The 102,318-nt window shown below is 34.8% G+C and overlaps 5 protein-coding genes across 5 annotated transcripts; all 5 read right to left on the bottom strand.

Moving 5' to 3' along the window:
* Positions 1-2,481: 2,481 nt before the first annotated feature.
* Positions 2,482-20,146, bottom strand: LOC120629426. Its single transcript, XM_039898368.1, has 20 exons — positions 19,929-20,146; positions 19,466-19,629; positions 18,503-18,640; positions 17,791-17,993; positions 14,630-14,765; positions 14,322-14,426; positions 13,955-14,176; positions 12,563-12,663; positions 12,231-12,399; positions 11,302-11,462; positions 7,866-8,068; positions 7,060-7,223; positions 6,161-6,298; positions 5,868-6,070; positions 5,435-5,570; positions 5,154-5,258; positions 4,716-4,937; positions 4,375-4,475; positions 4,122-4,290; positions 2,482-2,964 (listed from the first exon to the last, which is right to left on the bottom strand). Exons 1-20 carry the CDS (start codon positions 20,129-20,131, stop codon positions 2,789-2,791), a joined length of 3,219 nt encoding a protein of 1,072 aa, XP_039754302.1. The 5' UTR covers positions 20,132-20,146; the 3' UTR covers positions 2,482-2,788.
* A 6,437-nt stretch (positions 20,147-26,583) lies between these two features.
* LOC120629425 lies at positions 26,584-48,994 on the bottom strand. Its single transcript, XM_039898366.1, has 22 exons — positions 48,828-48,994; positions 47,360-47,562; positions 46,729-46,892; positions 46,349-46,486; positions 45,965-46,167; positions 44,875-45,010; positions 43,793-43,906; positions 42,388-42,609; positions 41,105-41,205; positions 40,717-40,885; positions 40,018-40,183; positions 35,655-35,670; positions 34,992-35,194; positions 34,177-34,340; positions 33,786-33,923; positions 33,415-33,617; positions 30,428-30,563; positions 29,940-30,053; positions 28,531-28,752; positions 27,762-27,862; positions 27,374-27,542; positions 26,584-26,840 (listed from the first exon to the last, which is right to left on the bottom strand). Exons 2-22 carry the CDS (start codon positions 47,557-47,559, stop codon positions 26,674-26,676), a joined length of 3,246 nt encoding a protein of 1,081 aa, XP_039754300.1. The 5' UTR covers positions 47,560-47,562; positions 48,828-48,994; the 3' UTR covers positions 26,584-26,673.
* A 1,276-nt stretch (positions 48,995-50,270) lies between these two features.
* LOC120629424 (GA-binding protein alpha chain-like) lies at positions 50,271-56,675 on the bottom strand. The gene is made up of 2 exons (XM_039898365.1): positions 55,963-56,675; positions 50,271-50,493 (listed from the first exon to the last, which is right to left on the bottom strand). Exons 1-2 carry the CDS (start codon positions 56,670-56,672, stop codon positions 50,271-50,273), a joined length of 933 nt encoding a protein of 310 aa, XP_039754299.1. The 5' UTR covers positions 56,673-56,675.
* A 6,200-nt stretch (positions 56,676-62,875) lies between these two features.
* LOC120629170 (ETS-related transcription factor Elf-3-like) lies at positions 62,876-101,987 on the bottom strand. The gene is made up of 2 exons (XM_039897995.1): positions 101,049-101,987; positions 62,876-63,940 (listed from the first exon to the last, which is right to left on the bottom strand). The coding sequence occupies exons 1-2, from the start codon at positions 101,942-101,944 to the stop codon at positions 63,706-63,708; spliced, it is 1,131 nt and encodes a 376-aa protein (XP_039753929.1). The 5' UTR covers positions 101,945-101,987; the 3' UTR covers positions 62,876-63,705.
* LOC120629171 (uncharacterized serine-rich protein C215.13-like) lies at positions 88,436-91,273 on the bottom strand. The gene is made up of 2 exons (XM_039897996.1): positions 90,912-91,273; positions 88,436-89,556 (listed from the first exon to the last, which is right to left on the bottom strand). Exons 1-2 carry the CDS (start codon positions 91,099-91,101, stop codon positions 88,676-88,678), a joined length of 1,071 nt encoding a protein of 356 aa, XP_039753930.1. The 5' UTR covers positions 91,102-91,273; the 3' UTR covers positions 88,436-88,675.
* Positions 101,988-102,318: the final 331 nt, after the last annotated feature.

The following is a 102,318-nucleotide window of genomic DNA, read 5'->3' as shown; positions in this document are numbered from 1 at the left end:
CATCACGCTCCAAGGTGTTGAAATGTAATTAATAATAGTTTGAATAAAAAAAAATATTTATAAAAGCGTGGGGTGCATGGTGTCAATAGTTATAAATATTTTATTGACAGATATGAGTAGAGTGATTATTATTTTGATAATATCTTAAAAAGCAGCCCCACGCTTTTTTTTAAATAAAATATTTTTTTTCATTCGCACTATTATTAATTTATATTTATTGAAATTTTTAACAATATTCTTAATTTAAATTTATTAAAATTTGTTTTCTATTTTTTACTTCGGTTTTCTATAAAAAGCGTGTTTTTTAGTCTTTTTAAACTATTATTAATTTTCTACTTTTTAGTTTGGTTTAATTTAAACTGTTATTTGATCTAATCTACTAACAATTTCGTGATAACTCTAAGTAAATGTAATTATTTTCCAAATTATTAATGTGTACGGTAAGAGCCCCATTACCCTCTCAGGAATCTATATTAAGGCGTAACTACCATAACAGTCCCTACGCGGGTGCTGCTAGTGCCCGATCAGAGTGTCTCTCGAAATACAATTTCTAATTATTATTTAAAACAGCCCATTAAAAAGTAACAGCTAACGCCCTCTACGATCTAGTAGCTTAATGTTTTCTGTGGGATTTGTTAGGTGCGCGAACGCCATCTGTTGGAAACGCCATAGGTTTTTTACATTTGGGTCTAGATAGTGCTGTAGTAATTGTAATTAATAGTTCGAAAAAACTAAAAAATCTTATTTTTTATATTGAAAATTGGAATAATCTTCTCAGATTAGTGTATTGTCATCGGTCCTCGATATGTCTACAAAGTTTGAATCAAATCTGATCGTTCAAAGTAGGACAAAATCGAGCTCAAAAGGGTCGGTTACATACAAACATACATACAGGTGAAGCTAATAAAAGCGTGTTAAAAATAATGTACTGCAATAATTAAGTACTAAAGATTATTCCTACAAACAAACGCTACACAAAGCTGTTTACAAAATTGGAACTGATAAAATATATTAATAGTTTTGCAGTGCATTATACTTCAACGAAATCGGCTTAAAATGCTTTTGACTGTACAATAAATGATAGAACGCAATTTGCAAAGATAATGAGAACAGAAATGGTTGGTGTTTAATTCTTTTGAAAACTGTAAGCATAAAAGTTGATACAAGTTAAAAGATCGGTTATGTAACATTGATACGGCCCTTGTGAATGATCAAACTTTCTAGTCTAAAAATTGCCAAATGTAAGTAGACTGCACATTTTTTAAACCATTCTTATACAAGTTAAAAAAATATGTGCAGTCGCCGTTCCTAGTGGTAATAAATATTAGGTAAGACCAGCCACGAACCCCAGTTCAGCAGAACGTTTAGGTAATGTGGATTGTATTGCAGCAATGAGTTGTGCCTCTTCTAAAAGAACAGCACAGGAACAGATAGGCAACATAAACATGGGGAAATTAACAAATACATAATACAAGTTTTGAGTGGTCATGAAGTGTTTGATACGTGTACTATAAGCAAAGCAGCAAACGTCTCTGGCTCGTACTGCGGGAAAGAAAACGCACTGGTGCACGCAATTTTCAAATGTGTTTCCTACCACTACTACTAACCAACGAAAGGCAGGTTTAGGAGAAAACCCCCCTTTTCCCAGATGATTCCCCGTATGAACTGTTGGATGTCTGCGTGGACGCTTCTGTGTTACTAGATATTGTAAAAATAATGGGTTAAAGACGAGTCGGATAGGTAAAAGGGATTGTGATTACGAGGATCAGCTCTCTTCCAGAAGTAATATAACTTTGGTCCCTGTAAGATTGAGTGGTGTTGTAAAGGAGGTTTTGTAGTCCGTATGCCGTAGCCATCCGTAGAAGCAATATACACAATGGAGTTGGGCATGTAAACGGCAACGGTGACGATTTCTTCCCCCCCAGGAAAAAAGTGGCAACAGAAATATGCTATGATCGTGAGTGCCCCAAATGCCTCACGTGATCATGGTAGAAAGTGACAGATCTGGATAGGCAGTGAGTGATCTTTTAACGGTGAAGAGAGGACGATGTGGACTCTCATCCAATCTATCGCAGAAGGTTTAGGCGCACAAAGTTTGGCACATGCCCTGCACCCGCCTCGCTAAGAAGCACCTACGGGTGATGATCACGAAATCATTGTCCTTCGAAGTAACCTCCTCGCTTTTCAACGCGCGTTTCCCTTTAAGACCCAGTTTGTATGACTGTGTGCGTGAGACTGTGGAATCGAAGCTCCCAAACAGATGAACCGATTTTGATTCTTCTTTTTCTTCGGGATATTTCATAGCTATGTTTGGTGAAAATCAGCCCAAGATGGCCGCCGCCACAAATTGCCAAAATACATATTTTTTTACAACTGTATGGGTATCAAATAAACTATGATGAATGAATGAAAAATGAAACGTTTATAAAAAGACAGGGTTTTTTAAATTACAATTTTTTTTTTTTTTAATAAAACAATTGATTATAAATTTTCGTGAGTACTTTATTAAAACTTCTTCTTAAGAATTACTAATAATGTTAATCTAAATTAATATTATTTGCACCCGTTGGATGTTTTACTTCAGCTTCACTCCTACAAAGACAATTTACATTGTAGGGTTCTCTATTAACAGTGGTAAGACGGAGGGTAACAAATGCTTTTTATCCTAAGAAACTAAATGGTTTGCACGGGATTTGTAAAAAACTGTCATGAACCCGCACGAAGAACGATGGGTAGTACTTACTTATATAAAATTAGGTGCTAAGTAACCAACAAACTTCGGAAATGTTTATAAACTGGTAGCTCTTGATTTAAACGTTAACCAATGACCCCCTACGAGTCGAAGATTAAAAGATTCTGTTGATAGTCTCGACGGGAGCTGTGTTTTTGCTGACGGTGACACCTCAAAATGCAATAAGATCTGGTACAAAAGGACCTTCACTTCACACAAGGCGAATCTTGAACCTGGATAAAGAAATAAAATTATTTAGAACAGTAGTCTTTAAAAAGTGCTCTTTTTGTAATAGAACAAAAATTGATATCGTGAGGATAGTTTTAAATAATTGAGTGTGTAGAATCCAGTGGTAGAATGGTGCGAACCAAGAAAGCATCGTACAACTTCTCATTATGAAAGTGACGTAAAATGAGTTAACCAAATTAGAACTCTAGGCACCAATGATAAATAATCTTAAACGCCACGGCAGTCCGACTTTAAATTTTAAGATCTAATAAATCCTCAATAAACTAAACATTAGTTTTTATCTTCGTAATATAATATTTTCAATTTTTTTTTATTTATTTGAGCAATTAAAATATCACTTACATTAACGGTGCAGAAAAACATTGTGAGGAAATCAACATGCCTGAGAGTGCTCCATAAACACCTCAAAGGCATGTAAAGTCTACCAGTGTAAAATGAAGTGTCTCCCAAACCGCACTTTGCTAGCGTGGTAGACTGTAGCGTAATTAATAAATAGCGTAATTATAAAATTCCTTCTAGTTTTGAGTTGAGACCTTTACCCTGTACTGGGCAAACAATAGATTGTTGATAATGATGAAACATATATACAAAACGATAAATATATATAATGAATCCCTACTAATGTGAATGTAAGTTTGTATTTACGCTTTCACGCAAAAACTACTTAACTGATCCTCATGAAACTTTGTACACATATTCTTGGAATTAATATAGGATACTTTTTATCCCGACACTAAGCTCGGTTTCTTTGGGAGAGGGTATGAGTGTTTGACGATTTTACACCATAACTCCGACAAATTTTAACCGATTTAAATAATTATTTTTGTACTATAGAGGTTATAAAATGTGTTTAATTATGTCCAAACTTTGTGTAGATCTGAATGTAGTTAGAGATAGAGGACAGAACTCCTCAGCGGACAGCAGCAAAACCCTTAAGGCTTAGCGATACTGGATTCTTTTAAATTGTTTAGATCTCCAACTAAATTTAATGCCACATCAAAAAACTAAATAAAACACAGACGAATTCGCGGGCAACAGCTAGTTATATATATAATGAACCCGACATGACTTGAGGATAACGTTAAGCTAGCAATGTTAAGATATATATGCATAAAGCACTCTGATAAAACATTATACTAACCAATACAATTTCGAGGGCCCAGTCCAAAAGGCATGTATGCCATGGCATTTATAAGGTGTTTATTTTCGTCAGAAAAACGTTCAGGGTCGAACTTCTCAGGGTTCGGGAAGTATTTAGGATCACGGTGAAAGCACCACACTGGCACCCAAATTGCTTCTCCTTTACGTATCTATAAAATTAGATAAAGCAAAACCATGGTTAATACCAGTTATCAACTCGTTATAATAATTGATGCGATTAAATTTATGCATACAATATAATCTTGGGTTGATTCGTCATTAGGCTTCCCCATGTTGTAGTCTTTGACGCAGATCCTATCTAAAGCTGCACCTGGTGGCCACATTCTAAGTACTTCTGCAAATAAAAAAAGTACATTGATTAAGACTTGAAGACCTTTACATTGTTCATAATAAAGTTTAATTCTATCAGTATATGTTTTAAACAGTATTTTAACAAAAACATTCAGCTATCTGACTACCTGATATCTGACTTACAGGATATTTAAGTAATTTTAAACCTACGATCATTTAAAGATATACTTTGAGTTTCAATAATGACTAAATTTAGTGTTAGAAAAATATGTGCTGTGCTTACCAGAGACAACCATGTCCAAATACGTCATATTCTGTATAATCGCGTAGTCAAGCTTGCCACTATTTTTGATATCAGTCTCCCTAATTTCCTTGTAAAGTCGCTCTTGGATGTCAGGGTGAAGTGCCAGTTCGTGTAGTGCAAAACACATCGCTATTGATATAGTGTCAAAGCCGGCGATGAAGAAAAGTGTCGCTTGTGCGACTAGATCGATGTCAGACCAAACTGTATAGGATAAACAAAGAATTGTTATCTGAGCTTTATTTATGCAAAATATTTAAAAAAAGTCTTAGCTAATGATTAATTATTATATTGCGAATTCGTTACTGGTTAGGAAATAAGTATAGGAAGTATAACATTACTGCACTTTTAGGCTAAATTTGGTGCAGGTAACTTTTTGGTGTTTTTATATAACTGTATTAGATATTCTTAGAACCAAACCTCTATCTGTACTCTTCTTTCCTACTGTTGATTCCTCAACGGTTGCAAAACCAGCGTCTTTGCCGCCGTTATCAGAGCTATTTTTGTCGTCGTAAGAAAGTTGACCTAAAAAAATTAAAATATTCTCAAATTAAGAAAAAAATCCAAAGTTTATTTTTAATATCTGCAGCAATAAAATTAATAAGATCAAAATTAGTTTTAAATGTAAAAATATTAATTTACAAGAAAGTACAAGTACTTGTGAATTATAATAAAGGTGAACTACGACAAAATAATATTACCTTTTTTTGCCTGCATTAGGAGATGGATCATGTCTGGTCGAACAATATTTCGTTTTTCTCTATCTTTCATCGTGTTTAAAACCAAGTCGATAAAGAAATCCTTAGTTTCATTTGAAAAAAGAGTTAACTTTAATTTCTGAAATAAAACAATATGACAGATTATTTTACAAAATACGCAATGACAACCATAATATCAAATGAGGTCACGGATAAATACAGCGATAGTTCACACATAAATACCTGAGTAAAACTAATAATAATTGTAATGACTGGACATCTTTATTAGTTAGGGGTTTCAGTTATTTTTTCAGATACTTTTACAGGAAAATTCTAATAATTTCTCTAAATCTAGTCATTTTTAAAAGCTTTTTCTTTGAAACTCCTTTCCTAACGACTTTGTACATTTTGTTGTCAAAGATAATGCTAAACTTACCTGTGCGATGGCAGGGCAAGCAGACATAATGAAGAACATAAAAACCATCCTAAATTGAAAGCCCGCAGCTTTTTTTCCCATTTCGTAGAATCTATTATTTTTATCAGTATGAGAGTCCACCTTCAGCCCGAAGGCGCAAGAAGCGACTACATCGTTGCCATAGCGTGTCGTCAAATCTTTGCAATCGATATCTATAGAACTAGCTAAGAAAATAAAAAACAGTTTACTCAGTACTCTACAGGCAATAAGCATAATAAGAATTAAAATTAGTCAAAAGTACTCGTTTTACTTACTCGCAGATTCTTTTATCTTGTTTTTAAGTACGCAAATCATTTGTTGTCCAACTTCTTCCATAAAGGGAAGCATCAGTTTTATCTTTGAGCTGGTAAAAGCTGGACTTAAAGTTGATCTCATGTCTTTCCATTCCTGACCTGAAATTGTATTATTTAGTTTATTAGTTTTGAAATCTTTCTAATACCTCGAATATACCCCCTTAACAGTGGTTATGATTATTAGTTTTATAATAATGTGGCTGTCAGAAATTGCATCCACATACTTATTCTGATTAATATTATTTTCCACACAATCATTCATCCTTTATGCTAGTTCACACTAGTGGAACATGTAGCGTGATTTGTCTATAGACCATCTAGGCACATTTTCATTTGTCTCGTGTAGCGCCCTCATTATAACGTAAATATCTCATTCTCAACTTCGACTGCGAAAACACCATGGCAGATATTGTTTTGTGTAGATTCAGTTGCACACTACTTCCGTGTCTTACCTCTAAACAACGATTTACGTTCACACACTTAAAATTTTGCGCAACATGTCAATCGTCTACTGGTGTGCACTTCAAGGCAAACCTTTAGAGCCTTATTAATATACATAACGTCCGAATAATGATGCAGTATCTAATCACACTTCAAGTGGCAGTAAGCACCTTTCAAATGGCAGAGACGGAAAAACCGTCCTACCTATTCAAACGTTATGTCACGTTTTTAATGAGTCCTTAAAAAGAGGTATTATTCTGTTCATCTCAGTTGCATTTTGCTTTAAAAACTAAGGATTTTCTTACATTGCTCCCACTCCCATTTCATCCCTCCATAATTGAGATTAGCGTTATGTAATAGAGATGTAAATGATGAAATAAACTTTAATAAATATATACTTTAAATAAGTAAGTGCTTACCTTTTAAAGAAAGGAGGTTTCTTGAAAATAATGGTTCAACTTTTTCATCCGTAAAGCTTCTGTGATCTAAAAAGTATTCGAAATCCTTAATCGTTAGTTTTTTTATCAAGTCCAAATCTTTTATAATCAGGACTGGTCTGAGAAATTCATATTTGCCCACAAACCTGCAAAATATTAGATCATAAAATGAATGACTTTTTAAAACCAACAATGAAACCACGGAAATCAAAACTAAAAAAATCATACTTAGGTTATAGACACATACCGACTGTAGGCGGTGATAGCGTAGTGGTTAGTTCACCTCTAGATCTGACCTTGAACTTTTTGGTGCTATGTGCGTTTTTAATTTAAAGATATTGTAATATCCTTTGGTTTAACGTTGCCAGAATACATCGTGAGGAATTCTGCACTAGGTCAGGCAGGTGAAATACGGCGTAAATCCTCCTCATTATGAGATGAGTCCATCACGTGGGACGGAATGCAAGGTTACGGATTGCACTTCGAGACCAATATTATAAATATACTTTTGCTGATCTCATCGGTGAAGCTCACTGATTTGTATGCAGCGTATCACCGTTTTGCATTTTGTAGGGATGACAGCCCACGCGTTAAACTGCGTCTGTGATGCAAAATTTTAATGGTTTCCCAAAACTGCACTCAGTCAATTGACTGTTAAATGTGATAATTCCGAGATTATTTGTGTCCACAACACGTTAAACGTACATAAAAGAAACGTGAAAAGAGGCTTGGTTGGACATTAACAGGGTGTGATAAATAAATGAATGAAATCATTAAAGGAAACTAACCTTTCTTTGGGGAAGTTATAATAATATCTTTCTAAATCTTTATTAAAGGTGTCAATGCGACAAAAGACCTTTATCATATTTCCGAAAAATGGAATAACTTTAGGATTTTTAACTCCATATTCACTGAATCTTGAGTAACTCTTGCGAAAATAAACTATTAGCAATGCTATGATCACGGCAGACCATATCCAGAAAATCATATTCTGTGAAAAAAAAAATCATAAATATAAAGCACATACGTAGAAATCTGAATTGAGAAACGTACAGTTGTAGTACATTTTAAGGGCCTCTTAGATAAAAAGGATAATTTAATAAATTATGTCCTTACTGTATACAGTTTTACCGTCAGTAATTTTTACAGGTCAATTTACAACTCTATAATTATTATAACTGAACTATCGATACGTACTTCTTTAAGATAACATTACATAGAAGAAACAAAATAATTTTATAATATTTGTTTTCAATAACATTCTTTGCGATAACTCAATTATAATATGATAATAATATTTGTTTTTCTATACCTACTTTTTTGTGTTATTTTGTGACTATTATCTTCTGCACTTGTTTATAAAATAATAACTTCTAATACGGGTTATACTAGAGCAACTACCTAATATTTAATACACAATTTTATAAATTCACAATGCATATAAAAATTTTCGGAACTGACAGGATTTGAACCTGCGACTCTCTGGCAATCGCCGCCTGTGCGCTTTTCCAATTAAGCTACGGCTCTCCTACCATCGATGCCGAAATTTGTATATGACTTTTACATCAGTCTTATAGCGACTGTAGCGTCATCTAGTAGGGAACGTTGTAATTTCGTGGCATATACTAATTTCGGCATCGATGCTAGGAGAGCCGTAGCCTAATTCGAAAATGCACTCAGGCCGCGATTGCCAGAGAGTCGCAGGTTCAACTCTTGTCAGTTTCGAAATTTTTTATATGCATTTTAAATTTATAAAATTGAGAATTCCTTTAAGAGTAGGTGAAAACACTAATAAAATTTAATACACAAATTAATTCAAAATGACATTCGAACTGTATTACAATTCTTGACTTAGTTCTATAATTATTTATTGATTAATAATGAAGTCATCATCTAGTTCAGTGATGTTAGGTTGCGAAACCTAGAGTATAAATTCAATTTAATATTAAGGTTAGGTCATAATAAATTTCTCCAATGTTAAAGTTTATCTAAGTTATTAATTACCATTTGATTCAGGGTTTTTGAAATTTTAACATACTAAGTTAGTTGCTTTGTCTATAACCACGATTTCTATTTTGCAGATTTATTTGTTTTCTTTATTTTCTGGAGAAGGATTAAACCTTCCCCTTTTCTTACAATTTTCGGAGTTGTTTTTACTCTCCTTACGTAATGTTATGTATAATATATTCTATCACATGGGCTTGAATACAAGGTATGCACTAAGCAGGTACATGATATAATATGGACAAAATCTCCAGTACGAGTAATAAAAGCTTAGGGGTAAGCTTTGCGGAATTCCATGACATATATCATGAAAATGAAGCTTAATTTTCATAAAAGATTTAAAGATTATTAAAGGTACATAAAATAATTTTAACGACAGGTAACTCAATTTTAAAAGGATTTATTTAAATTTTAATAGAACTATTTTAGAACAACCAAATGAGACACAAAGTAACAAATCAGGTTAACAATAATTTTGGGAGTCGGTTATTCAATCCACTGTACAAAAATATTAAATATAACTTACGTTGGTTATATACTGCCTTTTGAGGCCTCAAAATATTTGCAGCAACCGATCACTCAAAGCGTAAATAAACTGCGTCGTGATTTAATGATAATTAATAATTATACCAGAAGGACTGTTCGTAACGTGTTTGCACTGTAGAATACGTTACCGCACACAGAACACTGATATTTATATAAATACTTATCTGTGTATATAGAAAATATATTGTGAGTATATTTGAATTGATAAAGAGAGATCTAGCCATGCGATGATACACATACAGTTACAAATAAAATCCCACAACGCCACAAAAGTGGAGACGATTTATGAAAGTACCAGTAAAATTTAAAATTCTCCCACTATCATGCTTGAATATTTACGAGATACGTATAGGCTATATGTCGGAAAATTTACTATAGATTTATTTACAAAACAAGCCAGGCAATGCAAAGAACTCTGAAAAGTTAAGAGGTTCGTGCCGGGAATCGAATTCCGTACCCAGAAATCAGACCGAACTGCTCTATCGCTAGCAACAAATTTGTTTACTTGTCGATACGAAACCCTAAAGAAGCTATTTTTTTGGTAATTGTTCCGTATGATAACGAAGACAATTATAAGTACCTACGTTCATTTATCGATTTATTTTGTAAGTGGATTGGACTATCTGATATGATATCAGAAGTGTGATTGGACTTAACGATCTTTATCATATTATTCTCTGGTACATAAAGCAGTAGGTAATTAAAGTACTTAAAATTAAAACTACTTTTCTATTTACTCATTCACATCACTTTGTACCAACATCTATATATATATATATATATATATTAGGAAGAGGAAAAATTTGTTTGATTGTTTGTACCTAATAGTTTCAACCATCCTTCGCCAAAATAGAGCTAAACCATCACGTATTAACATAAACTAGAATTTATTTTCAAAAAATTGACGAGCGCTGTAAAAACTATTGATTATCATCATCATATCAACCCATTACCGGTCCACTACAGGGCACAGGTCTCCTCCGACAATAAGAGGAGGGCAAGGCCGTAGTCCACCACGCTGGTCCAGTGCGGATTGGTGGACTTCACACACCTATGAGTACATTATGGAGAACTCAGGCATGCAGGTTTTCTCACGAAGTTTTCCTTCATCGTTGACAACTATTGATATTACATAAAAATTATATACTGCATAATTAAAGTTCTCAATAAAACCTACAAAAAAGTCCACAAGAAAATATATCATAGCTAACTCGCAATATCAGCTTTTATGTTCTAAAATTTTATTAGATCGCTGGTAGAAACAAAAGTTGGTTAAATTAGTTTCGCAGTACTAACTCTTACTCAAATAAATAGTTATCATCAAGATTATTTATATAACAGTAAAATACTTTTTAATGTATTCCAATCGGGCATTTAATGTAACAGTTATAGCTAGTTTACAAAATTTAAGGACTACACCTAAACAAAACTTAATTCAAAACGTTATTTTTAAAAACTACACAAGATTTTTTGCAACAAGAATCCACGACTTAAAAATTTGCAATATGCTTTTACAACAAAAACAAATGCGAATAAAGTCGTGGGAAACAGCTAGTAATTTATGAAAGACACTATTTTCGACTAGACAACATAAATTATGATAATTATTTTTTACAATACTTTCATTTAAACTATTTTTATAGATTGCTTAATTTACATTTACAAGTCTCAAGCTCTTGATTTGAACGTCAACCAGTGACCGCCTTCAAGTCGAGGGCTAAAGGATTCTACAGACAGCCTTGAAGGAAGCTGAGTCTTCACAGATGGCGACAGCTCAATTTGCAAAAGAATCTGATACAAAAGTATTTTCACTTCACACAGGGCGAATCTAGAACCTTAATAAGAAACACATTTTATTTAATACCAAAGAAAACTTATGATATATATAATGTAAACATATTTTGAACAACATTGGATAGAAGCAGGCGTTACTTTGCAGAATTCCATAATTATATTATGAAAATGAAGCTTAGTTTGCTTTACTCTGCGAAAAGCAGGAGAATGTACCATCTAAGCATTTTGCTCCTTCGCCGGAGCATCATCAGGACATGTTTACTTTACAATGAATAATTAATAGTTAAGTAGCAATTTTTATAGTAGTAAGTACATTGCTGAAAATCTGTAGCAAAATGAGCTTAATTTTCTTTTTTGAACAACGACTGTATCCAGAAATTTCAATCTTGCAATTTACGACATTGTTGGAGAATTTAAACACTAAATCACAACACAAAATTTAACAGAAATAGATGGGCATTAGGCATGCAATCTAACAAACAAGCAAATAAACCGGCCGAGTACAAGTTGGCTTCGCGCACAAATGGTTCATTATCTAAAAAAGGACAAAAAAATTATATCTGTTGTATGAGAGCCCTCTTAAATCTTTTTTTTTATTATTTTCTGTTTAGTATTTGTTGATATAGCGGCAACAGAAATACATCATCTGTGCAAATTTCAGTTGTCTTACTATAACGGTTCGTGAGATACAGCCTGACGACTGACAGACAGATGGATTGACAGACAGCGGAGTCTTATTAATAGGATTATATTTTACCCTTTTCATACGGAACCCTAAAAGTAGATGTATAATTCAAAAAATTGCTTACCAATGCAATTCCTGGGGCCCAGTCCAAAAGGCATATACGCCGTGGAATTAATAAAGTGCTTATTTTCGTCTGAGAAACGTTCAGGGTCAAACTTATCAGGATTCGGGAAACATTTAGGATCACGGTGGAAGCACCACGTCGGAACCCAGATCGCTTCTCCTTTACGTATCTAAGTAAAAAAAAACCTATTTTATTACATGAGCATAATTTTATTGGTATGAGACTAGAACTATTTTTTTCTTGCTGTGTATAAAAGTCCACCTTTTTATTGACCTTCTCAAGAATAACATTAATTAATTAATTATTGAATTGATAGTTTATGTTATACTTACTATGTAATCTTGGGTGGACTTGTCATTAGGCTTACCCATGTTGTAGTCCTTAACGCATATTCTATCTAAAGCTACACCTGGAGGCCATAGTCTCAGTACTTCTGCAAATTATATCGTCATCAGTTTCAGAATATTGATTATTATTGCTTTTTTTTAAATTTTAAGTGCCTTAAAAATTAGAAAAAATCATGCATGAAAACTTAATCTATGTACATATATCTTGCTCATGGGAAGCGTGCGGTGACGATTACGTAAGTCTCACGCTTTTTGTTCACCCAAAAATTACTCTACTCGCCTAAAGAAGTTTTCAATTTAAACATCACGTCTAACTTTTTCAGTATTAAATTGTTAAAATTTATGCTTAAAGCCTTATGCTTGAAGCCTAGGCCACACCGCAACAGCAAACTTTCATGTTTTGCAAATATACGTTCTGCGTACATAGGTTGTACACAAGACACTCTAACAGGCAAGTTTTGTGATTGGTCGCACGCAGAACGCAAACTTGATCTGTACCGCGGACACAGATTGGATGCCAAGCATTTTTTATATTGCGCAGCAAGTGGGACACCTGATGTAAAGTGCTCACCGCCACCCATGAACATCTGCAGCACCAGAGGAGCAACCAAAGCGTTAGCGGTTTTAGGGAATAATCAAGATGATTATGCGGCAGAGTCAGGTGAAGATGAATATGATATACATAATCATATCGATAGGCCGTCCGAAAATAATGTCCGTTAGAAAGCAATGATGTAGCGCGCTTGCCTAGAAAAAGCCTATTCACTCTTGCCTTGAAGGCACTCAAACTATACGTTGCAGGAAACACAATTGCCGGGAGGGCGTTCCACATCTTAGCGGTACGTATCAGGAACGTGTATAAAAAACGTTTCGTGAGTGTTGATGGAATATCAACCACATAAGGATGCCGCCGCTCACGGTGTCGCGCTGTTCTCGAGAAGACAAGATTGTGAAGTTCCTGAGCACACTCACCGAAGTACATCCGGTAAAAAACCGATAAACAAACAACATTGCGTCGGTGCTCTAGACTTTGTAGTTTTGCCTGTGTTATCGATTTGTCCCGCATAATTTTCCTGGCGCGACTATCCACCGAATTTTAAGCTTCGAGCTGATACTTGGCAGAGCCACCCCACAGGTGGCTATAGTACTCCATGCTCGTTCGGGCTTGAGCCTGGTATAGTGCGAGGCGTTGACCTGACGTGAAGTACGGCCTGACCTTATTTAAGTTTTTTAGCAACCACTTTGGCTTTAGACGCGATACTCGATTTCCAAAATTGAGATAGGATGAGATGGTCGCCAATTGGAGCGGATACATCCCGGAAAGTGGGAGCCAAGGTGAAAGGGCTCTTTTTGCGGAAAATAATGAGCTGTAGTTACCAGAGACAACCATGTCCAAGTATGTCATGTTCTGTATTGTCGCGTAGTCAAGCTTGCCATCGTTCTTGATATCATTTTCCTTTATTTCCTTGTAAAGACGCTCCTGGACATCTGGATGAAGGGCCAGTTCGTGTAGCGCAAAGGACATACTCGTTGATACCGTCTCAAAGCCAGCGTTGAAGAAGAGTGTTGCTTGTGCTATGAGGTCCATGTCAGACCAAACTGTATCAAAATGAACAAAAATTTAATTATTTTTTGAAGAACAACTCAACACGTATATTTTGTTATGAGATGTAATTTAAAATCTAGGTCAGAATCGATTTCTTTAGTCATGAGTGTTGTTACAAAAGACCAAACCAAAACAAACCTCTATTTATATTCTTCTTACCCACAGTTGATTCCTCTACGGTTGCAAAGCCGGCATCCCTGTTACTATTTTCAGAGTCAATTTTTTCACCATGCGAAAGTCGGCCTAAAAAAAGATAAACGTTAGAATATATAAATAATCATTATTTTTATTCCCAAAATCAATAAGAAATAAGTAATCAAGTAAAGTTATAATTGTCATTTTATTGTTCTAGTTTTGCCAAATTGTGCAAACATACTTATGTAAAAACGAATAGATGTGTTTGTTGCAACGTACATTTTATGCGACAAAAAACAGTATAAATATACGTTTTTTAGCTTCCATAAGGAGATGAATCATGTCTGGTCTAACAATATGCCGAATTTGTCTATCTTTCATGGTATTCAATACCAAGTCGACAAAGAAATCCTTTGTTTCGTTGGAGAATAGAGTAAGCTTAAATATCTAGAAAGGTACAATATAGAAATAACTATAATCATCATCTTATCAGCTACTCTGGCGTTCGGCGCCATTTTAGATACTTGAGATGCCAACGATCTTTGAATAATGAAAAGGAAAATAAATTAAATGAAATATTTTGTAAAAAGCAGTTTTGTTTTTCATTAAAACTCTAGTTACACAACTCGAGCTGTCAGTAACTCAGGTTTGAAAGTAACTCCGAATATAATAGAGGTTCTCTATCAACCATTGAGTCATTTTAAGCTTTCTTCTCCGGTTTAAATGAGTATATTGTATCAGAAGTTATTGTAAAAAAGTGTAAGTTAACATAGCAATAGCCTTCTATAAGCTAATTTATTTAAATAAAATTTAGATTTATGTGAAACATAAGTGATAACAGGTCACAATTTTATGGACAGAGTAGTAAAGACTGAATGTGAATCTTAACATAATCATAACACAGTTATAGGTTATAAAAATTAAGCTTAATTTGCTATACAAATTAAGCTTAATTTTCATAACATATTATGGATTTCCACAAAGTAACGCCTGCTTCTATCCAATATCCAATATCCAATACAGGTATAGGTCATAATCTAATAGAATTAAATAGGCAATAGATAACAAGATTTCACTTACTATTGGCCTCATAAGAAGGCTTAAAATCACTCAGCGGGCGATGGAAAGAGCAATGTTGGGAGTATATCTACGTGATCCAATTAGAAATGAGGAGATCCGTAGAAGAACCAGAGTTACCGACATAAATCAGCGAGTTGCAAAGCCGAAGTGGAAATGGGCGGGGCACATAGCTCGGAGAACCGATGGACGTTGGGATTCCAAGGTGTTGGAATGGTGACCCCGCAGAGGTAAACGCAGCGTTGGTCGGCCTTCAACGAGTTGGACAGACGACATCTAACGAATCGCTGGGAGCCGCTGGAAACAAGCGCCCCAGGATCGTGGATTTTGGAACTCTCTACAAAAGACCTATGTCCAGCAGTGGACTTCAATCGGTTGAAGTGATAAACAAGAATTCAAATGACTAAGTATATTGAAAAATAAACTAGTGATTATTTGAAATAACAAATAGAACGCAACGCAAATGCACGAGTGGATTTGTACAATATAAAGGCGCATTGCAGGAAGCAAATATGAAGTTAGAGATATATATTATGTCAAAGTTATAGTTTAGGTAAGTTTTTGTTTACTTATCCATGTTTCAGAGAGAAGAAATACACTGGAGTTTTATCCGCCTTTTGGCAAAACGATGAAAACATTAAGTTCGGTTGAAGTTACGTGAAAGTCAAAGTCAATCCTTTCAATCAAATAGGCATATCGATGGCAAATTTGATGCGTATATTACATACAAGCAGTGGCGTGCATCTCATAGATGCAAATAAGCAGTGCATACCCTGACCTAAGGGCCTCTCAGACCATAAGGACGACTTAAAATTTAAAGATTGAAAAAAAAATTAAACAATTAATAGAAAACTATAAAAGCGCCATCTAGTTAAAACCGGCCGCACTTCTATGTAAATCAATGGACAAGTCCCGTGTCATGGTTTAGAACTAAAATAGACAAACTGCATAATATATTTTCGACTATATTTTAATGTTGAGTTGTAAACAGCATCCCTAAATAAAAAGTAACGCTTTAAATATAATTTAAATCTCATAAAATTAGCTGGGGTTTTCACGATTAAGTATCCATTGCCGGGTAAATCGTTTATTCGTCGCTCGAATTAATGCCCGGCGCATTAATTCGAGCGATTCGTCTCCGCGGTCTCCATAGAAGCACGGCGATTGAATGCATCTGTCGTTACTTGCGTGCGCGAGCACACAATGAAGTTCTGGTGTGTAGTGATATAATCGCGTGCGTGCTTACACAATATTTTGCTGTTTCTATGTGCGCGAGTTTTCCAGGTTTCCAGTATAGGGGTTTCGCTTGTGTGCAAATCTTAAAAGCACTGCTTACGGAAATTTGAAATCCAAATGTTATGCTTTGTTTTTTTATAAGCACAAGTAATTTGCTTTGTTTGTTATTGTTTTAAACGGCAATAATTATTTTTAGTAGTTAAAAAAATTATCAATGAATTTCATTACCTTCAAGACCTTGTAGGTCTTTAGAAATTTATAAGTACTACCTAATTTGTTCAAAAAGTATATTAAAATAACCAAATTAAAAGTTGCCGAATTATGTTAAATAAATTATTAACGTATACCAGGTGCCATTGGTAACTGATGAAGTAATATTCTTCAAATGACTACTTTTAATAGCATTTGTGTACTAAGAAAATATTACGGACATATTTTGACTACGATATTCTCATTATCGCTGGCGATCGCTCAGCGCCATTATTGTTTACTTATATTCACCGAATTAGAATTAATTACTGTTTTTTTCGTTTGTTGTACGGTTGTTTGTAAATAGTTACAATTATTATTGTTAACATTAACCTTTGTGACAGTGTACTGTTTGTAAATGATTGTGAGGAATATTCTTAGTGTAAGTTCTTATATTCGGCGTGTGATCTGATGGTTCAGTGTGCTTGGAAAATGTAGGTAAGTTTAGAGCTAATTCTTAACTAACGTTTAATTGAGATTATTCGTAAAGGAACGAATGCACCTACAAGGAGCGGCACGTAAAAAGAGCTCTGAATGACTTACAGAAACAGGCGAATAGGTGATCAATGTTTTGTTTCATTATTTATTTATAATAATACCTATGTTTGTTTATTGTTTACACTAAAAAACATTATTTAATGTAATTGCCGCAATGGCAGACAATTTTCAAAAATCTCGCTAGTCGGTCGTTTCAGAGCTTACCTACCTACCTACTGGAAATAGGAGATGATGAGAAGATCTACATGGGTATCACAAACAATGTTAGGTTAGGTACCTACTCATAAATAAAATTATACAGTAACATCAAAATAGCATGTTCAGTACCTATTTTTTTTAATGCATACCCTGACCGAAAACCCTATGCACGCCACTGCATACAAGATACGTATAAAGTGAAATATAAACTTACTCTGGCAACAGAAGGACAAGTAGACATAATAAGGAACATAAGGATCTGCCTAAGATGGACGCCTGTAGCTTCTTTTCCCATTTCGTAGAATTTATTATTTTCATCAGAATAGGAGTCGACTTTCAACCCGAACGCGCAAGATGCGATCACATCATTGGCATAGCGTGATGTCAGATCTTTGCAATCGATGTCAACAGATGTGGCTATGGATTAATACAAAAACACTTGGGTTATAAATAAAATATATTACTTTAATTATTTTATATATATAGTATTATTTGACGGACCAACCAGATAGCCCGTCTGATCGTAAGCGGAAAACCATTGCCTATAAACACCTTAAAGTTGATGTATGTAAACATCCTACAAAGTGCCGCCCTGTAGGATTGTGTATCCTTCAACCTGCATAACACCAGCAAGCAAATCTTTAAGACCGAGTAAAGCAATCCTGCTTGGCCGAAGAAATAAGCATGACAGTAGTAAATTCTTGGAAGAGCTCTGTCACAAAAATGCTCTGCTACTGCAAAATCTCAAAATCAAATTCATATATTACATAATGCACTCCACTAAATTTTTTTTAATCTGTCTGTTCTATGAATCTGGGGTTAGGAAATTATTGCAAAAAACGGAGACTCAAATAAAAAGTGAGTGATTAAATTAGATAAGGGTTCATGTGAACATTAAAAAGTTATTTAAATATCTTATTACTTACTCGTAGACTCGCTGATTTTCTTTTGCAGTGCGCGCATCATTTGCTCTCCAACTTCTTCCATAAACGGAACCATCAGCTTTATCTTTGAGCTGGTGAATGCTGGGCTCAGAGTTGATCTCATGTCTTTCCATTCTTGACCTAAGAAATATTTTTGTTAAATAGCGTTGATGACATAAGCGGTATACGACACTTTCGTAGGTACGTTATCTCTCTCTTTATTCTCAACACTACGTTACATTGTTTATAAGCAAAGTCTCTTAACAAGGGCTCAGGATGATGAGAACTAACTTCCGAAAAGTGAAACGAACGAGCGGAAATGGCACGTCATTAACTGAACAACGCAGTTATTCTTTTAAAGGCTTGCAGTACGTAATAAACAGCTTCGTTGTTGCCCCGTACTAAATCACTTGATTATAAATCTTTGTTCTAAACAAACTTGGCAAGTCTCAAAGTAAGGCTGTCTGTTGCACAATACTCCGTGTAGGAAGGTCCTTTTTAGAGTTATCAGCACAATAATGCGTGTATAAACAAATGAACACCATTGCTTAGCAATTATTATCTTCTATTACTTATTATTCTTTACTTGCTGTGCACAAAATAAATAACATAAAGAGGGCAATTTTTTTTATCCACTACAAGTTAAGTTAAGTGATGTTACAGTCTAAGAAGGTAGCGGGCTAACCTGTTAAGGAGTTTGGTAGTCAGACCCCAAATCTGTTTCTGCACGACATGGCACCGGAACACTAAATCGCTTAGCGGCACGTCTTTGGTAGAGTGGTAACTAGCCGCGGACATAGCCTTCCACCAGACCAAACCAGAGAATTTTCAGAAATTATAAATTCCCAAAATTTCGGGTATCGATCCCGGGACCTCCTACTTAAATTCACAGCGCTCACCGTTGTGCCAGGGAAGTCGTCAAAGATGCTAGATATATTGAAATAATACAGATAAATAAGTAGGTACCTCTTAGAGAAATCAGATTTCTTGAAAATAGCTGATCAACTTTTTCATCGGTAAAATTTCTGTGATCTAGGAAGTGCTCGAAATCTTTAACCGTTATATTTTTTGCCAAATCCAAATCTCTAACAATTATGACTGGCTTCATAAATTCATATTTGCCCACAAACCTGTACAAATTGATATAAGGTTCAAATCCAGGAATAAGTTTTTTTTTAAATAATTTTAGAAATATTTCACAATATATTTCGGCGATCTAAAGTGCTGAGTAAAAATTAAGACAAACTCGGTACTGAGCCTTATAATTAATATTAACAAAACTTTGAAGCTATTAATTAATTCCTAGTAATAATAACGTAATGGCAAATTTTTTTAAGTTTTTACTACAAATTGGAGCTTATTTAAAACTGTTTTTTTTATTTAAGATTGGCAACATTTCATGAAGTTCAATTTGTATTTTCGAACTTACCTCTCTTCGGGATAGTTGTTATAGTAAATTTCTAGATCCCGAGTAAAGGTTTCAACGCCCCAAAACACCCTTGACATGTTTCCAAAAAGAGGAACAACTTCAGGATTTCTGACCCCGTGATCGCTGAATCTTGAAAAATTCTTTCGAAAATATAGCGTTAGTAACGCTATAATAACAGCAGACCATATTAGGAAGATAATCATCTGAGAAAAACAAGTACTAGAATTAGAATGTTTTAAAAAACCCATGTTTTAGAAAACTAATTTCTGCAAATCCACCTTATCCTTGTAAACACATTGCCAGCCCACTACAGGGCACGGGTCTCCTCTTAGAATGAGAAGAATTCAGGCCATAGTCTATCACTGCAAGACTTCAAGTGCGGATGGTGGACTTCACATGCCTCAGAGAACATTGCACTCCCAGGCGTGCAGGTTTCCTGACGATGGTAAAATTAAATACGCAAATGACACAGAATAGTAAGAGGTGCATGCCGAGAATCGATCTTGGTCCCCCCGGATAGCAGGCTGAAGCCCTAACTACTTGGTTATCACTGATCTACCTACTGATATAAAGTTCTTAAACATATTATCTTCAAAACTCTATCACATTAGCTAAAATACTACTAAGTAAACTAAACTAAATCGGTTGTAATTGGTGAGGGAGTGCCCAAAAAGTACTGGCCGTATTATTGGATAGAAGCAGGCATTACTTTGCGGATATTCCATGATATACAATGAACATCAATAAGCTTAATTTGCTAAACTCCGTGAAAAGCAGGGCTATAATAAATTACACTTTACACAGTGTAGTTCTTCAACGCTTTTTGCAATTTCTTCAAACCAAACAGATCTTCCACAACGTTTGGCTCAGACACCGGAAGATCCTCAGGAAGAGTTGAGTTTATATAATAAACAGTTTATTATGGACTGTTCATTTTAAAGCAAAAATAATTTCTGGGTGTAGCATAAAGTCAAGGCTATCAAACAATTGCATATTCATAAATTGTTTAAGATAACTTCCAACCTGTAACTGGATAACAATCATTTATTGCAAAATACACGTCAATAAAGTATAACTTGATAACCAATGCGAACGAAAGTTAGAAGTAAAGTTAGGTCGGCTAGAGCAGTGAAAGTAATATAAATTTCAAACATATCTAAAAAATCTCAGCTGGGAACAGATCTGATAATCTTAATCATGATACGGCTGAGTATCACGTGTCTATCAAACAGCTCTATGAAAAAAAGCAAATAAGAAAACTCACGTCGATTTATTAGTTCCTAACCCCCATCAACAATCAGCAAAATTAAAGATCACTTTGTTTACAAGAACCTAATTTATTCGTTTTATTAATTTTCTTAGCACTGTCCGAAACGTGTAGCGGTCTTTCACAAAATACGATGGCTTACGAAATAATCACTTGTTTTGTATAACTTTATCGAAATACCTACCTGTATTTATGTACTATACAAGTATATCTGTTCCAGGTAAATGTTGATATCGGTGATTTCGCTGTTATCACGGAATTCCGGAAGGAGTCGAAATTATATTTTCTTTATTAACATCTTACGATAAAAGTTTCTTTGTATTTTAAGTATGATAATTTAATACACTTCTTTCTTAATGTATTATTTGTTACATTTCGTTAAAATGATTGCCACTTATTATAATAATTTGTAGCCATGTTTTAGGTAGAATAGTTTATGCTAGATTATTTTTAGAAAAAATTGCAACATTTCCGACACGGACAAAATAATTATTCTGCTAATGCAAAGATAATACTGCTTAGTATTTTATTTATTTTTATTAATACATAACTATAACCTAAAATAAACTATTTTAAAACTAAATAAAATCTAAAACGTCCTCGAAACCACCGCAACGAGGCACAGTTCCTAAGATGCTGGCAGCATTGCCCCTCTGGATGGCCAAACTAATTCGTTGGCCAAGGTAACTCCCCGCTCTAGGATCACCGGTAGACTCGATAACCCTTTTCGATAATTCTTTGAAAAGGGCTCTTGCCTCCGGACCCCACGGTCCCAAAGTCTCTACTCCAAAAGGCACAAAAATGAAGCTGCTATCCAGGTTTTCATATTTACGCCTCTTGGCCTGCTCGGCACTGAAAAAATAAAATAAATAAAGATAATTGACATGAAATAAATGTGCGATATAAAAAGGCGATAAATCTAAAATAATTACACCTGTAGCTATGTCCCATATAAAACATACAAAAATTTAAGTTAGTATGGTCTATATTTTATCCCTATTTCAATTCTTATTTTAGACTGACTAAATGATGGTTGGTTTCATACAATTTTCATGTTCTGTTAACAATTTCATGGGATTCATATTTGTTGCAATTCATTTACAAAACTGTTTCGCAATCGACACTTTTTTAATAAGCTATTTGTCACCATATATTTTGTTGATTCAGTGGTATTTTATTTATTCATTCATGATCCATATCTCTACTACCGGTAGACACCGAACTACCGGTAGACAAATACATAAGATGATCGGTATTAAAGACTCGTTATACATATTTATCGACCAATAGCTGTTGTAAGGCCAAACAAAACCAACTGTATCCCACGGAAACCGTTAATTTTTTTGGTATTAAAGTGTCCTATGTTTTGTTTCAGACTAAAACCTACGAGTCTAGCGCTCTCTCTGCGCCAAAATTCATTCAGGGACGTTCAGCGTTTAGTTTTAGATTTAGTTTAGTTTTATTTAAGTACCAAGATAGACTGATAGATAGGTAGACTAAAATTTTTATTGCACATAGTTAAAAGAAAAACCAAAATAAAAATAAAAAGATTTTTATGTTTGCAAATATTTAATATATTAACTTTTCTTAAAATAACAAATATTAGTGATACATTGCAATTTTATAAACTTTATATTGTGATAAATATGCCTGCACAAAACTATGCCATTTCACACAAATTCATACAATATTTTTCCTTCTCAAGTTACAGATTCAATTCTTATAAAAAAAATATTGTAGCCAATTTTTTTTGTCTGAAATACAGTTGGTGTTTCTAAGATCCAATCTTTTATTCCTTACGTAATTTTTAGTAATTTTGTTCGTCACGAATATCCCAGCTCCTTCGTATTCGAAATTAAAAACATTTAAACTTCAGTTTTATTTAAAATACCACATAGTATAAGAACGTAACAGGTAACTTGAATTTAAGCAGTAATTTCTTAACAAGTCTTGAAAACTTTTTGAGGAGTAATTGACAACAATAATAGCTTAGCTATAGAGGATCTAATAGCTTTATATATTAGAGAACAGTGTCGCAAGTAAAAATAATAATAAAATCAATTTTAAAATAAAGCTCCATATAGTTTTTTTAAACTAAAAAAATATTACGTGCAAACCTAAATAAAGAACAAGCAAATTAAATGTCTCCCTTTAAATGAAAACTATTTTTTAACTATTAAGGTAGGTATTTATACATAAATACTCTTTCAATTTGTTTTTAATCAAGAAGATATGGTGAACTTACTATACAATTGTAATTTTTATGTATTTGCACTCAATCGAACGCGCTATAATAAATGTAATCCGTTGGGCATTTCGCATACAAATCACCAATTTCAAAAATCAGAGGTTTCCTTGAGTTCTTCTCAATTAACACATACTGATATACCACAAAGTGGGTTTCCAAATCTCTGAAAGGGTTTTCTAGATCAAAATTTGCCAAACGCCTGAACCGCAGTTCAACGTCTCTAGATTGTTAGAAGATTAAGTCTTAGAAGTCGTCTCTAAGTTAATTCAAAAAAAAATCAAAATTCAAAATTCATTTATTTCAAGTAGGCCTAATATAAGCACTTTTGAAACGTCAAGTCTGTCTGTTTGTAGTGATTCTACCACCGGTTCGGAAGGCAGATTCTACCGAGAAGAAGCCGGCAAGAAACTCAGCAGTTGCTATTTTCCAACATCAACAATTTACATTTTGCATTTTAACATTCATTTTTCTATCTTGTGAGAGCTGAAAGCGGAGACGGATGCTTCCAAGCAACCTTGTCATTAAAAAAATCATCAATTGTATAGTAACCTCGCTGTAATAAATGTGTTTTAACAAACTCTTTAAACTTGTGCATTGGCAGGTCCAAAATCACCTTAGGAATCTATATATATATAATGAAAATGGTCTTCGTTTGAGGCTCAATCACGCCTAAACCACTGATCGTATCGACATGAAACTACCACCATTCGATGCGAAATTTTTCCTAGATGGTTTATGGCTATCTATTTTTTGAATTCCAACATTCCTTCATTTTTTATTGCTGTTTTACTTTTATGAACATTTATCCCGCTAATAAAAACAAAAGATAAGCATTTTCTCTTGATTCTTTTGTTTTCATGGATTTCAACAGAGTGTATTAAACGGATTATGGTTTTTTACATTCAGCTAAGAATCTACTCACGGTAGTGGAGAACGGCTGGACCAATTGGGCTTTTTTTTTATCTTCAGAATTGTCAGGTGAAAGTTTTGTATGTAAGAAAATTTTAAAAAAGCCCGATAAAAAGTTAAAAATTTCGATGATAATCGAGGAATTCCCATCTATATAGTCACTCACCACGAAATCTCGGGAACCATAAGACTTAGAAACGTGAAACTTGGTAGGAATATTACTTTTGCTATGTAGAGGTCAGCTATGAATAGATTTTAAGAAATTCATTCCCCAAAGGGGATTGCGGGGGCGTAAACAATGAACAATTCCCGTTTTTAAACTTTAGCTCCTATAGACTTCAAATTTGGTAGGAATCTTCTGTAAGAGGTGTAGAAATAGGCTATGAACGAATTTTACGATAGCTCACCCCACAGGGGGTTGCGGGGGTGGGTATTAACAATTAATATTTTTAATTTTCCAGCTAAAGCTCCTACAAGCTCCAAATTTTGTAAGAATTTTCTATAAGTGATGTAAAAATGATTTATGAACAAATTTTACGATATCCCAAAGAAGATTGCGGGGGCGTTAACAATGAAAATTTTCAATTTCCAAGCGATAGCTCCTATAGACTCCAAATTTAGTGAGAGTATTCTATATGTAATATAAAAATGATCTTCGAGCGGATTTTACAATGAATCACCTCCAATAAGGTTCGCGGGGGTGGGTGTTAACAATAAAAAATTTCAATTTCGAAATATAGCTTCTAAAAATTCTAAATATGGTAGGAATCTTTTATTATTCACATAAAGCACATCTCAAAATGGATTTCAATAAAGTCTACTTCCGACAGGAATTGCGGGGGTGGGTGTTAAAATCTAAAATTTTTATTTCTATCCTGTAACTTCTACAGACTCCAAATTTGGTCGGGATCTTCGTGTATGTAGGGATATTCGTGTATTTCCTTACAACAATCGTCTTTTTGGCAGCGGAGAAAAAGTCATTGAGAGGTTTCAAAAACTTAACTTTACATGTAGCTATCCAATCAACGGACTAAGAATTTTACATTCATTTTACTTTTGCAGACTACATAACCGACGAATTCTTTTATTGCGGCATCGCGGAAATGTAACAGATTAAAATGAATGCATTTTCCAAGCACATGAGATGTGGAAAAGAAATTTAGTTACTTATTCCAATAGAATTCATAAAAAACATGCACAATTAGTTTTCTATAAAAAATTGATGTCACGGAGAAAATTTTAGTTAACAGAAAATTCGGCGCACTTGAACCTAGACAGATTTCAACTTCACATATGAGACTTGCAATGACTTTAACTTAAACTTTCAATGCTCATTTCAAATTTTTTTCTTCATGTCAATTATTATTAATTTTTGGAAGAAAGGCACGGAAATGTTATAATGATTGCACATTGAAAGTTACAATGAATATTAGTGAGAAAAATCACCTGGATGAAAGATACAGGCTAAATCGATGGAATTTGGAATTTGAGTAAGTCTAAACAATATCGATGCTTACAGTTCTATCCGTGGGGCCTATTTATGTTCATACAAAAATAAAAAAAAGGAGAATAATAAAAATATGAAAAAAATAAAATAAAATGAAACATAAAATGTAATTTATTTCCTTTTTCAATTCGCCCAGCGAAGCGGGCTGGAAACGGCTAGTCATATTATAAAAGCGTATACTCAATCCCACAAATGATCCCTGTACCTTACGCAGACGATATGCAGATGACACTAATTTATGACCATTTCTTGTAAGTCGACTGTTTATGTCCACTTTTTGTTTATAAAGACTAATATGTTGTCTTACAAATACTATATTGTTATAAATATATTGTGAAGCTACAGTAAGTATGCCTATTTCTTAAAACTTCTCACGGAGGGATTCGCGTGATTTAAGTTTATATATTGACCGTACAATACCGCTCTTTTCTGCAATATAAATATACTCGTAGTTTCGATATCAGCTGCTTTACCCCATAACAAGATTCCATAGGACATAACACTATGAAAGTACACAAAATAAACTAGCCTAGCTATTTCAACGTCAGTAATCTGTCTAATTTTTCTGAATGCGTAGGCAGCCGAGCTTAGTTTACCCGCTAGTGAATCTATATGGGCACCCCACTGTAGCTTATTATCCAAGGTCATGCCCAGAAAAACTGTGGAAGTCTCTATTTTTAGTGATTCACCATTTATCATTATATTTTTATCAATTTTCTTTACATTTGGTAAGATAAATTCGACTCACTTTGTTTTTCTTAATCTTTCAATATTGTTCATCTCAGGTATTAAATTGGCTTTTTCAATAATAATACTAAACTCTCGCTTTAAACATCAACCAGTGGCCACCTTGCAGCCGTAGATTGAACGATTCCGCAGAAAGTTTCGACGGAAGCCGAGTTTTTGCCGATGGTGACACTTCAAAGTGCAACAAGATTTGGTACAGAAGGACCTTCAGCTCACACAGGGCAAATCGTGAACCTGTAAACATAATATAAAAAATACGGTGTCAGTTTTTAAACAATGCGTGTTGCCAGTGACTTCAAAACATTGTTATTATGACTCATAACAAAGCTCTGAGTCACTCAACTAGCGATGGAAAGAGATATGCTCGTGATCAAACCAGAAATAAGGAGAACCGTGGAAGAGCCAGAGTTACTGACATTTCAGTGACTTTCAGAGCTTAATTGTAGTGGTTAGGATACATAACTCGGAGGACCTATAAGAACTTTTCGACCCGCGACAAGGTGGATAACTCGAGTCACATGAAGCCACTGGATACAAAAAACCTAAGTTCAACAGCGGATTAGAATGATAATGATTATAAAATCAAGTGTTGCAGATTCAAAATGGCTATAAAAACTAAAGGTAATAAATATGCTTATGTGCGACAGAAACCTCCTTTGGTATTATAAATTCTGGACCGCCCAGACATGAAATCAAACTAGGCACATTCCATTTTAAATTCAATTGATTCTATCAGCATAAGGTCGAAAAATCGAATGCGCACTTACCAATACAATTCCTAGGGCCTACGCCAAAAGGCATATATGCCATGGGATTGATGAGGTGCTTTTTCTCATCTGAGAATCGTTCAGGGTCAAACTTTTCGGGATCCGGGAAGTACTCAGAATTGTGATAGAAGCACCATACTGGAATTGAGACGACCTCTCCTTTGCGAATCTGTGAGGGAAAAAAGCGACATGCAAAAGCGCTGTAAAATACATGGCTTGAAAATAGCAGAACAGGGTTTCAAAAAGTGTAAAACAAACAGTAGTCTTGCAGCTGTTTTATGGATTAATTTAAAGGTTCAGATTATAGTATGAGGTGACTTATTGGCCAACATTGAGCCCCGAGATAATTGTTGGAAAAAACAGAATAGAACAGATATATTATACGTACAATGTAATCTGTGGTGGATTTGTCATTAGGTCTTCCCATATTATAGTCCTTGACGCAGAGCCTATCTAACGCCAACCCTGGAGGCCACATCCTGAGCACTTCTGAAAACACATTAACGATATTGGTTAGTGACATAAATTCTAAACTAAAATGAATTGACAAGACTATTCGGCTATTATTTGCAAACCTACAGTATAGATATATGATCATTATTTTTTGGTAGTTTAAAGTTTTACTTTATTTTTATGATCATTTCGGTTAGCAAAATTATTAACAGGGAGGTTTTGATCGTGATCTTGGTAATTGAAAATAAATCAACTCTCCAAATTAATTGATAATTTGCCTTTGTGCTATTCGATTTTTTTCTAGCTATACCAGACAGATTCTACAACGTGTAAATTAAACCAAAATAATAATAAACCGGTTTTAGAGATACATTATGTGCTGTCTCTGAAACTTATCTGTGCAACCGAACCCCTAATAGTGTTTGAGAAAACTAAAGAACACAGACTAGCCCTAACATCACATGAAAAATTCAAATCATGTGACTCCTGTCACTTTATCGGGTACGCGTCGCGTAGCGTTCGTACTATGCGCGTGTCTTTTGAATCGCGTTGTACTTCTAATGTTTTGAATTCGTTTGTATAGAAAAATAAATATACTTCTTTTGATTTAATATTTTTGCAGGGGGATTCTTTATGCAAAATACTTATGCATCATTAATTGTTATTGCGTAATTCTGTTACACGTTGTATTTTTTAGTCATCACCTGATACAACCATGTCCAAATAAGTCATATTCTGTATAGAGGAGTAGTTCAGCCTTCCACCGTGTTTGTTATCGTTTTCCTTAATCTCTTGGTAGAGCCGATCCTGGATATCTGGGTGTAGAGCCAGCTCGTGTAATGTAAAGGACATCCCTGTGGAAATCGTCTCGAAGCCAGCAATGAAGAACAGCATTGCTTGTGCTATTAAGTCGATGTCAGACCAAACTGAAAGATTAACAAAAATGATTCTTATTTTGTGCTTTGCTGAGGTCTCGACTATATACGTAGAATGTAGCCGGACCGTTAGTATATATTTTTTTCATTCCATAGATTTAAAAGTTCTTTGACCGACTCCAGGATGCAATCTATTTCTCTCTAATATTAATGTGATTATTGTATTTGTGCTAGTTTATGAGAAGGTAATTAAAACAGCAAGCTGCTGCGAGCATTCCTAGTTATTATGGAGCTATATTTGCTATACTCCGCTAAAATTGACCCGGTTTAGGTTACCGCTAAATTGATTGAGTTTAGCAAATTAAGCCTAATTTTCAGAGAGATTTCCATATATTTATTTATACTCTTTATTTGTACATCACATTATTCTTTTTTTTTTTGTTTTTTGTTTGTAGTAGGATACAAGAGATGGCCTTATCGCTAAGTAGCAATCTCTGTCAAGTAACCTAAGGATTAGAAAAACTAAAAAGAAAAACGAAAAGGTGGGGTACACTGTTGAAAACATACATACAAATAAGTAAATAATAATAATAACCATACAACACAAATACAACAATACTATTGATAAATATAAAAAATAAATATACTAATACATACATTAACGTACCATAAATACTAAAATATGAGTTAGAGTAGATAAATAAATAATAGTCGTCTTTATTGAGCGAGATAATGAGCCTTAACAGCATTTTTAAATATGCACAGTGACATCGACTGTCAATGGGTGTGCATTACACAATTCAGTAGCTTGGACAGTGAAAAAAATGCTTGAAAACTTCATATAGTTTCATGTCAGTTCATCTTTCTATCCTATATGAACTATGTTATTTCGTTGATGTAACGTCACGCGACATTGAACTACACGTTTCTTTTACGTTTCATAATATTATAAATGCGAAAGTGTAATTGTTTGTTTGTTGAGCCTTCCTCGCGCCCTTATTAAGAAACCTTTTTTTGAAAAAGAGTCAGTTGAAAGGACGGAGGCAAGTGGCGTAGGCAACTTTTAATCCCAGAGTTGGCCTTTCAATTATTACACGAAAAAAAAAATGTATCTTACGAACCTCTCACTGACTGTACGCTAAAAATTAAATACGATCATGAGCAACGTGCTATACATTGCCGTGTGTGCCCAGCCTTACTCCATGTCAACGTTGTAAATTGCAGGTAAGTATTCAAACCTCTGTTTATATTCTTCTTGCCTTCGTTCGATTCTTCTACAGTTGCAAAGCCAGCATCGCGCCCTCTGTTTTCATTGTCGTTACTACTTTTGTCCTCTTCGTGTGTAAGTTGACCTAAATAATACATTATAATTGATATTAGGGTTACTTGCAAAATTATATAGAGACTAGCTAGTATATATAAACTGCAATATCTGCGGTTAAGCTCAGATTTCTTAATTCAAATTAATTCTTTGACGTAAAACCATGGATTTGAAACGTTATAGCAATATAAAATTAATACAAAGAATGAATTCAAACTCTCACCTCTCGTTCGGAAGGCATCGAGAAGAAGCCCGAACTCTCTGTCTTGCGATAGATGAAAGTGGAACGCTGTACTTCCAAGCAACTTTGTCTTACAGACCTTTATCTTTTTCTGCTCAAGGCCTGTCACGATGTTTATTTCCATTACATGACGGGAGATCAATGTTGAAAATAACGATATTTACCTTTCTTAGCCTCCATGAGAAGATGAATCATGTCTGGCCTGATGATCTTCCGAGCTTCTCTGTCTTTCATTGTGCTCAGCACTAAATTGACGAAGAACTCCTTGGTTTCTTCTGAAAAGAGTGTCAGCTTCAGCTTCTGAAAATATAAAATTTGGTGGATTATTATTGCAAATTATTTTGCTTAGTGCAAGAATCAAAATGTATGACAACATTGTTAAGATAAACAGCTACACGTGTGGTATAATCATTGTTGACCTTGGTGTGTTATATCGAATGTCTGATTACAGAAAAATATACATCGTCGCAAAACCGAGCTAGCATAAAAAACTATAAGAAGTATGCAATCCCTTCAAACGTGATGTGGTGAAGTGTTAAAAAAGTGAAGTGTTTTGTATAAAAAAACAACCGCCTACTTAAAGTATTAAAACTTTATTAAAATTTTAAATATACTCGTAGTTAAGCTTTAGCATCAAACTCCAAGCGGGCATTTTAGTAGTAGTCTTCTTCTTCTTCTTTAGGTGCCTCTCTAACTAGTGAAGGTTGGCCGTCAGTTTTCGATAATTTTCCTTTTCTCTCGCGAGGCTTAACATCTGGGCGGCACTCGCGATCCCAGTCCACTCCCTAATGTTGCGCAACCAAAACTTCCTCTTGCGACCGATGCGTCTCTTTCCAGCAACTTTGCCCATTATTATCAGTTGCAGTAGCCTGTATCTATCATGCCAAAGCACATGCCCTAGATAAGCAACTTTTTTCTTTTTGACGGTCTTCCAAAGTTCGCGCTGACAACCAACTCGTCGCAAGACTTACTCATTGGTAACCTTTTGAGTCCAACTGATTTTCATCATGCGTCGATAGGCCCACATCTCGAATGGTTCTATACGTTTCCTGAGATCCTCTTTGATGGTCCAGGATTCGCATCCGTAAAGAAGCATTGGCATACGTAACAATGTAGAAGGCGTTTACGTAATGCGATGTTTAGGCTGCGGCTACTGAGCACTTTTTTCATGCTTTGAAAAGCACTACGGGCGACTTCTATCCGGGTTTTAATTTCTGTTCCACTGTCCCATTTTTCAGTCAGCCAAGTGCTTAGATATTTATACCTCTGCACTCTCTCCAATACTTGGCTAGCCACTATAATCGTTGGACCCACATTTGCATTATTAGACACTACCAAGACCTTTGTTTTCTTGATGTTTATGGTTAGACCAGCCTCTTTGCTACACTTATTGACGCGATCAACAATCCTCTGTAGCTCTGTCTCCGTGGACGCAATGAAAATTGTCTCGTCAGCGTACCGTAAATTGTTAATAATACGACCATTAATCTTAACACCACAGTTTAAGTCTTCCAATGCTTCTGCCATGGCTGCCTCCGAATATAAATTAAAAACCACAGGAGACAAAATACAGCCTTGTCAAACTCCTTTCTGTATCTCTACCTCTTTGGATACTTCGCCCCTTATACGCACTGTACCTTTTGGTTGTAGTACAATTCGCAAATCTTTTCCATCTAAGCCTATATTCCTGAGAAGTGGTCCAAGACGGTCATGCTTAACCCGGTCAAATGCTTTTTCATAATCTATGAAGTAGATAAACACGTCTTGTTGCATCTTCCTGCATTTTTGTACAAGAACCTGTAGTGTAAAAAAAACTTCTCTGGTCAGCCAGCCAGAGAAGCTCGCCAGCTCTGAATCCCGAAATCTGAATTGATTGTCTCCAATTTTTTCATCACATTTTATTCGTATGCGTTCATGTATCACACTCATGAATAACTTCAGAACTTGACTCATAAGACTTATAGTTCTATATTCCTCACATTTCCTAGCGTTTCTCTTCTTTGGAATAGTGATAAAAACCGATTTTAGTCAGTCCCCCGGAAGTTCACCGGTGTCATACACGAGGTTCATAAAATTAACCAACGGATCGAGATGTTCGTCTTGTATTAGTTTCAGAATTTTTATGTGTATTCCATCTGGTCCTGCAGATTTTCCAACCTTTGCCTTACTAAGGGCCTTGACGACTTCATCCTTCAGAATTGGTGGGCCTTCGTCTTCTTGTTCTAAAGACCAACTGTGACGTCTAGAATCATCTGCTAACATAGTTGCAATATATCGTTCCCATTGGTTCATCTTACTGGCTATGTCTATGATAGTGTCCCAGATATTGGACACTATCAATGTCAGCGTCAACACTGGGACAAATTATTGATTTAATGAGTTTATTTGCTTGACGTTAATAATTCCCACACCATATTTGTAAGACGATTCATTAGATCCAGAATAATAGAGCACATTATACTCATCTATTCTGTGTCTATCTATCTTTCCATCTATCATCGCTCAGGCCGAGTAGATCGATGTTCAGCCGTTTTATTTCCTTACAAACATTGTAGATCTTATCTGGTCTTTTAAGGCTCCTTACATTCCAGGTTCCTATCTTATATGTGTTTGTTTCCGTTTTAGTTTTACACCAGGAGATTCTTCGTACCCCTGTCCCATTTAAGGGACGTCCGGCACTCGGGGCCACTTTCTTTTTCGACTTTTCCATAATATGATAAATGTCAAAACTGACAGACTAGGGATATATAGTGCAGTGGTTTGCCGTTGCCTTCTGCACCAGACTTTTTGGGTTTATTTGAACCCAAGGTCACTGAGGCCTCCTCTGACCGGTGAACCGATCAGGTAAGTATGGTTTTTTTAGTAGTAGTAGTAGAGCTTTTTGTCTGTCACAAACAAAAAGGCAGGCTCGTCCAGGGCAGTAACTCTATGCTTATTTTTGCCGCTAAGCAGCATTGTTGCAATGCTGTGTTCGATTCGGTCCAATTCAGTACGGTCGGTGGTGTCCGGATGTACCGTAATGGATCATCGTCACACACGACCAATTTTTTAAGAGTTAACGATTAAGGAGGATAGGTTTGGTGTTCCTGACGTCTTAAAAATACCTTAAATAATAAAGGGAAATGGAGAAAAATGTTATAATGGTACTTACATTTGCGAGAGCAGGACAAGCTGAAACCGCAAAGAAAAGGAGCATCTGTTTTAATTTGAAGGTCGAAGCATTTTTGCCCATTTCGAAGAACTTATTATTTTTATCAGTGTGAGAATCCACCTTCAGACCAAATGCGCAAGAAGCTATCACGTCATTAGCATAGCGTGACGTCAAATCTTTGCAATCGACGTCAATAGAACCGGCTACAAATAATACAAATTATTTCTTTTTTACAAAATAATTTTAAAAATGAAATCAAACAAAATCCAAAATGTATATCAATGTGAGTTACAAAACTGGCAATTGTCTCCAATCACCGCATTGGTAATTTAGTGATTATACAGAAACATTCATGTTAAAAATAAACTTACTTGGAGACTCCATAAGCTTCTTTTTTATTGAACGAATCATCGGTTTTCCAACTTCCTCCATAAAAGGAACCATCAGTTTTATTTTAGAACTGGTAAAGGCTGGACTTAAAGTTGATCTCATGTCTTTCCACTCCTGACCTAAGAATTTCAAAATTTAATCTAGATTTAGAATTTTCGCGGAGCATTTTCCTATGAATTTGTTATTTATTAACTAAGAAATAGGAATGTTTGTATCGTAGTTATTTTGTAATGTTAATCAATAGCTCTTTTAAGAAACTATATTTATTACCTTATAGTTCTGGTATTTACTTCTAAGTGTCGTAATTAATGGACAAATGTAAAATTGCTATTTTTAAACCTTTAGTAGTCAAAAAAGTTAATTTAGACGTACCTTTTAAGGAAATAATATTTCTTGAAAAAAGTGGTTCTACATTATCAGCGGTTAAACCTCTGTGGTCTAAGAAGTGTTCAAAATCCTTAATGGTGATTCTTTTCACTAAATCCAAGTCTCTTACAATTATAACTGGTCTCAAAAATTCATATTTGCCTACAAACCTGCAAGATTTCTTGTAAGATTTATATACTGATCACATTAAATGATATTACTATCGAGTTTATTGAAAGCTGCGATATCGTAGACTTAAAAGTTTGGCTGATATATAAGTTCTATTGAGACATTTTGCAATTAGGTGATCCCGTCGTGCAGATAGCTAAGCTGCAAGAATGCATCACAGAATTCGAACGGTATCCTAATCCTACCTCCAAGCTCCAAATGATTGTCTTTTTTGCACAAACAACAGACAAAACTTTGGCTCTTTGTTGAAATATGATTTTCAGATCTGTATTAATATATTAGATAGTTGGCGGTGTGATTACAGAAACTGGGCTTAACACCTACGCCTCAGGTTGGTGGACATTGGGCAGCATTTTGTAGGACGTGTTCCATGCGTGCCCAGTACAGCGTTGTTCCGTTTAAAGGCGATAGTTTTTTTCAAACCATCAGATGAGCTACCAGTTGGGCCCGTCAATTCATACCTACTCACAGAATTAAGAATATCCCATGTTCTTAATTCTGTGTTCCTACTATAAAAACAATTTTCTTAATCCATTCGCCGCCCGAATATCGGCAACGCAATTATCATTTTCTCCATTACATAGCTTCATACTTAGCACACGGATCACTATTTTAATAAAAAAAAAACTAACCTTTCTTCCGGATAATTGTTGTAATACTGATCAAGGTCATTGCCAAAGTTGTCAATGCGGAAAGCTATCTTGGCCATATTTCCAAAAAACGGATACGCTCTAGGATGTTTTACGCCGTGGTCGCTGAATCTTGAATAACTTTTGCGAAAATATATTGCAAGTACAGCTATAAGCACTGCAGTCCATATTAAGATGATCATCTTCTGTGAATAAAACATGAGAAAAACCATGTATGTATGGATGTAAAAAATTAATGTATTCTTTCAATCATTGAAATTGAAATTTTTACCAATTCCTTAAAGCATAAATTAAAAAATTTGAATTACAATTCAAATTTTCTTAGAGTTCGATCCGACTGTTGTGGAGAAATATAATGTTGCATTCATAATACTCTTTACAATATTTAATTCATTAATCTGCATAAAATGCTGAGTTTTCAAATGAAGTTATTTTTACCTTCTGATTATTTTTTATATTCGTAATCTATTTAAATATATTATTTATTTATTTGTGATTTACGTCAACTAAGTATATACTATCAGAATACTATCGTTATTTATATATGATACACGCATATATTTTGGTATTTAACCAACAACTAAAAAAGAGGTGATTCGACAGGAGAGGGGAGGTTCGACTGTCAGTCTGTACTTGTTTTTATACTCTTTGTTTTCCGTCGCTAGAAAGCCGATATTTAAAATTCTTCTTATCCTATAAAAGGGTACCAGTTCGAACGTATCAAGCTGGTGCCAATACCGAGTTCTGATAATTCTGGAGCACCCAAAAAAATCGAAAAAAAATCTTTAAATTTTACAGCCTACGTCATTTCTTGAATCTTGTACTAGTCTCATCTAAGTCAGATGCTAAAGTCAGTTGTTTTTTTTTCAAGTTTTATAATTAATAAGACTAGCTTTGTTTTTCTTACATAGGTTATGTATGTAGACAGGTATATAGCAGTTAAAGCATATTCAATTCGATAGTGTGACTTTGAATCATCCGACAATTAGAGGTCAAAACTTTGCCGTGTTGTAAAGTGCCCATATAATCTTTAGTTGAAAAACTAAAAAAATATCGTGCGTATTGTAGACCAAAACTTAAAAAATAGTCTTTATTATTTCAATCTACAGCCCATTTTTGAATGTTCGTAGAGTTTGTTTTTCATGAACATAAACGAGTGGTCAAGGTCGCAAGAGTAGAAGAGTTTTATGAGTCATATTTAAACTAACTGCCTCCAGGTCCAATGGTAAGCATATTGTACTAAAGCTTACAATGTCCTGTGTTTTATTCCCGAGTCGGGACAAAATTGTTATTGATATTTCGGTATCTCAGTACAGTCAATAAGATAACACTATCAATTTTATGATAATAGATATATTATTTTGGCATTTAAATATCTTTTAACTATTTTAATAACATAAAGTAGTAAAATAGAATTTTTGCCTATATTATAATCGTTCATTTAAATATCTAACTTTATATGTTATTTAAACATGAAATCTCGAGCAGCATAATCACTGTAGGAACGTACCTATAAACTTGTTTTTATACGTTTTTATAGTAATACAAGTCTTGTTATATGTTTACGTATATGCATATAGTGTACCTCTGATACTGTTTACATAATTATTAGTTCCATTATTTTTATACGTAGCCTGGGGTTTATCTTGTAGGGCCAGAAAGATTTTTGTTGGATAGATCTTGGCTACGTGAGGATTCTACCCACTAAATCCTTCTAGGTTAGCGAGCTGTAGGTATCTCCAACAAAACACCGGTTTAAAGGTCTCCCTTGCATGACTCCATTATTATTGTCCCAGGCTTTGCAGCTTTCTACTGCAGTTTTTCTGGTGTCGAATCGTAATTTTACCGCTGTAGTTTTACATTCCTATTATTTTCTTTTCTTTTATCCCTGTTATTTATGATTCTAGTAAGGTATTAAAATATCAGTCTATTTCTTAGATAACCAAACTGAAATAATACTAGGCTTATATTACCTGTATTAGGTACTATAATATTTTTCGAATTAATATAATTATGAGGATTCTACTTACGTTGTCCTTTCCCTCTTACGTTGATCGCTCTTCTTATTAAACTTTCAAGATGATTTATTTTGATACATAAGCACTAAGTACACAAAATAATCATTTGTTTATTAAGTTTGAACACAAAAACTCGATAGGACGTCTGTCTTTGGCGAGTTGTGTAACCTAACAGCTATACTTAACAGTCGTAGTGCGATCCTGTTTGATCAATTAAATATGTAACGTAATAATAAGACCTAGAAGCGTATTAATGTAGGTGCATCTTTATTTACAATTTATAAATGTTAATATGTTTGTACTATTTGTTAAAATTAAATTCATAAATCATTTTATTGCCATCTATATGCATGTTGGAACATTTCGGGGTAAAATAATGTAACGTCATGTGAAACGTATAACGTACGACGTACAACGCCATCTTGTGTCGGACAGTGACATTAAAATAGTTGTGATTTCCTTCCCTAGATGGCACTATTGAATATATATTTTAGAATAACTTCAGTGTCAGTGAATATTTTTGAATTTGGTAGAATCTTTATACTTTAAAATTTTAAAGGATAGCTAATGTATTATTGTTTTCCGAAAGCTCATTTACAATGTTATTTTCAAAGTTACCATCAAAAGTTGTGGACATTGCATCGTGAAGCTGCTCTACAATTAATATGATATGGTTTCAGTATTTACAATAGGTAGCTATTCTACTAACCTACTAATACATATTATAAATGTGAAAGTGTGGATGGCGGAACGGATTACGATGAAATTTGGTATGCATGTAACCTTTGACCTGGAAAATAACATAGACCACCTTTTGTCCTGATTCCTGCCGTAGTTCCCGAGGGAAAATTGAGCTAAGCCGCGGGCAGACAGGAGGGAGGATAGGTTGTTATGATGAATAAAATAAAACTTCAGAGACGTTTTCATTTTTTGTTGTTTTTTTTTAGTCCCTATCTACTTTTTTTAAATTATTTACACACTTCACAAGATTACTGTAACAGTAGGTACAAATATAATAATACAATTGAAACAATTAAGTAGTAGCTCTATTTCCTCTCACTTCCATAGTAAGTATATTAAATGTGAACACTTGATATAATATGTGATAAAAAGCAACATATTTACGTGCGTTTCGGGCTCAACCTTACGAGGTAGATTAAACTATTGTACTACGTATTTTTATTCACTCCAATGGCCAAACTGCCTCACATTATCTACATTGCAGCATAGATCATGGACCGATAAATTTCGGTGTAGCGTTTAAAAGGTAAGGATTATTAGTCTTATAGTCTGGCGCGTTGGACCCGAACCGGTAGACCAGGCGTTCACTGCATCGCGCCAGGACGTCGTTTAGGTAGTGGTAGCGCATCGCTCGACTAAACTTCGGGAAGTTCATATGCTTGTTCTGCTTCTTTTCCCCCCAAAGCTTTGCCAATTTATCCGGGTTGACGAACCTGGGAAAGAAATATATATTACTAGCTTGTGCCCGCGACTTCGTCTGCGTGGACTTCAGAATTGGGTTTAAAACTTCGCTCGTTAACAATTTTTAATCCTACCACGGGAACTATTTTAGAGATCGGTAAAGAAAGTAGGTATGTCCTTCTCCATAGCATATCAATGTGGAAAAAAAAGTATGTGTGTCAGCTCCGTCGCACGACTGGAGTTTACTCCTTAATTATGATTTTCATACGCAAAAAGAGTTTATTTAACTGAAAAAAGATGAATACCGTATGAAAGAGCAAATTAACAAATTAAAGAAAATCAGTAACAAAATATGGTTATAAAAAGATAATTATGTCCCAAAATCTTTTAGGTACTATAATTAAATAGTAAATAAAAATATTTAAGTATGCTAAATAATAACTATTCCAAAGAAAATTTTATAAAAACATTATTATAATCAAGAAATATTGTTGATTTTTCAGATAATATTATCGAATTATTGACTTGAATTATTAATATTTAAAAATTATTCATAACATAAATCATAATAACCTGGAGGAATTTATAGACATCGAAAACAAAAACTTATTTTTGATTAGGTTAGAAATTGTCTATTTTACGTGAATGCGCTTGATAATTCATATTGTATTAAATATAACATTTTATGTGTTGTTCTCAAATATATATTTATACATCACACTAGATCGATACTTATGCAATATTTAATAAATACAAATCTCACATGCTCTTGCATATAATACATGAATTATAACATATCTTGCACCCACGTGTTTGTTAGATTTTCCGGCAATATTATCTAAACCCCCCACCCACCCCCTACCGGGCGCTTATGTATGAAAATCGATTCTTAAGGAGTAAACTTCTGGAAAAAGATGATGATGTTTTATTTCAGACTAAAACCTACGAGTGTCTCTGCGCCAAAATTCATTCAGGTACGTTCAGCGTTTAGTTTTAGATTTAGTTTAGTTTTATTAAAGTACCAAGATAGACTAATAGATAGGTAGACTAAAATTTTTATTGCACATAGTTAAAAGAAAAACCAAAATAAAAATAAAAAGATTTTTATGTTGGAAATATTTAATATATTAACTTTTCTTAAAATAACAAATATTAGTGATACATTGCAATTTTATAAACTTTATATTGTGATAAATATGCATGCACAAAACTATGCCATTTTACACAAATTCATACAATATTTTTGTCCTTCTCAAGTAACAGATTCAATTCCTATTATATAAAAGAACTATTGTGGCCAATTTTTTTTTGTCTGAAATACAGTTGATGTTTCTAAGATCCAATCTTTTATTCTTCCCGTTATTTTTAGTGATTTTGTTCGTCACGAATATCCCAAGCTCCTTCGTATTCGAAATTATAAACATTTAAACTTCAGTTTTATTTAAAATACCACATAGTATAAGAACGTAACAGGTAACTTGATATGATAATTTAAGCACTAATTTCTTAAGTTAATCTTTCAATATTGTTCATCTCAGGTATTAAATTGGCTTTTTCAATAATAATACTAAACTCTCGCTTTAAACGTCAACCAGTGGCCACCTTCCAGCCGTAGATTGAACGATTCCGCAGAAAGTTTCGACGGAAGCCGAGTTTTTGCCGATGGTGACACTTCAAAGTGCAACAAGATTTGGTACAGAAGGACCTTCAGCTCACACAGGGCAAATCGTGAACCTGTAAACATAATATAAAAAATACGGTGTCAGTTTTTAAACAATGCGTGTTGCCAGTGACTTCAAAACATTGTTATTATGACTCATAACAAAGCTCTGAGTCACTCAACTACCGATGGAAAGAGATATGCTCCTGATCAAACAAGAAATAAGGAGAACCGTGGAAGAACCAGAGTAACTGACATTTCAGTGACTTGCAGAGCTTAATGGTAGTGGTTAGGATACATAACTCGGAGGACCTACAAGAACTTTTCGACCCGCGACAAGGTGGATAACTCGAGTCACATGAAGCCACTGGATACAAAAAACCTAAGTTCAACAGCGGATTAGAATGATAATGATTATAAAATCAAGTGTTGCAGATTCAAAATGGCTATAAAAACTAAAGGTAATAAATATGCTTATGTGCGACAGAAACCTCCTTTGGTATTATAAATTCTGGACCGCCCAGACATGAAATCAAACTAGGCACATTCCATTTTAAATTCTATTCATTCTATTAGCATAAGGTCAAAAAATCTAATGCGCACTTACCAATACAATTCCTAGGGCCCACGCCAAAAGGCATATATGCCATGGGATTGATGAGGTGCTTTTTCTCATCTGAGAATCGTTCAGGGTCAAACTTTTCGGGATCCGGGAAGTACTCAGAATTGTGATGGAAGCACCATACTGGAATTGAGACGACCTCTCCTTTGCGAATCTGTGAGGGAAAAAAGCGACATGCAAAAGCGCTGTAAAATACATGGCTTGAAAATAGCAGAACAGGGTTTCAAAAAGTTTAAAACAAACAGTAGTCTTGCAGCTGTTTTATGGATTAATTTAAAGGTTCAGATTATAGTATGAGGTGACTTATTGGCCAACATTGAGCCCCGAGATAATTGTTGGAAAAAACAGAATAGAACAGATATATTATACGTACAATGTAATCTGTGGTGGATTTGTCATTAGGTCTTCCCAAATTATAGTCCTTAACGCAGAGCCTATCTAACGCCAACCCTGGAGGCCACATCCTGAGCACTTCTGAAAACACATTAACGATATTGATTAGTGACATAAAATCTATACTAAAATGAATCGACAAGATTCAAATTCGGCTATTATTCCCCACAAAGAATTGAGTTAATTATATATATACCTTATACCTGTGACTCTAAATGAAGAAAATCTGGCTGTTACCGGAAGCTGTATTGGGTGAATAGAATCTTCTCCTAGACTAAAAGTAATATAGCGCTGGAATTTGGTACGTAAGTTTTTTAAAGCCTTCACTTTTTAACAGCCTGGTGGCGCAGTGTGCAGCGAACCTGCTTACTGAGTCCAAGGCCGTGGGTTCGATTCCCACAACTGGAAAATGTTTGTGTGATGAGCATTAAGTGTTTTTCAGTGTCTGGGTGTTTATATGTATTTTCTAAGTATTTATGTATATATAATTCATAAAAATATTCATCAGTCATCTTAGTACCCATAACACAAGCTACGCTTACTTTGGGGCTAGGTGGCGATGTGTGTATTGTCGTAGTATATTTATTTATTTATTTATTTATTTAAATAATAGATAATAGAGAAGTCAATTCATTCTTATTTGCAAACCTATAGTATAGATATATGATCATTATTTTTTGGTAGTTTGAAGTTTTACTTCATTTTTATGATTATTTCGGTTAGCAAAATTATGTACAGGGAGGCTTTGATCGTGATCTTGGCAATTGAAAATATATCAACTCACCAAATTAATTGATAATTGCCTTTGTGATATTCTATTTTTTTTCTAGCTATACCAGATTGATTCTACAACGTGTAAATTAAACCTTAATAATAATTCACAGGCATTCTTGCATTTATACATTCAAAAACTATTAGGGGTTACCCCTAATAACCCCTAGTAGATTTTGAGTAAACCACTGAAAGAACACAGCCTAGCCCTAACATCACATGAAAAATTCAAATCATGTGACTCCCGACACTTTATTAGGTACGCGTCGCGTAGCGTGGGTGGGTATACGCATGTCTTTTGAATTGCGTTGTACTTTGAATGTTTTGAATTCGTTTGTATGGAAAAATTAATATTCTTCTTTTGATGTAATATTTTTGCAGGGGGATTCTTTGTGAAATATACTCATGCATCATTCATTGTTATTTCGTAATTCTGTTACAGGTTGTATTTATTTTCTTGATAAAGTCTAGACAGGGGTTAACAGCAATCACCTGATACAACCATGTCCAAATAAGTCATATTCTGTATAGAGGAGTAGTTCAGCCTTCCACCGTGTTTGTTATCGTTTTCCTTAATCTCTTGGTAGAGCCGATCCTGGATATCTGGGTGTAGAGCCAGCTCGTGTAATGTGAAGGACATCCCTGTGGAAATCGTCTCGAAGCCAGCAATGAAGAACAGCATTGCTTGTGCTATTAAGTCGATGTCAGACCAAACTGAAAGATATAAAAAAAAAAATCTCAATTTTGTGCCTTGCTGTGGTCTCGACTATATACGTAGAATGTAGCCGGACCGTTAGTATATATTTTTTTCATTCCATAGATTTAAAAGTTCATTGACCGACTCCAGGATGCAATCTATTTCTCTCTAATATTAATGTGATTATTGTATTTGTGCTAGTTTATGAGAAGGCCTTAATGGCAGCGCATGCTAAGAGCATTCCTAGTTATTATGGAGCTATATTTGCTATACTCCGCTAAAATTGACCCGGTTTAGGTTACCGCTAAATTGATTGAGTTTAGCAAATTAAGCCTAATTTTCAGAGAGATTTCCATATATTTATTTATACTCTTTATTTGTACATCACATTATTCTTTTTTTTTTGTTTTTTGTTTGTAGTAGGATACAAGAGATGGCCTTATCGCTAAGTAGCAATCTCTGTCAAGTAACCTAAGCTTTAGAAAAACTAAAAAGAAAAACGAAAAGGTGGGGTACACTGTTGAAAACATACATACAAATAAGTAAATAATAATAATAACCATACAACACAAATACAACAATACTATTGATAAATATAAAAAATAAATATACTAATACATACATTAACGTACCATAAATACTAAAATATGAGTTAGAGTAGATAAATAAATAATAGTCGTCTTTATTGAGCGAGATAATGAGCCTTAACAGCATTTTTAAATATGCACAGTGACATCGACTGTCAATGGGAGTGCATTACACAATTCAGTAGCTTGGACCGTGAAAAAAATGCGTGAAAACTTCATATAGTTTCATGTCAGTTCATCTTTCTATCCTATATGAACCATGTTATCTCGTTGATGTAACGTCACGCGACATTGAACTGCACGTTTCTTTTACGTTTCATAATATTATAAATGCGAAAGTGTAATTGTTTGTTTGTTTAGCCTTCCTCGCGCCCTTATTAATAAACCTTTCTTGGCAAAGAGTTAGTTGAAAGGACGGAGGCAAGTGGCGTAGGCAACTTTTAATGCCAGAATTGGCCATTCAATTATTACACGAATAAAAATGTATCTTACGAACCCCTCAATGACTATACACCAAAAAAAAAATACGATCATGAGCACCGTGCTTTACATTGCCGTGTGTGCCCAGCCTTACTCCATATCAACGTTGTAAATTACAGGCAAGTATTCTAACCTCTGTTTATATTCTTCTTGCCTTCAGTCGATTCTTCTACAGTTGCAAAGCCAGCATCGCGCCCTCTGTTTTCATTGTCTTTACTACTTTTGTCCTCTTCGTGTGTGAGTTGACCTAAATAATACATTATAACTGATATTAGGTTTGCAAGCTAAATTATATAGAAACTCATCATCATCATCATCATCATCATCATCAGCCATTGTGCGTCCACTGCTGGACATAGGCCTCTTGCAGGCAGCGCCAACTTTTCCTATTTTCGGCTTTTCTCATCCAGTCGATGCCTGCCCTTTTCGGAGGTCGTCGCTCCATCTAGCTGGGGGGCGTTTACGACACTCCGTCTACCGACACGATATAGAGACTAGCTAGTATAAACTACAATATCTGCGGTTAAGCTCGGAATTCTAAATTCAAATTAACATCTCGACGTGAATCAATGGATTTGAAACTACTACATACTAATGAATGTACTGTGTTTTGATGCAGAATTTAAATTTTTTACTTCAATTGCCTTGTTGGTAAAGCGGTTATCATGATCAACTACAGAATACGAGGGTTTAATTTTGGTTGAACCAAGAATAGTTATGTTTTCCTGTAAAACATCTGAGTACTAGGGCGATTAAGTATCTCAAGGCAGGCTTGCAACAGGCATAAATCTCGCGATCTTGCTGCCGAATAATCGTCATTTTTGCATACAAACAAAAATACAAAAGTGACGTTTAACAGCAAAGGTTGCAAGATTTACGCCTGTCGCAAGTTTAAAATTGTAAGAAGTTTAAAATTCATTAATCGTAAGTAGGCCTAATAACAGCACTTTTGAAACGCATCTCTTTGTAGTGACTCTACAACCGGTTCCGAAGGTATCGAGAAGAAGCCCGAACTCTATTCTGTCTTGCAATAGATGAAAGCGGAACGCTGTACTACCAAGCAACTTTGTCCTATAGACCTTTATCATTTTATGCTCCAGGCCTGTCATTCGTAGGCACTAAGCACACATTTCGCAAATGAACATCGTATGTCTACAAACGATGTTTATTTCCATTACATGACCGGAGATCGATGTTGAAAATAACGATATTTACCTTTCTTAGCCTCCATGAGAAGATGAATCATGTCTGGCCTGAAGATCTTCCGAGCTTCTCTGTCTTTCATTGTGCTCTGCACTAAATTGATGAAGAACTCCTTGGTTTCTTCTGAAAAGAATGTCAGCTTCAGTTTCTGAAAATATAAAATTTTATGGATTATTATTGCAAATTATTTTGCAAGAATCAAAATGACAACATTTTTAAGATAAACAGCTGCACGTGTGGTATAATCATTGTTGACCTTGGTGTCATATATCGAATGATTACAGAAAATATACATCGCAAAACCGTGGTAGCGTAAAAAATTATAAGAAGTATGCAATCACTTCAAACGTGATGTGGTGATGTGTTAAAAAATTACAACTTAATGAATAGCAATACATTTTGTATAATTATAAAAATCCGCCAACTTAATGTATAAAAACTTTATTACAAAAATTTAACATAGTTAGGCTTTAGCAATTAAACTCCAAACGGGCATTTCAGTAGTAGTAGTAGAGCTTTTTGTGGCGTCCAGGGCAGTACCTACTATCGCCATGCTGTGTTCGATCTGGTCCGGTTCGGTACGGTCGGTGGTGTCCGGTCTGAAGGGCGTGGTTGCCGGTGTGATTACAGGCACATGAGGCTACATCTCAAATTGATAGAAACAAGTCGGCATGTTGCAGGACGTGCTGCTTGCATGTTCTGTGAAGTGTTGCTCTGCTTAAAGGCTATTGTTTTCCACTCACTATCAAGTAGGCCACCTGCGTGGTCCGTCAATTATTACTTTAAACTTTTTCTAATATTTGCAATTAAAACAAATTGCTAAATTATGTCTTAGAGAACAATACAAACCTCTATAGTTCAATCTTCCCGAAACGCTGAAGACCGTAACAAGTGGTGGCGCTTCGCGGGTGCTGCATTAGCCATAAAAAATGGATCATCGTCACACACGACCACTTTGTCAAGAGTTAACGACTAAGGAGTAATTCATTTGTAATATTATGGGTTTAGTGTTCCTGATGACACCAATACTGTGGAACTCCCAGAGCGTAAAATACCTTAAACAATAAAGGGGAATGGAGAGAAATGTTATAATGTTACTTACATTTGCGAGAGCAGGACAAGCTGAAACCGCAAAGAAAATGATCATCTGTTTCAACTTGAAGGTCAAAGCATTTTTGCCCATTTCGAAGAACTTATTATTTTCATCAGTGTGAGAATCCACCTTCAGACCAAAGGCGCAAGATGCTATCACGTCGTTAGCATAGCGTGACGTCAAATCTTTGCAATCGACGTCAATAGAACCGGCTACAAATAATAAAAAGTTAGCATACAAGGAGTTATTTCTATTTCGCAAAATAATTGTAAAAATGAAATCAAACAGAATTCAAAATGTATATAAGAGTTACAAAATTCTTAATTGTCTCCAAATCACCGCATTGGTACTTTAATGATCATTCAGAAACATAAATGTTAAAAAGAAACTTACTTGGAGAATCCATAAGCTTATTTTTTAGTGAGCGAATCATCTGTTCTCCAACTTCCTCCATAAAGGGAACCATCAGTTTTATTTTAGAGCTGGTAAAGGCTGGACTTAAAGTTGATCTCATGTCTTTCCACTCCTGACCTAAGAATTTCAAAATTTAGTCTAGATTTAGAATTTGCGCGGAGCATTTTCCTATGAATTTGTATTTAATTTCAACTAAGAAATAGGAATGTTTGTAGTGTAGTTATTTTGTCATGTTAATTAAGCTCTCTTAAGAAACTATATTTATTACTTTATAGTTCTTCTAAGTGTCGTAATTAATGGACATATGTAAAAATCCTGATTGTAAACCTTTAGTAGTCGCAAAAGCTAAATAGACGTACCTTTTAAGGAAATAATATTTCTTGAGAACAGTGGTTCTACATTTTCAGCGGTTAAACCTCTGTGGTCTAAGAAGTATTCAAAATCCTTAATGGCGATTCTTTTCACTAAATCCAAGTCTCTTACAAATATAACTGGTCTCAAAAATTCATATTTGCCTACAAACCTGCAAGATTTCTTGTAAGATTTATATACTGATCACATAAAATAATATTAACTATCGAGGTTATTGTTTTTTTTACTTTGTTGAAATATTATTTTCAAATCTGTATTAATATATAAGATAGTTGGCGGTGTGATTACAGAAACTAGGCTTAACACCTACGCCTCAGATTGGTGGACATTGGGCAGCATTTTGTAGGACGTGTTCCATGCGTGCCCAGTACAGCGTTGTTTCGTTTATAGGCGATAGTTTTTTTCTTACCATCAGATCAGCTACCAGTTGGGCCCGTCAATTCTTACCTACTCACAGAATTAAGAACATATCTCATGTTCTTAATTCTTTGTTCCTACCATAAAAATAAATTTCTTAATCCAAACGCCACCCGAATATCGGCAACGCTTTTCTTAATTTTCATTTTCTCCATTACATAGCTTCATAGGACCACTATTTTAATTTAAAAAAAAACTTACCTTTCTTCCGGATAATTGTTGTAATACTGATCGAGGTCATTGCTAAAGTTGTCAAAGCGGAAAGCTATCCTGGCCATATTTCCAAACAACGGATACGCTCTAGGATGTTTTACGCCGTGGTCGCTGAATCTTGAATAACTCTTGCGAAAATATATTGCAAGTACAGCTATAAACACTGCAGTCCATATTAAGATGATCATCTTCTGTGAATATATCATGAGAAAAACCATGTATTGATGTAAATCATTGAAATTGAAATTTTTATTAATTCCTTAAAGCATAAATTAAGAAATTTGAATTACAATTAATATTTTATTACAATTCGATCCGACTGTTGTGGAGAAATATTATGTTGCATTCATAATACTCTTCACAATATTTAATCCATTAATCTGCAAAAAATGCTGAGTTCTCTTATGAAGCTATTTTTGTCCCTTACTGATTTTTGCTAAATCCAACCTCTTTCAGCTAAAAGTTTTATATTCCTAATCTATTTAAATTTATTATTTATTTATGTGTGATGTGCTTCAACTTAGTATACTATCGTTTTTATATGCATATATTTTGGTATTTTAACCAACTTCTAAAAAAGAGTAAATTATATGTTCGACTGTCAGTCTGTACTTGTTTTTATACTTTATGTTCTCCGTCGTTAGAAAGCCTATATTTAAAATTCGTGTTGTAGACCAAAACTTAAAAAATAGTCTTTATTACTTCATTCTACAGCCCATTTTTGAACGTTCGTAAAGTTTGTTTTTCATGAACACAAACGGGTTGTCAAGGTCGCAAGAGTAGAAGAGTTTTATGAGTCATATTTAAACTAACTGCCTCCAGGTCCAATGGTAAGCATATTGTACTGAAGATTACAATGTCCTGTGTTTTATTCCCGAGTCGGAACAAAATTGTTAGGTATTTCGGTATCTTAGTACAGTCAATAAGATAACACTATCAATTTTATGATAAGAGATACTGATTTATTTTGGCATTTAAATATCTTTTAACTATTTTAATAACATAAATTAGTAAAATGGAATTATGCATAACTTTATATGTTATTTAAACATGAAATCTCGAGCATCATAATCAATATAGGAAAGTACCTATAAACTTGTTTTTATACGTTTTTATAGTAATACAAGTCTTGTTATATGTTTACGTATGTGCATATAGTGTACCTCTGATACTGTTTACATAATTAGTTCCATTATTTTTATACGTAGCCTGGGGTTTATCTTGTAGGGACAGAAAGCTTTTTGTTGTATATATCTTGGCTACGTGAGGATTCTACCCACTAAATCCTTCTAGGTTAGCGAGCTGTAGGTGTCTCCAACAAAACACCGGGTTAAAGGTCTCTATTAAAATATCAGTCTATTTCTTAGATAACCAAACTGAAATAATATTAGGCTTATATTACCTGTATTATAATATTTTTTCTTCGGATTAATATAATTATGAGTATTCTACTTACGTTGTCCTTTCCCTCTTACGTTGATCGCTCTTCTGATTAAACTTTCAAGATGATTAATGTTGTTACATAAGCACTAAGTACACAAAACAATCATTTTAATAAGTTTGAACATAAAAACTCGATAGGGCGTCTGTCTTTGGCGAGTTGTGTAACCTAACAGCTGTACTTAATAGTCGTAGTGCGATCCTGTTTGATCAATCAAATATGTAACGTAATAATAAGACCTAGAAGCGTATAAAAGTAGGTGCATCTTTATTTAAAATTTATAAATGTTAATATGTTTGTAATATTTGTTAAAATTAAGTTCAAAAATCGTTTTATTGCCATCTATATGCATGTTGGAACATTTCGGGGTAAAATAAGGTAACCTCATGTGAAAAGTAGAATATTTATTCTACGACGTTCAACGCCATCTTGTGTCGGACAATGACATTAAAATAGTTGTGATTTCCTTCCGTAGATGGCACCATTGAATTTATATTTTAGAATTACTTCAGTGTCAGTGAATATTTTTGAATTTGGTAGAATCTTTACACTTATACTTTAGAATGTTAAAGGATAGCTAATGTATCATTTTCCGAAAGCTTATTTAGAATGTTCTTTTCAAAGTTACCATCAAAAGTTGTGGACATTGCGTCGTGAAGCTGCTCTACAATTAACATGATATGGTTTCAGTATTAACAATAGGTTTAGCTATTCTACTATCCTACTAATACATATTATAAATGTGAAAGTGTGGATGGCGCAACGGATTTGGCATGCGTGTAACCTTTGACCTGTAAAATAACATAGACCACCTTTTGTCCTGATTCCTGCCGTAGTTCCCGAGGGAAAATTGAGCTAAGCCGCGGGCAGACAGGAGGAAGGATAGGTTGTTATGATGAATAAAATAAAATTTTAGAGACGTTTTCATTTTCGTTGTTTTTTTCAGTTCCTATCTACTTAAATGTGTGCAGATTTTCAAACTTCTAGACTATTTCAACCTTGCTATATGTAGGTACCTACCCGCTTTTGAGCAACGCAATCGCTCTTATAATTTTTCTGGCTATTTACAATATACTAAAATAGCTATAACTAGATAAAATGATACTTAAATCAAAAGTTAGAATTAAATTATTTCTTAAATTATTTACACACTTCACAAAATTTCTGTAACAGTAGGTACAAATATAATAATACAATTGAAACAATTAATACAGTTAAGTTAAATTATGACAAATGAATTTTTATACAAATTATTTTGTCCACAGTAGTAGCTCTATTTCCTCTCACTTCCATAGTAAGTATATTAAATGTGAACACTTGATATAATATGTGATAAAAAGCAACATATTTACGTGCGTTTCGGGCTCAACCTTACGAGGTAGATTAAACTATTTTACTACGTATTTTTATTCACTCCAATGGCCAAACTGCCTCACACTATTTGCATTGCAGCATGGATCATGGGCCGATAAATTTCGGTGTAGCGTTTAAAAGGTAAGGATTATTAGTCTTATAGTCTGGCGCGTTGGACCCGAACCGGTAGACCAGGCGTTCACTGCAGCGCGCCAGGACGTCGTTTAGGTAGTGGTAGCGCATCGCTCGACTAAACTTCGGGAAGTTCATATGCTTGTTCTGCTTCTTTTCCCCCCAAAGCTTCGCCACTTTATCCGGGTTGACGAACCTGAGAAAGAAATATATATTACTAGCTTGTGCCCGCGACATCGTCACGTGGACTTCAGAATTGGGTTTAAAACTTCGCTCGTTAACAATTTTTAATCCTACCACGGGAACTATTTGAGAGATCGGTATAGAAAATAGGTTTGTCCTTCTCCATAGCATAGGTGGCATACATATTAAATTTCAAAGCTGTCTGCGCGCGGCTTAGCTCGTAAACAATTTTCAATTTTCCGTCGGGAACTACTTAAGGAATCGGGGTAATATGGAGCCTATGTTCTCTTCTCTATGTTAAAGGCTACATATATGCTAAATTTCATCGAAATACGTTCAGCCATGAAAAAGAGCAGCAGCTGGGCTTCTTGCCGGCTTCTAGGTAGAGTCACTACAAACAGACATACCTGACAAAAGTGCTTATATAACGCCTACTGGAAATAAATGAATTTTTAATTTTACAAAGCAATACTTCACAGAGCATGTAAGGAATGTGTATCCGGACGTTATCACACCAACCACGAGCGTAATACAGTAATGCTCTTTAGAAGCAGAAATGAAAATGTCGGTATTACTAAAAATATTAAACCTATGCCTATGCATAATAGGTCCTAACGCGGCATTGTACCACAAAGCCAAGTCACTTGGCATCTTAGCAAAATTAAAAATTAAAAATTCATTTTTAAAGTAGGCCTAAGATAAGTACTTTTGAAACGTCAAGTTGGTCTGTTTGTAGTGACTTTAACACCGATTCGGAAGGCATCCCATTTTCCTATTTTATGGTTAACGTTTAGAACAACAGAGGTAAAATAAATACTGTCAACTGCTAAATGGTATGCAGTGCGTGCCTGTTCGGGAAACACTACCATAGGGGAGTGGTTTTTGATGCTTCAATATTAGTAGTGTAAGTTTCTGTATGTTTTTAATCCTGTGTCACAGCTACAACATACCCACCACGCTATTTTAATATGGGCTGATGGGCTTGGAGACGACTTAGTGTACTCTGCAAGGCATATTTTGGACCTACGTATGTCAAGCCGATTACAGAAGCTGGCAAGAAATTCAGCAGTTGCTCTTTTTCAACTGATGTTGGTTTAAATTCTACATTTTTCATTTTAACATACACTTTTCCATCTTGTGAGAGATGAAAGCAACCTCGTCATTAAGAAATTCAATCAATTGTATAGTAACTTCGCTGTAATAAATGTGTTTTAACATAATAGGTTATTTCCAAATTCAAATTAGGAAAATGTGTAATTTTTATTTGTTTTTCATACCGCAAAAAAAAATTGCGATGTTTATGGAACTAGTGCCTAGTCCTATTCTATATTACGACGTAATGAAACCGAACCATTTTTGAAAAAGCTGATAACTGGTGATTCATTACGAGCTGTTACCACCAGGTAAGACCATCGATTCTAAACTCTACTGCGAGTGATTGATGAGATTAAAGCAAGAAGTTGAGAGACAGCGGCCGGAATTAATCAACAGAAGGGGTGTGGTTTTTCATTATGATAACGCTAGAACTACCACATCTTTAGCCACTCAGCAAAAATAAAGATAGTTTGGCTGGGAGGTGTTAAAGCATCCGCCGTATAGTACTGACCTTGCACCTTCAGATTTCTACCTACTTCGGTCACTTCAGAATTATTAAGGCAGTGTCAGGTTAACATCACGAGAGGACTGCCAAAACTACTTGTCTCAGTTTTTTGATCAGAAGCCCAAAAATTTCTGTATATAAAATGGTACCTACTAAATACTCAAGTTAAATGTAAATTAAACTATATTTAAAAATGTTTAGAATTTTCTTAAAAAATGAGAAGAAACTTTTTCCCCAACCTAATATTATGCAAACGTATATGTAGGTCCAAAATTTTGTCTAAGGAATATTATTATAAAAGCGTATACTCATCCCACAAATGTCTTCTATACCAGTCGGTTGGGTAGGCACTAGCCACGGCCGAAGCCTCCCACCAGACCGACATGTATTTCAATAATATTGCGACATCAACTAACACGCCCATCCGGTTGGTGGGTACGTTATTGTCCGACAATGCTCAATTAATGAATAACAATGTATCTCAATATTTATTTCGTAATAGAATCGTTATCACTATGAAATTAATACTGTTATCGTTTCATTGTTACATTTTACTAGCCTCGCTTCGCTATTGTAATCTGGAATTAATGCCCATTCCCATGGGAACTCAGGAGTATGAAGCATAAAACAGTAGGAAACAATTTAGTTACTTAATGCCTACTTTAAAATATTTAAGGTTGAATAAAATCGCACATATCTCTGTAATATAAAGAGGTCGCACATCAAACTCAGTACCAGCAAAAGTAAGCCGCTGCGCTATTGCCGATAATTCCATTTTTATTTAGGTATTAAATATTAGACCCTTACATATGAAATTGGCGTTTTGTAAGAGAGGAACATACCTAAAGTCGATTTTTTTAAATATTTATTTTATCAAAGTATGTACTCATACCATCGCTATATATGCACTTTTGCCTTCTCATAGGTAGTTCAAAATACGTAGTAAAATCTTTGATGGCGCTTGGACTGCCCCGAATTTTTCTCTTGCTCTTGCAAGTTATCCAAATTTCGAAAAAAAAAAAAGGTAATCAACTTTGGTTTCCGGCCGTCCAAAAGGCTTGCTCTGCAGGTTGAAAGTTCCAGAACGAAAGTTGCACTCAAAAGCGCACTGTATTTTCTTTTGTGATATCGCCGCCACCCTTCGAGCCGCTTCTGCAGCGCTGGTGCCACGATGGAACTCGTATATCACGGTTATTATTAAACTTTTCATTTTGTAACGCAAAGAAAAACCAAAATAGGGAAAAACAAGTGAATAAGGGTTGCCAGAACATAAAAGCATGACTGCTGAGCTGTATAATGTAATAATAAACTGTAAAATGATGTTGAGAAAGAGCAATTTGGTGAGTTTCGTGCCGGCTTTTCTCGGTAGAATCTGTCTTCCGAACCGGTGGTAGGGTCACTACGTAACAGACTGACTCGACGTTTTAGAAGTGCTTATAAACTGGGCCTACTTGAAATTAATGAATTTTGATGTTATTGAATTTTTTAATGAATTTATAAATTTAAAATTGGAATTTCTAAAGGAGATTTTTGAGGTCGAATGTGGCGACCGCCAATTTCATATGCAAGGACCTAATATACTCAATGTAGGTACAATTTGGTAATATCAGTTGCTAGTTCGGTATTATCTTCCACTGAACTCTTTATCGGAATGAACTTTATATTTTTTACATTTATCACTGCAAAATTGTTTATTTGTAAAAAAATGGCTTTCAATGAGGAAAGAGGCAACTTTAAGGTGTGCCCACATCTGGCGAATGAACTGGTAGCACTGCACGCGTACAGTTACTACAATTGTTTGCTGCGCACGTCTCCTCTTGAGTGCAACTCGTGGGTGTGCGTGGTACTCACTCGCATGCATTTCCGTTCGCTTGCATGGTGTATATTATCTAGTTGAAAATTAGCTTTGCCTCAATAACTTGCCATGAAATTGTCCTTAGTCAGCTCCAATTATAGAAGCAATGTCTTTCCATGCTTCTTTTTTTAAATACTTTGTAGAATGGATCTTTTGGATTTACAAAATAGGAAATCTTTATATTTGATTAATCATAAAAACTAACCGTCTGTTTAGTTACAAATATAATTTTTTTATAAAAGAATAATTCTCTATGTATTTTTTAGAAAATTATGGTGATGTTCATCGTGTTAATTTGAATAGTTGTCACACGCATATTCAGTGCAAAAATATTAATAGCCCCAATATAAATAAATTATTGGTAGTAATTTACAAAAAACCGCCAACTGTTGAAATAAAAAGTTTACAGTCCTAACCGCAATAGATAGCGGTTCTCACATTTCATCGATAATTCTTAAGAATAACGTTTAGTCTGACCGTTAAATTAATAAATCAAATTAAAAAAAATATGGCAGTTATATAAAGACGAACGATTATGAAAATTAAGCTTTGCAGAAAATTAAGCAGGAGAATCAGTATGGTGTAATTTATAATTTCTTCAATCCTTATACACCACACCAAACAGATCTTCGGCATTGTAAGTTAAGTCTTATCAATTATTCATTGTATAATCCTCAGGAGTCACATCTCCTGAGGATACTCCGGTTTCGGAGCGAAACGTGCGTCTAGGGTACATTGCCGAAGATCTGTTTGGTGTACAGTATAAAGATTGAAGAAATTATAACTTACACCATACAGATTCTCCTGCTTTTCGCGGAGTATAGCAAATTGAGCTTCATTTTCATAATATACTAGCGTACCCAGCCCGCTTCGCCGGGCTAGATTTTGCTTTATTTTATTAAAAGCTGTATTTGACAGTTCATAAACAGGATTGCTCCGATCGACACCAAACTTTACAGGATTACTCGCCAGGTCAATACGGAGATACCCTGAAAGTTTCATTGAAATCGGTCCAGCTGTTTCGGAGCCTATACGGAACATACCCACACACTTTCTCTTTTATATATATATAGATCATAGATTTCCGCTAGGTAGCGCCTGCTTCTATCCAAGACGAACGATGCTGTATTACCATTGACTGGATGCCGTGCTCGAGAGCGGCTCGCTAGCGGTGGTTGCATGGCACATTCGCCTGATGTGGGCACACCATGGCATATCAACAATCTACAGCTAGATGCATACAGAACATGTGAAATATGCAACACTTCATGCTTATAAAGTAGGCCTACTTGAAATAAATGAATTTTGAAGTTTGCCCTGGATGGTGCCCATTTAGCAGTTTCGACCCACTGTCGCCTTCGCTTAGCGTCGCTTGCTACTAGTAGGTTTTCCGACCTGATAAGCACAGCCGCAGGTTAAACCTTACTAATGGATCAATCATAAACCCTTAATTTCACTTAATTCCATAAAAATATAACAAAATTTAAAAAGAAAATGGACCGTAACAGTATAAATATTAGAAACAAAAATAAAATCGATGTGCAGTTTACTAGGCTAATTTAATCAAGGGTTCATTCATTCATTGTATATTATTTTATAACAAATTACCGAATGAAATCTTTGAGGTGTCTCTCAATAAGTTCAAAGTTTATATATAAAGTAAGGTTACAGAAAAATCCTTACTTAACTTACTTAAACGACAAAATGGAAGGGGTGTGAATTGCATTAACTTCATAGCTTAATATTATTTACTGTGATATGATGATAGAAAAAAAAATACCCGGCTAAGTTTGTTGTGGGCTCTTCTTAGACCAGGGCGCGTTTGTAACCCTCGTGGCTTTAAGTTAAATTTGGCGAACGAAGTTTTTATTGTCCCCTTACAATTATGTAAACATATCTATGAACACTTCATAAGTGCCTGTGATAGGCCTACATGAATAAAGATTTTTGGAATTTGAATTTGAAATATTAGTATTGCATCATCTTGAAACAAAATATAATTGAAATAAACCATAAATTTGACTCACTTGAACTTTCCTATCGAAATATCCACCCATTCAATATATTCGGAAAATTCGACTTTGAACAAAAGATCTCTCAGGAACTCTGGCACGGAAACACTTCCTGTCTGTCGGTCTCTCTTGACGGATCCTTTCGGCCGGCCTCGAGGCCTCCTTGCTGGTTCCATGCTACGAACCTCGTCTGCAGACAGGCTTTCATCGCTATCGTTTGACCAAGTGGGGTCAGCTTCAATACGATTAGCATCCTCGCTCCATTCAGGAGCGCTCATCGGATCACGCACATGAGGAATACAGCTACCGTCCGGAAGTCGCGACCTTGCTCGCTCCACTTCAAGACGGCACTGCAGCATGTCAAAGATTGTGTGGGCTATCCTTCTTGACACTTCGAAATCTACGTTAGGCTTCACCATGAGGTTGACAATGTCTTTGCACCTTTTGTTCCTCAAGTCAACGCCTGGAAGCCTAAAATTGTGCAATGGAATATCGAATACGCTGAATTCGCGTGTAGCAGCGCAGTGGTAGATCCACGCGACGGATTCATCAAAGTTCCATTCCGCCATGTCTTTTAACTCCCATCCGTCATCATCTTGGGGATCCTGGTTAGCATTCGTCAGGTCGCAGTAAATATTGTAGGTCTCGGTTATGGGGTAGGGGCATAGAGCGTTGTACGGGTCTCTGTGTTTGAAAACATTGATGATGTGGTAGAACTCACTCATGATTTCACGATGACGTGCGATATGGGGGCCGGCCGGCTACTGAATGAGCGGTGAGCGCCAAGAACGCATTATTCATAATGTGTACGATGTCCAAAATTATTTTGTTATTGTTTAAATCTGATCATAGCTCTTGACCGTTGTCGGTAACCCATGACGATTATTTAGCTTTTATCAAGTAGGTACTGTTATAACTAAGAGGAAAGATTTGATTGTTTCTATTTTTGTAGAAACCTAATGGCTGCAAAATTTTAGCAGTTGCGCAACGTGGAGTAACATAGGAGATGTAAGTTAAGAAAAGCTATTAGCATATTTTTTTAAAAAGAAGTTACCTACTCGTGAGTGTGTATGTCTGAATTGTTTTATTATTTTTTGGACCACAACCTTTTTATGGTGCCATAGTAATCCGTGAAACCATTCTACAACATTTGTCCCTTAGTAAATTTAAAAAATAAATAAAAATCTTGGGGAGTCGTTTTAGTACAAAACAATTTCAGTATCACAAATACTGTAATACCGATTAAATTAATACTTCCTCCCGTACCAAGTAGCTTCCTGATCCAAAAAAACCTCAATAACAAGACAAAAATAGTTTTTAACATTCAACCATCAAACGTACTCTATCTACGCCGACCTACATTTTAATATTGGCGCAATAAAATTCATATCAGCGCCATCTGGTAGTACGAATTAATACTTCATAGTAAAATATGGCGACGTTCGTTGAACGTCTTGTTAACAGCTGGGTTCTGCGACGTGCGCCATCTAGTACCTACTTCTGACAATAACACAAGTTAAGTATTATGTTAAATGAAAATTACTTAGTATATGACACGGTTGCATTATGTATATAGTTATATACTAATGATAAATGGTGAATCACTAAAAATAGAGACTTCCACAGTTTTTCTGGGCGTGACCTTGGATAATAAGCTACAGTGGGGTGCCCATATAGATTCACTAGCGGGTAAACTAAGCTCGGCTGCCTACGCAGTCAGAAAAATTAGACAGATTACTGACGTTGAAATAGCTAGGCTAGTTTATTTTGCGTACTTTCATAGTGTTATGTCCTATGGAATCTTGTTATGGGGTAAAGCAGCTGATATCGAAACTATATTTATATTGCAGAAAAGAGCTGTACGGTCAATATATAAACTTAAATCACGTGAATCCCTCAGTGAGAAGTTTTAAGAAATAGGCATACTTACTGTAGCTTCACAATATATTTATAACAATATAGTATTTGTAAGACAACATATCAGTCTTTATAAACAAAAAGTGGACATAAACAGTCGACTTACAAGAAATGGTCATAAATTAGTGTCATCTGCATATCGTCTGCGTAAGGTACAGGGATCATTTGTGGGATTGAGTATACGCTTTTATAATATGATTCTTAAGGTGATTTTGGACCTGCCAATGCACAAGTTTAAAGAATTTGTTAAAACACATTTATTAGAGCGAGGTTACTATACAATTGATGAATTTTTTAATGACAAGGTTGCTTGGAAGCATCCGGCTCCGCTTTCAGCTCTAACAAGATAGAAAAATGAATGTTAAAATGCAAAATGTAAATTGTTGATGTTGGAAAAGAGCAACTGCTGAGTTTCTTGCCGGCTTCTTCTCGGTAGAATCTGCCTTCCGAACCGGTGGTAGAATCACTACAAACAGACAGACTTGACGTTTCAAAAGAGCTTATATTAGGCCTACTTGAAATAAATGAATTTTGAATTTTGAATTTTTTGAATTTTGAAATGAAATAATTTTTTAATACAATTTTTCCAGTGGTTTTCGCAGGAACTAAAATAATATCGTACGAATCTGTGTCAATAATTAAGAGTTAAGTTTTTAAATCCATTGCTACTAATTATTTAAATATGTGTACAAGTTGTAATCATAAACTTGCTATCTAACTGTTGTGTACTGACTACTGGTAGGGTTGTGATTGCAACTTAAATAATAAAAAGAAAATTGTTTTTAAAATGAATATCATTAATCATTCTATACATTTTCACATAAACTCTGTGTGGTTTGAGATGAAGTGAGTGACCTAGTTGTCGTAAATTGTTTTACTCTTAAGTTGATATAGCTCGAGCGCGTGGGTATAGCTCGCATCCTGAAAATGGTAATAATTACCCGAAAAAAAAACGAGAACCGTTCCCACTAGATAAAAAAACAAGGTTTTGGAAGAATCCTTAATAATAGAATAAGAGACATCGTTGAGTTAACTCCCAATCAGTGCGGCTTTGTCACGGGCAAAGGTACATCCGATGCTATACAAACCATTCGAATCATGCTTGAAAAAGCGAAGATTAACAAGTCCAACCTACACATGATCTTTATAGATTTAGAAAAGGCCTTTGACCATGTTCCCAGAAATTTGATATGGCAGTCGCTGAGAGCACAAAATGTTCCCGAACAATACATTTGTCTAATACAGGACATGTACAACAATGTTACCACTCAAGTGGTAAGCGCCGCTGGAACTAGTGATGGGTTTGCAATTGAAGTCGGAGTACATCAGGGCTCCGCACTTAGTCCTTTGTTATTTAATGTGACCATGGATTATCTCACGAAAGACTGTCAAAGACCCGTACCCTGGAACATCTTGTACGCAGACGATGTCGTGCTCATATCTGACACTGTTGCAGAGCTACAAAGCCAATTAAATCTCTGGATAACATCATTGGAAGAGAATGGTCTTAGAATCAGCCGAGGAAAAACTGAGCACATGTCCTGCATATTCGATGGTACAACCGACGCCGCCCAAATTAAATTCTATATTAATAATACTCGTATTCCCACAGTAAAGCAATTCAAATACCTCGGATCCATAATAAGCAACGATAGTAAAATTGACGATGACGTGACTTATCGTACTACAGCTGGCTGGAATAAGTGGAGACAGCTCACAGGCGTAATGTGTGACAGAAGAATGCCCCTAAAGATCAAAGGGAAACTATACAAAACTGCAATCCGCCCTGCCATACTGTATGGTACGGAATGCTGGGCCGCTACCAAAAAGCACAGCACAAAGTTACACACCACTGAGATGCGCATGTTACGCTGGTCAGCGGGCGTCACCCGCCTCGACAAAATCAAGAACGAGTATGTTAGAGGTAGTTATGGAATCACTCCCATCGTTCATAAATTACAGGAAAAACGATTGCGCTGGTATGGACACGTTGTCAGACGACCCGCAGACCACATGGTACGAGTAGCCCTGGACATACCGACGACGAAGCGTGGGCGCGGAAGACCCCCCGCCACCTGGTTAACGACGGTCCAAAATGACCTGAAGCTAAATGATATCAACGCGGAAACTGCTCAAAACCGTCTTGAATGGAGGAAACGGACAAGGAGAGCCGACCCCAGATGATGGGAAAAGGCGCAGACAGATGATGAATTGAACTACCTCGTCACGTAACGTCTGGCTTCACGGAAGGTCAGCGCTGTGTCTTTAACAGGCACTGCAAACATTTTGAGTGAAGACCATTTTGGGATCACACCGTTCCTATAATTGTTGTGTAGACTATTAAGTTGTATTTTAAATCTATAGTGTGTATATCAAAATAAAGTTTTCTTTCTTTCTTTCTACCTTTTGTGCTGTTTTGAAATAATCCAGAAACAAGAAATTAATGTTAACTTGACTGATTTTTTTTCAAACTGTAGTCATTTGTATCAAGTATCATTACATCATCACATCAACACATTACCGGCCCACTAGAGGGCACGGGGTTCCTCCCACAAATAGAAGGGGCTAAGGGCGTAGGTAGTCTACCACGCCGCGCTGGCCCAGTGCGGTTTGGTGAACTCCACACACCTTAAAGAACATTATGTAGAACTCTCAGGCATGTAGGTTACCGATGTTTTCTTTCACCGTTGAAGCAACTGATAATTAAATTACTTAAAACGCACATAACTTAGAAAAGTAAGAGATGCGTGCTGGGATTCGAACTCGGCCCCCCGAAAGTTAAGTCGAGCTTCCTACCCAATGCGCGATCACCGCTTCTATTTTTAGTATAGTGGGATTAAAAGAGAACTAGGTTTAACTCCAAGGTCCAGTAATAGTTACCAGTATAGGTAGATATCTAGTGCTTTCTAATTTACCAATTGTATCTAACTATTTGGCTTAGTGATTTACTTTGTCCGTTGTAGAGTTCCCGTTTCTTTCTCCAAATATGTTAACCAAATCCTCGTTAAATTTAAATGGTAGAAAATATTACAAAATGAAACTATGGTTCACATTAATATAATTCGTATATTTTCGATCTATTTCATTATAATTATAATCCTGTAATACATAAATATCTATAAATTGCACGTTAATCCACAGATCATAGTAGGTAATAATAAAATTAAAACAAATTATAAGGTAAAATAACTTAAAATTATTAACTGGATTTAAATGTAATAACTTTTTTAACACTATTTTCTCTCTTTTTCATAGTATATTTTATCTTTTCACTCAGTACAACAACACTTTCTTATTATAAAATCAGAGATGGACAACGGAGTTCCCAGGTAGTAGTAAAAAAAAAGCAAAAAAGTAGTTATTCCAATGAATTTAAGTTTTATCGGATAAATTATACAACTACTTATAGTTTAAAATTTTCATAAGTAAAATACATTTTTTAACTACTATACGTCTTGTTTATAATTTCTTAACTTAGTCTAGCATTATGTCTTATTTCGAAATGCAATACGTTTAATATTTATAATAGTGCAGGCATCAGAGGTGCCGAGTATGCAAGAAGTGATGACCGAGAACTGCGCTCATGCCAGCAGCCACCTTCACAGTATCATCTACAGGCCGTGTAATGTAGAAAATTACCATGGATGGATTCTCCAAATTAAAACCTTAAAAAGTCAGGAACACCGTTTTCATAGTTTTTTTCTATAACGGAATTACTTGAATGAGCTTTACTCGTAAAACAATTTCATACTCTACTTCATACATTATCATACTCGCGGAAGTATGTAGATAATTAACGAATATTATGTGGTCTTCAATTTGTGCATACTCAACCATATCAGCTCCCAATACATAAAGTTTCCAGAAATACTTTGATTTTCATAATGTTCTCAGAGTTATTCCAATCGAAAAACACTTCGTAATAATTGTAAAAATAATGTATTATATTGAGAAAAATATATTATTTTATGTTTTTTAAAACGGTATTGAGACAAAAAAAAATCTTCATTTTAATTTTAAAATATCTTATAATCTATTGCTTATCTGGATAACTGTGTACTTTGTATACATCGAAAATGTCGTAAGACACTCATTTTGTACTTCTAGTCAAAAAGGTATTGTAAAAAATTTAATAAAAATATTACGTATTCACTAGTCGATGAGGTAAATATTAATAAAATGAGCAGTTGATACAAGTAGGCAATTCTTATAAGAGCTCTTGCACATGGCAAATATTCAGGTGTGATCCGACCCTCCCTTTTACTTATTAGAATAAGTTAACTACTATTAGTATGGAATCGAAACAGCGCCGACGAAGAATAAGTAGAAATAGGTACAATATCTCTCACTGTTTTGTCAATCTTCCAGAACTATGCGGCCAATCCATCCGAAATTCTAAATTAACTTTAACTCTAATGCCATGGTTATTTATTACTACTAGTATTATGTCCACAAATCTGTTATGCGTGAAATATTGCCATGTGCGAAGGCTCTGAACTGCAAATTGTCTAATTGTCTGGCAACAAAGATGTTAGTGAAATTAAAAACGAAATTGACAACGAAAACAAAAAAATATTTACAAAATTTGTGGATTTAATAATGTAGAAAGTCTATCTATATACAAAAAATTAAAAACAATTCATTTAATTTACATCACAGCAATTGCCTGAGAGTCTCCAACTTAAAACTAAATTACATTTATAATGTTAGGAAAATCTAAAATTTTCTTAGGACAACAATGTACCTCTTTTTCAAACCTACATAATCTTTGGCCTACAGATCTTTACTTTTGTCATTTTTGATTGCACATTTGCGCCTGTGTATATTCTAAAAATTAGTCTAAGTATACTTAATATAATATATCTAACACTGAGAGAGGTAATTATTATAAATTATTATCATAGAAAAAATCTTTAAAAAAAAAAACAAAAAATAAATGGTTTAATAATAGAAAATGTGAAATAATTTTATTAATTGTATTTAAGTACATTTGAAAGTGTTAATAATATGGCAACATTAACTTACTCTATTAATGAGAAAACGAATGACGATGACATTTCTATCAGTTACAATATCTATTAATTATAAATAAATTGGAATGTTTAAAATATATCTTTTAACTACCATAATTATAATTATAACTTATCCTACTAATATGGTAACAACAACCGACGTTTTAAAAATACTTTATCAAAAATTCGTAACTCTGAACAACCTTGAAAAGTTCGACCACTAAAAGTTCATGTCGAGGACTAAAACCATTTTGTAAAAATTCAATAAAGTACCACTTAAAAAAATAATATGGACACTTTAACAAGTTGGGCATACAACCTTTAATTGACGGCAACAATCCAACAATCTTTGTCTAATACAACCTTCAAAACGAGACCTAATCGGACACCGAACTTACTTTAATCACACTCATAACATTCTGAAAACATCTATCTACTCAGTAATCTTCTCGAAAATCTCTACAACATATTCTTTTCTTTTCCAAACAACATATCCACAAGACAACTCTCTGCAACACTAAAATAAAAATATTCTGTCGTAGATTCCAAAAGGCAATTTATTGAAGTTTACTTGATTCAGGATTAATCAAGATCATAAACTTGTCTTCGATAAAAGTTTTAAAGACAACCCAAAGGAATGATAATTTTTTAAAGTTTTTTTTTTTTGAAAATCCTCCGTTGAAATGCGTAATGCGTAGGGGAAATGTAAATTGGAGAGTTGTTCTTGGGTACCAAATTCGAAACATTAACATTATCCTTCAATTCATCAAATCTTCAACTTTTACAATGAGCATAATTTTCCAAAAAAATCTTTTCTCTTAAAATTCAACTACGAATAGCTTTGACTTTCTAGTTCTGATTTGACTTTCACAAAGTTGGGGTTGTTGGTCTTGAAATCTGGTCCTTTGGGCCCAAATTGATAGACCAGGCGAGCTGTGGGTACTGACACTAGCACCATGTGTTGGTAGTGATAGCGCATGGCTCGGCTGAACTTCTCGAAGGTCATGTTGTCATTCTGCTTCATTTGCCCCCAAAGCTTCGCCACTTCATCAGGTTTGACAAATCTGCAAAGAAAGAAAAGTTTTCGTTAAAAACTTGTTAACATTTTTCGTATTAGAATAATCCTGGATAGCGAATATTACACCACATAAACTTATTGGTTAAGTTAATCTAACTAACAGTTTACTCGTTAAATATAAATTAAAAGTTGTGGTTTGTATAAGTATAAAAATACCCTTCATAAGTATTGGTGACTAGGGGTGCGTTATAATCTAAGAACAAAGAATAAGTATTTAAATAAGAGCAATATGTGTTTGGTTATTTATGAATGTCGTGATTTGACATTTTAATACAAATAAGATTAATGCAAACTTGACTTATACCTCCCTTCCTGCCTTGAATAATTAGGTAAGTAAATATTAACCCAGAATTTAGTATAGTATAAGATGATACTGTGAACCTCTGTTTGTAGAATTATATTTGATTAGTACAATAATTTATTACAAATAACTTTTTCTCGATCGTCAATTAGAACTGCAACGATTTAATTTGTTTGTTTCTATGGCAAAGAAATTTCTTTCCGATTTATTTTAATTCAAGGTTTTGATGCAACGGACAAGGTCGCTGCGTTGACAGCAATTATGTTCACGCAACAGTTCTTATTTATTTTTGCATAAAATTGATTAATTTATACCACTAGCCTTAGAACTGTGTTAAGAGAGAAAGTCGAAAGATTAGAAAGTAGCTGGATTTTTCATTAAATAACATAAAATTACTATATTCATTTAACTATTAATTAAGCTATGTGAAAAAAAATAAGTATTACGTTCTGATTAAAGTGAATCGAAAACAATACACTAGTCTGCACTGTGTAGAAACTGCTGCTGAGTGTACAGCCTAAATATACTCGCTATATTATTAGTTTAATACAAAATTATCTTACGAAATGATCCAAGTACAATAACAATATAATTTACACGTGCGCACAATTAAGATTCCACATATCCTACAATTCTTATAATTACTGCAATGGTGTATAATAAAGCCTGACTGGCGACTAGTGACTACCGCATCACAACGATAATTCATGCGCTCAGACTACATTCCAAGTTCGATCCCATTGTTAATGAGGAAACAAACCGAAAAAAATTAAATAAATACTGAATAATGAAATTCAATCGTTTGGAAAGACCCTTACTACTTTGTATCTAAACTAGCTGTTGCCCACGTTCTTCGTCGGCGATTATCGTCGTGGATCGTAAAGTGAGTGAGTTCACTCATTTGCATCTTTTAAGAGAAACGAATGTCCTAAGAAAGTGGTTACGGATCATGTAATATAATGGAAAACTATCTAATAGTTACCCACAAGAAAGTCCGGGCTACATTAATTACAATAGGAGAAAAATAGTCAAAAATCGAATCGAAAGGTCTAGAGTCTTGGGATAACCGATTATTTCGCCGAAAAGTGTTTACCAGAATCCTGTTTGAAAGTGTGTCGTTCCCCTTTTTTTTGGTTTTGTTCTTACGAAATCTTTGGAGATAGAGAAAGGAACAACAAAGAATGGCAAATCATCTTCAACCAATGCAAAAGTTTTGTGTAATAAGCAACTACTTTTCAACGTTAGATAAATAGTATATTATGATCATCGCAGTGATGATAGAGATGTTTTATTTGAAAGTCCTATTGTAGATAATTTTGCAACTCAAAATTTGTTTTTAGACACGTGTTTGTTGTCAATGGTCCCGTATCTCGTGTTTCGTATCTCTTGGGTTAAGCAATTGAATGTTCAACCGGCAACTAACATATTACCCTCATGCGAAGCAGTCATTAAATAAATTCTCATCCACACGACGTATATGGCATGTGCGAATGAAACGGGTATTGAAGCAACGGTGTCAAGTGATGCAAAGTGTCCAGATAATAATTGTGATCGGAGTCAAGGATTACTTGTTGCCATTACCAAGCCAGCCGGCAAAGCGACTAGCGGCGCCGGTTGCCATGCTTACTGTGTAATAGTACTATCATGCAGACAGCGTTTTTATCGCGTTAAACAATGCGTCAGCACGTGTGCATGGCAGCGTAGTAAAGCAGTTGCATACGGTACTACATATTAGACAATTTAGAAATCATTTCCTGTGTATCTTATAAAGTTCATAGTACAATGTAGTGATGAACTTGATTTAGGTCTCCGTGAAATTGACTAAATTATATTATATTAGTTTTTCTTATCTTTCTTAAAAATAATAAAAGAATAATGAAATTAAGAGATTAAAATACTTAATAATAAATATTAAAAATAAACTTAATAAAAAACAATTAAAATGACGTCAAAATCTAAAATTTAAAATTTAACTTAAATATATTTTAGGATGAACTAAATAATTACAGTTTATTATTATTTAATTATTCTAATATATTGAGCTGTTACTGATTCTTATGCTTTTAAAGTATTCGTCGTAGATAGCGTGTTTAAAACCGCAGCGTTCAATTTGCCTCCAGTGTGAATAAAGCCAACAACGTAATATATTTATGACGCGATAGACAAGTATCGGTGACCTTGCGCCGGAGCGCATGAAAAACCTCTTCAGACTAGACGGATGGCTTTGTATACCAATAAATATAATTATGAACATCTTAATATGCCGGCATAATGAAGTTTGTCTGTTCATATGGAATTATGTTTTTGTTTCTTTACTTCTGCAAATATTATTGTGAATCGTTTTACGAGTACCTACTTTTTGCATCGGATATATCCTATTTGAGTAAGAATGAAACAAATGATATACTTTATTTAAGCAGTCTTACTCCACAAGCACCTTTTTAACGTTGTGTCACTCTGCTTGTACTCGACCAACAATTCGTAAAGGAGCGTGCAATAAATTTGCCTGTTTTTTTTTAAATAAACAGACTGACAGATATCACATCTATTGATGATTCACTACGATTTCACAGCATCGATCATTATTATATCTTGTGTGCAGATAAAGGCGGGTCTAATTATTTTTGATCAATTAATTTATTGAAAAAGATTAATCATTATTTTCCACAGGAAAGCACAAACTTTTTAGACCTGTAAATGAAGCTTAACTTGAAACTTATGCATCCCATTATCCTAATAAAAACAAGACGCCAAAGTGTGAGAATATGCTAAGATTAAAAAATTCCAACCAAACATGGATACTAAGGTCCTTGGTATGTTTAGGTATTTATCTATTAACTACAAGTAGATGGTTGGTTGGCAAGGTTTCTAAGACAATAGATCAGGATGTACCTCTATTTCATCGATAGTTAATTACTGAATAATTGTAGTTGTAATCCAACGAAGTCAAATAAATCCATCTGAAACGAGATATTAACGTGACCACGTTGAATCACATTTGAACTAATCAGAATTAAATAATCTAGACACGGCAGAAACCTCTCTCCTGTACATCTGAAGAAATCGATATTTTGAAATCAATATAGCGAAACAACTGATAAAAGATAAAAATATGAAAAGAAAAGATTAAATGTGATGATATAAAATTGTAAATACTAGCACAAATATTCTATAATAGTTATTAGATTACAACGGTCAGTAAAATTACGGACTCCAGAAGTATTATTGGAAGGACTGTATCCTGAAATAAGATTAAGAGAAGATCAAGTAAAATAAATCTGCATAGACCTTTCATAGGATTCTTTTATCAGACAAGCCCTTGAGTACATGAAATGGAATGGATGACCCCAGAAGTAGTTTTTACACAACGTTCGGGATCCATTTCTTTATTAAAGTGGCCTTTTTGATTTTTACCCCTACGTTACCAAGGCAACATAAATCACTAATCTATATATCTTATGTAAGTATCATAATCATCAATATCATTACACGGGTCTCCTCTTAGAATAAATCAAATTGGTAGATCTGAGTCTGTGTTTTTAGTATGGTTTATTTTTAATCAAAATGAAGCAATAACTTATTCGTCGGCATTGACACTACAACAAGTCGTAGTTAATAGTGTTTCGACCTTCCATTTACCAAGAAGACCGTCATCAACTGTGCTCTAGTTGTAAAGCTCCCTAAGTGATAAGTAATTATTATTGTTGATTATCAGCGATGGTGAAATAATCCGACTCGACACGCACTGCCAAGGCTCCAATGCCATAGCCCAAGCCTACCGCAGGGCCACGACATAGTCCCCAAAGCGGCGTGCAGTGCGACAGTTGACAACATATGCATCGGAATTTATAGAATTTTAATTAACGAGTGTTATAATGTGCACTTACTATATCTTTTTCTCCATTTATTTCTTTGAAAAGAAACCCTTTATTAAAAATAATTGGAAGTACATGAGTGTCTTATTATTTTACAGTCTAAAAAGGGGAGATTATATAGTTTTGTTCCCATATTATATTCGTAGAGTCAGGTAGATGTTAAACATATTTCTATATAAAAATCATTTGATAGAATATATCGCCTAGATGATTCAATTCATATTTGATAAAAATACACATAAATATTTTTTGAAAAAATCACAATTGTCAAGAAAGTCAAGAGTTAAGAGTCAAAAATATCTATTTTCTAGTAGGCCCATAGGTTGCACTTTTGATGCGTACATTACATGAGAATTACACGGTAGTGAAATGATGGCGATAACCATATTCGTAAACTTAAAACTAAAGCTACGAGGGTTCCAAACGCGTCCTGGTCTAAGAAGCCCACAACAAACTAAGCCGGATGTTTTTTTTTTGTTATCACCATCTGACATTGTCTTTTAAAATTATTAGAATTAGAGTGACACACACACATAGAGGCTATTTTTAGTATTTTTTTTCAATTAATAATACTCTTACTTTACCTAAACAATGCGTGGCAAGCAGTGAAGAACAGTGAAGAAAAAATGTTTTATGAACTGGAGTTGATTCATAAATAATTTTCGCTTGGGCGTACTAAGCTGTCGCTTATGAACAAGGTAGTGGCCTGTCATTAACAATTCTAACGATCTATTAACCATTAATACACTATTTGCTTTGCAATATCGTTGTTATTGTTCAAGTCCTTGTTGGCCTCAGCACTCAATGCTAGCGAGTAATTAAACAAAGCAAAAGGAGAAATTAATAAAGTACCATTTTACTATCTAAGAGCCCGTTTACTGTGGACTAGCGAAAGAGATAGAAGCGGTGATAGCCCAGTAGTACTTCGACTTGACTTTCGGGAGCCCGAGATCGAATTCATGCACGCAACTCTAACTTTTTTAAGTAATTTTAAAAGTTTTTAGCCAGTTTTAATTACCATATAACTTGCTTAAGCGGTGAAGGAATATATCGTGAGGAAACCTGTGTGCCTGAGAGTTTTCCATAATGTTCTCAAAGATGTGTGAAGTCCAACAGTCGACCTGGACTACGGCCTTAACCCCCTTCTCATTTCTCACTGTGGGAGGAGACCCTTGCCCTGTTGATATAACGATAACTTGTAATATAAAACCCGGCAATGTGTTTTCGGACAACATTGACATCTCAGAGATGTCCCTAAAAAAGTTTAAAAGTTGTATTAAACTAAGCTTATAGAATAGTCCTACTATAGTATAAAGGACTACGTAATCGATAAAAAGCTTGGATGTCAATTATTGATCTAACCAGGTTGCTCTTCTAATAATTTTAAACGTCAATGTGAGATGGTCATAACGAAGAAAAACACCCGGCTAAGTTTGTTGTGGGCTTCTTCTAAGACCAGGACACGTTTGGAACCCTCGTAGCTTTAGTTTTAAGTTTACGAATGTGGTTATCGCCATCATCTCACTGCCTTGTACTTCTCATGTAATGCATTTTTGACTTAGACTTTTACTTTTGTGGACTTCTTAGACTAGATCGCGGTTGTTAGTCAGATACCACAAACTCACTACATTGGAATAATATGCTGTACATATGTGCATGTCAAATAGTCCTAATTGAATAGATATAATTACACTTTAACTTGTACTATGATATTAACTGTGGAGAGACCGAAACTTGGTTTCATACATAAGAAAATGTTTATATTTTGTATTTATTTATAAGAATTTATTCAGACAGATTAATGTGCGTTTTATACACACGTTGATTTTTCTTTTATAAATAAATTAAACGATCTCCGTCAACAGGAGCCTTGGACAATTGCTAAGGTTATAAAGAATTATGGTGGTAGTACAAATAAACTACTCAAATATGCATACAAAGTACTAAGTAACTGAACTTCAATGGACTTTTCTATCCATAGATTTTTTGTAGGAAGTTTCAAATTCTACGTCCTCTGCCGCTTGCGTCGAGTGGCCCCCTTCGACTTATTTCACGTCGTCTGTCCTGTCGCCCAATGCGGCGTTGAACTGTTTGAAGTCACTACTTCACTACTTCGGCACCTTGGGATCCGGAGGACGTCCAATGAACAAATTCTCTGAGATATATCGCCTCACCCATTGCCACTTCAGCTACGTGACTCGTTTAGCTATGTGTTCTACGGATCTCCTCATTTCTGTTTCAATCACTTAGAGTTACTAAGTCTCTCAACTCTTAGTGTCTATGAACTTTCTTAAAGAGGTCTGTTATAATATGTACCTTTGCCAATTCTTCGAGTCAAAAACCACATGTTTCGATATTCATTCGTTCATTACAAACAAAATATATACATAGTAGCGAGTATAGACGATAACATTCGTAAACCTAAAACTAAAGCTACGAGGGTTCCAAACGCCTCCTGGTCTAAGCAAAAGCCCACAAGTCAACTTCTCACAGGTTTACCATCACTGCTTTCGGATTTTTACCCTGGATGTAGATACTTAAGAATCGTAATTTATATCCTCAACTTATAAATGTCCCAATGCTGGGTATAGGCCTCCACCCCATTGGATAGAAGCAGGTGTTACTTTGCGGAAATCCATGGTAAATTATGAAAATTAAGCTTAATTTTCACAATATTCCACCATTATATTTTTTTTGTAATATTTATCGGACCGTTCAGATGGCCGTGGTGGGAAGTGGAAACTTAACGCCCATAAAAAGTGCAACACTTCGCAGGAACACATACTTTAAAGCACCGCTCTGTGTCCTAAAGCGTAAGTAGGTGTCAAGCCGCAAGCGCCTGAAATTTCACCGGCAACCACGCTCTTCAGACCGGAACACAGCAACGCTGTGGAACGCAGAATTAAGCAGTACTGCCCCGGTCGAGCGCTGTCACAATATATCCACTTTTACTAAAATTACGTTTATTCAAACCAAGATATGTTATGAGTTTGAGCTGAGGTTGTCAGCCTTAACGGCCGGTTATTCCGCAGTCTCAGTAAGGATTCGGAGCACGTAGGGCACTCCTTGGCCCAGCTGATGCCTCGATACCAGCAAGGCCGGACTCCGACCTCGCGCTGGCGCACGCCGCATCCAAATTCATTATCTGAGTCACACATTCGAGGCACGATTGCGTTGTTATTAAAGGACGATGTGCTGCGTGATGGTTCAACCGCCATGGGTGTTTAACCGGCTTCAAAAAAGGGGTGAATCATAAACTTGACGTATTTTTTGGCTTATTACTTCCAGTTTATATTCAAAGTCATAACTTTCTTTTTACAAAATTATAGCTAGATACTCGTCTGGTCAAAAAAAAATTAAAAATTTCTTTATTCATGTAGGCCTATCGCTTTACTTCTGAAGCGACAACATATTTATAACATTATAGTATTTGTAAGACAACATATAATAGTCTTTATAAACAAAAAGTGGATATAAACAGTCGACTTACAGAAATGGTGATAAATTAGTGACATCTGCATATCGTCTGCGAAAGGTGCAGAAGTCATTCGTGGGATTGAGTATACGATTTTATAATATGATTCTTAAGGTAATTTTGGACCTACCAATGCATAAGTTTAAAGAATGTATTAAAACACATTTATCACAGAGCTAGGTTACTATACAATTGATGAAATTCTTACATGGTTGCTTGGAAGCATCCGGCTCCGCTCTTTCATCTCTCACAAGATAGAAAAATGAATTATAAAATATAATTATTGATATTAGAAAAGTGCTGAGTTTCTTGCCGGCTTCTTCTCGGTAGAATCTGCCTTCCGAACCGGTGGTAGAGTCACTACACACATACATACTTGACATATCAAAAGTGCTTATATTAGGCCGACTTGAAATAAATGAATTTTTGTTGTTGGCATCCAATAAACTTTTTGATTTATTAATCAAAAAAGGTAATTATTAACTTTCTTTATCCTTAAAAGGAAAAAAGAGGTTATTAATGTAAAATTAGTAATTAGAAAAAGTAATTAGGTAAAATTACTTTCATAAGTATTTTCATCTTCGCTTCAACCTTCAGAATCAATAATAAAATGATTAGGTTATTCCATGCTTGTTTCTGCCATGCATGCATGCCATGATTTTTTCTGCCACTAAACAGCATTATTGCAATGCTCAGGTGGGTTGGTCCGTCAATTAGTGCTATACAATAAAATTGTATTATATTATAATATTAACAATTGTTTTTCTTAAATTTACATAGGTACAAACATTTTTTTAATTTAGGGGTTGATTTCATAAACCCACAACCTGCACAAGCAGGTGAAGCAATATATATGATAATATTTCTTACGTTATTATTTATAAAATTATATCCGAACAAACTACATAGCATTGATACGTCAAAACGTACACACAATACCTTCGCCCCAATCTGATAAATTATTATCACTGAACAATAATGTTTACCTCGAACACCTCCGTTTGGGGCGGCGACACCTCCGTTTGGCAAATAAAACACCTTTTTGGGCTGTATAACAGCCCAAAAAGGTGTTTTATTTGGCATCTATATGGCATTTACATGGCCCACGCGGTTTATTGAAACATCTATAAGCACAGCAGTAGGTCAACCGATGCAAAAATAACGATAAAATATTGATTTGAATGCGACACGTAAAATATTGGTTTTTTTATAACGTATTTTTTGCAACATTTTACTTGCATGACAGTTTTTATTTACTGCCCTCAAAAATGTCTGTCTCGAGTAACAAAAGTTTGCCCTCATTTGATGTGGGAGGCCCCGCGTTCGATTGGGAAATTTCAACATCAGGAAAACTGCATAAAACGACAAAAAACCTCCTGTTATACCAGTTATAATTAAATTTTGGGGTAGGCAGTGCTTTTGTGCATGTGCGACGTGCACGCCACTGTCTATGGTCTGGTCTAGTAGGAAGCTTAGATGGGCTAGTAACCACCTTACACCACCAAGCAAACGGTTTAGCGTTCCGGTACTACGTCGCGTTGAAACCGATAAGGGTATGGATTTAATATAACTGCCGTAACCCCTATCAGATAATACTATTACCATCTTAATTTGATCATTACTTACTACAGTTGCGGCAGCAGTCAACGTCTTACATGAAGTGCAATAAAAAACATGAGCCTATGAAGAACCAACTGCTCCTGTGCTGGCCTCTTATATCGTGAAAATTTTAAACATAAAAAACTAAATCACGTCAATAAATGTGGCTATATACATAAACAATAATTGACGTTATTAACTGTGACGACGGCAAATATGCTTTAAGTAAAGGTCAAGACTTTAATTGCTTGAATCGAGTATTAAGTGACAATTAACGCGCTATCAGACCGTAAACCTACTGAGTAAAGTAGTTCTGGTTTTTTATAGTAGCTCTTAGTAGGGGTTCTATGTAATACAACCAAAAGCCCGCGACTTCGTCCGTCCATCTTTGGGAACTCTTGAATTCTGGGATTTTATGCTGCGAGTGCACCAGGATGCCATTTTTTGTGATAGTTGATGGACCAGGCAGATGGCCCACCTACCATCAGGTGATGGTAAGAGAAAAACCAGCACCTATAAACAAACTCTAAGCCGGCTTCAAGGAACTCGTCCTGCAACATGCCGCACTTTGTCCATTAACCTGAGGCGTGGGTGTTGAGCATCATGTGTCTGTAATTACACCGACACTTTTAAGACCGGAACACAGCATTTCAACAATATTTTTAGCGGCAGAAATAAGCATGGCGCTAGAACTTCCCCGGTCGAGATTTGTCACAAAAAGCTATACTACCACTAAAAAATAATGAAATCTATTAAGGATTTATTGAAGTCCGTTAGCTACGGGATTTTTAGGGTTTTAATTACTTAGCCTTTGTTACATATGCGCAGCTAGATCGATGTGAATTCTTGGATAGAGATATCTTTCACCCTGGAGCCGTCTCCAGGAGTATAGGAAACTTTTTTATCATCATCATCTGGCCTCCATTTACTATGGAGGCCCACTACTGGGCGTCCAGGTCTTTTGTTGGAAGTTTAAAATTCCACGGTCTTGTGCCGCTTGGGATCCAGCAGCTACTGGCAGCTCACTTAATGTAATCCGTCTACCTCCTCAGGGGTCTACGTTTACCGATGAGAGATCACCATTTCAGCACCTCCAGACCCTAAAGTCTATCGGTTCTCTGAGCTTTGTGCCTCTCCCATTGCCACTTCAGCTTTATGTCTTTTAAGCTCAGTCAGTAACTCTGTTTCTCCTACGGATCTCCTCATTCCTGACTCGATTACGTAGCTACTCCAAGCATGGCTCTTTAGTTTACCCGCTGAGTGACCCTGAGTCTTCTTATGAAACTTATAGTTCGGGACCTGGTTTCAAAGCCATAAGTCATTACTGGCAACACATCGTTCATTGATCCTCAAGCTTTTTATCTCCAAAAAAATTATGGTACCCAAACGTGGACCAAAATAATTGGTTGATTTACCATGTCTAGAGATTGGGTTGGATATAAATAGCACTCTTCTTTCAGACGTCACGGTTAATCATAATACTTATTAACAAACGCATCCTATAATTGGTTATAAATTAGTTATTGATTGGTTTTGGAACTCAAGTTACGAAGTCGTTAAATCGTTATTAAGTACTTTCCTTGGTGCTGTTTTATCGAGGCAAGATGCCACTGGTCATTGTCGGCAAATGTCCTTACTTATTATACAAAGTGATACTTCAAACTGTTTGTATCTTCTTGTCGTATCCTTTGTCACTCCAGATTAGCTTATAACTAAACTGAACCTAATGCTCTATAACTACCAGAACCAACCGAATAAGAGACAAAACAGCACCTTCACATTTTATTAAGAATTTCATCATCATCATCACTACAATCGATTGAGGTCCACAACCCTTTTAAAAAAAATCGTTTATAAGGAGTTCCACAATCCACGGTCCTGGGCCGCTGCCCCCAGTGACTCGTTTAACGGTGCAGGGTCGCCATTACAGTACCTTAAGACATCGACGGTCGATAACTCTAGTTCTTCTACAGATCTCCTTACTTAAAGATATATGGGGGTGGAATAGGAAAAGGTTGTTATTTAATATTTTTAACTATAGCAAGACTGAAACTATATGAAAAATTCGCAGTTATTTATTTCAAGTGAGGACTAAAAAGGATTAAAAGAACTTTAGAAATATTAATTTTGTTTGTTATAGAGATACTATGCAATGATGGTGTTCCTAACAAATTAAAAATTTTGCTACTATTTTCATTTCAATACGACGATATTATATTTCGTTTTTAGTCTAAAATGGTACCAGACTAACCCTGTTAGGGATATGTCAGTTATATTACCCCTACAGTTTATTTTTCAAATAATAAATTCCCAATTTTTCCCTGCCGAGGATAGAACCCGTGACCGCCCACTTTTAAAACAGCAGCGCTTACAACCGCCTGATAGGGGGCTATGAACGATGACGAGGGTATAGGGTGTGACTCTGTGTTTTATACAATTTCACTTTAAACGTTTCACGTTTAGGTAGATATATTTGCTTGTGTCATTGTTGCGGTTTTGGCGGGATCTCAAGCTGTAAATAAGGTTTGCGCACAGTTGTTTGTCAATGATACAAAATGTCGAATCCGTTTCGTAAGACTGTTGATATTCTGGACACGAAATATAAATGTCTCTCGACCTCGCCACGAGGCGCATAAGGAATCAAGATAAACAAAAGTTTTAAATGAAATCGCGGGCACCGAATAGCAATGTGGCACTGAAAATATAAATAAAATAGCACACTTAGGAATTTGCTATCATCCTATGCAATTTGCCTTATTTCTTTTATATATTTATTAAAGGAACACCAACAGCTTGTAAGTCATAGATGGAGGTGGTCACCACCCTCTGATATTAGGAGCTCAACTGAAGGAGGCGTTTGCAGCCAAAGGAATTAAAAACATTTTTCTTCGACGACGTCGTCGTCTTAACGACGAGCGATTACACTTCGAGGCATGTAAGGAAAGGTAAAAATCAAAACAGGAGTTCGAAAATCAGTCTCCCATCCGGTCATCAAATTGAGTCAACGTTGCTTACCCAGCACAATGACTTGTCGCAACAAAATTAGATTTCCCCTCATTTTTATACAAGTTTCCATAATATACCAATATTTAATAAACTTGTATGTACTCAATTTAAGTACGAATACGTACTGCTTCGTTATAATGTAAACAAATGATAAAACACTTTTAAGAGGCACCAACCAGGCTGGGTGTTTGGAGTTGAGCAAAAAATGCACTTTAAAGTACCTTGCACTGTCTACATGAATTGGTTAATAAAAAATGTTTGCACGTGAATATTCTTATGACTGTGCGTAAGACCATTTAAAGTTTTCTTGAAAAAAATCGGATGAAAGTTAATTCAAGATTCAAGATTCTTCGAATTAAACGAAAGATAACACACATATTTTAATGGTAAATTTCAATGAGAATAATTTTCATTGACTGATTAAATATGTCATTTATTTAATAATAATAAATAATTCATAATAATAGTCACCAATTGTTAAACTTCGTTCAAATTTTCTGCAGTGCATGGAAAACACAATCATAACCTTCCAACTTATTCTGCTTGTAGTGACTATAAAACTAAATTGCAAAATTAACAGACAAATGCAGATTGTACTGAGAAATAGAGATATGAATCTAACTACCTATCTACATTATAAAACAGAACTGTGAGTGACTGACTGATTTACTGACTGACAGATGACGCAGAATCTAAACTATTGGATCTAGAGATGGAAGATTTTCAAAACTTATATATCCGTTCAGGGATGCACCGAGAAAGGATATTTCGAAAATCCATCCTTTGGGACCGAGATCCCAAAGTCAACAAAGTCGAGGGCGTCAGTTAGTAGAAGCAGTAACAACTTACCCTTGTCTACTTAACGTCTTATTTTGTGAGGTAATGAATCATCAGAGATCAATGTATCTTGCATAAAGAAGTTAATTTCAACGTTTAAATTGTTTTAACTGCAAATACAATTAACGGAATTTTATCCACGCCTTAAGAGATGAACCCAGTAAGTAATAGGTACATCCAAAAAATTAAAGCTGGGTCTATTTTGTTTGGTTGTGATGGATTATCACTTATTTAGGCACACAAATGGTCATTCTACTTGCAGTATCCGTACTTCTATACTCATAAATTTTGCTAGTTTGTTACGTATGTTTACTCTACCGCTGCTCCTGCGAAATACCTGCGAAATCTTTCATAGAGATAGCTGGCATTCTCGAGACGGACGTAAGATTTTTTATCCTAAGAAAACTAACGGATAATTAAAAAATATAGAATTAAGTTACAGCTGTAAAATCAAATTTGACTTACCTATTTTTATTTTTTATTGTTAATATAATTATTTTAAAGCCTTGTCAATATTATGTCAGCCTGAGATTCACGTTCTTAAGAAAAGTGGTTACTCAATACCTAACTCATCAAAAACGTATAACATTTAACAAATTCAAACAATCAGATTACTTAGACGAACTAGGGTATCTTTAAGAATACTCAAGGCGGATGTCCATGAAATTTCATTCCTATCATTCATGCTCATACAAATTATAGGCTGGTCCTTTTTTATCTTTCATTACAATGGCTTGAATTTACGTAGGATACTGTCAATTTTAAACCTAAGAGTGAGTCTGGAATTTACAGATGAGTCAATCCAAATATCAACGTTTACGACACGCAGTTTGGCATGAAACCAGTCCCTGACACATGGTCCAACCACGCAGTTATATTTGCACGTATTGTTTGAAAACTCTTTTCATTTTTATGAAACCTTTTCTGAGACTCTTACAAAACTGAATCTTTACATACATGTATTTATCAAAAGTCACTTTGATTTTTAATTTAGTAAGCATCATAAAATTATGTGCAAGCTAAGAATAGTTGTGGATAGGGGATAGTAGTAATTAGTAACATATATAAATCTTCTGTTGTTTCAGTTTTAAGGTACAGAATATAGAATTTACAATTATCTAAAAATAAATGAAAAAATCGCTTTGAATTTCATAATAATTGTTCCTATTTGAGTTTATAATTGTAGTAACTCAGATTGTATGAATATCTGCATGAAGATCGAATTTATTTTATGGTTTTCTAATCAAGCTGGAACTACTTAATTCCAAATTAAGAAAATTCCGGCTTTCTAATAATTATTATTTCATTCATTAAAAGTGTAACTATTCTTATGAAAGTTGATTTCATTTCACTCTACATATTCATACATCTATCTACTATTCTTTATTTCATTCCTATTTAAAAATATTACACAAAAAATGCCGTGTAGTCCAATGTAATTAGCTTGGCATGTAAACTTATATAATAAGGCGTATTCTACAAATATTATGTCCAAGGTACTAGTAAATGCAAGTCACCCAGATATAAATCACCATGTGACCGCAAAACTTGTTTATCATTCAATCCAGCAAGTGAGCACTTTGCGAGAATTTATACCCACTGGGAGTAGAAAACATTTTACTTACAAATTTTATTTTATAGCATTAGCCTATTGAATAGGAGGATAATTATGTTTTGAATCCAGAGGTTTAAAAGTTGGTCTATAAGTACAAAACAAGTTTAGATTAAGACAAGTAACCAGGACAACATCGCTGGCCCTGGCATTATATAGATGGGGTTGTATATGACCCAGCAACGCAATTGACAGTAAAAGTCAATCAATAACATCAGTATGACAGAAGGCAAATGTAAAAAAAAACTACTGTAGGTCAGTTATAGATTGAAAGTGTTTATGCACGTTACATAATAATCATTATCACTTAAGACGCAGTCATGATGTCATATCTTTAAGGAGAATCACGCACAACTATAAATGTTGATGTAAGTTTATTTATATAAAGGACATTTTTATAAGAAAAATCTTGTTATGAAAAGGCTAAAAATACTTAATAAGAAAATTCAAATGTAATAAAGATTTTAAGTATGATGTACAAATTCATCCAATAACTTTGATTGATGACTACGCTCGATGGAACATCAACAAAAATCCTTTGACCGTCCTTTTGACATAACAAATTTTGTAATTGTATCTGCAACTGTTGCAATATAAGCTCCCGAGGCTTAGTAGAACCACAGATCGGAGTAACGTTGGAGTAACGTTAGTATAAATTTGGCATTGTATACAGTCATAGGACATGATTTGACAAATCTGTAGACAAGTTTGACAGGTCAAGGTTTTAAGCCCCGGTGTCACATTCGTAAACTTGAAAACTTACTAGGCTGTTTAAACACATAAGGAAAATGACAAAATTACATATTAAGTGATGGCGGAAAACTAAACAATAACATTAGACGTTCATTGAGGAAGAGTGTTAAAGTCATTGTCCTCGCGGATAACTACGAAACTTAATGGCGACAGCATTGGCCGACACCTTGTCTGCACTTGACCGACTTGGTTTGTCGGCCAAGGAGCAGATGTCTTGTATATGCAAATTTAACGCACCGGACCTTTTAGTACCACTACTAAAATATGCTGGTAAAATTTAAAACGGCAATAAACTCTACAGAACTATAGAGGTAGAATCGCATTAAATTGCAAACCTCTGTCATTTCAGATACCACTTGAAAGTTATCAGCTTTGATATGTTCTAGACTATTATCAGAAATCTAATTTGAATGAATACAGCCATAAAAAAAAAAATTGCTGATCTTGCTATATAATACCGGACAAAAATTAACATCTTCCTTTATCGAAATTGTAAAGTAACTTGGTAAACGATTATTACCAGATTTTAGAGATAACTACCAGAAGCGACTTGATCAACTGCTTAATTTGATGGTATGAACGAAATACATGCAAGTTCCAGTAAAAGGTTAAGTCAAGTATTCAGATTTACTACCGTCAACACTACTTTAAAAATTTTTAATATTACAGAGTTAATAAGACTATGAAATGAGCATCTCAGGAATTCCTGGGGCCCGATGATGTTATTCCTAAAAAACATCATCGAAAACTTTCTTGCTCATTTCCCAATGGCCTACCTTCAAGGGTTATAAAACTATTAAATATCCTTGACCGATATTAACTTTCCTCTCTGCATGTATAACTACAACATCATTATTCATGATCTAATTGATACGGCGCTCACCCAAGGTGATCCAGCTGGTCACAAGACGTGTCTGGTTTACAAATGTGGCAAAGTAAACACTGGAAACGAGACTTCGGGGCTTCACCTAACTGAGGGCGCGGGGAATCACTCGCTTCTGAGATGATTGTATGCACGATAACGCGAGGTCACATCAGTTGTTAAAGATGTTAATAACTTGGCATGTCATGTCAGAACTATATAAAGCCAATTAAGTGTATAACCTAACTAAAATACATATCTATACTAATATTATAAATGTGTCTGCTTATGTTCAGATCAACCATAGTGTCGATCTTGATGGGATTTGCTTCATATAGTTTGCATCCTGAAGATGGGCATAGCATACTTTTTATCCCGGAAAAAGGTACGAATCTTGCGGATTTTTAACAGCTACTAATATTATATATGAGAATGGACGTTTTTATGTTCGTTTGTTACGTTTTCAGACCTTAACTGCATAACCACTCATGAAGAAACTTTGTATACACGTGGTCACGGACACAAACTATTACATATAATAACACCTTATACCAATTATACCTTTGGAATAATAAATAAAAAACCGATAACCCGAATTGACTGACAATAGTCTAGTTTTGTGTCATGATCTAAAAATTGTATAAAACAAGTAAAACAAACGCATTATCATACATACTCAACTTTTCAATTCGTGACAGACATGTAAGTTTGGAATATAGTAATATGACTGGAAATATAAAAAATATTTTCGTAGTTATTTGAACCAGGTGTTAAAACTGTTATCGGTTGCTCTAACAATGCCGGTGATAACTGATAATGAGGGTCTTATCTCTGCACTCGTAGTTGTAAGGAAGTATTTTCAGGGCTGACTTCAACTACCATTATTTTCTTGATGTAATGTAAAAACAGTTTTTGTCGACTACATTTTTCTAATCTCTAAAGTGTAGACTAGTTATGTTTATTTTATTTAGGTTTTAATCTAAGATTTATTTCTTACTTATGACTGAATTAAATCTGTTTATGTGTTTTTACGCCTTTGTTAGCATCCTGCAAAATTCTGGGTAGCTTCAGTGTGGATTTTTGCACCTATCACTTCATTTGTTACAGATGTTTAAGATTACAGGTTTGGAGGATTTTCATATGTATGATTTAATCAAAACTTAACTGATCGAATTATTTGTTTAATTCTTACACATAATTCTATAAATAAACATACTAAAGAGAATGTTCTAGTGTAATGTAAACCTTGATCTGTTATTGTAAATTCTCAACGATTGAGTGTTAACTTTAAAGTTTTAACGTTTTATAGTGGGTTCTCAGAATGTTCACAATCAAGTATTCAATATCATAAAAAATTAGGCCTGCCTGATTTGATTACCCTTATCTTTTTTCTGCCTGTTCATTTTTCAGATGGTCAACATTAATCTTTTAACTTTCTCTCTTCATCTTTTTTATTTAAAGGTTAATAACACTTATTTACATCTACTTTGCACAATTTATTTCCCAATAATAGCTTTGCCAAGAACATGCATGCATTTGTACATGCATCATCCGTCTTTGTGCATGTTAACATGCCAGCTCGGGGGTTTTTACTTCGCTTTCGCAATGTGACGCATGGAGTGCCAATTTTATTCGCTTTCAGCGAAATAACCCAAATAACCATACAACAAATTGTTGTATAGGTACGAGTATGATTTAATTTGCTGTTGGCGCCATACTAATATTTACATTTATAATTTATTCTGCATAGTTAATCTCTTCAACGAATATTTCCATTTTTAGTCGCTGACTGGAAATATAGGTAGGTGTCATGAGTTTGGCAAATTTGTATCTCTGTATTTTTATATGATCGGAATTCACGTTGAAGCATTACGTACACATGAACACATCATCTTGGAACACAAGCTTGCATCAGTCCTCTGAGCTATGTATCCCTTCACTATAACATGGCCACTCGAAGAGCTATGTCAGATACTCTGGTTCTTCTACGGATGCTCTAGCCAGTTGCTTTTATAATTCAAGAAATCACAGAAAAGATTCGTCAACAATCTATCCCTAAAGGGATGAAATTTTGTATTTTTACAAGCTACCCCAGCTTTTAAATATATAAAATTGATTCCAAAAAAGTACATATTGTATAACTATCTTCTGTTCTTCATCAAATAATTTATGAAAAGCATGTTTCTGGCCCACCTGCGCCTGCGCACCGCTATACTTGGAAACCATCAAATCTGACATGTTTTGAATTTTAAGACTAGTCTTTGCATTTCATTCAACCCAACGAGCTAAAATTATCTGAATTACAGGTGCGTAGAGATGATTTTGGGCTGGCAGCTGAGGCTGTTTACAAAGCGTTCGAGTTAGTGCAAATTTGATATAAAGTATAAGTGGTACGCGAAAAAGTAGTTTTCCACAAAAACTGTTTACATCAAATGTTTTGAATGACAAAGACACGCCAGGAATGGCAGCAATACCTAATATTTTATTTATAAAAAACATTGTTGTTTTTTAGTACGCATTAAAAAATGTATTCCTCAGTATAATCAGTAGGTTATATCAATATCAGCCTGTAGTGTTATTCTATAAATGAAATAAAGCCATGGCTATATAAAAGAAGGGCAGTAAACAAACCTACAAACACGCGTTTCGCGTTTATAATGTTTCTGATATATTTATTATTATTTTAAACACAATCTAACATTTATTACCTAAAATAGTTAAGGATCATTTTTTATTGTAAGTCCGATTGATTGCTGCGGTTGTGGAGACCTACCCGTCTGACCTATGTACGGGTACTTTTCAACCATACGTAGCATATAAACTAAAGTCGGGTAAGTTGTCTGAAGTCAGTTAATCAATTGTCATCGCCCTCACTATAGCCTATATCATTAGTCACTGGAGTAAAGGATTCCGTTATACTACTTCAGTCGCCTCGTACGACCCGTGGGAAATGAAGGGGTGGTGACAAATGCATTCTCTTTCGTCACCAATCAATACTCATCGATGTTAAAATATTCACGTACACATTCTAACGTCTCTTGCTATGAAAGTGTTGCCATTATATAGTAGCATTTACATTAGTGGCCGTCACGTAGCTCGTTCTAATCATAATGGTTACAACTATTATCTGATTCATCGACTGAACGGCCGCGGTTCCGCAAACCCAGCGTCGGCCGCTCTAAAAGCAAAACAAGTTAGTGCTTTTTCACACTGATACAGTAAAATTTATACGCTTGCTAGTGTAAAATGGTAGAATGTAAAAGTAATACTTGCTCAATAATCTCAAAAGGCGGCCTTATCGTTACTTAGCGATAAGGCCGCCTTTTGTATCCTACTACTTGCATCTGCATTTTTTCTTAACATGTTTGTCATAATCGGTTCAATGGTCTTTGCATACATTACAACAACATTCAACAGATAAACTGTTACTTTATAAAGTAAAAGATTATCGTAAACATTGTTGTAAAACTTTTCAACTTAAGAGAAGTTTTAAGGCATACTTTATAGGCATTTTTGAAACCTCTGTCTGTCTGTTTATTTTCTGTTCACAAAGAAGATTCTACTGAGAAGAAGCAAGTGATAAACTCAGAAGTTATAATTTTGTGTGTAGATGCTAGAGACGTTGACGGCCTTCTTAATAACAGGATTAGAAAAACTTAACCGATTTATATATGTATACGTGTGGTACAACTAAAATGGTTGATAAGTATTGTAATTAAACTTTTAAAGTTCTTGCCATATTTATTTATAAACACGACGTTCCGAACTCTCTCCGTTAAAATTCTCATCAAAGCTTAAACAAATTATATGTAAACAATAGATTGAATAAAATTTAGAACTACCTAACTTATTAAAGTCTGTTAATAAAAACAGTTACAATTACTCAGCGTAATTCAGTTTTCTTTATTAGGACTTCCATGATCAATCACGGGTATTCTATAGGTACACGTAGCGTACGTCATAACCCCTGACAATGGCTGTAGTCATCAACTTGCACATGTCGCTCACAAAGTTATTTGCGTCATTTTCGATGTAAAGGTATCCTATCGATGTACGCACTTCGATGATTTACTGCATAATTAGATAGGGGTACATAACAATTGCTTTGAAATCCTTGTTTAAATTTATCAAAACACCGGAACAAAAAATATCAATGTTTACGCGCGCTTTTAGGGAAAATAAAGGTTACACGTGTTTCCTATTCAGTCGTGTAATGTACTCGTAATTTATTACAAAAGTCATTACAGAAATAAAATACAAAAATATCCATAAAATCATCATCATATAGCTCTAATTGACGAATTTTATCCAAAAAGCATAAACAATAAAATTGAGAAGATATTTTTTTCAATGTGAATTGAATTCAAAGAAAATTAATTATCTGTGAATCCAAGTCATTTTTAGAGATTCTCGGAAGTTATCATTGTATTAATAAAAACCTATCTCAGAGGAAATGCATTGCAAAAACCAACATCAATTACATATTTTCAAGAAGACATTTTTTGTCAACTTGCAAAAGTCATAAGATTTGAAAGTATTCTACAATTGCTTTAAATTAATAAAAGAGATCCTCTTTGAGTGATGAAAACGATTTTATCCCTCGTCATGAAGAAAGAGCTAGAGAGAGAAAGTACCATAATAATATCGTTACAATTGAAAGAAAAAAAAATAAACCATGTTTATAAACCCAATCGACAATAGCTAGCTCACTTGAAAACCTCCGAAAACTTGAAACCTTTTAATGGAAATAGATAAATTATGTTAAAGCAACAAATAGAATATAGAATAAGGCATGTCAAACAAATTCTACTGAAGCAAGTTGTTTGAACGATAGAAAAGAAAACGAGGAAAGCAAATGAAGATCAAACAGTAGCATTAATTCATTGAAAGCGACTCTAGATTCAACCTACATGAAAACCTACGACAAATTTTAACGTTTGGCAAGTATCCCAATAAATTTATTCATTTGTATAAATTAACGGAACCATCGCAATTCGTAGTACTGTATTAAACACTGTGTAATCAAGTTCAACGATTATCCACCTTAGTCCAACGTATTAAGAGCTAGGCGTACCTCGCACGTGAGTGGTTGTATTTATTGCAAAGTTTTTGCGAACATCACGAGATAAGTTGCATGCTTGTTCACGTTATCCTCAAGCTGTCTCGCTTGCACAATCCGATGAGATTAAATTGTAATCGGTTTGTTTATGTTGATATCAATGTGTCACCTGTTTAATATCAATTAGTAGGATCTCAATAATTTGAAAGCTACGTCACTTCGCTGATGAGAACTGACATTATTCAAATTATCATCAACTAGCTGTCGCCTGCGTTCTTTGTCCGCATTTATTACGCATTTTTACAAATCCCAGCAGTGAGAACAGTTTGTTTTTCTGGGATAAAAAGTATCCGTTAATATTTTCGTTTCGACTAGCTCTATGCCATAATTTCTTAAATATAGTTCAACGGGTACATACCACGATATTATTTTAGGATTTGTTGATATTTTCCATGCCTTAAATAACGTTTCTTAGTTGGGGCGTAAATAAAAGTCAAAAAAACACAAAAAAATACCAAGCTAAGTATGTTGTGGGCTCTTCTTAGAGCAGGGCGCGTTTGGAACCCTCGTAGCTTTAGGTTCAAGTTGGCGAACATATACTCGTATGTATGAACGCTTCATAAAGTCCTGTGATAGGCCTACATGAGTACAGAAATTTTTAATTTTTAATTTGAATGATTTCAACTTGGATAGTTCGATTTTGTTTTCTTTATGAGTGTGCTGACATTTTTTACCTATCGTTTCATTAAGATTATATTGAGAATAATCATTATTACATCATCTTACCTTACTTCTATTTGACTACACAGCATGATAAAAAAAATTAGATGGTTTTTACCTAATCACTCCAGGTGAAAGTTAAGTAATAAATCTTACCTGCTGGAAAAGAAGTATCTACTGTTTGTTGAATAAGAGACGGAGAGATTTTACCTAAATAAATTAAAATGTCTCGAGTCTAAATAATTTTAATACTATTGAAATGTAGGTATGAAAAACTGTGTTATACCCTTAACTTAATCGGTTACATGTGAATTATCGCGTCTCTATATAAAATTCTAAACTTGTTTATTTTTTAATATGGTTTAAAAACAAATTGTCGAACTGAATATGTTTAAAAATATTCTCAACAACTTACTGTCCAAATTTAACTTTACCAGTACAATACTTAGTTAATCCAGTGTCTGATGGCTCGAAGACGATCTTTTTTCTAATTAGATCGTTTGGAGGCACTCAGAGCAATGCTTTCTCCATCACCCGCTGAATGACTGAGCTTTCTTATTAGACATAAAGTAGGCAATGATATTTTTGAAATGTCAAGAATATGAGATAGCAATTACGTATTACGTTACCAATAATAGCCATAGAAGTAGGTACGTAGATTATACAGCATATCCAGTTTCTTATTACATTCAAATCAGAATTTCTATCGGTCAATAAGCAATAACCGCTAAGCAGTCTTTTCGCTAATTTATATATTACTTGTTTTCACGTAATATTTACGTAACAATTCGAATTCGCAGCTGATGATGTCAAAATAAAATTTGTTTATCTATATTCAAAAAAAATTAACATAGACTAACGTAAAGCCAAACCAGAGACTAAGTCTATTAAGTCAATGAATAAAAAAATTATAGATTACAGATTTAAACTATAGAAAAATTTCTGATATTTTATATACCTATGGGGTGAATTTGACTCCACCTGACATTCTGAAAGCAGCAACGCAAACGACGAACAATCTTAAAATACTTAAATCAAAAATAAGCTAATACCAACACTCGCATTTCAGTTATTTGACAGTTTCGTACTGAAGATTTAAATCTAAGATTTTCGTAAATCGTAAACAACATTTCGTAAATATAGTTCAACAGGTACATACCACGATAATATTATTGCATTTGTCAATATTTCGACCCAGTTGCATGGAACGTGGTCACGATGGGACTTGAGTCCCATCAATATTCTCCTTAAAATATTATCGTGATATGTACCCGTTGAACTAGATTTAAGAAAAGTTATAACTATTCTATAATGCATCTCTATATGGAAGTAGGTGTATATTAAATATTATGTCAGTTAATACTTGATAATATAATCATAAAATCTTTGAAGGCCGACTGGCGCAGTGGGCAGCGAACCTGCTTTCTGAGTCGTGGCCGTGGGTTCGATTCCCACGACTGGAAAATGTTTGTGTGATGAACATGAATGTTTTTCAGTGTCTGGGTGTTTATCTGTATATTATAAGTAATTATGTGTATTATATTCATAGAAATATTCATCAGTCATCTTAGTACCCATAACACAAGCTACGCTTACTTTGGGGCTATGTGGCGATGTGTGTAATGTCGTAGTATATTTATTTATTTTATTTATAAAATCTGCAAATAATTATATGCAAATAAGTTTTATTATCCATTAGTTTAAACACTTTGCAGATAATTATTCAAATAGCTCTATAAAAATATAAAATTCTTATAAATATGCAAAGTGATTCTAAGAACAAATCATTTTACTTATTAAGCAAAGTTTGACGTGTTTACTGCTTCCAATTTAGCAGCATTACATCGTTATCCATTCCATACTTATACAAATACAAGTATTTTTAATATTATACATGCGATAGTTTAAAATGTTATTTATGTTTGTTTGTATTTTTGGAAAAAAAATTAAATGTACCTAATAATTTTCAATCGTCATTTATAGTTATAAAATATTAATCTTTACAAAAAAGAGTCAAGTTTCTTATCAATTCAAGACCATTTTATTAAGATACACCTTGCCTTTTACAGCATGTGGTTTAGGTGATAATAAAAAAATAATATTACAGGACAAACGGGAAGAATCTATTGGTATCTGCGTGGCGGGTATAACATAACGTTAGTTAACGCGTTTGAAATCACGGGGAACAGCTTGTTTAAAGAAAAACAAAAAAATGAAGGTCGTGTAGGTACAAAGTTAATTATTTATCGGCCCAGCGAATACTACACACACTCACACATGTGTGACTTGCTCACTAGGCGAGACCGTTCCGATGTGTGCGTCGCCTGCATAAGTTGTACTCAGTTCAATTGACTTTATGTTAAGATTGAACATTTGATTTAAGAGAACATAGTGACAAGTTCTTTAAACATTTTCGTCTGTCTATAACAACATTTAATGAATTACTCTGCAAGATAGAACATAATTTAAAAAGATCAAGTTTACGTCGAGCACCTATAGAACCAGTTGAAAAGTTGGCGATTACCTTAAGGTAAGTGGCATGAAAAATACTATTTAATTTTTAGTAATTACTTTATTTAGAAAATTTAAACAATCAAAAAAACAAAACTCGTTGAAATGTAATTAATAGAAATTGTCGTTTTCTGATGCAATATTTGGAAAGTGCTGTATTTCTTCACAGCTTTGCTGAACAGAATTATTGACTGTTGAATGAGGATCATATTGATTTGCTGTTTGATAGCCTTGCTGAGTGGTGGTACTAGACATTGATTCGTTGACTGGTAGCGTTTGGTTTGAAAAATATGATGAATTGGTTGCACACATTACAGAAGAATTAGAATCATTTTCTGGTGACATGACGGTGTAATATTGACTTGCTGATTGATAACCTCGTTGCGTAGTAGTATCATTAGAATGATTGGTTGTTGATGTTGTAGTAGAATTTGAGTTATGTTCTGGTGACAAGATGTTGGACGTCGACGTAGTGCCACTTGAAGTTGGCGCGGAGAGATCCATGGCGATTTGCAATACTTTGGAACGAAATAATAGTTTTTTATAACTGTTAAAAGATTTTAGTATTGGACCTAGAGAATTAAAAAATGACAAATCGTCAGAGCTTATGTCTGGCATATTTTTGTCTAACAAATCTACCAACTTTTTCTCAAACGCGGAGTTCTCTTGTACCCGTTCATGTTTCCTCTTCCGAGTCCATGTTGGTTTATCTTGGTCAGCCACCGGAGTAGAACTGTTTTGAGAAGAGCCAGAAATTTCGTCGTTATTTACTACGTGAGCTATTGTTTCAGATGAACTTGATTGTTCATTAATGTTGTACATAGATTCTGAAACTTCGTTTTCAGTGATACGATCAAGAAAGTTTAATTCTTTGAAATAAATGTATTTTGTAACGGTTTTTGCCCCGCTACCAGATGGTGCTTTTTTCATATTAGCTTTGGTTTTGAAATATCCATCTCTTGCAGATTTCCATCTTTGACGTAAAAGCTTATCTGAAACAAAAAAAAATTGGCAAAAATAATATTTTGTGTATCACGCCTTCTCACTTGTACTTTTTATGAATCCTTTCCTACTTGGAACTTTCTACTAGTTCTAATAATTATATATATTTTTTTCAGATTCTTAGCTACTGGGAACACTTACTCCGATCTACATGTCACATACAGAATGGGCGTTACTACTATAAGCAAAATCGTCAAGGAAGTTTGCTGTGAGATATGGGAAAAACTACGCGAAGAATGCATTCCTCAACCGACAACGCAAATGTGGCAACGTATTAGTGCAGAGTTTGAGATGTATGCAAACTTTCCTAACTGTTGTGGGGCAATAGATGGTAAACATATACGCATAGTTAATCCCGCAGGTGGAGGGTCAATGTTTTACAATTACAAACATTTTTATTCTATTGTCCTTCTGGCAATGTGCGATGCCAACTATTGCTTTACTTATGTCAACATTGGTTCTTGTGGGAAAAACTCTGATTCCACCATATTCCAAAACAGTGTACTATTTCAACAGTTAGAAAGAAATAATTTAAGGTTACCGGCTCCAAAGTACCTGCAAGGATCTAATATTGTGGCACCTCATATAATAATTGGTGATGGTGCATTTGGCATATCGAACTATGTGATGAAACCTTATCTTCGAAATGATATGAGCCACAAACAGAAGATATTCAATTACCGTCTAAGCCGTGCCAGAAGGTACATAGAATGTACATTTGGAATATTATCAAACAAGTTTAGAGTGTTTCACACTCCAATGAACGTGAGCTTCTCCAACGCAAAAACTATAGTTAAAGCTTGTTGCGTATTACACAATTTTATCAGAGTGCGAGACGGCTACAATGGAAATGACTTATTAAGCATTAGTGGTTTGATTGACATGAATCTTCAGCCAGTTTCTAGAACAGGAAACACACTACGCGAAGTGTTTGCCGATTACTTTATATCGCCTGCTGGCAGTGTTTCGTGGCAAGACAGACAAATATTCTAGAGGTACCTACCTAGTACCTATTTGAAAGAACTTATTAGTGGAATTGAATTCATTGTCGTCCTTTCAAGTATAGACTATAGTGATGATTCATAGTCATTTATGACTAATCTAATGTGTTTTTTCTGCAAGTAAACCGTTGAAGAGTGTTCAAATCATCAAAAATCCACAATCTTATTTTTAAATCCATAAAGATAGTGCTCCAACAAGTAAAATTGATCAATTTACCTTATCTTACCCTACATATCGATTGAAATCTTACCCTACATATGTTTAACGACGACTTTTATACCAACATAATATAAATTTTATATTATAAATGTAATTGATAAAAATACAAATTTTATAAACATACCTTTGTCTTTCTTTATGTAATTTTCTCCAAAGATTGCTTCTCCAACTTCTTCCCAAGCCTTATTTTTTGCGTCTTTGTTTTTGTATAATTCGTTCGATGGATCCCACAGCAACGGTCGAAAGCGAACTTCTTCAATCAATCGACCCGTATCGATATAATTCGCATTCATTTTGGCGACGACGGTACGCATGCGCGCGTCCGACCGGCGAGACTGTGCAACGCACACTGAACACAATGACTCCTCGCCCGCACGCGGTTGAAAAGCGCGGCTGAATTGCCGTCAACGCGGGCCATCCGCGTGACTATGTAATGATCCATGAGACGCAAAGCTCGTGGCCCGCGACGCTTACCAACTGCGCTGGCGAAAGCGTCACTGTAAAACCACACTTACAGATATACAAATTTACAATCAATGGAACTATCAGTCGACTCAGTCCCAAACGGCGAGAGTTCCGTACAACGTCTAATAATTTCTTTATTTAGCCAAGTCTGAATTCAACTACATTTTAAATTTTATAATTTTTATTAGTGTCTTTAATATCAAATTTATACATTATCAAATTTATGCAAGTTCCAATTCAGTCGGTTTTATATGCACTTTGCATATAAAACCGACTGAATTGGAACTTGCAACCCAATATTAAATTAATTTTTTGATGTTAAAACACTAAACAGCCATACAGCAAACAGACAGACTTGACCTTTCAGGAGTTTTTAAGAGTACCTAAGTCTACTTGAATTTTGAACACTGCTTTTTAGAGAATTCCCTTATTTTTGCTCTTATATTGGACTTTTTTTTTATTATATTCACATAACATATTATATCAATCGTACTTAATTATATCAGACATATTTCCGACTTTGTATCCAAATACGGTTGGAGGGAATGGTATTTTTTAGATTCATAGCAAAATTATGTCTTATCGGAGCCCTAAATATACCTTTTGATTACTCTTTGCTTAAATTACAATACTTTAGCATAAATTTTCATAAGTATTCTAGCATAAGTTTAAATTTTCGTCATAATCACGTTTTAAACTCAGTAAAAGAAATGTCAATCCAAATAAATGAGTCTGTCAAATCTGTCCGTCGTTGAAATTATACTTTCTATTGTTTTCCAAGTAATAGACATTAAAATTTGCAGTTATGTTAATGACATTAAAATACGATTCTTTAATGCTTAATATGAAGAAAAGACGAAAGTTTGTACGTAAAAATCTTACTCATAAGAAATTGTACGCTGTTTGCGTACAACCGTTCAACCCGTGGGCAAGCGATAGTTAACTCATAAGAATTATTCAGATAGTATTGTCGTAGCGCAATAAAAAGACACATTATCCGATACGAGCAAGTCCAACTGGTTTCTTGATACATTGCCAAAGTGTTACGTTCTCGCGGCACACGTCATAGCACATCAGCACACAGTGTGTGTGTGTGTGTGTGAGCTGCTCGCTTGTGTGGCATCGACCGCGGGGGAATCCCACCTTGCAAATCGTTGTCCTATTTTTAGGGTTCTTCGAATCCGTTTATAACGACGGAAATTCGATTGGGATTTTCTTTACAGAAACTTGATCTTGTTTTGATATTAAGTTATACTTAATTGTGTTTAAAATTAGGATTTGGGATGGAATCGTTTTATTTCATATTCTTAGTAGGTAATAAATAATTGATTATCTATTGCTAGCTTGGTGGTACATTGTATTTTTCTTATTAATTTATAGTATTGTTAAGTTCTTTTTCCAATTAGAAATCATCAAACAAATTGCACACTCAAAATATTTGACCTATGTTACTATATCAAAGTGAATTCGAATGTACTGGATGGGTTTTGAATGAGATAAGTGTATTGAATAATATTAAGATTTTAAAAGATAATTAATATATGTTTTATGCTAATTGAACTATTATTTTTATTTTATTATTTGTGCGGTGATAGCCCATTGGGTAGGACTTCGGAGTCCGAATCCCAGCACGCACCTGTAACTTTTTAAACTTATTCGCGTTTTTAGCAATAAAAATATCTTTCGGTTCAACGGTGAAGGAAAACATCGTGAGGAAACCTGCATACATAAGAGTTCTCGATAATGTTCTCAAAGATGTGTTAAGTCCACCAATCCGGACTGGGCCGGCGTGGTGGACTACGGCCTTAACCCCTTCTCATTGTGGGAGGAGAGCCGTGCCCTGTAGTGGGCCGGCAATGGGTTGATATGATGATAATGAGTTTCATTGAACGAATTGATATAGTTGGAAATGTATGACATTTAAGTCATCCTTACTAATATTATAAATGAGAAATAGCGTTTGTATGTTCTTACTTTACAGCCTCACTAAGAAACCAATCTATTTGAGTTTTTGCATAAAGTTAGTTCAAAGCACGGAGAATAACATAAGTTTTTTTTTATCCTAGGAAAAAAAACATTTTAAAAGCGCACGAAGAACGCTGGCAACAGCTAGAAGGTATAACAAAATAAATGGTCAAACTATAAGAAGCCATAAGAAAAGCTATTATAAAATAATAATTGTTTAGTTTAAACAAGCATTTTTTAGCCAAGTCTTCTGAATGTTAATTAATAGTTGATTGTTTCATTTATTTATTTCTATGAAATTAGTTTTAGTTTAATTAGTTTTAGTACTCTTTACAAGTAGTGATAGGCGCTAAGTACATGTAAGTAGGGGCATTACATCTGCCATTGGCAACGACACTAAACTATTATCACGTAACCTCGGCACTCGGCAGTTATTTAAAGTGGTCTAGTTACAACTGGTTACTAATTACTGGCAAGCAAATGGATTTTAAATGCTGTTTCAGTAAAGAAAATTAAAAAAAAAACTACCTTTATTCAAGTAAAACTAAAAAAATCTGCTCTTTTGTTGACCTTCCTGGCGTAGTGGCGAGCGCTGTGGTCTATAAGGTCTATAAGTGGGAGGTCCCATTTCTATCTCTGGTCTGGGTGGCTTTGAACTCTGCTAGTGATAAACGACTAAGACACCGGGTGGTATCTTTATATCGTTCGAGTCCATGTAGGACTGGAGAGTATCTATACTGCAGTCGTATTTAAATCGAATTTCACCACCAATGTCATGAACATTGGTTGTTATTCAAATAATTTTGATTGTTTCTCGAAAACGCGTTTATAAGCGTTTTAAAATCCTATATATAAAATATCGGGTCAATACGAATTTATAGTTATCAAAAGTTTAATTATTTATCCACTTTATAGTATTACTGTAACACTAGTTACCACACTGTTAAAAAAGACAAGCTTCCCAGCGATTAGATTTAGCAAATTAAGCTTAATTTCCATAATATAAGGAGATCCTTGTCGGAAGAAACCCACAAGAGACTCAGCAGTTCAGCTTCATGTAATAACTAGGGCCGATACCTATTTACCGACGAGCTACTGAATTTTTCATTCCCGTCGCAAAACCTTATAAAAGCAAAAACAAAGAAACTGCGCGGAATTTGCTCAAGGCGCCCGACCCGGAACTGGGAGCTTCACTAATCAATATAATAGAGCCACTATGAGAAAAAAATATATATACATACCCCCTATCTACGCACAATTTTGCTCCAACGGAAACCCGAACTTATTGCCTTAAAATAGAGTGTATTTGGGAAGTGCGTAGCCGACACGAGCCTGCCCTAGTTATAAATAGATTTTCACGAAAAAGAAATGTTACAGGGACTTGGGTGCAAGCTTTCCACAGAGCATATTAAGACAGAGAGTTCTAATAACATTTTCTATTTCGTTTCTCTGGTTCATTACATTAGAAAATATGAACAGGATAATTCTGATCCACCTTTACTATACGGCACAGTTACACAATGCCATAATAAAAAATATACTCATCTATAATAAACCGTAAAGTTTTAGGTTCCTTTCACTATTAGTGTTTTGTGATAGATATTGATGCGACGAACCTACACTCTCTCAAAAGATAATATAGAACTTTGAAATCCGATTAGAGGGTTTAACTGCATCTAGAATTTACCATATACATGCCTACCACGTTTCTAATCATGTGAAAATTTAACTTAAAGTACAAACATTTCGTAACATTAGTATGAACACCAAATAACTGTTAATGTTAACGTTGTTATTAAAATTAATTGAGCATTATCTGCCAATTAAGTACCGGATGAACGTACAAACATAATATAATGTTATATGTGGTGTATTATTATTTAATACCTACATTCATTAGCTGGTGCGAGCGTATTATTCAAACATCATTAGGATTGTACCTGCGGGATTGAATAAGGACAATAATACTGTGTAGGTATATACTGTGTGACTTCTCAATTTATCATCCAACATATAGCATATACATAGCACATAGCTCCTATGTAAATATAGAGCCAAGTGTTTATTCGCATACATACATCTCAACATAGTAAATGTTACAAAATAAAGTCGCTTTCCGCGTCTTTCTGTTTATCCGCTCAATACACCTGACCCCGCAACGGATTTTGAAGTGGTTTTTCAACATCATATAATTCTGTAAGTAGTAAAAGAAAAAATAAAAAATATTAAAAAATTATTAATTTTTTGCCCTTACTCTATTAATCAACCCAAACCTTATGAAATAACATGCATCTTTACTCGCCTTTAGGCTGTAAAAGTATTTCTGGTCTGAATCTACGGATGTCTCTCTAAGACAAATCTTTTTATGCATCAGATATGGAAACCTGTACACTGAAACGTAACCATGTAAATACAAGCTTTTATATACAGAATAAAGGTTTCTACAGTATGTTTCATCATCAGAGATTTCTTATTCTAACTTAACTTCATGTCATTTATTTTCATACTTTTTGTGTTAACAGTTTTTTCAACTGAAGACTTCGTGTTGAGCACTTTTTGGGTGAACCATGAATTGGTTCCATGAACTCTATGTATAGGTGCTGTGGATATATTTTGAAAATAGATTTAGTTATCACTGCCACACGCTTCACAGTACAAAAACACTGATCCTCATGTATTTTTTGCATATTTAGTTAATTGTTCTAAGGTATTCTCTGTGACAAAGCTACACTCGCTCTAATTTCTCCGTACCACACTCTCACAGACGCAATTAAGGCGTACACGAGCAGGGGTGCGGGCGGGGGGTTGCAGAGGGAGAAAAATGCGAGAAAAAATCGGAAGCTGCGACACGTGACTAGATGCTTCCCGGGCGTAGCCATGACAACGGCAGGGCCGCGACGCTTATTTTCGCTCGTGCGTGCAGGGCTGTACTTTTTTCTTTTTTTTTCTTAATGATTTCACGTTGTCCGTACGTCACGTAGACACGAAATTTATTAGGTTACCGTACATTCTGTATATAATAAATTTAAACAATGGCCAAGTAACGGTTTGGTTTTAAATGAATTTTTCACGTGTTATATATATATGTATAATAAAATACACGATTTACACGCCTACTCTTGTTCAAGATCTTGATAAATAAAGAGTCTGACTGAAAACGGACAACCTAGATCAAAGGACCAGAAGACATATAACATGAAATAAATATTATATTAAGTTTTCCAGATGTAAAGAAAGGATTTCTGAAAAATCGGTCCATAACATGTTAATTTATACTATACTTTGTAGTTAGTAAAACTAAACATAAACTTAGTAAACCTTAGTAAAACACGTTTCCAATCACGACTTTTATGATCAGTAAAAACCTAAATGCGTATTACATATATATAACTATCAAAACCATTATCTTAATTATACTTTTCAACGAATAGTTCAAAGAAGTCGCACACTGACGTTTAGACATTATTAAATATCTGAGGGCAAAAAAATCTCAGTCTCACAGTGGTTTTACCTCTATGACTATAAGTACGATCGTAACTCCCAAAAACTTTTAACACCGAATACTTTGATAGTGACATAATTATATAATAAAGGTTTTGAAATAAGTAGAAAGAAGAAAAAGTAAGATTCTATGAGTAAGATCCAACAATAACCCTAGAAGTTACTATTTTCCAACATTAGCAATTTTAAATCCTACTTTCATTTTTATATCTTGTGAGAGATGACTTTTGAAACGTCTATCGGTTTGTACTGAGTTTACCGAGATAGAGCCGGTAGGAAACTCAGCAGTTCCCCTTTTCCAACATCAATAATTGAAAATTTAACTAAAAAAAATCTACCTTGTGAGACATGAAAGACTTTTGAAACGTCAAGTCTGTCCGTTTAAAGTGACTTTAGCACTCATTCGCTAGGCAGATTTGATCGAGAAGTAGCCAGCACGAAACTCAGCAGTTGCGCTTTTTCAATATGATTTTTTTTATTTTGTGGGAGATGAAATACGTAGGTACGAAATAATCTCAAACTAGGCCATATTGCAAATTAGTAATAAGTTTATTATTGTAACATAACAGATATAGTGACAGTGTCCGGGGAGCCCTGGAGTGTACCTCCCACGTGTCTCGAGGCGAGGAAGCGCAAGGCGGAAGCGGCCCGGCCTTGAGCGTCGTGGAAACGAAAAAATCTATACTGCAGGGCGCCGCCCCCCTCCACTCCCAATGCCCCACTAGCCAAGGATCTTGTTTTTTCCGAATTACTACCACGGTGCTAAATTCAGCTATAGTCACTACAATACGGAATTCAATACAATTCAAAACGTGTAACTTATCAGTATTTACGCTTTATTTCCTTCGAAGTTTTACAAAAGTTACAAAAGGTTGTATAGTATAACATTGCCATGCTTACGAATTATTGATGTAAATAAAACAGTTCAGTAAAAGATAAGTAGTTAAAAGATCACTTCTAAGATTTAAAATTTAAAAATACGCATAAATTTTCATTATAGATTAAAGTTTTAATATCCTTCATTCGGGCAATAATAAAAGGAATTTAAAGTAAAAGAAATACCACCGTATCAATACATTTTCATTGATAAAAAGTTGCATTTAATTATTATACATTTCATGCAAACTGTTTCCTCAAATATTTGTTGCTAATGGTTATACAATCCATGCAACATTCATAACAACGGATCATACAAACGTCCTCAGCAAGTGTTAATGTACAAAGTATTCTAAGAATTGTTCGAATAACAGAAACCGGTCTAGCCGTCTATTATGTTTAGACATATACATTTATAAACATAATATGCCGCGTTAGGTGAATATTGTAAATCCTCACTTTGCTAGTAAAATACATAGACATAAGTGTGTAAATCATTGTACCTAAGTAAATCTAGAACTATACTTAAAACTACCTTAGCCCGACTATTTTGTCAAGCATGAACTTGCTCGATAATATCGAATAATTTGTACGGTATTATCGAGCAATCATTCTTCATGGGACGGAACCCTTAGTGTGCAATTCCAACTCGCACATGCCGGTTTTTATACTTTATATTGGCTTGTCAAGTTGATTTTTACAAATAGTTTTTATCACTTCTTCGTTAAAATGGCAGATGATCAATAACTCAACGCAGATTTTAATAAAATTGTTTTTTTTTGTGGTCACGCTGGCCCTCACTTATAACAAAAACGCAGCGAGTTATACCTACCTACCTAGCAACAACCAATTCCAAAATCAGGATGCAAATCTAACCCTTGAGGTAAGATGATAAAGGTCAACACAGTAATTACCTGATCCGAGCCACATCAAAACGACGCATTTATAATGATCGAACTTTTAACAAACTTCTAAAGAAAACAATGCAGCTGAATCAGACGGTAAGAGACCTTATAGTTCAAGAAATAAAAGCGAGTTAGGTAGTCATTAAAAATTGCAACTTAACGTGTGAATCGACCAAGGACAAAGTCAAACCAGCAAGGTGAAGGCAAACTATAAAAACATGTGCTGTTGTGCCTGAGAACACAGGGCTTAAGTACTACACGCTAACAGATAAATTGTTTAATATGAGTGTATATTTTGTAGGAAAAAATACATTTAAGATTTTTATACTAATTTATATTTATTTAATTTATATACTACGACGACGCACACATCGCCATCTAGCCCCAAAGTAAGCGTTGCTTGTGTTATGGGTACTAAGATGACTGATGAATATTTTTATGAATAATATACATAAATACTTGGAATATACATATAAACACCCAGACACTGAAAAACATTCATGCTCATCACACAAACATTTTCCAGTTGTGGGAATCGAACCCACGGCCTTGGACTCAGAAAGCAGGGTCGATGCAAACTGCGCCAATCGGCCGTCCAAGATTAACGAATATTTATAATTATTTTTATATTTTCGTTAATCGATAACGAGATTCATATAAGAAATAAAATTGGATTGTCCGTAGAATCCTCAAAAATAAAAGTGGAACAGTTAACTGTGAAATTAAATATTATTTAAATGAATTCCCAACATAACAATGTCTGACATGTCTCTTAAAAAAGTTTTATAAACGAGTTTTCATCTTACAACTTTATGAATCTTAAGCATATTAAAAGAAACGTTTTTGTTTGATTATAAAATATGACCGTACAAGACCAGTCAACAAAGTCACATTGGCATGTTGGAGTGTTTTTATTCGCTTCGTTGAAGGTCGGAATAATATGTGATGCCTGTTCTTTAAAATGCAGATTCTAAGGCGTAAGACAACAGAACCTTTATATGTTGCTTTACGATTTTTATTGTTTTAATAACAGAATTATTAATGGCTAAGGCATCTTTTTGAGAATCATATTTTAAAAGAGCTGGATTCTTATTCATTTTTAACTAAGAACATATAATTTTGATGATAATTTAACTAACCGCGATTTAATAGTTATGAAGCGGCCATAGAGTAAAGAGATTCAAATGGAGTCTGTTAGGTGGACCGAAGAAGTAGAATAAAAGATAATTGTATATATGTTACGATACAAAATAGTGTAACTAAAGTCACCAAAAATAAAAATAAAACATTTTCGGAAATAACCGTATAGCTACCCGGCAGGTTCGCTTCCCTTACCGAGGTTAAACTTCTTCTTTAACTTACGATCTACGGCTGTAAATACTTTTTGAGAAAGTTTTCGAAGGAACAGCCGCGGGCTTCTGTATTTACAAGTATATGACTGATTTAACTATATGAGTGATGCGGGATAACTTGGGTTGTCGTTCTAAAACTGGAAATATACAATATTGTACGTCTTAACTTTTTTCATATACATTTGACTGGACCGTATAAGCGATTTCTAACCAATGTACACTACATTGGAAAGTATTGAAGTATATATGTTGAAATATTTATGAATGCTTCAAAAGAGTACTGCCTATTTGAATGACAAAGATGATGCTGATTCTAGTCATGTGAATAACAAAGTTTATATTATAAAATTGCTACTCGCCACTTGCTGCAAATTAATTACAGTTGTTACATACGAGTACACTATGCAATTAGAATTCCTACCATCAGCTTCGCAGGTTGAATTACTTTACACTTCGTATATCAAACCGTAGCAAGAATTAATAATTTTCAAAGTAAACCATGTTATTTGGATGCATAGTTTAGAAGACAATGACAAAATGAAATTATGGGATGCACTAGAGGGGTTTACATGTTAGAATAAGGTATCCACGTTAAACTGGATTACATTTCATCCTCAGTTAACTCGGGTCAAACCGCAGGCACGTGCTAGTATTGTATAAAATGAATTTTGCGATATCCCAAACTTCCAAAACACGAATACAGCAGTAGGCATAAACTGTAACTTACTTTAGTTAGTATACTTTTACGTTTCGCTAAAGCTACTAAAGTTTTTGATGAGTTTTAGATTTAAAAATATTTTGAGAGTGATTATTGTGGTAAAACATATTTCAATCTGATGACATTATCTAAAACAAATTTAATTTTTTGTAATAAATATTGTAGTTTTCTAGGTACGTAAATTATTGTGTCGTAATACATTGTATAGTTGCATCTATGATCTTAACACATTGAGATAATTGCTATTCTGAAACAATAGAACAGATCTCTAAACATATTAATGCTGTCGCATTAGCTGTTTAACTGCAAAATTGACTGCGACACGCGCTTATCCACGTGCCTCAGACGTGATGAATTACGTACCAGTACAACACGAGATGCATCTTACAAATGAACTGATCACGACTTCACATTTTGCTCACTGATACCTACATGTATACAAAGACAATATGTTAAAACCAACAATGCGTTTGACTCACCTGAACTTTCCAAGCGAGTGATCCTCCCATTTAATTATTGACGGACAGAATCTTTCATCCAACAAAAGATCCCTCAGGAACTGTGGGACGGACACGCTTCGTGGCCGTTTGTCTTTCTTGATTGACCCTTTCGGACGACCTGGAGGCCTCTTGAATGGTTTCTTCTTGTCATCTTCATCCCCAGATTTGCTTCCGTCACTACCATAGGAACAAGCCGGCGAAGATGCTTCCATACGGAATGTATCCTCGTGATCATCGCTAGAGTCTGCAGCGCTCATTAAACTAATATCGTTCGGTTTGTAATCCGACGTATATCCTCTGTTTCTGTCATTGCAATAGTCCAAATCTAAGATTGTCTGTTCATGGTATTGGGTGTATGGAGCACTATCCGCGTATCGCAACACTGATTGCTGTCGCATCTCTTCGTTGAGACGGCACTGCAGCCTATCGAAAACTGTGTGGGCTATCCTCCTCGAGACTTCGGGGTCGACGTGAGGATGCACCATAAGATCCATGATCTCTTCGCGTCTCTTGATCCTGAGCTCATGACCAGAAATCCTGAAATTGTGAAACGGAACATCTAGTTCGCTGTAACCGTGTGTAATAGCACAGTCGTAGATCCAAGCGACAGTTTCGTCGGAGTTCCAGTCTTGCACCACCTTGTTCTTCCAGCCGTCGGTGTCTTGGCGGTACTCGCGGAAGTTTAACAAGTTGTAGTAAACATTGTTGGTGTCCGCTTCTGCTTCGGAGCACATCTCGTAGGAGTTATAGAGGTTCCCGTAGGTGAACGTGGCGTTTCCTTTCTTGAAGACGTTGAAATCGTCGAGGCGCGCGGGCGCCGGTTGGGGAGGGGACAGGTAGAAGTCACACATGTTTTGGCGCGCGTAATCGATCATGGCAGCGTGCGACGCGACCGGCGGTTCGCAACAGAATGGGCGGCGAGCGCTGGGCCTGCGTTATTCATACTAGGTACGACGTCCCAAGTTGTTTGTTTACATCGCCCCGCACCGCGGCTGCGTAGCAGCACAAGTGTAGCGTGCTTGAGTAAGACGCTTTTCTTTGTACTACGGGGTGCATACGCTCATTTCTTACTATACATAAAACAGTTTATTGAAACGGGTAGTCTCATCAACAGTGATCGATAGTAAACGTATTGTTTGTTTTATTATTGTGTAACATTACAAAACCTTTAACCCTACTACATCATATTTTAATAATATAGAGTAACTGAAAAGTTACTTCGGCCTAAGATTCACTCTGCTAATAAGAT

Source organism: Pararge aegeria, chromosome 14, assembly GCF_905163445.1.
Source record: "Pararge aegeria chromosome 14, ilParAegt1.1, whole genome shotgun sequence".
NCBI classification, from domain to species: Eukaryota; Metazoa; Arthropoda; class Insecta; order Lepidoptera; family Nymphalidae; genus Pararge; species Pararge aegeria.
Note: the sequence above shows the minus strand (reverse complement) of the source record. Positions and strands in the feature narration are given on the sequence as shown.

Excerpts from the sequence above, each read along its gene's own strand:
- LOC120629426 (XM_039898368.1), bottom strand. The coding sequence starts at position 20,131 with ATGATTATCTTCCTAATATGGTCTGCTGTTATTATAGCGTTACTAACG. Across the intron at positions 18,641-19,465 it reads AAATCTGATTTCTCTAAGAG|GTCAAGAATGGAAAGACATG; the intron begins GTACCTACTTAT and ends AATATTTCTTAG. Across the intron at positions 8,069-11,301 it reads GGTTGACGTTCAAATCAAGA|AATATGATTTTCTGGATATG; the intron begins GCTTGAGACTTG and ends TTTTTTTCACAG.
- LOC120629425 (XM_039898366.1), bottom strand. The coding sequence starts at position 47,559 with ATGATCATCTTAATATGGACTGCAGTGTTTATAGCTGTACTTGCAATA. Across the intron at positions 30,054-30,427 it reads TCTCATGGAGGCTAAGAAAG|GTCAACTTACACACGAAGAG; the intron begins GTAAATATCGTT and ends TGTATTATTTAG. Across the intron at positions 27,543-27,761 it reads AATCCACCACAGATTACATT|ATTCGCAAAGGAGAGGTCGT; the intron begins GTACGTATAATA and ends TTTCCCTCACAG.
- LOC120629424 (XM_039898365.1), bottom strand. The coding sequence starts at position 56,672 with ATGAGTGAGTTCTACCACATCATCAATGTTTTCAAACACAGAGACCCG. Across the intron at positions 50,494-55,962 it reads ATTTCGATAGGAAAGTTCAA|GTTCGTCAACCCGGATAAAG; the intron begins GTGAGTCAAATT and ends TTTCTTTCTCAG.
- LOC120629171 (XM_039897996.1), bottom strand. The coding sequence starts at position 91,101 with ATGCGTACCGTCGTCGCCAAAATGAATGCGAATTATATCGATACGGGT. Across the intron at positions 89,557-90,911 it reads TTACATAAAGAAAGACAAAG|ATAAGCTTTTACGTCAAAGA; the intron begins GTATGTTTATAA and ends TTTTTGTTTCAG.
- LOC120629170 (XM_039897995.1), bottom strand. The coding sequence starts at position 101,944 with ATGATCGATTACGCGCGCCAAAACATGTGTGACTTCTACCTGTCCCCT. Across the intron at positions 63,941-101,048 it reads CACTCGCTTGGAAAGTTCAG|ATTTGTCAAACCTGATGAAG; the intron begins GTGAGTCAAACG and ends CTTTCTTTGCAG.